This window comes from Pseudophryne corroboree, chromosome 1 (genome assembly GCF_028390025.1).
Source record: "Pseudophryne corroboree isolate aPseCor3 chromosome 1, aPseCor3.hap2, whole genome shotgun sequence".
Taxonomy (NCBI): Eukaryota; Metazoa; Chordata; class Amphibia; order Anura; family Myobatrachidae; genus Pseudophryne; species Pseudophryne corroboree.
In genome coordinates, this window is record NC_086444.1 from 801382922 (window position 1) to 801527100 (window position 144179).

General features: G+C 45.9%; 1 long non-coding RNA gene across 1 annotated transcript; it reads left to right on the forward strand.

Moving 5' to 3' along the window:
- The first annotated feature begins 27539 nt into the window (after window positions 1-27539).
- Window positions 27540-88992, forward strand: LOC134948276 (uncharacterized). Its single transcript, XR_010182940.1, has 3 exons — window positions 27540-27597; window positions 88006-88097; window positions 88918-88992. It is a non-coding gene; the product is annotated as an uncharacterized LOC134948276 (long non-coding RNA).
- The last annotated feature ends 55187 nt before the right edge of the window (window positions 88993-144179 follow it).

A 144179-nucleotide genomic window follows, 5' to 3' on the forward strand; every position in this document is an offset into this window, starting at 1 on the left:
ATCACACTGCATATCAACATCTTCAGAAGGACAACATATCCTAGCATGCCCACACTCCCTGAAAGCCTGCCTTACTACATAAGGTCAAACAGGTTTTTTTAACTAAAAAAAAAAAACATTTTTTGAGTGTAACTTTCACAACACAAATCACTGTGTCCTTAGCCTGGCTAACAAAGTGAAGCATGCGAGTTGAATGTGCAAATATTAGGAATACCCAGGCACAAGTGTAAAAGACCAACAACATACTAAACTCCACTCAGGTCTAACTGTTTCACTGACAACCTAGCACATATAAACCCTGTTGTCCTGGCAACCCTGTCGACCTAATGAGTGTCAACCTAGAGTGGACACCCTAAACATTGCAGACATAGACACTGTACATCTAATGATACTCACACAAATGTAAATGCAACATCCATATCATGATGAAGAAAACAAACATTTTTCCTTGGGCCAAGATTGGCCACAGTACAACACTGCATGTATTGGAATTTGAAGTTAAAGTAGGTAACAAATACATTTTAAATGTGTTAACACTTACTCTCATCAGCCACATGTGCAGCACCCTCAACAGCCTCAGGGGCTTCTGCTGCCCATTCACTGGGTGGGGAAGGAGGCTGGATGGGGGAAGGAGGGTGGATGGGGGAAGGAGGAGGGATTGGGGAAGTAGGATGGAATGGGGAGTTGTTTACAGAGGGTGGGTCTGATTGAGAGGGGGAGGGGGACGGAGAGGGTGTTTGGGCCACAGAGTGGGAGGGGGCCAGAGAGGGGGAATGGGAAAGAGAGGGGGAGGTGGGCGGAGTGGTGGTTTGGCCTACAGAGGGGGACAGAGAGGGGTATTGGTAAAGAGAGGGGGAGGGGGACAGAGAGGGGTATTGGTAAAGAGAGGGGGAGGGGGGCTGAGAAGGTGATTGGGAAGGAGAGGGGGATTGGGCGACAGAAGGGGAGGGGGGCTGAGAAGGGGATTGGGTGACAGAAGGGGAGGGGGGCTGAGAAGGGGATTGGGAAGGAGAGGGGGATTGGGGCGACAGAAGGGGAGGGGGGCTGAGAAGGGTATTGGGAAGGAGAGGGGGATTGGGCCACAGAAGGGGAGGGGGGCTGAGAAGGGGATTGGGAAGGAGAGGGGGATTGGGTGACAGAAGGGGAGGGGGGCTGAGAAGGGGATTGGGAAGGAGAGGGGGATTGGGTGACAGAAGGGGAGGGGGGCTGAGAAGGGGATTGGGAAGGAGAGGGGGATTGGGCCACAGAAGGGGAGGGGGGCTGAGAAGGGGATTGGGAAGGAGAGGGGGATTGGGCCACAGAAGGGGAGGGGGGCTGAGAAGGGGATTGGGAAGGGCTTTCTGCAGCAGCTTGCCGTTGTGTTCACCCTAGAATGACATAGGTAATATTTAGGTTGTTGGTTTACAAATTATAACAACAGTATTTTTAATTACACTGTTCTGTCCCATGTTAAAGACACAGGGGTAAAATTGTTTTTTTTTTTGTATTTTGTAAAAACTGGTGATGTTGCCCATAGCAACCAATCAGATTCTACGTAACATTTATTAGGCTACTTCTAGAAGATAATATATTTAATCTGATTGGTTGCTATAGGCAACATCACCAGTTCTAAAAAGCTCCCACCTTAGTAAATTTACCCCACAGAGCAAGTTATTAGGGTTCAGTTGACAGCCTGTGTAGCAACTCAGTACAACAACATTCACTTTTTCAGAAGCACTTTGCTACACAGTCAGTACTGCTTGCCCTAACCACACACACTGTGTCATGTCTGTTCTACAATAGTTCATTGTCAGTGTGCTAATTTTCACAATATATAATTTAGTGAAAATATGCAAGTTTTGCATTACAAATTTCTGCTAATAATCTCAATGTTATTTAATGTAATATGACACTTACTGCGCCTACGTCTAGTGTGGATTTGTTGGCGGAGCTCCGCCAACAGGTCCGGTGTGCGACGGCGGAGGTCGCTCCAGCGCCTTTCAAGATGGATTATGGAGCGCGTGGTCCGGGTGCGGCTGCGGAGTATGCGGCGGACCTCCGCGTAGGCCTCACGCTTTATCCTATTGGGGATAAAGGGGGCTGCATGGCCTACGCGGCGGTCCATCACCGCAACCACCATGCGCAGCTCACGGTGGCTAAATGCTGCTGCGCGCATGGTGCCAATGGCGTTTTCCATATATGGGCTTATATTTATAGTGTGTGGTGGCATGTGATTGGTTGTAAATTTATGGTGTCATCTAATAAACTTTATTGATGTGTGCATTGCTGTGAAGGACAGTGGGTACAGTTCGCAATAGCGGAAATTCGCAGCCACGGAAGAACAAAAAAACCAATACATACACACACAATTACACTCACACACACTCACATACACACACACACACTTATAGAAAAGTAATTGGTACAATCTGTGTACTCACCACATTTGACAATAACAATCAGCTGCACAAAGTCACCAAGTTTACGACATTTAGGACCATATGTTGCGTAATTTGTAATGTAAACAGATGCACAAGCCAAAAAAAACACACAAAAAAACAGTTTTTAAACCATAAATAAGCACTACGCAACACAACATTAAAACATTTGCTAACAAACAAACGCACATTTGTCTGTAATATACTGAAAAAAAACCCTCACTCTGCAAATTTTGACCAAACACGACCACCTTCTCTGAAAAACCACAAACCTCCATCTGCCATCATACACCCACTCACACAGGCTGCAATCCAGACTCTTAAATAGGCTGTACAATTACTGGAAGAATTAGCATAATTGACACCTGTGTGAATTACCGCACTGGACACGCAGCTATAAATAGCTACACACCTGTGCGAACACACATGCCACCAGCAACATGGCTACTCGTGAGCAGTTGGCAGCAGAGATGGACCGCGTGCACCAGCAGATGTCCGCTTTGACACATAGGCGCCAAGCGTTAAGGAGGCAGATGATGGAATCCGCAGGTGCGGATTCTGAAGTAGCGGGATCCAGTACTAGAGACATTCCATCTTCTGATACCCAGCAGTTAGGAGTGGATACCCTGCCAGACATACATACTGGGGGAACTGAGGGAGATTCTGCAATACCCTCACAAACACAAACTACACAGGCAGCTAGTGAAGAGGAAGATGGTGAGGAGGGACAGGACGAAAGCTCACAGGCTACTTCTAAGAAAAAAAAAAGCGCAGGCCGCCTTCACTAAGAGGGGGTTACGAGTTTTGGTCACACAGGCCATGGCAAAAATACATAGAGGACCAAAAAATATGGCTGCTGCAACCAAAGATAGAATCTGGAGGGACATCACTGATTCTGTTAATGAAGTCGGCTCAATAGTCAGAACATCACAGGAAGTTCGAAGACGGTAAGTGTATATTGCCTGTCAATTTTCTGTGCCAAGTATTCTTAAAAAGTTAGTTAGATGTGATGTTGCCTATAGCAACCAAATGCATAACATGTGTACTATATATTAAAGCAGGCATTCATAATTTTTCTCTACCTTGCCCCTATTTTCCCCCACATATGTAGTTGGGCCGACTTCAAATCCCGCCTGAAGGGCAAGAGGTCTGCGGAGTGGAATGCCTCGAGGGCAACAGGGGGAGGTCCAGCTGCCACTGTGGAGTACACAGAACTTGAGGAGATGGCGATGGACTGTGTCAGTTACGAGGAGGGGGTAGGGGTGTCTCATATGGACACGGACCTGCCTGAAATACTGATGGCACATGACTTGCCAGGTATGTTTACACACATATTCCTAAACAACTAATTAAGTGGATCCAAAAGTCTCATGTTTAATTGTAAAACTCTTTCTCCACTCATTCTTCTATTTCCTTTGAACATAACACAGCACAGGTGGATGATCAGCTAGAGTCAGAGGAGGGTTATGTGGCTGAGGCTGAGGTGGAGGGACCTAGTGTCTCTGGCACTGTGGGACCTCAAATCCCACCCATCCAGATTCCAACTGGACCCCCCACCCAACCCTCTGCTATCCCGGACATCCTGTCTCAAATAGCAAGGTATGGTGAGAGCCTGAATGCTTTTCAAGACAGGATGATCCGGGAGGTTAGCCAGATACCTGTCCGGCTCACTGAGCACAGAACCAGTGTGGAGCAAGGTGTAGCTCAACTCTGCCAAGGTCTGGCAGAGATCAGGCAGGGCCAAGAGCAACTCGCCTCCTCCTTCAAAGACGTAGCAAAATCCATCTTGCAAGGGCTCCAGGACATCGCTGTCTCCCTTGCCCACAGTGGCAGAGAGCCAGCCACATCTGCTCCCTCCCCTCCCTCTGCCCAGGAAGAACATCCCACTGGGCAGGGCCCTCGAAGGTCGCTTCGCAGACCGAGCCATGAAGAACTTCATCAGGCGGGAAAAAAGAAGAGAAAGTGATGTCTCTCCAGATGGGCAGCACACATGTTTTTCATGTTGCCTCAATGTATTTTTTGTGTTGGCTTGTGTTCCCAGAATGGAGAACTCCCTCAAAGTGAAAGGATCTATTTCTGTTTCTGTATATTGTAGCCTCTGAGTTTTTTTCCTGTACACCAGAGCCATCTTCCTCTTCCTAGCGTGCTGTGTATTGTTGTGTTTGTGTGTTGGTTCCAGAATCTAACTCAGTTCCCCTAAAAATTATGTCTGGCTGGGTGTTCACAACATATAATTTTTTTTCTTTAAAATTGAAATTTTGTCAGAAGATGGTGTTTCCCTAGTACTGGGTTCTGTTATGTGATTTGTGTCAGTGGCATCTGCTTGCTGCTATGTCCATCTTTGTCTGTGATGCTCACCTGTAGCCATGTTGTTTTGCCCAATGAATATATTTTTTGAGTAAAACAATATTGAAATTATTTTTGTTTGTGTACTTTATTAAAGTTAATGCATTATGTACAACTTAGCCCAGTAAAGTTTAGCATGGCATATAGACATTTGTGGAACAAGGGAACAATCCAAATATTCATACAAACATTGCATCTTTCAAAATGCAACAGGTATGACTTGCACAACACTTTACTGGCCATATAAAAATAGTATTTACAAATAGGTTCTTGGGTTACTAGGGGCAACATGACATAATATCAAACATTGACAGATATTCCCACCAAAGTTAAACATTTATAAAAAAAACAAAAAAAAATAAGGTGTAGGCTGCATTATGTTGCTCATGATATTTGTTATGTACAAAGGAATATTTTTATGTCGTTAAGATTTTGCTGATGTAGTTTTTAAGTTTGGTTATTTCCACTTGTTTGCATTTGGTCGTATTTATGTCAAAATTAAAACATGCATTTAACAACAATGATTAGTTAATAACTAAAACAAATCATGCCTTATTTGGCAGCGTGTCAGATTTATAGGTGCTAACAACAAAAATGTAATGTGTCCACACAATTGCTGTTTGCAGTATTTCAAAAGAGCAGTGTTTGGAAAGTAATTGGACAACAGATGAATGGAATTTCTAATTAACTGCTAATTATTGCAGACACACTTGTAACAGTACTTCGCAAATGCAGAGTAACTGCAGACCTACTCCTATGCTGCGTCAAGATAGCGAACATTTGTTGTGTTCATTTTACCATCGGGAACGCATTTCTGCTCAAAATACGCCTACTGCTGGTTGCATACTCCCACACTAGCCGCCCACTTTCACGCCCATTTCGTTAGATAGCGAAGCCGAGCTTCTGTCACGCCTTCGTCACTCCCTGTTTTCGGTGGTGTAGTACAAGAAAAAATTCTGTTAGTAATTTTGCACAAGCGTCGTATCGCTGCCTTTGCGCACGCGCAGTTCAGCAGTTGCGCATGCGCAGTTTGCGGATTTCCGCCGTTTGCGATGCGATGAACTGCTGCGAACAACTCGGAATGAGGGCCTAAGCCGGGAGAAGTGATAAAGCAGTGATAAGTGGAAGGTGATAACTAGTGATGAGCGGGTTTGGTTTCTCGGAAACCGAACCCCCCCGAACTTCACCTTTTTTACACGGGTCCGAGGCAGGTAAGAACCTTCCCGCCTTGCTCGGCTAACCCGAGCGCGCCCGAACGTCATCATCCCGCTGTCGGATTCTCGCGAGATTCGGATTCTATATAAGCAGCCGTGCATCGCCGCCATTTTCTCACTCGTGCATTGGAGAAGATAGGGAGAGGACATGGCTGGCGTCCTCTCCGTTTATTGTAGAAGTTGATTGGTTTATTGCTTAATTGTGGGGAGGATTGGGGAGCAGCTGTTAGGAGGAGTACAGTGCAGAGTTTTGCTGATAAGAAAGTGACCACCAGTTTTTATCCGTTCTCTGCCTGAAAAAAACACTCCATACCATATCTGTGCTCAGTGTGCTGCATAATATATCTGTGCTGAGTGCTCACACTGCTTAATTGTGGGGACTGGGGAGCAGCTATAGCAGGAGCACAGTGCAGAGTTTTGCTGACAGTGACCACCAGTATACGTTGTCTGCCTGAAGAAAAATACTCCATATCTGTGCTCAGTGTGCTGCTTTATTGTGGGGACTGGGGACCACCAGTATAATTAATATTATATAGGAGGAGTACAGTGCAGAGTGCACTGCTGTACCTACCTCTGTGTCGTCATCCATTAAGTATACTATCCATCTACATTCTATACCTGTGGTGCATTTTAGTTTTGCAGTTTGCTGACACAGTGTCCACCAGTATACTATATATAGCGGTACGGTAGGCCACTGCTGTACCTACCTCTGTGTCGTCACTCGTCATCCATTAAGTATACTATCCATCTACATTCTATACCTGTGGTGCATTTTAGTTTTGCAGTTTGCTGACAGTGTCCACCAGTATACTATATATAGCAGTACGGTAGGCCACTGCTGTACCTACCTCTGTGTCGTCACTCGTCATCCATTAAGTATACTATTATCCATCTACATTCTATACCTGTGGTGCATTTTAGTTTTGCAGTTTGCTGACACAGTGTCCACCAGTATACTATATATAGCAGTACGGTAGGCCACTGCTGTACCTACCTCTGTGTCGTCACTCGTCATCCATTAAGTATACTATTATCCATCTACATTCTATACCAGTGGTACATTTTAGTTTTGCAGTTTGCTGACAGTGTCCACCAGTATACTATTTATAGCAGTATGGTAGGCCACTGCTGTACCTACCTCTGTGTCGTCACTCGTCATCCATTAAGTATACTATTATCCATCTACATTCTATACCTGTGGTGCATTTTAGTTTTGCAGTTTGCTGACACAGTGTCCACCAGTATACTATATATAGCAGTACGGTAGGCCACTGCTGCACCTACCTCTGTGTCGTCACTCGTCATCCATTAAGTATACTATTATCCATCTACATTCTATACCTGTGGTGCATTTTAGTTTTGCAGTTTGCTGACACAGTGTCCACCAGTATACTATATATAGCAGTACGGTAGGCCACTGCTGTACCTACCTCTGTGTCGTCACTCGTCATCCATTAAGTATACTATTATCCATCTACATTCTATACCTGTGGTACATTTTAGTTTTGCAGTTTGCTGACAGTGTCCACCAGTATACTATATATAGCAATACGGTAGGCCACTGCTGTACCTACCTCTGTGTCGTCACTCGTCATCCATTAAGTATACTATTATCCATCTACTTTTATACCTGTGGTGCATTTTAGTTTTGCAGTTTGCTGACACAGTGTCCACCAGTATACTATATATAGCAGTACGGTAGGCCACTGCTGTACCTACCTCTGTGTCGTCACTCATCATCCATTAAGTATACTATCCATCTACATTCTATACCTGTGGTGCATTTTAGTTTTGCAGTTTGCTGACAGTGTCCACCAGTATACAATATATAGCAGTACGGTAGGCCACTGCTGTACCTACCTCTGTGTCGTCACTCGTCATCCATTAAGTATACTATCCATCTACATTCTATACCTGTGGTGCATTTTAGTTTTGCAGTTTGCTTACAGTGTCCACCAGTATACTATATATAGCAGTACGGTAGGCCACTGCTGTACCTACCTCTGTGTCGTCACTCGTCATCCATTAAGTATACTATCCATCTACATTCTATACCTGTGGTGCATTTTAGTTTTTGCAGTTTGCTGACAGTGTCCACCAGTATACTATATATAGCAGTACGGTAGGCCACTGCTGTACCTACCTCTGTGTCGTCACTCGTCATCCATTAAGTATACTATCCATCTACATTCTATACCTGTGGTGCATTTTAGTTTTGCAGTTTGCTGACAGTGTCCACCAGTATACTATATATAGCAGTACGGTAGGCCACTGCTGTACCTACCTCTGTGTCGTCACTCGTCATCCATTAAGTATACTATCCATCTACATTCTATACCTGTGGTGCATTTTAGTTTTATAGTTTGCTGACACAGTGTCCACCAGTATACTATATATAGCAGTACGGTAGGCCACTGCTGTACCTACCTCTGTGTCATCACTCGTCATCCATTAAGTATACTATTATCCATCTACATTCTATACCTGTGGTGCATTTTAGTTTTGCAGTTTGCTGACAGTGTCCACCAGTATACTATATATAGCAGTACGGTAGGCCACTGCTGTACCTACCTCTGTGTCGTCATTCGTCATCCATTAAGTATACTATTATCCATCTACATTCTATACCTGTGGTGCATTTTAGTTTTGCAGTTTGCTGACACAGTGTCCACCAGTATACTATATATAGCAGTACGGTAGGCCACTGCTGTATCTACCTCTGTGTCGTCACTCGTCATCCATTAAGTATACTATTATCCATCTACATTCTATACCAGTGGTACATTTTAGTTTTGCAGTTTGCTGACAGTGTCCACCAGTATACTATATATATAGCAGTACGGTAGGCCACTGCTGTACCTACCTCTGTGTCGTCACTCGTCATCCATTAAGTATACTATCCATCTACATTCTATACCTGTGGTGCATTTTAGTTTTGCAGTTTGCTGACAGTGTCCACCAGTATACTATATATAGCAGTACGGTAGGCCACTGCTGTACCTACCTCTGTGTCGTCACTCGTCATCCATTAAGTATACTATTATCCATCTACATTCTATACCTGTGGTGCAATTTAGTTTTGCAGTTTGCTGACACAGTGTCCACCAGTATACTATATATAGCAGTACGGTAGGCCACTGCTGTACCTACCTCTGTGTCGTCACTCGTCATCCATTAAGTATACTATTATCCATCTACATTTTATACCAGTGGTACATTTTAGTTTTGCAGTTTGCTGACAGTGTCCACCAGTATTCTATATATAGCAGTACGGTAGGCCACTGCTGTACCTACCTCTGTGTCGTCACTCGTCATCCATTAAGTATACTATTATCCATCTACATTCTATACCAGTGGTACATTTTAGTTTTGCAGTTTGCTGACAGTGTCCACCAGTATACTATTTAGAGCAGTACGGTAGGCCACTGCTGTACCTACCTCTGTGTCGTCACTCGTCATCCATTAAGTATACTATTATCCATCTACTTTTATACCTGTGGTGCATTTTAGTTTTGCAGTTTGCTGACAGTGTCCACCAGTATACTATATATAGCAGTACGGTAGGCCACTGCTGTACCTACCTCTGTGTCGTCACTCGTCATCCATTAAGTATACTATTATCCATCTACATTCTATACCTGTGGTGCATTTTAGTTTTGCAGTTTGCTGACACAGTGTCCACCAGTATACTATATATAGCAGTACGGTAGGCCACTGCTGTACCTACCTCTGTGTCGTCACTCGTCATCCATTAAGTATACTAATATCCATCTACTTTTATACCTGTGGTGCATTTTAGTTTTGCAGTTTGCTGACACAGTGTCCACCAGTATACTATATATAGCAGTACGGTAGGCCACTGCTGTACCTACCTCTGTGTCGTCACTCATCATCCATTATGTATACTATCCATCTACATTCTATACCTGTGGTGCATTTTAGTTTTGCAGTTTGCTGACAGTGTCCACCAGTATACTATATATAGCAGTATGGTAGGCCACTGCTGTACCTACCTCTGTGTCATCACTCGTCATCCATTAAGTATACTATCCATCTACATTCTATACCTGTGGTGCATTTTAGTTTTGCAGTTTTCTGACAGTGTCCACCAGTATACTATATATAGCAGTACGGTAGGCCACTGCTGTACCTACCTCTGTGTCGTCACTCGTCATCCATTAAGTATACTATCCATCTACATTCTATACCTGTGGTGCATTTTAGTTTTTGCAGTTTGCTGACAGTGTCCACCAGTATACTATATATAGCAGTACGGTAGGCCACTGCTGTACCTACCTCTGTGTCGTCACTCGTCATCCATTAAGTATACTATCCATCTACATTCTATACCTGTGGTGCATTTTAGTTTTGCAGTTTGCTGACACAGTGTCCACCAGTATACTATATATAGCAGTACGGTAGGCCACTGCTGTACCTACCTCTGTGTCATCACTCGTCATCCATTAAGTATACTATTATCCATCTACATTCTATACCTGTGGTGCATTTTAGTTTTGCAGTTTGCTGACAGTGTCCACCAGTATACTATATATAGCAGTACGGTAGGCCACTGCTGTACCTACCTCTGTGTCGTCACTCGTCATCCATTAAGTATACTATTATCCATCTACATTCTATACCTGTGGTGCATTTTAGTTTTGCAGTTTGCTGACACAGTGTCCACCAGTATACTATATATAGCAGTACGGTAGGCCACTGCTGTACCTACCTCTGTGTTGTCACTCGTCATCCATTAAGTATACTTTTATCCATCTACATTCTATACCTGTGGCGCATTTTAATTTTGCTGTTTGCTGACAGTGTCCACCAGTATACTATATATAGCAGTACGGAGGGCCACTGCTGTACCTACCTCTGTGTCGTCACTCGTCATCCATTAAGTATACTATTATCCATCTACATTCTATACCTGTGGTGCATTTTAGTTTTGCAGTTTGCTGACACAGTGTCCACCAGTATACTATATATAGCAGTACGGTAGGCCACTGCTGTACCTACCTCTGTGTCGTCACTCGTCATCCATTAAGTATACTATTATCCATCTACATTCTATACCTGTGGTGCATTTTAGTTTTGCAGTTTGCTGACAGTGTCCACCAGTATACTATATATAGCAGTACGGTAGGCCACAGCTGTACCTACCTCTGTGTCGTCACTCGTCATCCATTAAGTATACTATTATCCATCTACTTTTATACCTGTGGTGCATTTTAGTTTTGCAGTTTGCTGACACAGTGTCCACCAGTATACTATATATAGCAGTACGGTAGGCCACTGCTGTACCTACCTCTGTGTCGTCACTCATCATCCATTAAGTATACTATCCATCTACATTCTATACCTGTGGTGCATTTTAGTTTTGCAGTTTGCTGACAGTGTCCACCAGTATACTATATATAGCAGTACGGTAGGCCACTGCTGTACCTACCTCTGTGTCGTCACTCGTCATCCATTAAGTATACTATCCATCTACATTCTATACCTGTGGTGCATTTTAGTTTTGCAGTTTGCTGACAGTGTCCACCAGTATACTATATATAGCAGTACGGTAGGCCACTGCTGTACCTACCTCTGTGTCGTCACTCGTCATCCATTAAGTATACTATCCATCTACATTCTATACCTGTGGTGCATTTTAGTTTTGCAGTTTGCTGACAGTGTCCACCAGTATACTATATATAGCAGTACGGTAGGCCACTGCTGTACCTACCTCTGTGTCGTCACTCGTCATCCATTAAGTATACTATCCATCTACATTCTATACCTGTGGTGCATTTTAGTTTTTGCAGTTTGCTGACAGTGTCCACCAGTATACTATATATAGCAGTACGGTAGGCCACTGCTGTACCTACCTCTGTGTCGTCACTCGTCATCCATTAAGTATACTATCCATCTACATTCTATACCTATGATGCATTTTAGTTTTGCAGTTTGCTGACAGTGTCCACCAGTATACTATATATAGCAGTACGGTAGGCCACTGCTGTACCTACCTCTGTGTCGTCACTCGTCATCCATTAAGTATACTATCCATCTACATTCTATACCTGTGGTGCATTTTAGTTTTGCAGTTTGCTGACACAGTGTCCACCAGTATACTATATATAGCAGTACGGTAGGCCACTGCTGTACCTACCTCTGTGTCATCTATCGTCATCCATTAAGTATATTATTATCCATCTACATTCTATACCTGTGGTGCATTTTAGTTTTGCAGTTTGCTGACAGTGTCCACCAGTATACTATATATAGCAGTACGGTAGGCCACTGCTGTACCTACCTCTGTGTCGTCACTCGTCATCCATTAAGTATACTATTATCCATCTACATTCTATACCTGTGGTGCATTTTAGTTTTGCAGTTTGCTGACACAGTGTCCACCAGTATACTATATATAGCAGTACGGTAGGCCACTGCTGTACCTACCTCTGTGTCGTCACTCGTCATCCATTAAGTATACTTTTATCCATCTACATTCTATACCTGTGGCGCATTTTAGTTTTGCAGTTTGCTGACAGTGTACACCAGTATACTATATATAGCAGTACGGAGGGCCACTGCTGTACCTACCTCTGTGTCGTCACTCGTCATCCATTAAGTATACTATTATCCATCTACATTCTATACCTGTGGTGCATTTTAGTTTTGCAGTTTGCTGACACAGTGTCCACCAGTATACTATATATAGCAGTACGGTAGGCCACTGCTGTACCTACCTCTGTGTCGTCACTCGTCATCCATTAAGTATACTATTATCCATCTACATTCTATACCTGTGGTGCATTTTAGTTTTGCAGTTTGCTGACAGTGTCCACCAGTATACTATATATAGCAGTACGGTAGGCCACAGCTGTACCTACCTCTGTGTCGTCACTCGTCATCCATTATGTATACTATCCATCTACATTCTATACCTGTGGTGCATTTTAGTTTTGCGCAGTAAATATAGTAGTAGGCCATTGCTATTGATACTGGCATATAATTCCACACATTAAAAAATGAAGAACAAAAATGTGGAGGATAAAATAGGGAAAGGTCAAGATCCACTTCCACCTCGTGCTGAAGCTGCTGCCACTAGTCATGGCCGAGACGATGAAATGCCATCAACGTCGTCTGCCAAGGCCGATGCCCAATGTCATAGTAGAGAGCATGTAAAATCCAAAAAACAAAAGTTCAGTAAAATGACCCAAAAATCAAAATTAAAATCGTCTGAGGAGAAGCGTATACTTGCCAATATGCCATTTACGACACGGAGTGGCAAGGAACGGCTGAGGCCCTGGCCTATGTTCATGGCTAGTGGTTCAGCTTCACATGAGGATGGAAGCACTCATCCTCTCGCTAGAAAAAAGAAAAGACTTAAGCTGGCAAAAGCACAGCAAAGAACTGTGCGTTCTTCTAAATCACAAATCCCCAAGGAGAGTCCAATTGTGTCGGTTGCGATGCCTGACCTTCCCAACACTGGACGGGAAGAGCTTGCGCCTTCCACCATTTGCACGCCCCCTGCAAGTGCTGGAAGGAGCACGTGCAGTCCAGTTCCTGATAGTCAAATTGAAGATGTCAGTGTTGAAGTACACCAGGATGAGGATATGGGTGTTGCTGGCGCTGGGGAGGAAATTGACAAGGAGGATTCTGATGGTGAGGTGGTTTGTTTAAGTCAGGCACCCGGGGAGACACCTGTTGTCCGTGGGACGAATATGGCCATTGACATGCCTGGTCAAAATACAAAAAAAATCAGCTCTTCGATGTGGAATTATTTCAACACAAATGCGGACAACAGGTGTCAAGCCGTGTGTTGCCTTTGTCAAGCTGTAATAAGTAAGGGTAAGGACGTTAACCACCTCGGAACATCCTCCCTTATACGTCACCAGCAGCGCATTCATCATAAGTCAGTGACAAGTTCAAAAACTTTGGGTGACAGCGGAAGCAGTCCACTGACCACTAAATCCCTTCCTATTGTAACCAAGCTCCTGCAAACCACACCACCAACTCCCTCAGTGTCAATTTCCTCCTTACCCAGGAAAGCCAATAGTCCTGCAGGCCATGTCACTGTCAAGTCTGACGAGTCCTCTCCTGCCTGGGATTCCTCCGATGCATCCTTGAGTGTAACGCCTACTGCTATTGGCGCTGCTGTTGTTGCTGCTGGGAGTTGATCGTCATCCAAGAGGGGAAGTCGGAAGACCACTTGTACTACTTCCAGTAAGCAATTGACTGTCCAACAGTCCTTTGCGAGGAAGATGAAATATCACAGCAGTCATCCTGCTGCAAAGCAGATAACTCAGGCCTTGGCAGCCTGGGCGGTGAGAAACGTGGTTCCGGTATCCATCCTTAATTCAGAGGCAACTATAGACTTGATTGAGGTACTGTGTCCACAGTACCAAATACCATCTAGGTTCCATTTCTCTATGCAGGCGATACAGAAAATGTACACAGATGTCAGAAAAAGGACTATATGACTGTGACAGCCCACTGGGTAGATGTATTGCCTCCCGCAGCAAGAACAGCAGCGGCGGCAACAGTAGCAGCATCTCGCAAACGCCAACTCGTTCCTAGGCAGGCTACGCTTTGTATCACCGCTTTCCAGAATAGGCACACAGCTGACAACCTCTTACGGCAACTGAGGAAGATCATCGCAGAATGGCTTACCCCAATTGGACTCTCCTGGGGATTTGTGACATCGGACAACGCCAGCAATATTGTGCGTGCATTACATCTGGGCAAATTCCAGCACGTCCCATGTTTTGTACATACATTGAATTTGGTGGTGCAGAATTATTTAAAAAACGACAGAGGCGTGCAAGAGATGCTGTCGGTGGCCCGAAGAATTGCGGGCCACTTTCGGCATTCAGGCACCGCGTACAGAAGACTGGAGCACCACCAAACATTCCTAACCCTGCCATCATTTGAAGCAAGAGGTGGTAACGAGGTGGAATTCAACCCTCTATATGCTTCAGAGGATGGAGCAAAAGGCCATTCAAGCCTATACATCTGCCTACGATATAGGCAAAGGAGGGGGAATGCACCTGACTCAAGCGCAGTGGAGAATGATTTCAACGTTGTGCAAGGTTCTGCAACCTTTTGAACTTGCCACACGTGAAGTCAGTTCAGACACTGCCAGCCTGAGTCAGGTCATTCCCCTCATCAGGCTTTTGCAGAAAAAGTTGGAGACATTGAAGGAGGAGCTAAAACAGAGCAATTCCGCTAGGCATGTGGGACTTGTGGATGGAGCCCTTAATTCGCTTAACCAGGATTCACTGGTGGTCAATTTGTTGAAATCAGAGCACTACATTTTGGCCACCGTGCTCGATCCTAGATTTAAAACCTACATTGTATCTCTCTTTACAACAGACACAAGTCTGCAGAGGTTCAAAGACCTGCTGGTGAGAAAATTGTCAAGTCAAGCGGAACGTGACCCGTCAACAGCTCCTCCTTCACATTCTCCCGCAACTGGGGGTGCGAGGAAAAGGCTAAGAATTCCGAGCCCACCCGCTGGCGGTGATGCAGGGCAGTCTGGAGCGAGTGCTGACATCTGGTCCGGACTGAAGGACCTGCCAACGATTACTGACATGTCGTCTACTGTCACTGCATATGATTCTGTCACCACTGAAAGAATGGTGGAGGATTATATGAGTGACCGCATCCAAGTAGGCACGTCAGACAGTCCGTACGTATACTGGCAGGAAAAAGAGGCAATATGGAGGCCCTTGCACAAACTGGCTTTATTTTACCTAAGTTGCCCCCCCTCCAGTGTGTACTCCGAAAGAGTGTTTAGTGCAGCTGCTCACCTTGTCAGCAATCGGCGTACGAGGTTACTTCCAGAAAATGTGGAGAAGATGATGTTCATCAAAATTAATTATAATCAATTCCTCCGTGGAGACATTCACCAGCAATTGCCTCCAGAAAGTACACAGGGACCTGAGATGGTGGATTCCAGTGGGGACGAATTAATAATTTGTGAGGAGGGGGATGTACACAGTGAAAGGGGTGAGCAATCGGAGGATGATGATGAGGTGGACATCTTGCCTCTGTAGAGCCAGTTTGTGCAAGGAGAGATTGATTGCTTCTTTTTTGGTGGGGGCCCAAACCAACCAGTCATTTCAGTCACAGTTGTGTGGCAGACCCTGTCGCTGAAATGATGGGTTTGTTAAAGTGTGCATGTCCTGTTTATACAACATAAGGGTGGGTGGGAGGGCCCAAGGACAATTCCATCTTGCACCTCTTTTTTCTTTCATTTTTCTTTGCATCATGTGCTGTTTGGGGACTATTTTTTTGAAGTGCCATCCTGCCTGACACTGCAGTGCCACTCCTAGATGGGCCAGGTGTTTGTGTCGGCCACTTGGATCGCTTAGCTTAGTCACACAGCTACCTCATTGCGCCTCTTTTTTTCTTTGCATCATGTGCTGTTTGGGGACTATTTTTTGGAAGTGCCATCCTGTCTGACACTGCAGTGCCACTCCTAGATGGGCCAGGTGTTTGTGTCGGCCACTTGGGTCGCTTAGCTTAGTCACACAGCTACCTCATTGCGCCTCTTTTTTTCTTTGCATCATGTGCTGTTTGGGGACTATTTTTTTGAAGTGCCATCCTGTCTGACACTGCAGTGCCACTCCTAGATGGGCCAGGTGTTTGTGTCGGCCACTTGGGTCGCTTAGCTTAGTCATTCAGCGACCTCGGTGCAAATTTTAGGACTAAAAATAATATTGTGAGGTGTGAGGTGTTCAGAATAGACTGAAAATGAGTAGAAATTATGGTTATTGAGGTTAATAATACTATGGGATCAAAATGACCCCCAAATTCTATGATTTAAGCTGTTTTTGATGGTATTTTGTAAAAAAACACCTGAATCCAAAACACACCCGAATACGACAGCAAATTTTCATGGAGGTTTTGCCAAAACGCGTCCGAATCCAAAACACGGCCGCGGAACCGAATCCAAAACCAAAACCCAAAACCCGAAAAATTTCCGGTGCACATCACTAGTATTTACCCTGCACAGAAACAAAATAACCCATCCAAATCTAACTCTCTCTGCAAATGTTATATCTGCTCCCCCTGCAGTGCACATGGTTTTTCCCAACTGCTAAAAAATTTCCTGATGCGATCAACTTGGAATTACCCCCAATGAGTTTTGGCATTGAGGTACTGCTGCAAGAAAACAAAAAAATAAGCCAATGTGCAGCAAAAGAAAGCAACACACAGCTACTTCATGGTTTAAGAATATGACATGTTAAGATTGAACTTGTTGGATGTAAAAAAAACTTAATTGAACTTGTTGGATGTAAAAAAAAACCTTGTTTCATATTTGAAACCATCTTTTGTGTCATCACTACTTTGTCTGTGCTGTTCATGTATAGATGCTCCCACTACTCAAAGATCACACTTCAGACTTGCTTACACAATGATAAACATGTTGGCGGACTTGAAATATGCCACACTGCTATTAAAAGTCTAATGGTTACACATTGTTGTAGCTCAACCCACTTTCCTGTTCATCCCTCTGTACCCACTTTGGAAAACTGTATGCAGCAGGTGCTGTAGGTAAATGCACCTAAAACAATTAACTTTAGTAATAGAGAAATGACAACCGAGATCTTTGCACTGAGTAAAAACACAATACAAATACACTACTAAATGAATGTCCATATTAGAATATCATACCCGGTATTTCAAATAGTGTGAGCAAAACATCAAGTGCCACTTATTCAAAACATTACTCAAGTATCCTAACAGCACCAATTTTGTGACCCCCTCTCTTGTATCAATATTTATCCACAACGTTCTCTTTCTGTAACATATGAGAGAGATATTTCAGTATATGCTTATTTTTAATTTTTAATTGTTTTAAAAGCTGGTAAAAGATCCATTTTGGTCTATTCTTAGTGTGTTTAGAGTTAAAGTGACAAAAATCATCTATCATGCATTGGTTTTATACTTCAAAGTATTAAGCAACATATGCACTCTCTCTAATGGCTAAAAACTAAATCACATGTCAGTCAATACACACTGTTCTTTCATTCTGTAAAAATCATTGTTTTAAAGCCTGTTTCCAATTACAACATAACGTCCCGGTGGTACAGCAGTGCTGTGTGATGGATGATTCAGATATTCTATATTATTCTGAGGAATGCTTTATACCATAAGAGCTCTTCAGATTAAACATCTTGTTAAAATACACACAGACTTGTAGAAAAACAAATTAGGATCATATTTTTACAAAGCTCGAAATGCCATGAATTGTTCTTTATAATTGCTCGTATTGCTGTTTGAATGCTAGAAGATGCCTCTGTTCTCCAAATTAAATCTCAGCTGCTTTATTATCTGAGAATGAAAGATCACTGTGTAAGACTTCTACCTAGAATGCTTGTCAGGTACTGAGATGTATACATGTTCTGTTTGCACCAGTTTGCACAAGATTGGATGCAAATTTGTTAATCTATCCAAATGTCACAAATTCACTTCTTGCAGTGAATTGGTGATTTGCTTTTAATCGCCAGTCCATATAATTTCATTGCTTTATCCAGTACTTGAAACTTAGATGTTTCAGTGCTCTGTACGACCTGCCACAAAGAAAGCAATGCCCGTATACAGTATATGCTTTCTTCACCCTTTTACTTCATTATTTACTTAATTACTCCTATACCTACAATTATAATCTCACTCCACAAAAGGAAATCTAATTTTTGCATGAGCCCCAAAACTAAGCGCAGTTTCCATTACAAAAGGAATGTCACCGCTCTGCCCAACTCCTTTGGTGAACAGCTGAAAACACCTCTATTTTGCCCTGTAAATCCAAGCACATTGACTGAAAACTAAGAGCATATCTTACCCAAATGGAGAGTTGTGATCTCATCAAAGAAGACTGACTTTGGGGGAGATGTACTAAAGTGGAGAGAGATACATTACCAGCCAATCAGCTCCTAACTGCCATGTTACAGGTTGTGTTTGAAAAATGACCGTGAAGATCTGGTTGGTTGGTACTTTATCTACTGTATCTATACTTTATCACTCGCCAAGGCTTAGTACATAGTCCCCTTTGTGTTGTGACTCAGCAGTAATGCACATCATACATGAAATCCATTGTGTTCACATCAACTTTGTCAAGTTTAATATCCCATGGGACCTAGTCTATACCTGGCTGTCAAGGAATATGTGCTTGTTTAAAATCAATACACCGTAATACAGTCATTTGTGCGAAATTTGTTGTGGTAGCAGTAGTGGTGGTGGTGGTTGGTGGTGGTGGTGGTTGGTGGGAATCTAGTTGATCAATTTCCATATTTTAGAGCATAACTTAATGCTCTTTCCAGTTACCATTCCACTTCTATACTTCACTTGTAGTTTATATGCTCAGTAGTTGATGGATTACTATTTCTTATATTTATGGATTCCCTCAGAATAAGGGCAGAACCCCAAGATTGGTGGGAAACAAATGTGGTTCCATGGCATTGTAGACTTCTGAGTCTGGCTTTAGTCATGGGTGAATTATCTGTAGGAATTCAGAAGGCTGTGATCCTGAAATCTATTGTAGGGAATAATTTGATAACAGTGATATGTTTAGTTTTCTATCTGGATATTGGTAGGGCATTGTGATCTACATTATGTACATTTTACACAGTAATAGCTTTAGAAATTTTATAAGGCATTTTCTTCTGCTGGTCTCTCTCAGCATCCACTCGGATCCTAGAATATTACTGACAAGATACAGAATACATATATCTTTTATATACCAGTGCAGAAGAAAAATGGGTGGATGTGAATTGTTTTGCTTGCCTGCTGTTTTCCTTACTCCCACTGAGGGTGACAATGGGAAACAGTGGGTGAGAGAGAGTGGTGGCTGGGGAGGCAGAGGGTGGCATTAGGATGAAAAGAGTGAGAGGGAGAGTCACAGAGGACCATGCGGACCAGCAGTTGGTTAGCAGTTGGCAATTGCATGGGTAGGAATCTAGCCACGTGTCTGTAAGCTCTGCTTCCTCTCCATGGCAGGCAGCGGCACCAGGATACCAATGCAGAGCTGCAGCCAAAAGTTTGAGCACCCTGGATGAGAGAGAGCACTCCCTCATCCCTCCCCATAGCTGGTGGCATGGAACTATTTTTTTAGTAATTTTAGCTATGGGGAAAAAAACAATAATAAAATATTTATATACATATGTATATATAAATATATATGTGCATAAATATATATATATATAAATATAGATATATATTTATATATATAAGCATATATACAGTATATATATATATATATATATATATATATATACACACACTGTTCAAAAAAATAAAGGGAACACTTAAACAACACAATGTAACTCCAAGTCAATCACACTTCTGTGAAATCAAACTGTCCACTTAGGAAGCAACACTGATTGACAATCAAGTTCACATGCTGTTGCGCAAATGGAATAGACAACAGGTGGAAATTATAGGCAAATAGTAAGACACCCCCCAATAAAGCAGTTGTTCTGCAGGTGGTGACCACTGACCACTTCTCAGCTCCTATACTTTCTGGCTGATGTTTTGGTCACTTTTGAAAGCTTGCGGTGCTTTCACTCTAGTGGTAGCATGAGACGGAGTCTACAACCCACACAAGTGGCTCAGGTAGTGCAGCTCATCCAGGATGGCACTTCAATGCGAGCTGTGGCAAGAAGGTTTGCTGTGTCTGTCAGCGTAGTGACCAGAGCATGGAGGCGCTACCAGGAGACAGGCCAGTACATCAGGAGACGTGGAGGAGGCCATGGGAGGGCAACAACCCAGCAGCAGGACCGCTACCTCCGCCTTTGTGCAAGGAGGAACAGGAGGAGTACTGCCAGAGCCCTGCAAAATGACCTCCAGCAAGCCCAAATGTGCATGTGTCTACTCAAACGATCAGAAACAGACTCCATGTGGGTGGTATGAGTGCCCGGCACCCACAGGTGGGGGGTTTTCTTTCAGCCCAACACCATGCAGGACGTTTGGCATTTGCCAGAGAACACCAAGATTGGCAAATTCGCCACTGGCACCCTGTGCTCTTCACAGATGAAAGCAGGTTCTCACTGAGCACATGTGACAGACGTGACAGAGCCTGGAGATGCCAAGGAGAACGTTCTGCTGCCTGCAACATCCTCCAGCATGACCGGTTTGGCAGTGGGTCAGTAATGGTGTGGGATGGCATTTCTTTGGGGGGCCGCACAGCCCTCCATGTGCTCGCCAGAGGTAGCTTGACTGCCATTAGGTACCGAGATGAGATCCTCAGACCCCTTGTGAGACCATATGCTGGTGCGGTTGGCCCTGGGTTCCTCCTAATGCAAGACAATGCTAGACCTCATGTGGCTGGAGTGTGTCAGCAGTTCCTGCAAGACGAAGGCATTGATGCTATTGACTGGCCCGCCCGTTCCCCAGACCTGAATCCAATTGAGCACATCTGGGACATCATGTCTCGCTCCATCCACCAATGCCACGTTGCACCACAGACTGTCCAGGAGTTGGCGGATGCTTTAGTCCAGGTCTGGGAGGAGATCCCTCAATAGACCATCCGCCACCTCATCAGGAGCATGCCCAGGCATTGTAGGGAGGTCATATAGGCACATGCAGGCCACACACACTACTGAGCCTCATTTTGACTTGTTTTAAGGACATTACATCAAAGTTGGATCAGCCTGTAGTGTGTTTTTCCACTTTAATTTTGAGTGTGACTCCAAATCCAGACCTCCATGGGTTAATAAATTTGCTTTCCATTGATAATTTTTGTGTGATTTTGTTGTCAGCACATTCAACTATGTAAAGAACAAAGTATTTAATAAGAATATTTCATTCATTCAGATCTAGGATGTGTTATTTTAGTGTTCCCTTTATTTTTTTTGAGCAGTGTATATATATATATATATATATATATATATATATAGAATAGAAGGGACAGCACTCAGAGGCTTTTTCAAAGAAATCGCTTATAATCAATCAATCAATCACATATATCACATCAACGTTTTCGGTGCTCATCTCACCGTCTTCAATCAGGATGCATAAAAAAATACAACCATCAGGAATGACAAGCAAACAGAATACAGTGACTTACCCTGCTTATAACATGACTCCTAAACAACCCCCACCACGTCAGGCGGCAAGACCCAGCCAGCGGGTCTGGGACACGCTCCAGTGACGTCTCACTCACTTCCGGAATCCCCGTCTAGCAGCAACCACGTCCCACTCAGCGCCATCCCGCTGCCATAGGAACCACAGTAGAGCTTGTCAGTATGACTCAGGATGCGTTAGCATCACCATAGTTACCAGTCAAGCCAGTACCTGACCCTCGGCGGTATACCCGCACTTGCACACCTCACCACGTATATATTAAAAAGTATGGCAATGCACACCGAAGTGCTTGCCATGCCACTAAAAACAAAATGCAACTGGGAATGATTGTAACAACACAACCTCTATTATATCTTTGTATACATGCAACAATATAGGTACATCAGAGAATATAATATGGTGTATAGCATACTAGCTACAAAACATTATAAAGTATAAATTATGATCACTGTGACAGTTTAGAAATTGCTATGTCACCCGCTCCCCTCCCGCTTGGTGCATTGCTTGGCAACCCGGTCTCTGGGAGTAAAACCATACATGAATATGCATAGAACAAATAGTGCATAAAAAGTGTGTGAAAAACAATACAGTGCACAGCAGTGTAATATTCAAAATGAACCTAGAATATAACATAAGACAATCTTACATCTGCAGAACAAGTATGGAACTACATGTGACTAAACTGTCTGTGTAGAGTTTGTATAGGCTCCCATTCTAACTGTAACACAGTAATAGAGCAAAAGATCTCCATGGTTTGTTGGATGAAGCGTGTTTAACAAATAAGATGTGTTCACCAAGTTAAAAGATAGATAGCATATAAAAGATGGATGTCAAATAAAAGATATGTGGTTATATATACCGATGACATATTATAGAAATGACATATTATAGAAAGCAGCTAAGACTAAGCTGCTCGTTCAGGTCATAAGGAGACACTGTGTTAAGCCAATGTATCCAACGTGATTCACGTTGTAGTAGTGCTTTGTTTCTGTCACCACCTTGAATATTTTTAGGTTCCTGATATATTATTTTATATCTCAAAGTGGACATTTGGTGGTTGTGGGTTTTGAAAGGACGTGCCACAGGCTGTGGAGGATGACCTCCTTCAAGGGCCAAACGTATCGCGGATCTATGGAGAGCCATTCTCTCGCAAAAGGGCCTTACCGTCTTACCCACATATGATAGTCCACAAGGGCACCTTAAAATGTAGATAACGTGTGCTGGTGCAAGTGAGAATTTGTTTTATGGGAATTTGTTTCACCGTATGTGGGTGTGAAAACGTGTTCCCAATTTCCAAATAGCTTCACGTTGTGCAGCTAAGGCATCAGTAACATCCAGGTTTGCAAGATAAAAAAGTATCAGGAAAAGACTTTGTATTAGTAATGTCATTGTGGACTAACCAGTCCCGGAGGTTTCTGTTCTTAGAATAACTAGACTGCAGTTTAATAGAGCAGAGCTTTGTAAGATCTGGGTCTGAAGTTATAACGGGTAAAGTCTCAATTGCTTTCTTCATGGCTATTCGACTGATATGATTGTATTTCTGGATGAAGGTGATACAATCACCATCAGATGTCTGTCCAGCCTTTTGAGTATCCTCGCATGGAATATTCAGGACATGATCTTTAATCTTCATCAGATTGTCCCATTTGTATCCACGATTCAAAAATTGTTTTGCCATACAGTCAATTTGATTTTTTGTATCTTCAATATTATCTGTGATTCGATGAATACGTAAAAATTGAGAGAATGGTAATCCACGTTTAACCGAAGGCGGATGGAAACTGTAAGCATGTAGTGCTGTATTTTTATCTGTCAGTTTTCTATAGAGGCCAGTATGGATTTGGCCTTCACTGACCGATATCTGTACATCCAAAAAGGATATGGAATGTCTATCACATGTGGCTGTGAACTTGATATTGTCATCAACAGCATTGATTTTCAGGATCATATCATGAAATTCTTCAGGATTAGCTCGCCATATCATGAAGATATCGTCGATACAGCAAATGAAGAAAATTATACGTTCTGCAATTACAGGATTTTTAGGCCGGTGCCACTGCTGATCCCATCGCACAACCCCTTAATTGGATGTACCATTGGCCATTAAATAGGAAATAGTTCCTCGTCAACGTTAAAAGTAATAATTGCAAGAAGAATGTAATGTCAGGACCTGTGTAGAGAACTGGAGCAACTGGAAATTCATTAACAAGCATCTTACATGTACTGGTATTAATTATAGAATTTTGTTGTGCAGTATTGAGAATCTCCTGAAGTTCCTTGTTTAATGTAATAGTGGGATCGCTCTGAAGTAAGCGATATACATTAACATCGCTAAGCTGTCTATTGATCTTGTTGACATATTATGACCGGTCCTGAACCACAATGCCACCCCCTTTGTCGGCCGGACGGATGACTATACTGTTGTCACCACCTTTTAATGCTGCCAATTCATCCTTGGACATGTTTGAGGGTGGAGGCTTGATTTCTTTAGCCTGGATAGTAACTTGAGAGTCAAGTGTCCTAGAAAAGCATTATACCCCTTTTCCACTAGCTCAAAAAACACGGGTAAATGCACGGGGGCGCGCATTTACCCGTGTTTTTTGCAAGTGGAAAAGGGTAAACCCGGATCAAGTGACCCGTGAATCCTACCCGGCTATCTACCTGGGTAGGACACGGGAATGATCCGGGTAGGGTTGTAGTGTAAACGGGAGCCGTGTCGATGCGACACGGCTCCCGTTTACACTGTATGGAAGGGCGGTGCTGGGAGATCATGTGATCTCCCTGCGCCGCCCCTGCCGCGTCACTAGAAGCGTCACCAACCCGGCATATGCCGGGTTGTGACTGCTGATGGAAAAGGGTCCGAGCACGGGTCGCAGCAGGGGGCAGCTCCCGTGTCAGGCTCCCGGCTGCGACCCGTGCTCGTAGGTGGAAAAGGGGTTAGTGAACTATTAGTGGAGAATGGATCAAAGTGTGAGCGTGGTCTCATCTGCACAATATTCGTTTCTGATGTATTTTCCATCTGTGGTTTACTTGAGAAATATTCTTTCAAACGCAGTTTCCTGTTGAATCTATAATGATCTATTTTCCACTGGAAAGGATCAAAGGTACATGAAGGTATGAACGAAAGGCCTTTATTCAGTACATCCAACTCTGTTTGTGATAGCTCTTTCGACGATAAGTTGAATACTAGGTTGCTTTCTTTTTTGATGTGTATATATATATATATATATATATATAGATATGTTCTTGATAAAGGTGTCAACACCGAAACCTTGAACTCAGAACCATTATTTGTGTACAGAAATACCCGTGAGTAACGCCTGGCTTACATTTCTATACATGGGGCTCGACTGACCAAGGACAGCACCATGGCAAGTATTAACGTCTAGCACTGGAGTGCCGGTATTATATATATATATATATATATATATATATACATATAATGCAGCAATTCCCGGCGCTCAAACCAGCAGACAGCAACAGCCACGGTGCCCTCCTCAACAGGTATTGATATAGATAGCAATAGAGGCGGCACTCTCTGGACTTGTAACCACAAAAGGACACTGTACCACCATGTACAGTACAGTGGTTACAAGTCCAGAGAGTGCCGCCTCTATTGCTATCTATATATATATATATATATATATATATATATAAAATTGGTATGATGTCCCGGCGGTATGATGATCGACGCAGGTATCCCAGCAGCTGGAATACCGGCGGCGAGCTGCACTCACCACTCTTTGGGCCCAGGGACCTTTGGTTGCCACACTAATCTATTCACTCTTGTGAAGAAGCCTGATGGCACATAAGGGGCATATATTTAATAATATATGGTATTTCATTAATTCATTTCGTATAATGTTTAATGTGTGCTACCTGTCCCCTTTTATGTTTAATTGTATGTTTTCATTAATTTATACCACATTCCCCCCTCAATGTTTAATTAAGTTGTGTCATCTTTATATACATCTTACATTGTACGTTGCCCCTTACATATTTAAGCTGTGCCTCCTGCCCCCCTTATATTTTTAAGTTGTGCCTCCTGTCCCCCCTTATAATATATTTATTTAACATGTGTCCCCTGCCTACTCTAATATATTTATTGAAGTTGTGACACTCTCCACCCCCAACTCCACTTATCTTGCTCCTCTGCTGTTGTGTCCAAGACCGAGTGAAGGGGGTTGGTTCATTCATTCATGTGCTGCCAGCAGCAGCGCAGTCTTAAGTAAAGCAAGGAGCATATCTGGTTCCTGTGGTTAATTTAGGTCATCAGAGGCAGGGCTAGATAGGAAGACTGCAGCGATGCAGAGTGCAGATGCCAGCTGCTCGAGCATGTCAGAAGGTGTGAAGGGAAAACGCAGCTCTGCAGAATCTTACTGATCGCAAATGTAATTACTGATAAGGCCGTGAAGGCTTTGCATAAGCTGCCCGAACGGCCGCATAAGTTAAAAAGTGAACCGTGGTGTAAAAGTAATACAGCCCTGTGTCTGACTCCCCCATCAACACTGAGCCCAGGGCATATGCCCTGCTTGCCTCACCCTCATTAAGTTTGCCAGTGTGCATGGTAGCATCAGTACAATCTGCAGGTGGTAGCAGCAGGGCTCACTCATACTGCTCAGAGTCACAGTGGCAGAGATGAGGAGCTGACAGAAGGGAAGAGACCACCTCCTTTTTTGTTTTGGCCCGCTTGACTCATTATTACTGCTCCTGATGGATCCATTGGTTAAGGGCCCCTCTGTTGCAGCAGGCTTCAGTACATTGCACCAGCTGCATCGGTGGTAGTTCCACCTCTGTTCTTTGTATTAAATAGCAAAATTGCTAGAAATTAATACATGAGATCATAGCACAATGATAATAGCTACATATAAGTTGAAAATTGTAATATCTGTCACACAGTTATCTCGGTAAATTAACTGCATCCCGTTTATTAAGTCTTACAAAAAGATTTTTCTGAGTACTAATGAGACATCAGGCATAGGAGAGAGTTTCTGTATCTTTTACCAAAAGACCCCTAAAGAGGACTGTACTGTAGATAGGTGTCAGGTTGTAGCCCATGGAGTCAAGGCAGTTGAATTAATTATAGTATCACATGTACATAATTTAACATCACAGGTACAGTAGTTGGTACACACAAAAATCAATTCCATTCTTAATAACATTAAGGTACTGTCAAAAGGAGTGTCCTCCTCACACAACAGGAGGTTGGTTGGTTGGTTGGTTGGTTGGTTGGTTGGTTGGTTGGTTGGTTGGTATTTATCTCTCTCCAAGGCTTGATACATTGCCCCCTTATTTTCTCAGTTTAAATCACGTCACACTATGTCAGTGGTTCTTAACTCCAGTGCTCAAGTACCCCCATCAGAGCATATATTTAGGCTTTCTATCAGTGAAAGCAGGTGGAATAATTACTGACCCAGCAAAACAGATTAACTCACATGGCCATGATTAAAGAAATCCATAAACATGCCTTGTTGGGGGTACTTGGGGACTGGAGTTGAGAAATACGGCACTTTAAGTTTATAATTCCTCTGGTCCAGATGGTAAGGTTTCTATTATCTCTGTATGCAAGAGCTGTATGTAAACCACAGTATATTTCCATCACGTAATGATCACTTTAATTTCAGCTCACAAAATCATTGTATTATTTGTGTGATTGTATGTCCCCAAAACTTCACTGTAGCCATAGTTTCCTAGTAATGCATGAAAACACATGGAGGGAATGGTTTCAATGAGATGTGGGCATAGTGGCAGCTGCTCAGCTTATATTTGGACATAAACAAGAGCCAGATAAGTCTGACCCCGGGCAAGGTGGTTCTTGGTTTCTTCTGCATAAATAAAACTAATTTGTAAGCTTCAGTAAATGTTGGATTCAGTGCAGAGTACCTGCATCAGTGAAAATCATTATAATTCTATATTAATTCTACCAATACATATATGATTATGGTATTGTTGTGACATATCTAATGATGGTGGAATAATGAATAGTAATTACTGTTTTTATAAAGCGTGTATGGGAGAGTGGAGCTAGATCATCTGTTCATATCAATGAGTAACATACTAGTTTAATCAGGATTTTTTTCATCCTCCATTACTCTTATTACAGATCTTGTTAGGCAAGTTCTTATGGCTGATCTATATCTTGGCCAAAACAACTGTTGTTGATTAACTCTAATTACCAGTAATGAGGCCAGCATGCTTTCAGTAGGCTGATAACGCCAACTTGTTGTAGCGTCTGTGCTATAGTGAGCATTCACAATCTGCTAGCCATTTGCATTTAGTTGAAGTCAACAAATTGCCTCCTGTGTGGCCAGAATTGGATGAATTAATGATTCTTTATAAATGAATCATCCAAAAAGTAGTTCCTGAAAGTAAACAGTAGAGTTTAGGGAACCTGGTGCTTGGTATGTGTACAAGATATCCCAATTCTAAATATAATTGTTAAATGTTGAAAAAAAAACTTTTGACAATCAAAATAAAAGAATTTCTCCAGACTTAAAACCATATATAAATCTGGAATTTAGTGGCAGTTTTCCTCTGGTGCACTGGTGGAGAGTAGAGAACTGGCAAAGAATAATATAGACAAACAAAGTGTATATCTTAACTACATTACAAGTAAACCTGTCAAGATGTAGTAAGCTACAAATAAGTTTTAATATTAAAGGATATTAAAAGGAAAAACAATAAGCTATTACATAGTCCCTGGTGCCGAGAGAGGGGGACGGGTACTAATTACCTGGGCTTGCTGGAGGGACCTATCACATGCAGGGATAGAGCTTTGTTCCTGCAAATCTTTCCCCAATACATCTCTGGGTATTTTTTGCAAAAACAGTGTGTGTTGACCATTGTCATGGCGACTAGAGATGAGCGGGTTCGGTTCCTCGGAAATTTTTTACACGGGTCCGAGCGACTCGGATCTTCCCGCCTTGCTCGGTTAACCCGAGTGCGCCCGAACGTCATCATCCCGCTGTCGGATTCTCGCGAGGCTCGGATTCTATCGCGAGACTCGGATTCTATATAAGGAGCCGCGCGTCACCGCCATTTTCACACGTGCATTGAGATTGATAGGGAGAGGACGTGGCTGGCGTCCTCTCCGTTTATAGAGAAGAGAGTGAGATTAGAGTAGAGAGAGACACAGTATTTACTTTAGTAATTTTGGGGAGCATTAGGAGGAGTACTACTACTTGCTGAAGTGATAGTGTGACTGTATATCTGACTTGTGGGGGAGACAGTGGGGAGCAGTTAGAGTCTGAGAGCAGGAGTACATATTTTAACGTACAGTGCACACTTTTGCTGCCAGAGTGCCACACTGCCATTGTGACCACACTGACCACCAGTATATATTGTGATTGTCTGCTTAGGAGTACTACTTGCAAGTTGCTGATAGTGTGACCAGTGACCTGACCACCAGTTTAATTAATCACCACCAGTTTAATATATATATATATATATATATATATATACATATATATATATATATATATATATATATAATTGTATATAATATATATATAATTGTATACCACCTACCCGTGTTTTTTTTTTCTTTCTTCTTGATACATACTACTATAGTAGCTTACTGTAGCAGTCTGCGGTGCTGCTGAGCTGACAGTGTCCAGCAGGTCCGTCATCAGTCATTACATAATAAATATATATACCTGTCCGGCTGCAGTACTAGTGATATTATATATATATATATTAATTTCATCTCATTATCATCCAGTCTATATTAGCAGCAGACACAGTACGGTAGTCCACGGCTGTAGCTACCTCTGTGTCGGCAGTCGCTGGTCCATCCATAAGTATACTAGTATCCATCCATCTCCATTGTTTACCTGAGGTGCCTTTTAGTTGTGCCTATTAAAATATGGAGAACAAAAATGTTGAGGTTCCAAAATTAGGGAAAGATCAAGATCCACTTCCACCTCGTGCTGAAGCTGCTGCCACTAGTCATGGCCGAGACGATGAAATGCCAGCAACGTCGTCTGCCAAGGCCGATGCCCAATGTCATAGTACAGAGCATGTAAAATCCAAAACACCAAATATCAGTAAAAAAAGGACTCCAAAATCTAAACTAAAATTGTCGGAGGAGAAGCGTAAACTTGCCAATATGCCATTTACCACACGGAGTGGCAAGGAACGGCTGAGGCCCTGGCCTATGTTCATGGCTAGTGGTTCAGCTTCACATGAGGATGGAAGCACTCAGCCTCTCGCTAGAAAAATGAAAAGACTCAAGCTGGCAAAAGCACCGCAAAGAACTGTGCGTTCTTCGAAATCCCAAATCCACAAGGAGAGTCCAATTGTGTCGGTTGCGATGCCTGACCTTCCCAACACTGGACGTGAAGAGCATGCGCCTTCCACCATTTGCACGCCCCCTGCAAGTGCTGGAAGGAGCACCCGCAGTCCAGTTCCTGATAGTCAGATTGAAGATGTCAGTGTTGAAGTACACCAGGATGAGGAGGATATGGGTGTTGCTGGCGCTGGGGAGGAAATTGACAAGGAGGATTCTGATGGTGAGGTGGTTTGTTTAAGTCAGGCACCCGGGGAGACACCTGTTGTCCGTGGGAGGAATAGGGCCGTTGACATGCCTGGTGAAAATACCAAAAAAATCAGCTCTTCGGTGTGGAAGTATTTCAACAGAAATGCGGACAACATTTGTCAAGCCGTGTGTTGCCTTTGTCAAGCTGTAATAAGTAGGGGTAAGGACGTTAACCACCTCGGAACATCCTCCCTTATACGTCACCTGCAGCGCATTCATAATAAGTCAGTGACAAGTTCAAAAACTTTGGGCGACAGCGGAAGCAGTCCACTGACCAGTAAATCCCTTCCTCTTGTAACCAAGCTCACGCAAACCACCCCACCAACTCCCTCAGTGTCAATTTCCTCCTTCCCCAGGAATGCCCATAGTCCTGCAGGCCATGTCACTGGCAATTCTGACGAGTCCTCTCCTTCCTGGGATTCCTCCGATGCATCCTTGCGTGTAACGCCTACTGCTGCTGGCGCTGCTGTTGTTGCTGCTGGGAGTCGATGGTCATCCCAGAGGGGAAGTCGTAAGCCCACTTTTACTACTTCCACCAAGCAATTGACTGTCCAACAGTCCTTTGCGAGGAAGATGAAATATCACAGCAGTCATCCTGTTGCAAAGCGGATAACTGAGGCCTTGACAACTATGTTGGTGTTAGACGTGCGTCCGGTATCCGCCGTTAGTTCACAGGGAACTAGACAATTTCTTGAGGTAGTGTGCCCCCGTTACCAAATACCATCTAGGTTCCACTTCTCTAGGCAGGCGATACCGAGAATGTACACGGACGTCAGAAAGACTCACCAGTGTCCTAAAAAATGCAGTTGTACCCAATGTCCACTTAACCACGGACATGTGGACAAGTGGAGCAGGGCAGGGTCAGGACTATATGACTGTGACAGCCCACTGGGTAGATGTATGGACTCCCGCCGCAAGAACAGCAGCGGCGGCACCAGTAGCAGCATCTCGCAAACGCCAACTCTTTCCTAGGCAGGCTACGCTTTGTATCACCGGTTTCCAGAATACGCACACAGCTGAAAACCTCTTACGGCAACTGAGGAAGATCATCGCAGAATGGCTTACCCCAATTGGACTCTCCTGTGGATTTGTGGCATCGGACAACGCCAGCAATATTGTGTGTGCATTAAATCTGGGCAAATTCAAGCACGTCCCATGTTTTGCACATACCTTGAATTTGGTGGTGCAGAATTTTTTAAAAAACGACAGGGGCGTGCAGGAGATGCTGTCGGTGGCCAGAAGAATTGCGGGACACTTTCGGCGTACAGGCACCACGTACAGAAGACTGGAGCACCACCAAAAACGCCTGAACCTGCCCTGCCATCATCTGAAGCAAGAAGTGGTAACGAGGTGGAATTCAACCCTATATATGCTTCAGAGGTTGGAGGAGCATCAAAAGGCCATTCAAGCCTATACAATTGAGCACGATATAGGAGGTGGAATGTACCTGTCTCAAGCGCAGTGGAGAATGATTTCAACGTTGTGCAAGGTTCTGCAACCTTTTGAACTTGCCACACGTGAAGTCAGTTCAGACACTGCCAGCCTGAGTCAGGTCATTCCCCTCATCAGGCTTTTGCAGAAGAAGCTGGAGGCATTGAAGGAGGAGCTAAAAGGGAGCGATTCCGCTAGGCATGTGGGACTTGTGGATGGAGCCCTTAATTCACTTAACAAGGATTCACGGGTGGTCAATCTGTTGAAATCAGAGCACTACATTTTGGCCACCGTGCTCGATCCTAGATTTAAAACCTACCTTGGATCTCTCTTTCCGGCAGACACAAGTCTGCTGGGGTTCAAAGACCTGCTGGTGACAAAATTGTCAAGTCAAGCGGAACGCGACCTGTCAACATCTCCTCCTTCACATTCTCCCGCAACTGGGGGTGCGAGGAAAAGGCTCAGAATTCCGAGTCCACCCGCTGGCGGTGATGCAGGGCAGTCTGGAGCGACTGCTGATGCTGACATCTGGTCCGGACTGAAGGACCTGACAACGATTACGGACATGTCGTCTACTGTCACTGCATATGATTCTCTCACCATTGAAAGAATGGTGGAGGATTATATGAGTGACCGCATCCAAGTAGGCACGTCAGACAGTCCGTACTTATACTGGCAGGAAAAAGAGGCAATTTGGAGGCCCTTGCACAAACTGGCTTTATTCTACCTAAGTTGCCCTCCCACAAGTGTGTACTCCGAAAGAGTGTTTAGTGCCGCCGCTCACCTTGTCAGCAATCGGCGTACGAGGTTACTTCCAGAAAATGTGGAGAAGATGATGTTCATTAAAATGAATTATAATCAATTCCTCCGTGGAGACATTGACCAGCAGCAATTGCCTCCACAAAGTACACAGGGAGCTGAGATGGTGGATTCCAGTGGGGACGAATTGATAATCTGTGAGGAGCGGGATGTACACGGTGATATATCGGAGGATGATGATGAGGTGGACATCTTGCCTCTGTAGAGCCAGTTTGTGCAAGGAGAGATTAATTGCTTCTTTTTCGGTGGGGGTCCAAACCAACCCGTCATTTCAGTCACAGTCGTGTGGCAGACCCTGTCACTGAAATGATGGGTTGGTTAAAGTGTGCATGTCCTGTTTATACAACATAAGGGTGGGTGGGAGGGCCCAAGGACAATTCCATCTTGCACCTCTTTTTTTCTTTCATTTTTATTTGCGTCATGTGCTGTTTGGGGAGTGTTTTTTGGAAGGGCCATCCTGCGTGACAGTGCCACTCCTAGATGGGCCAGGTGTTTGTGTCGGCCACTAGGGTCGCTTATCTTACTCACACAGCTACCTCATTGCGCCTCTTTTTTTCTTTGCGTCATGTGCTGTTTGGGGAGTGTTTTTTGGAAGGGCCATCCTGCGTGACACTGCAGTGCCACTCCTAGATGGGCCAGGTGTTTGTGTCGGCCACTAGGGTCGCTTATCTTACTCACACAGCTACCTCATTGCGCCTCTTTTTTCTTTGCGTCATGTGCTGTTTGGGGAGTGTTTTTTGGAAGGGCCATCCTGCGTGACACTGCAGTGCCACTCCTAGATGGGCCAGGTGTTTGTGTCGGCCACTAGGGTCGCTTATCTTACTCACACAGCTACCTCATTGCGCCTCTTTTTTTCTTTGCGTCATGTGCTGTTTGGGGAGTGTTTTTTGGAAGGGCCATCCTGCGTGACACTGCAGTGCCACTCCTAGATGGGCCAGGTGTTTGTGTCGGCCACTAGGGTCGCTTATCTTACTCACACAGCTACCTCATTGCGCCTCTTTTTTTCTTTGCGTCATGTGCTGTTTGGGGAGTGTTTTTTGGAAGGGCCATCCTGCGTGACACTGCAGTGACACTCCTAGATGGGCCAGGTGTTTGTGTCGGCCACTAGGGTCGCTTATCTTACTCACACAGCTACCTCATTGCGCCTCTTTTTTTCTTTGCGTCATGTGCTGTTTGGGGAGTGTTTTTTGGAAGGGCCATCCTGCGTGACACTGCAGTGCCACTCCTAGATGGGCCAGGTGTTTGTGTCGGCCACTAGGGTCGCTTATCTTACTCACACAGCTACCTCATTGCGCCTCTTTTTTTCTTTGCGTCATGTGCTGTTTGGGGAGTGTTTTTTGGAAGGGCCATCCTGCGTGACACTGCAGTGACACTCCTAGATGGGCCAGGTGTTTGTGTCGGCCACTAGGGTCGCTTATCTTACTCACACAGCTACCTCATTGCGCCTCTTTTTTTCTTTGCGTCATGTGCTGTTTGGGGAGTGTTTTTTGGAAGGGCCATCCTGCGTGACACTGCAGTGCCACTCCTAGATGGGCCAGGTGTTTGTGTCGGCCACTAGGGTCGCTTAGCTTAGTCATCCAGCGACCTCGGTGCAAATTTTAGGACTAAAAATAATATTGTGAGGTGTGAGGTATTCAGAATAGACTGAAAATGAGTGGAAATTATGGTTTTTGAGGTTAATAATACTTTGGGATCAAAATGACCCCCAAATTCTATGATTTAAGCTGTTTTTTAGTGTTTTTTGAAAAAAACACCCGAATCCAAAACACACCCGAATCCGACAAAAAAAATTCGGTGAGGTTTTGCCAAAACGCGGTCGAACCTAAAACACGGCCGCGGAACCGAACCCAAAACCAAAACCCGAAAAATTTCAAGTGCACATCTCTAATGGCGACCTTTTAACCTATACCTGTTGACAATAAGCACTGTTTACCTTTTACCTGTTGACCTTTTGATCATATCGACCTAATGCTTGTCGACCATATGGGGTCAACCTATTGAATTTCGATCTAGACACCTCGCTATATGCAGCACTCTTCCAGTAAGTGTGTCTACAGATGGGAGCCGGGGAGGCCGCGACAGAGGTCAGTGAATTAGACTGTTGAGGCAGGACTTCACTATGGTATATGGGGAGGGGCATGTGCAACAGCTGTACTGTATATTAGTAAAGAAGGGGCCGGGTGCGCCGCTACTATTATACATTTCAGCGGCCAACAGGCAGTAGACAGTTGCAGTGGTGGGGCATACACAGATTAGCAATTGTGGGTGGATGCAGCAGGTTCCACAGGGCATGTGTGCTCTGTGCTAGCGATTGGTCACACCACCCTAGTTAAGGATATAATCAGAGTGGTCTTTATAACCAAAGTGGACTCCGGCCTATAATTCCTGCCTATGTGAAAAGGTAAGTTGGGTAGTCTTTAAGACTACTCTGATCTTACAAGGTGATCAGAGACTCTTTCATTGGCGTTTCTATCATCGGTGCAATGTGTGCAGTGCACACAAGCCCCTGGGTCCAGGGTGTCCCACACCGCACACACTGCACCCATGTTGTTTCGGGTACTGCTGCTCCTGCAGCCACAGAAGCCATGGTAAAAATCCCACATAAAATGGCCACCCACGCATGCGCCGGTACAAAATTTGTCTCCGGACCATGGTGGGCACCACGTTTCTGGAGACTGGTGCATGCGCAGTAGATTCCAGCTCAATGCCAGAGCCTACAGCGCCGTGGAGAGGAGGGGGCCGCCCAGAGTCTGCAGAAGTGCCCCCTCCTCTCATAAAATGCCCCTCGACTCTTTATTGGATTCTGCTCATATTTAAAAGTATTAATGTATTGAAAAGGCTTAGCTACCATTGGTGCAGGGGTGCGGCTTCTACCTGGCCCAAGTTGCGCCCCTGGGCTGGCCCCCCTTGCTCTCAGTGCTCACCTCACGCTGCAGAGCTGTGTTCCCTGACAGTCGATGATTGCATTTGATCATTGGTAGCACACACTGAAAAAAATGCCCATATGTGTTATATCACTGAAACTGAATACAATTACATTGCAGTGCTCACAAATAAAGAAAGCTTCATACTCAGGGCCTAATTCAAATCTGATCGCAGCAGAATATTTGTTAGCTAATGGGCAAAACCATGTGCACTGCAGGCAGGGCTGGCAACAGAAATCTTGGGGGCCCCATACACATACAGTACTTGCCTACCTGACTGTCACGGGGACTGGGTTTTGTGAATCCGGAATTGTGGCTTGCGGTTTGGTTTTATGTTTTTTTTCTTTTTTGGAACCTTTTCATACTTAACGATCCACGTGGACTACGATTGGAACGGTAATCTGTGCCGAGCGAAGCGGAGCGGAGCAAAGGCACCATGCCCGAAGCATGGCGAGTGAAGCGAGCCATGCGAGGGGACGCGGTGCACTAATTGGGGTTCCCGGTCACTCTACGAAGAAAACGACACCAAAAAAACATAAAAAACTCATGTCGACCTTTTTCCATGTTGACCTTGTTCCTGTCGACCTTTTGTCCATGTCGACCTTTTGTCCATGTCGACATAAGGTGTGTCAACCAATTGGTGTTGACCTAAGGTGTGTCGACCTAAGGTGTGTCGACCTTTTTGTTGTCGACCCTGAGTCCCAGACCCGAAATATAAACGATGGAGGAGTTTATAAAATAATTCTATATGTGAAATACATTTAGATACTTTACAGCAGGTTTGAAAAACCGTCTCCCATTCCTCCTCCGAGATGGAGCATCTAAGGTCCGTCTCCCATTTCAGTTGAAAGGGAGCTTTCTGTAGTGGTTGGGGGTTGATAATATAGTTATACCATTTAGTGATGCCTCCCCTGCACTCCCCCGTATTAAGGAAACTCCGGATAAGCTTAGGCAATGGGGATAGGGTGTGGGGGGAAACGGAAGCCTCGTGAAGCCAATGTCGAAGTTGTAAATATTTATAAAATTCCCCGTGCGGCAATGAGAATCTTTCCTGTATCTGGACAAAAGAAAGCAGAGTATTGTCTACCATTATATCCTGTAGTGACAGAATTCCCCTTGATATCCAGGAGTCGAATCTCAGGTCAGGTATTAGGGAGGCTATGCCTGTCAGTGAGAGGGCAGGGGTGGGGAGGGTTATATCGCTTCCTCTATGCACCACCTCCAACCATGCCTTCCGAGTAGATTGGACAGTGAGAGATCTTGTGACTAATAATTTACCCTCAGTCTTCGGAAGTAACAGAACGTCTGTCAGGGGGAGCGGGGCAATGAGTCCTTGTTCGAGGTGCACCCATGATTTATGTGCGGGGTGTGAATACTAGGCTCCTATTTGTGCGAGTCGGCATGCTAATTGATGGGAATGTATATCTGGGTACGCTAGACCTCCTTCTCGTTTGGGCCGGATCATCATTTTCCTGGCTAGCCTCGGTTTCCTACCTTTCCATACATAAGAGTTGAATATAGCATTAAATTTAGTCAGAAGATAGGTAGGAGAAAAGGGATGGCCCGAAATAAATACATGAGCCTGGGGAGGACCGTCATCTTCAGTGCAGCTATTCGCCCTAACCATGAAACATGTTGCATCATCCAGTCGGAGACCAGAATGGTAAATTTATGTAATAGCAGGGGATAGTTAGCGGATATCAAATCGTCCAACTTCTGGGTAATATGAATCCCCAAATATTTGAGGCTTCTATCCTGCCAGGAATCCGAGTATGTAGTTTTCAACGCGGATAAGAGGGGGGGGGGGGTGGAAAGTTAATAGGGAGTGCCTCCGTCTTAGTATTATTAAGTTTGTAATAGGATACTGGAGAATATTCAGTCAAGAGTGTGTGTAAAGCTCGCAGGGAAATAGTAGGGTTAGTGAGTGTCAAGAGGACACCATCTGCGAATAGACATATCTTATGTGATTGTCCTAAATAATCTACGTCTTTAAGTAGGGTCGAATATCTTATTTTCTCAGCTAGAGGCTCTATTGCCAGAGCAAACACTAGCGGGGACAGGGGGCACCCTTGACATGTGCCGTTCGTGATCCAAAAGGAAGGAGAGAGGAGTCCATTCACACACACCCTTGCCGAGGGATTAGAGTATAAAGCTAAAATGGAGGTCCAAACTTACATAGAACTGCCTGCAGATACCCCCAATGGAGGCGATCGAACGCCTTCTCCGCGTCCAGCGAAAGCAACAATAAAGGAGTGTCTGAAGTAGAGAAGGCGTCCATCACATTTATTACTCATCTAGTGTTATCGGAGGACTGTCTGCCAGGGACAAATCCCACCTGATCACAATGGACGAGAGAGGGGAGGAGAGGGTTGAGTCTGTTGGCTAATAGTTTTGCATAGATTTTTAAATCTGTATTTAGCAGAGCTATGGGGCGATAATTGGGCATCATAGCGGGATTCTTCCCTGGTTTGGGAAAGGCAACTACACGAGCCTCCAACATTTCTACCGGGAAATTCCCGACAGATGAGGCATGATTATAGACTTCGTCCAGAATAGGGGTAAGGGAGTCTTTGAAGCATTTATAAAATTTATTTATGAACCCGTCAGGGCCTGGTGCTTTATCTAACGGGAGTGATTCAATAACATGATTAATTTCTGTACGGGAACAGGGTTGGTTCAAAGCCTGCAGAGTGGTTGGGTCAAGGGAGGGGAGATGTATATCCTTCAAAAAGGCCGCAATATTAGCTGGTGTGGGTTGAGGGATAGATGCTTCGTCTTTTAAGTTGTAGAGGGTGGAGTAGTATGTGGCAAAGGCATCAGCAATTGCAGACGGGTCAGTTATTTTGATGTTATTTAGATTGATAATGGACTTCACCCTCTCCTTAGCGGTCTTCCCCCTCAACTTGCGGGCAAGCATTCTACCAGCCCTGTCCCCCTGCGTATAGAACTTTTGTCGCAATCGGAAAAGGTTTTTGTGAACCTCATTCAGAGATAATTTATTTACCTCATCTCTGGCCCGCATCAGGTACCGATATATTTTCTTATTAGACGGGTTCGTCTTAAGTTGGTTTTCTAAATCTTTAAGGTGGGTTTCGAGTTCTATCTGTTGTTCACGGGAGGTTCTACGGATATAGGCAGCCGCCTGAATTGCTGCTCCCCTAACCACCGCTTTAAGGGCACACCAGTGTGTAAATACGGACGTGTCAGCCGGGATATTGGTTTCGATATACATGGAAAGGGCCTGCGTAATAGATCGTTTAGCGTCAGCATTTGTGAGGAGATAGTCTCCAAGACGCCATAGGGTAGGTGAGGTTTTAGTGCGACGGAGGTACCAATGAATAGAGAGGGCAGAATGATCGGACCATGATACTGGCAGGATAGAAGCCTTCGAAATCTGTTGGAGGGTCCACTTATCCGATATTGCTAGGTCGATCCTAGAGAAAGAGCCATGTACTGGGGAGAAAAACGAGTAATCCCTACAGGCCGGATTTTTGGCCCTCCAGACATCGTAGAGGTCATACTCGTGTACAATATTCCGGAAGGAATGGGAGTTATCTCGGAGCGAGCTTGCACTGGAGGTAGAACGGGTCGAGGATCTATGTTAAAGTCCCCCAGCAATAACAAAGCACCCGACAGGTGCGTCTGAAGGGTTTTAAAGAATTTCCTGAAGAAGGGTATTTGTCTGGTGTTAGGCGCATACAGCGTGGCTATAGTGATTGGTTTGTCCCCCAGTTTACCTGTCAGGATGAGGTATCTACCTTCCCGGTCTGAAATTTGATGGTCTAGAGAGAAATTGCATGCACTAGAAAATAAAATAGCAACCCCAGCTTTTTTCTTAGGACCGTTGGACATATAACAGATGGGGAATTTGTTGTCCTTAAGGGAGGGTGGAGAAATAGACATGAAGTGGTTCTCTTGTAAGGCCACTATTTGTGCTTTACATTTTACGAAGTGGCGTAGGGCTAGCCGCCATTTGTTGGGTGAATTCAGCCCTTTCACGTTCAAGGAGAGAACAATAACCATTAAGCATCTCAGCTGACAATGCAAAAATCAATCTATATACATAAACTTTATAACGAGACATACGAGAGTACTTGTGTACCAAAACTTGGAAAGACAGAAAGAGGGGGAGAAATAGTTAAGGAGGAAAACATAGTAGGCATCACAAGGATGCCAAGCAAGGTTGCCTAAATAGGCAACACATGGGGTCATGGTGTGGTGTGGGGAGATACCCTCCCTCACTCCTATAACAATCAGCATATAGCAGCAATATCAAGGAGACATAGAATAAGTGCAAGTTCCCGGGCAATGCCATGGGTCATCGTAGAAAGTGGTAGAAGAAACAGGAATAATAGTAGAAGATTATAGGTATACACGGGGCAGTAAGGGCACGGAGAAGATAATACAGCGTGAACATTCATAACTGAACTTATACCTCACGTATACATGTATAAATACTAGAGATGAGCGGATTCGGTTTTACTCGGATTTACTTGGTTCTCAAAACGGCATCTGATTGGTTATCCAAAACACGTGACATCCGTGAGCCAATAAGATGTCGTTTTGAGAACCGAGTAAATCCGAGTAAAACCGAATCCGCTCATCTCTAATAAATACCATGCTCAGTAACTATCCAAAGCATTGACCGAGAGAGAAGAATAACGGCCTACACTAATGCAGAGAAGGAAAAGAAAATCAAGTCCAGCAGTGACATACAACCTGGTTGTAGCAGTGGTTCTTCATAGTGAGTTGCCAGCAATTGACCACTCTTGAGCCAATTTAAGGGTTTTAGGTGCCTTTTCGGATGTATCCTCCAATTTCCAGGAATCCAAAAGTTTCAGTTCAGCCTCTGGTGTGGTTATCGTAAGTAGTTTGATCGGAAATCCCCAGCGATAGAGAATATCAGCTCTTCTTATTGCTGTGGTCACCGGGTAGAATGAGCGTCGCATAGCCAGAGTGGCTGCTGAGAGGTTTCCGTATACTTGTAGATCTCCCAGGGTTGAGGCCGGCAGATCCGGTCACATAGCTGCCCACAGGATTTGTTCCTTGATATGGAAATAGTGCATCCTCATCAAAGTGTCTCTCGGAGCATCTTTCAGAGCATTTTTAGCCTTCGGGAGGTGATGGATGCGATCAATGAGGAAATCATCGATGGAGTTGGTAGGAAGGAGATTCATGAAGAGGTCTGTCGCAAATTGTTTGAGGTCCGAGTTGGAAACCGTTTCTGGGATGCCGCGGAGTTTTATGTTGTTTCGGTGTGACCTGTCCTCAAGGTCACAGGTCTTCCGTCGCAGGTCTGCGACCTCAGCCTGAAGCTCCTCGAGTTGAGTAATCACCTCATTGTGGGACTTCACCACCTCCTCACACTTATTCTCGAGGTGATCTGTACGCTGGCCTATGACAATGACCGTTTGCTGACAGCATTGTAGCGCCGTCTTAACTTCCATCGTTATATCGTCCTTGAAAGAAGCCAGAAGTTGCCGCATAGAGCCGAGTGTGAGGGGCGCATCATCATCCAGTTGTGAGAGTTTTGTTTGATTTACACGGGGAGTCGTGGACACGTCGTCACGTTCTGGGGAGTGCTTGGAGTGGGAATCCGATATGATAGGACCTTTCGGACCCTGGGATGCTGGAGACTGTTTGAAGAAGGCGACTGGGCGAGCCGGGGGGTCTGATCTTTCTGGCATTTAGGCGGCATCATACCGGAAGGTATACCCCACCGCAGTAGCCGTTGACGAGATAAATCGGAAACAGGAGGATAAACAAACTTATGCCAGCTTGATATTTGCTAGGAGCGGTATCACAGCATCAGTAGTGAGGGAGAGATCAGAACATCACGCGGATGGTTACATCATCTCGGCCCAGAAAGAGGAGGGTCTCCCTGCGGCCCCCAACTATCGGGTGCAGTGATGGGGAGATAATCAGATAAAGATGGAGGGTGAAGATGAAGACGAGCACCTTGGGCTTCCAAATAACGATGCCTGACATTCCCCCTTTAAAACAGCATAACAGTCACCAAGGGGCGGAGAGATAGAGGGGATGCTTCATATGAAGAGGTTAATCAACTGAAGAGCCAAGCAGGGTTGAATATGGTTGAATAAACTGACCTGTAGTTCAGGGCAATATTGCCCCAGAAAGCAGCAGCACCGTATAGTGGCCGTTTGCCAGGATGTAAAATGGCGCTGCCAGGCCCCAGCCCCAGGCCTCAGCAGTGAGGGTGCTGTGTTCCGTGTTCCCTGTTCCCTCCAGCAACGTTGGTGGTAGCGGTGATCGTCCCGGCAGCCACGGGACTCCTCCGTAGTGTGCGGCAGCGGAGAGCGGAAGATGAGTGCCGGAGGCAGGAAGCAGTGCCCGTCGCAGTCTGGTCAAAGGGCGCAGCCGCGCACTCTCTCTCCCGCTTCACCGATCCTCTCAGCGGGCGTCGCGGCTAGCAGCAGGGATGCCGCACAGGTCAGGCGGGCATGTAGCAGGTGAAGGGGCTGCAGGGGAGGCAAAGGAAGGGCTGTCGCCATCTGCTGTCCCTGTTGACGCCCCGCAGCGTCACCTCCGGTCCGGGCAGAGTCCAGCGCGAGTCCCCGGCTCCCTCCAGGCAGGTAGGCCGTAACCCGCACGGCACAGGGGGCACCCGCCGGCTCCGCAGACCCACCTAACCCAGTACAGGGGGGCCTTAGTGATCAGGTGGTGGTTCCCAAGGAGCAGGAAAAAGGGCCAGTAAGGGCTAAAATACTGATCTTATGCAGGAGCCCGGGCCCAGCACATCTGTCTCCTCTCACAGCTAAGCCACGCCCCCCAAAAATTGTTTTTTTTAAGACACATTTGCCTTCTTATATAAAACTATTTCATAGTCACCGCTTCTTACCAATCGGCATAAGGCATTAGTATACATGCATTATAAATGTCTACAAAACCCAGTACAATGGCATCCCTCTGAAAATATAGGCATAGGCACAATCTCTGCTACTGGGATGCAGTCAAAATCCCAGCATCGGGATCCTGACAGTCATAATTCCGATGGATCCTGGAGGCAAGTACTGGGGTTAGGGTTAGGCACTAGGGGGAGGGTTAGGCTGCGGGGGGATGGGGGGTTAGGGTTAGGCTGCAGGAGGGGATGGGGGGTTAGGCTGCGGGAGGGGTGGGTTAGGGTGAAAATACCACAATCAGTTGTGACTCTGCTGTTGATCTCCTAACTGTCGTGATCCCCACTGCCAGGATTTCAATTGCAATTAAATACAAATGGCTGAGGCGCAGGCATGCACTCCCAGCGTATCTAGGCGAACTGTCCGCCTAGTAACGCTGGGAGTTCACAGAGACACTTTCCATTGTAAGCGTCTCTGTCTGGGCGCATGCGCTCACCCTGATGGGGACGCTCTCCATTCAAGTGAATGGGGAGTGTCTCTGGCCGCGCACACCCATCCCAGCAGAGATGCTCACAGTGACTAAGTGCGCCCAGGCGGGCGCACCTAGTCACAGTGGGAGCAATAACAACGGAGGCTCCATCTGTATCTTGTACCTCAAAATGACTGCGTAGTTTTCCATGTTTGTGCTGTACAAGGAGCATGGGAACATGTAGCACATTAAACATGAAAAGCCGCAGACCACAGAGATCATCATTTCAGAAGAAGCATTTGCACCATGACATGAAAAAACATCATCTGTGCTATGGGTAGTACTTCTGGAGCAGTATTATCCTTCATCATGGAAAAAACTCAATATGTTGTCACAATCAGCTATTCTGCTAATTATCCAAGTCTGTTGCATCATCAGATATACAGTTTATTATCATCAACATCATCAGGAACCAGGACAGTGATGGGGCTGACCACTAATAGCCAGAACTGATCTTGAATACACCCCAACTACAACACATAAATACTAGAGATGTGCACTTGAAATTTTTCGGGTTTTGTGTTTTGGTTTTGGGTTCGGTTCCGCTGCCGTGTTTTGGGTTCGACCGCGTTTTGGCAAAACCTCACCGAATTTTTTTTGTTGGATTCGGGTGTGTTTTGGATTCGGGTGTTTTTTTCAAAAAACCCTAAAAAACAGCTTAAATCATAGAATTTGGGGGTCATTTTGATCCCAAAGTATTATTAACCTCAATAACCATTATTTGCACTTATTTTCAGTCTATTCTGAATACCTCACACCTCACAATATTATTTTTAGTCCTAAAATTTGCACCGAGGTCGCTGGATGACTAAGCTAAGCGACCCTAGTGGCCGACACAAACACCGGGCCCATCTAGGAGTGGCACTGCAGTGTCACACAGGATGGCCCTTCCAAAAAACACTCCCCAAACAGCACATGACACAAAGAAAAAAAGAGGCGCAATGAGGTAACTGTGTGAGTAAGATAAGCGACCCTAGTGGCCGACACAAACACCGGGCCCATCTAGGAGTGGCACTGCAGTGTCACGCAGGATGGCCCTTCCAAAAAACACTCCCCAAACAGCACATGACGCAAAGAAAAATTAAAGAAAAAAGAGGTGCAAGATGGAATTGTCCTTGGGCCCTCCCACCCACCCTTATGTTGTATAAACAGGACATGCACACTTTAACCAACCCATCATTTCAGTGACAGGGTCTACCACACGACTGTGACTGAAATGACGGGTTGGTTTGGACCCCCACCAAAAAAGAAGCAATTAATCTCTCCTTGCACAAACTGGCTCTACAGAGGCAAGATGTCCACCTCATCATCATCCTCCGATATATCACCGTGTACATCCCCCTCCTCACAGATTATCAATTCGTCCCCACTGGAATCCACCATCTCAGCTCCCTGTGTACTTTGTGGAGGCAATTGCTGCTGGTCAATGTCTCCACGGAGGAATTGATTATAATTCATTTTAATGAACATCATCTTCTCCACATTTTCTGGAAGTAACCTCGTACGCCGATTGCTGACAAGGTGAGCGGCGGCACTAAACACTCTTTCGGAGTACACACTTGTGGGAGGGCAACTTAGGTAGAATAAAGCCAGTTTGTGCAAGGGCCTCCAAATTGCCTCTTTTTCCTGCCAGTATAAGTACGGACTGTGTGACGTGCCTACTTGGATGCGGTCACTCATATAATCCTCCACCATTCTTTCAATGGGGAGAGAATCATATGCAGTGACAGTAGACGACATGTCCGTAATCGTTGACAGGTCCTTCAGTCCGGACCAGATGTCAGCATCAGCAGTCGCTCCAGACTGCCCTGCATCACCGCCAGCGGGTGGGCTCGGAATTCTGAGCCTTTTCCTCGCACCCCCAGTTGCGGGAGAATGTGAAGGAGGAGATGTTGACAGGTCGCGTTCCGCTTGACTTGACAATTTTCTCACCAGCAGGTCTTTGAACCCCAGCAGACTTGTGTCTACCGGAAAGAGAGATCCAAGGTAGGTTTTAAATCTAGGATCGAGCACGGTGGCCAAAATGTAGTGCTCTGATTTCAACAGATTGACCACCCGTGAATCCTTGTTAAGCGAATTAAGGGCTCCATCCACAAGTCCCACATGCCTAGCGGAATCGCTCCGTGTTAGCTCCTCCTTCAATGTCTCCAGCTTCTTCTGCAAAAGCCTGATGAGGGGAATGACCTGACTCAGGCTGGCAGTGTCTGAACTGACTTCACGTGTGGCAAGTTCAAAGGGCAGCAGAACCTTGCACAACGTTGAAATCATTCTCCACTGCGCTTGAGACAGGTGCATTCCACCTCCTATATCGTGCTCAATTGTATAGGCTTGAATAGCCTTTTGCTGCTCCTCCAACCTCTGAAGCATATATAGGGTTGAATTCCACCTCGTTACCACTTCTTGCTTCAGATGATGGCAGGGCAGGTTCAGGCGTTTTTGGTGTTGCTCCAGTCTTCTGTACGTGGTGCCTGTACGCCGAAAGTGTCCAGCAATTCTTCTGGCCACCGACAGCATCTCTTGCACGCCCCTGTCGTTTTTAAAAAAATTCTGCACCACCAAATTCAAGGTATGTGCAAAACATGGGACGTGCTGGAATTTGCCCAGATTTAATGCGCACACAATATTGCTGGCGTTGTCCGATGCCACAAATCCACAGGAGAGTCCAATTGGGGTAAGCCATTCCGCGATGATCTTCCTCAGTTGCCGTAAGAGGTTTTCAGCTGTGTGCGTATTCTGGAAACCGGTGATACAAAGCGTAGCCTGCCTAGGAAAGAGTTGGCGTTTGCGAGATGCTGCTACTGGTGCCGCCGCTGCTGTTCTTGCGGCGGGAGTCCATACATCTACCCAGTGGGCTGTCACAGTCATATAGTCCTGACCCTGCCCTGCTCCACTTGTCCACATGTCCGTGGTTAAGTGGACATTGGGTACAGCTGCATTTTTTAGGACACTGGTGACTCTTTTTCTGAGGTCTGTGTACATTTTCGGTATCGCCTGCCTAGAGAAATGGAACCTAGATGGTATTTGGTACCGGGGACACAGTACCTCCAACAAGTCTCTAGTTGGCTCTGCAGTAATGATGGATACCGGAACCACGTTTCTCACCACCCAGGATGCCAAGGCCTTAGTTATACGCTTTGCAGCAGGATGACTGCTGTGATATTTCATCTTCCTCGCAAAGGACTGTTGGACAGTCAATTGCTTGGTGGAAGTAGTAAAAGTGGGCTTACGAGTACGACTTCCCCTCTGGGATGACCATCGACTCCCAGCAGCAACAACAGCAGCGCCAGCAGCAGTAGGCGTTACACGCAAGGATGCATCGGAGGAATCCCAGGCAGGAGAGGACTCGTCAGAATTGCCAGTGACATGGCCTGCAGGACTATTGGCATTCCTGGGGAAGGAGGAAATTGACACTGAGGGAGTTGGTGGGGTGGTTTGCGTGAGCTTGGTTACAAGAGGAAGGGATTTACTGGTCAGTGGACTGCTTCCGCTGTTGCCCAAAGTTTTTGAACTTGTCACTGACTTATTATGAATGCGCTGCAGGTGACGTATAAGGGAGGATGTTCCGAGGTGGTTAACGTACTTACCCCTACTTATTACAGCTTGACAAAGGCAACACACGGCTTGACAAATGTTGTCCGCATTTCTGGTGAAATACTTCCACACCGAAGAGCTGATTTTTTTGGTATTTTCACCAGGCATGTCAACGGCCATATTCCTCCCACGGACAACAGGTGTCTCCCCGGGTGCCTGACTTAAACAAACCACCTCACCATCAGAATCCTCCTTGTCAATTTCCTCCCCAGCACCAGCAACACCCATATCCTCCTCATCCTGGTGTACTTCAACACTGACATTTTCAATCTGACTATCAGGAACTGGACTGCGGGTGCTCCTTCCAGCACTTGCAGGGGGCGTGCAAATGGTGGAAGGCGCATGCTCTTCACGTCCAGTGTTGGGAAGGTCAGGCATCGCAACCGACACAATTGGACTCTCCTTGTGGATTTGGGATTTCGAAGAACGCACAGTTCTTTGCGGTGCTTTTGCCAGCTTGAGTCTTTTCATTTTTCTAGCAAGAGGCTGAGTGCTTCCATCCTCATGTGAAGCTGAACCACTAGCCATGAACATAGGCCAGGGCCTCAGCCGTTCCTTGCCACTCCGTGTGGTAAATGGCATATTGGCAAGTTTACGCTTCTCCTCCGACAATTTTATTTTAGATTTTGGAGTCCTTTTTTTACTGATATTTGGTGTTTTGGATTTTACATGCTCTGTACTATGACATTGGGCATCGGCCTTGGCAGACGACGTTGCTGGCATTTCATCATCTCGGCCATGACTAGTGGCAGCAGCTTCAGCACGAGGTGGAAGTGGATCTTGATCTTTCCCTAATTTTGGAACCTCAACATTTTTGTTCTCCATATTTTAATAGGCACAACTAAAAGGCACCTCAGGTAAACAATGGAGATGGATGGATACTAGTATACTTATGGATGGACGAGCGACTGCCGACACAGAGGTAGCTACAGCCGTGGACTACCGTACTGTGTCTGCTGCTAATATAGACTGGATGATAATGAGATGAAATCAATATATATATATATATAATATCACTAGTACTGCAGCCGGACAGGTATATAATATATATTTATTATGTAATGACTGATGACGGACCTGCTGGACACTGTCAGCTCAGCAGCACCGCAGACTGCTACAGTAAGCTACTATAGTAGTATGTATAAAGAAGAAAGAAAAAAAAAAAACACGGGTAGGTGGTATACAATTATGGATGGACCAGCGACTGCCGACACAGAGGTAGCTACAGCCGTGGACTACCGTACTGTGTCTGCTGCTAATATAGACTGGATGATAATGAGATGAAATCAATATATATATATATATATATAATATCACTAGTACTGCAGCCGGACAGGTATATAATATATATTTATTATGTAATGACTGATGACGGACCTGCTGGACACTGTCAGCTCAGCAGCACCGCAGACTGCTACAGTAAGCTACTATAGTAGTATGTATAAAGAAGAAAGAAAAAAAAAAAACACGGGTAGGTGGTATACAATTATGGATGGACCAGCGACTGCCGACACAGAGGTAGCTACAGCCGTGGACTACCGTACTGTGTCTGCTGCTAATATAGACTGGATGATAATGAGATGAAATCAATATATATATATATATAATATCACACTAGTACTGCAGCCGGACAGGTAGATATATTTATTATGTAATGACTGATGACGGACTTGCTGGACACTGTCAGCTCAGCAGCACCGCAGACTGCTACAGTAAGCTACTATAGTAGTATGTATAAAGAAGAAAGAAAGAAAAAAAAAACACGGGTAGGTGGTATACAATTATGGATGGACCAGCGACTGCCGACACAGAGGTAGCTACAGCCGTGGACTACCGTACTGTGTCTGCTGCTAATATAGACTGGATGATAATGAGATGAAATCAATATATATATATATATATATATATAATATCACTAGTACTGCAGCCGGACAGGTATATAATATATATTTATTATGTAATGACTGATGACGGACCTGCTGGACACTGTCAGCTCAGCAGCACCGCAGACTGCTACAGTAAGCTACTATAGTAGTATGTATAAAGAAGAAAGAAAAAAAAAAAACACGGGTAGGTGGTATACAATTATGGATGGACCAGCGACTGCCGACACAGAGGTAGCTACAGCCGTGGACTACCGTACTGTGTCTGCTGCTAATATAGACTGGATGATAATGAGATGAAATCAATATATATATATATATAATATCACTAGTACTGCAGCCGGACAGGTATATAATATATATTTATTATGTAATGACTGATGACGGACCTGCTGGACACTGTCAGCTCAGCAGCACCGCAGACTGCTACAGTAAGCTACTATAGTAGTATGTATAAAGAAGAAGAAAGAAAGAAAAAAAAAACGGGTAGGTGGTATACAATATTATATATATATTATATACAATTATATATATATATTATATATATTAAACTGGTGGTGATTATTAAACTGGTGGTCAGGTCACTGGTCACACTATCAGCAACTTGCAAGTAGTACTCCCAAGTAGACAATCACAATATATATTATACTGGTGGTCAGTGTGGTCACAATGGCAGTGTGGCGCTCTGGCAGCAAGTCCTGCTCTCAGACTCTAACTGCTCCCCACTGTCAGTGTCTCCCCCACAAGTCAGATATACATTATACAGTCACACTATCTATCTATCACTTCAGCAAGTAGTAGTACTCCTCCTAAAGTACTCCTCCTAATGCTCCCCAAAATTACTACTGTGTCTCTCTCTACTCTAGTCTCACTCTCTTCTCTATAAACGGAGAGGACGCCAGCCACGTCCTCTCCCTATGAATCTCAATGCACGTGTGAAAATGGCGGCGACGCGCGGCTCCTTATATAGAATCCGAGTCTCGCGATAGAATCCGAGCCTCGCGAGAATCCGACAGCGGGATGATGACGTTCGGGCGCGCTCGGGTTAACCGAGCAAGGCGGGAAGATCCGAGTCGCTCGGCCCCGTGTAAAAAAAACTGAAGTTCGGGCGGGTTCGGATTCCGAGGAACCGAACCCGCTCATCTCTAATAAATACCCTAGATTTAAAAAAAATAATGGGTAAAAAACCAGCAGATGAGGCCACCGACTGACCAGGAAATGTCCTTCCACCATTGACAGTAACTATCAACTGTAAAAGACTAGAAAGACCTGTAAAATCACAATGTACAGCATATTGGTAGTGATAGTATTAGTATTAATATTATAGAATGGAAAGTTTGGTAATGATACACTGTATATCATTTTATCTTATTTATTACATTTTCTGAATGACTTATAATCTGATGACTTCAGCAATTCTCTATGCAACAAGATTCATGAGGGATGATATGCCAGAGAATTGGGTGTGTTTATATTTTATTTATTGAGTTTTATATTCCTGCAGTTTCACATCACCAAAATCCAACGAGAAATCTAGAACCACTTATCAACATCTGCTTGTCAGTGCAACAATGTTATTCAGATTAACATTTATACACAGTATTTGTAACTGAAAATACCCGTTCCACTTTAATCCTTTTCACAACAAAAAAGTTAACACATCATTTTTTCCCCCCTCAGTTCTTGAATTGAAGCCACTTTGTCACATGACCGATGCAATGATTGTACAGTACATAAGCAGTGCCCCATAGAATATCCTATTCAGTCACCAACAATTTTCTTCAATACCTTGCTTACGTTAAAGGAAGTTTACATAGTCTTTGACATGTATTACCATACGTCCTCGCCCATGAATATGTAAATAAATATATGTCAAGAACTATTGGATAATACACTTTGCATTACACTTCCATATCGAGTAATCTGATGCATGCTGCTGCATTCTTACTCCACACTATTGTAAGATGATTAAATAATTATTTTGCAAGTTCCAACTTTCACTTCTTCTTTTTTTTCATTATGCTTAAATTGCTCATTTTAAATTGAAATGAATGTGAAATCTGAGGATAAGGGGGACATTTACAATCAGTAAAAAGTGTGGTTAGACAGCTCAGTTTTATGTGCAAATGCAACAATTTGTTCACTTGTCACATAGGTGGTCATTCCGAGTTGTTCGCTTGCTAGCTCCTTTTAGCAGAAATGCAAACACAAAGCCGCCGCCCTCTGGGAGTGTATCTTAGCATAGCAGAATTGCTAACGAAAGATTAACAATTCTGCTATTAAGTATTTCCTTGCAGTTTCTGAGTAGCTCCAGACCTACTCCTAGATTGCGATCACCTCAGTCCGTTTAGTTCCTGGTTTGACGTCACAAACACGCCCACCGTCCGGCCAGCCACTCCCCCGTTTCTCTAGCCACTCCTGCATTTTCTGCTGGCACACCTGCATTTTTTAGCACACTCCCGGAAAACGCTCAGTTACCACCCAGAAACACCCACTTCCTGTCAATCATTCTCCGATCAACAGAGCGACTGAAAAGCTTCGTTCGCCGTGAGTAAAATAGCATAGTTTTGTGTAAAATTGCTTAGCGCGTGTGCCCTGCTGTGCATACGCATGCGCAGAACTGCTGGATTTTAGCCTATAAGCAATTCTGCTAAAAATAGCAGCGAGCGAACAACTCGGAATGACCACCATAGAGCACTTTAGAGTACACCCAAAGTTTTACTGCTTTCACAACTGACCATACAAAACTGGACTGCCCTAAAGAATGTGCATGTGCAACAAAACAAGAAAAAAGGTATTTAATGTGTCAGTGGAGAGAAACCAATTACAGACTGAATAAGTTTATTGTAAACCTTTGCTATTTACATGTATGGCAAACTGACTTTTTTAGGTCTCTCTGTGAGTGCCAAGAGGTGGGGAGTCTCAGTCTGGGCACTAATGGGATACTGCCATATCCCACTCTTGGTCATGCCTAAGCAGGAGCTGTTCTTGGTGCAGGCAAGCAGTGCCTGCACCCGGGGCACTGCAGTCTGGGATTGCGGCTGCAGTCACCCTGCAGGCTCCCACCGCCTACCCACACCCCGCTCCCCAGCTACAGCAGATGCTGTGGGCTGTGTGGGCGTCCGTTGCAGCCAGCGCACCTGTCAGACGCTAGAGGTCATTATTAACCTCTAGTGTCTGTGCGGTGCTGCTATGGGAGAGATATCATGACGTCTCTCCCATAGAGAGGAGCCGTGGGTGGCCAGACAGAGCAGCATCTGCAGCGGTCGGGATGCAGGAGCGGGGCTGGTAAGTATTGGGTTTTTTTGTGTGTATGTTTGTAAGCGGCTACTAAGGGGCACAGCGACGGGGGGCACAACTACTGGGGGCACAGCGACAGGGGGCAGAACTAAAGGGGCAAATCTACTGGGGGCATAGCTATAGGAGGCACAACTACTGCAGCAAATCTACTGGGGTATAGCTACAGGGGTCAAATCTACTGGGAGCAAATCTACTGGGGGCATAGCTACATGGGCAAATCAACTGGGGGCACAACTACTTAGGCCAAATCTAATGGGGGCACAGCTACTGGGGACATAACTGTGGCCACGCCCCTCCCCTATGAAGCCACGCCCCTATTTTTGCCACTGGGTGGGGTGGCACCAGTGGAAACTTTCGCACGGGGCGCCACAAGGTGTAGAACCGCCCCTGTGCCTACACTAGTGCTGTAGCCCATTGATCTCTTGGCCAACCTGGTTTTCTCATGTTATTTTATATGGCTGACAGCAGGGCTGCCATCAGAAATTGTGGGGCCCGGGACTGACAAATAGGCACACACATGTGCGCACACACACACTGCCCCCATAGACACACACACATATACTGTATGTATGCATTAAAAATATAAATGAAGCTCATCATACATAGACAGACTGAATAAACTGCATGATTGTGACTGTCTATTACACAGTTATTTAGACATTCAAGAAGTATACAGTACATATAAAATGTCAGCATAAATTATACTACAAAAACAACACAGCAGTGCCGTTTCTTGCGGTGGGCGAGCCGTGCAACCGCACGGGGTGCCCGCCGCGGCACTTTGCGGGTCCTTGTCTCCCCCTCCTTCCTCTTCCAGGATACTCCTGCTCGGGGGGTGGAGTTTTGCGGAATAACGCGGTTGCATCGTGGCGTCACGATGCAATAGCGTCATTCCATGAAACTCCGCCCCCCGTGCAGGAGTACTGAATTGATGACAAGAGGAGGGGGCCGGTGCGAAGAAGGAGAGGCGGCCCGAAGAGCGTGAAGAACCTCTTCAAATGTAAGTAGTCTCTCTCTCCCCCCCCTCCCACTCCCTTCCTTTCCCCCCACTTGACACTTCCTGCTGCAATGTGTAAAATGGGGACACTTGCTTGCCGTACTGTATACAATGGGGACTCTGGCCTGCTGTACTTTGTAAAATGGGGACTCTTGCCTGCCGTACTTTGTAAAATGGGAACTCTTGCCTGCCATACTGTGTAAAATGGGAACTCTTGCCTGCCGTACTGTATAAAATGGGGACACTTGCCTGCCGTACTGTGTAAAATGGAGACTCTTGCCTGCGTAATGTGTAAAATGGAGACACTCCTCTGCGTAATGTGTACAATGGGGACTCTTGCCTGCCGTACTGTATAAAATGGGGACTCTTGCCTGCCGCACCGTGTAAAATGGGGACTCTTGTCTGCAGTACTGTATAAAATGGGGACTCTTGCCTCCCGCACTGTTTAAAATGGGGACTCTTGCCTGCCATAATGTATAAAATGGGGACTCTTGCCTGCCGCACTGTGTAAAATGGGGACTTTTGCCTGCCGTACTGTATAAAATGGGGACTCTTGCCTGCCGCACTGTGTAAAATGGGGACTCTTGCCTGACGTAATGTGTAAAATGGGGACTCTTGCCTGCGTAATGTGTAAAATGGGAACTCTTGCCTGCCTTACTGTGTAAAATGGGGACACTTGCCTGCCGCACTGTGTAAAATGGGGACACGTGCCTGCTGTAATGTGTAAAATGTGGACTCTTGCCTGCCGCACTGTGTAAAATGGGGACTTTTGCCTGCCGTACTGTATAAAATGGGAACTCTTGCCTGCCGCACTGTGTAAAATGGGGACTCTTGCCTGACGTAATGTGTAAAATGGGGACTCTTGCCTGCCTTACTGTGTAAAATGGGGACACTTGCCTGCCGCACTGTGTAAAATGGGGACACGTGCCTGCTGTAATGTGTAAAATGGGGACTCTTGCCTGCCTTACTGTGTAAAATGGGGACACTTGCCTGCCGCACTGTGTAAAATGGGGACACGTGCCTGCTGTAATGTGTAAAATGTGGACTCTTGCCGGCCGTACTGTTTAAAATGGGAACTTTTGATTTATTTTTTTCCCCTGTGGTGGCCGTGATGATATCAGATGAGGCCATGCCCATTTTAATGAGACCATGCCCATTTTATGAGGCTACGCCCCCTTGCCGGGAGCGTGCATGCGTTTTCTTTTTATAGCTATGGGAGGGGGGCGCATTTTTGTTTAATGTCAATGGGGGGGGGGGGCGCATTTTGAAATCTCGTACTGGGAGCCAAATTGGCTAGAAAAAGCCATGCAACACAGTCAGTGTTCAAGCAGACAGTTTTCAAATGATCGCAATTGATAGTTTGTAGCCAGTAGTACAGCCACAGTAGTGGCAACAATGTAATATTAAGTTAAATACAATTGCAACACTGCAGCCTACAGCCCAATAGAAAGTATTTTGTAGCATATGAACCTATGGTGGTCATTCCGAGTTGTTCGCTCGCTAGCTGCTTTTAGCAGCAATGCACACGCTAGGCCGCGGCCCTCTGGGAGTGTATCTTAGCTTAGCAGAATAGCGAACGAAAGATTAGCAGAATTTCTACTAAATAATTCCTTGCAGTTTCTGAGTAGCTCCAGACCTACTCCTAGATTGCGATCACCTCAGACCGTTTAGTCCCTGCTTTGATGTCACAAACACGCCCTGCGTTCAGCCAACCACTCCCCCGTTTCTCCAGACACTCCTGAGTTTTTACCTGGCACGCCTGCATTTTTTAGCACACTCCCGGAAAACGCTCAGTTACCACCCAGAAACACCCACTTCCTGTCAATCACTCACCGATCAGCAGTGCGACTGAAAAGCGCCGCACGAACAACAGCAAAACTGCTAAGTTTTTAGTTAAATAACTAAGCGCATGCACTCTGCGTACCATGTGCATTTAGCAGCAAATCGCAGCAGAGCGAAAATCGGCAACGAGCGAACAACTCGGAATGACCACCTATGTAAGCACAAAGAAACTCCCTGGGAATACCCAATAGTGTTTCTACAAATATAAAATAGAAGTGTAGCTAAACAGAAATGTTTTACCTCACACTCGCTGACATATGTCAGTCTTACCTACACCCCTTCCAGTGCCAGACACACATACCAGTGACGTGCGTTGAGGTAAATGTCTGGGGAGGCACTGGCTAAACAGAGCAGCAGCCCATGTATATACACAGTGATGGGGAAGTTATTTCCCGAACAGCCAGAGGTGACATGTTTCCTAGAAGCTATGACAGGAGGTGTTGTACTAGGGGCCTTATTCAGCATTGTTGCAGTTTTGCTAAAATATCAAAACTGCAACTGCTATTACTCCCATGCTGGGGGGCCGCCCAGCACAGGTCAAGGCCACCGAGCATGCTAATGGCGGGCAGCGATGCAATCGCAATTCAATTGTGAATGCATCTCTGAATAAGTGAAGCCACTCTGCCTCCACATGGCTGCGGTCATGTGTGAAGTCACGCGTCCGTCCCTGCAATGCAGCATCGCCACCCCCGTGAACGCATTGCCCGACCTGCGCAGAATGCGTGCGCACTAGGACAAAAGAGTGGGCAGATGCGATCACATAGCAACAGCATGTGATGCTGAATGAGGCCCGGTAATGACACCTTCAGTACACGCCTATAATGGAGACATAAACATGATCTGTGCCTGCAGTCAACCGCACTCAGGATATTTAATAATAAAGGAACCATTCTGTCAGGATCGGTATGAAATACCTACAATCAAAATGCCGACGATCAAAATCCCGACATGGACAAAATACTGACATTTAAAATACAGACAAGGTCAAAATACAGACATTTAAAATGTCAACTGGTCAAAAAGCCGACACAAGTTTTTCAGTGTTTTTGTGTGTATGTCGACATAGGTCGACATGGACACAATACAAGTGTACCTCGTCCCCTCGCATGTCTCGCTGCGCTCGCCATGCTTCGGGTACAGTGCCTCGCTGCGCTTGGCAATCTATTATATTCCCTTTCCAGGTCCACTGGGATGGTAAAGTATGAACAAATCGATTTCAATGAAAAAATCATGAAAAACCCATGTCGACTTTTTGACCTGTCGACATTATAAATGTCGGTATTTTGACCTTGTCGGTATTTTGACAATGTCGGGATTTTGACCTTGTCGGGATTTTGATCTTGTCGGGATTTTGACTGTCGGTCATTTGCTGTCGGTATTTTGACCGTCGGGATTTTGATTGTCGGTAAATTGACTGCATTCCATTCTGTCGAATGTATCCCAAGGGGTAGCTGCATAATACTGGATTGCTGGCCCCTAAATGTCACTGCGGGATGTAGTCAGGATCCCGGCGGTCCGGATCTCAACTGCCAGAATGCCAGCAGCGCTGCCACAGCTATTCCCACTCGTGGGTATCCTTGACACCCATGGAGTGGAAATAGAGCCACCAAGCCCGCAGCGCATTGCGGTCATCCCCCCTGCCGGCATTCTGGTGGTCAGGATCCCAGCGTCAATATTCTGACTGCCGGGATCCTGTACCTAATCTGTCGCTGCCAGGCAAAATGTCCTCACTGACTGCACAGTGGGAATTCACCAGCTACTAGTCACTCTCCATAATCAGCACAGCTAGTGCTACATAACATGAGGCCCTGTACTCACCTGGCAGCGGCACACTATGGGGGTGATTCAGACCTGATCATTGGGCAGCAAAGTTTGCTGTCCTGTGTTCAGATAGTCGCCGCCTCCAGCGGGAGTGTATACTCGCCGTGCAAGTGTGCAATGCTATGTGTATGCTGAGCTGCTAAAACTCAGTGTGTGCAGCCTCTGCGCAGCCCAGGACTTACATCTCCAGTGCGATCCCATGTGTACACAGAGCAGCAAAAATCCACTTTGTGCAGTGTGTGCGCAGCCCAGGACTTACTCCTACAGTGCGATGAGAACGGGCTGATCGGGGCTGGAGCTGACGTCAGACACTCTCCCTGAAAACGCTTGGGAACGCCTGAGTTTTTCCGAACACTCCCTGTAAACGGTCAGTTACCACCCACAAACAGCTTTTTCCTGTCAATCACTATGCGAACGCCCGTGCAATCAGATTTTTTGCACCATCTCATCACTGACCGGCGATGCCCGTGTGCGCAATATGGTGCATACGCATGTGCAGTTAGGACCTGATTGTCCGCTGTGCAAAAACATACAGAAGCGATCAGGTCTGAATTACCCCCTATGTCCGCATCCTGAGCCAGCAGGTCCACCACTTTGCCCTTCTATTCATCGTTCCACTGTCCACAAGCACAAGAGTGCAAGCAGAGGGACACCCGCAGCTGCAGGGAGCTGTAAGCGGTCGGAGAGGGGGTCACCGTTGCAGGTTCAGAAGCTAGGGCAGTCAAGCATTTGCAAGTCTGGCTGTACTGGAGATAAGGAGCTGCGGAAGCTCCGTGGTTGAGCTGCGCCCATAGGCAGAAGCGGCAGGTGACAGAATGTCATGCTCCCACCTGAAGGGAATGCTGGTCCTGTCGGCACTTTGATCATTTGTGTCATCGATTGCAGGGACTGGGGTAGTAAGCAGGGGTGGATTGGGAACTAAAATTGTCCCTGGAAATTTTTTGGGAAGCGGCCTTAAGTGTGTGGCACCTGGCGAGGGTGATGGGGAGATGAGCCTGGAGCTGAAAATATTCAAGTGCCTATTGTGAGAAATGGGGAGGTGTGATCAGTGCTGTGTGGGTGTGGCCAGAGCCATTTGGGCGTGTACACCCCTACTCTGTTAGCTCCAGTGTCTCCCTAAATATGTGCAAATATAAAAAAATTGCATCATTTTGTGATAAAAATAGAAATAGAATCTTAATAGTTATGATTTATGGCTGACCATGTAGCCAGCTGCCATGATGATGGGCCTATATTTATGAGGAGGCCTGGAGCTGGAGCTCCATCTGGCCCATTGTTAATCTGGCCCTGATGTCAGGGATAAACAGAGGGTGACAGGGAGAAGAGACGGAGAGAGGCAACGGGAGATGTGGAGAGTGTGACAAGCAGTGGGTGACAGTGTAAAACAGTAGGGAGAGGTTAAAAGGGCGAGGCAGTGGGTGACAGGGAGAGAGAGTTAGTGTTTGGTAGAGGCAGAGATTAAATATGGTTGAAGGCTGCGCTCACATTGGGGGATGGTGGCTGAGTGTGCAGCTGACCTGGAGGTGTCCCACCTCCTGTTGCAATTGCGTATTTCGTGGTGGTCAGCGCGCTCTAAAGGGTGTGCCAGGGATTGGATTGATTGGAGAGGTGGATGGTGGTGTGTGAAGTGATGTGTTCTCTGTGTATCTATTTGTAGGGGATGTGGTAATGATCACTCGATGTAAATGAAATATAGGATTTTATTTGGATGTAATAGGATTAATATTCCATAGTCAATAATGAATGTCCCAGGTTGGTTCACCACTTATCAGGTGTGTCTTGCAGACTACCCTTTCTCTGAGTATACCCTCCTATTGGTATACTGATGGAGCTACAGCTCAGGTAAATGTTAGGTATGCCCTAGGGGCCACCTTTACCATAGGTGTGGATGGTCCTATGTATCCTCTGATGCTGTGTCTATTGTTAGGTTTGTGGTTAAGTTTATGGTGTGACTAGTGCGGCGTCCCGCCTGTCAGACCCTTCCGTGTGTGGCAACGAGTGGCGTGGTCATATACTGTGTAATGAAACTTACCGCCGGGGGCAGGTGCTACCTGCCGCCGGTGACCAGTTCTTAGCCGTCCTCAAGCCTGTGTTCCTCGATGTATCCTCTCTGGGTGTCCTCCGTGTCTCAGAAGCCGCGCACCTTGTCTGTAAATGCCGGTCTCCTAAACTCCCGTCCCGTCCTCTGACTTCCTGGTTCGCGCGTCACGTGCCGGGTCACGTGAGCGCGATGTGTGCGGAAGCGTCTCCTTCTCCAGCCGGAGAGAGGAGAATGTACAATACACGCACCAGAACAATTTACTAGAATCAGCAACAGCCATTTAGTACAAGCTGATCCCACATCCCCCCATTTGAGACCTTCTGCACCACTTCCCTCCCCAATATGGGCCAGTCATCGACACATACCACCATATCACCCTGTTTAGGAGACCGGCATTTACAGACAAGGTGCGCGGCTTCTGAGACACGGAGGACACCCAGAGAGGATACATCGAGGAACACAGGCTTGAGGACGGCTAAGAACTGGTCACCGGCGGCAGGTAGCACCTGCCCCCGGCGGTAAGTTTCATTACACAGTATATGACCACGCCACTCGTTGCCACACACGGAAGGGTCTGACAGGCGGGACGCCGCACTAGTCACACCATAAACTTAACCACAAACCTAACAATAGACACAGCATCAGAGGATACATAGGACCATCCACACCTATGGTAAAGGTGGCCCCTAGGGCATACCTAACATTTACCTGAGCTGTAGCTCCATCAGTATACCAATAGGAGGGTATACTCAGAGAAAGGGTAGTCTGCAAGACACACCTGATAAGTGGTGAACCAACCTGGGACATTCATTATTGACTATGGAATATTAATCCTATTACATCCAAATAAAATCCTATATTTCATTTACATCGAGTGATCATTACCACATCCCCTACAAATAGATACACAGAGAACACATCACTTCACACACCACCATCCACCTCTCCAATCAATCCAATCCCTGGCACACCCTTTAGAGCGCGCTGACCACCACGAAATACGTGGTAGAGGCAGAGGGTGACGTCTGGGAGACCGAGAGAATTTTGGGGAGAGATAGTGGGAGACAAAGAGGAAATGGGTGACAGGAGAGTGTGACGGGGAGATGCAATGGGTGATACGAGGGAGAGGTGACATGGACAATGATAGATATACATACACATGACACAGCAATACATATAGTGATATACATGACAGTCAGACTACATGGAGAATATAAGTGATATACAGGGGGGGCAATGGACTGAATGGGGGGGTGCATTGTGATGGGAGGACACTGGGCTGGATCGGAGAGGGGGCAGTGAGATGGTCATTGAGGGGGGGACACAATAGTCTGGAGAAGGGGGACTCTGAGCTGAATGAGGGAGGGGGACACTGTGACTGGACTGGCTGGGGGTTTCTAGGAGCGGGGGTAGTGAGATGGCTGCAGTGGGCTGGTAGAGGATGGAAGGGAGCGAGACACAGGGATGGGGTGTCAGTAATGGTGGGGAACAGGGACACTGGACTGAGCACTGACCTGGTGTTGTTGCTGGTGTCCTATTCCTGGCATGCCTGGTCCCGAATGCGCTCTCACACAGCAGCCCCTCAAATGCCTGGTGGTGCTATTCAGTGCGGCCCTTTTCATTGGTAGCCAGAGTAAGAGAGACTGTGTTGTGCCCAGCCCCGGCGTCTGTCTCATGCAGCCTCCATCAGCGAGAGGCTTACCTGTGAGGACAGTAGGCGGGGCCTCTCTCTGGCTCTGACTTCGTGGCCGGCTCCTGATCAGCGCTGGCCGAGGCATGACAGATGACTTCAGCGGCTCCCACATGGACTGACCTCCCGGGTTAACTCCTGGTAAATCCACCCCTGGTAGTAAGAGTATTCTATGCGATAAAAATGCATCTGGGACGTGGGTGGGGTTTGGGGGGGGGGGCGTATATGACTCTCTGCCCATCCATTCCAGCCCAACCCCTGCGGCTGTCCAATGATTGACAGGGGTGTGCCTTGATGTGAGCTAAAGGCACAGCCCCCTGTCAATGAGGCAGTTGTGCTGGTTGGTGCCGCTTTTCATTAGTTTTTCAAAGGGCTTTTCCAGCCCACGACTTGGCCCTGCCCCGCCGCCCACTTCAGACACTTTATTATTGTCAGGGGGAGGCAGCGAGAGAGATTTGGCTACATTCTGAGGTTAAAAATGATTAAAATAATACAAAGTAGAATCTGTGTTATTAGTATTTTCTTTGTATTATTTTAATCATTATGACAGGGGAGGCACTGCCTCCCCTGCCTTTCCTGACTGCACGTCCCTGAAACACACGTACACTCATGCTTACCCCTCCAGCGCCGGACACATACGCACACTCCTGCTTACCCCTCCAGCGCCAGACACATACGCACACTCCTGCTTACCCCTCCAGGCTGGACACACACGCACACAGAAACACACACATACTCCTGCTTACCCCTCCAGGCCAGACACACACGCACACAGAAACACACGCACACTCCGGCTTACCCTTCCAGGCCGGACACACACACACACACACACACACACATACATAACCAGATTAAGGGGGGGGGGGGGGTGCAGAGCATACTGTACCCCGGGCCCCCCAGCCAGAGCATACTGACATCACTAGCTTTCCCTCTTAAGCAGCAGCAGAACTAGCAGCCAGAATGCGAGCAGGACAGTATGCAGTGCAGGCAGAGACACAGGAATATCATGTTTCATGAGCTACTGACAGAGCTTTCTGACCAGAGGAGAGATAGGAGGGTGGAGAGAGCTGTAAGTGACACAGGGATCCCAGCTTCTCCTCCTCCCTGCATGGGTATCTGAGTCCTATGTAAACTGTTATGCAACTATACCATTTGGGTCTAGACAGCGGTAGAGACACACACATCCTCATGAGTCCTGTCCCAGTGTGTAAGTAGTACAGAGGCTGCTGCTATTCTTGCATTTGACAAGATAAATTATTTTATTTTTCTATGTGTATTTTAAGGTTAAGGTGTCTTTGTTCGACTACAAGAAAAGTTTATAAAATAGTTGTCTTTCAATTAGGTGGAGCTATAAACAGTACCCAGTCATTATTAAACTATTACTTAAAACTAATACACACCATTGGTTTAAATTTAATATACACAATCTACTGTATACCTCCCAGGAGGGACAAAATGCTCTCTACCTGGACTTCATTCTTAATTTATGATTGCAATCACCTGTGTTGGAGTACCTTTCTCATCAATTAAATAGTTAAACACAGGTGACGCCAATCATTTTGTCCATCCTGGAATGGGACATGTTGGGAGGTATGTACAATTTAATATACACCCCCACCACCACCACCTTCCACCGGGGCCCCCCTGTCTTAAGTGACTCGGGCACCCTCAAGGCTTAATCCGACCCTGCACGCATACTTCTGCTTACCCCTCCAGCACCGGACACACACGCACACAGAAACACACGTACACTCTTGCTTACCTCTCCAGCACCGGACACACACGCACATAGAAAAACATGCATACTCCTGCTTCCTACTTACCCCTCCAGGCCGGACACAGACACACATGCTCACTCCTACTTACCCCTCCAGACCGGACACACACACACACACACACACACACACACACACACAGAAAGACACGCATACTCCAGCTTACCCCTCCAGGCCGGACACACATACACACATAGAAACAGATGGACACTCCTACTTACACTGCTGAAAGGAGTGCCTTTTCTGTGCAGCGCTGGCACTCACAGTGGCGGGCAGGTGGCAGGTCTGAGGCCCTCCTTCTATTCATTGCACTCGCAGAGGCGGGCGGGAGGCAAATGGCACATTCTGGGCCCTGGCTCCTTCCCTTTCCTGCACTGGCACTCGCAGCAGTGGCCAGGAGTCCGGCTTAGACCAAGGGGAGTAGCAGCGCTGGTGGGTGGTAGTGGACTGGGCGCTAGTAGCAGCGGCAGGTGGCCATAGGACAAGTGCCTCATTCAACTGGTGGCAGTAGCCGCTGGCCGGGCAAGAGGAGCTGACTGGGCCCCTCCTCTCTGTCAGTGTGCCCGGGCCTGAAGTAGCCACAGACCCTGCTTGATGGCAGCCCTGGCTGAGACTAACATGGGTGTACTGTATTCAGTCTCTTCTTAATTTGTAATCATTTTGTCATCTGTTTGCTATACTAGCATATTTAATGTTTACTATAGGATAAAAAGGTAAGAAACAAAAATACATTTATATGTTTTATGTCAAATGTACTAACAGCAAGAATATATCATTTAATAACAAGTATTAAATAGCATTATTTTCAAATAAGTTTATGAGGTCAGGAAAATATCAGTAGGTGAAATATGGTATTTACTATTTAAGTGTTTTCCTTTCTTTTCCTCCAAATTATATATTCCATCACAGTGTAAAATATAGTCTATTCACCAGTCTATTAGTTACCTAGTATTGAAATCTAAGGCAATTCCAGAAGTGCAATGTGTTATCTGTTTAAGTGAGAATAGGAATTATAATAAGATTTGAAAACAGCAGAACTACTATAATTTATAAAAGGGTTTAATTTTTTTTGAGGAAAAATTTAAATAATACTAATTGCTAACTTGATACTACTTTTGCAAGTATCCCATTGTGTACAATTATCTGTCCCATTGGATATCTTAATCCACATTTTTATGTTTTATTATATTTTAAGTAATAATTCTGTTCTACCTCGAGGTTTTCAGAATTGATCATCTAAGGCAAGACTGTCACAAAATGTAGAAATTACACATGTTGCTTAAATGTCTGTTACTTATTAATACACTTATTTTTTAATATTACGTAAGGCTTTAAAATAATGGTATAATATTGTGAACTATAAATATCTTTAATAATTTTTTTTTTTTTAAAGATCTTAAATGTTTCTTTTAAAAATCTGTACTGTACCACCATGCCAGAAAAAGCTGATATTTGTTGGAGGTCAGCCAACCATCTTTGATTTTCCCATCATTTCAAGTACAGTTATTTTTTCTTGTGGCCAATATTATGCTCATTCTTGGGTCACTTTGGGTTTATGTTACCAGATCCTCTGTGTGGTTAAAGTAGTTGTGTTTCATAGCTTGAGTGGTATCATTTTCTACTCAAAATAGACTGACAGAATAATAAAAGCTACAAGACCTGACCACATTTCTTGACACTGCTCAGTCTGTGTATATTATCAGTGAGTCAGGAGACTGACAATTGTATAACGCTAATAAAAAGTCATGAATTTTACACTAACACTTTCTTGGCTATTTCGGTTGGCAACTTTTTCTTTATTTTTCAGAGTTTTTCTTGATTCAGATAATGAATCATTGTGGGGTTATTCTGGAATACTGTTAAATACTTAATATGGATCACTTCACACAAGCAACCAAAATTAATTTGATTGTATAAAGTATGTTCAGAGTTGTGTTTAATTTACTAAATTATTATTATTCTTTTTTTAATATATTGATGTTGAGTTGCAAAATCATGACACCATAATACTAGACCAGGGATTTTCAACCTTATTCAACTCAGTGGCCCCCACATCGGCCACCACTGAGAAAAAACTAGTGATGAGCGGGTTCGGTTCCTCGGAAACCGAACCCCCCGAACTTCACCCATTTTACACGGGTCCGAGGCATACTCGGATTCTCCCGTATGGCTCGGTTAACCCGAGCGCGCCCGAACGTCATCATCCCGCTGTCGGATTTTCGTGAGATTCGGATTCTATATAAGCAGCCGCGCGTCGCCGCCATTTTCACTCGTGCATTGGAAATGTTAGGGAGAGGACGTGGCTGGCATCCTCTCCGTTTTTATTCATTGTTGATGCAAATATTTGTGCTTGCTTTGTATTATTAATATAGGAGGAGTACAGTGCAGAGTTTTGCTGATCAGTGACCACCAGTTTTATCCGTTCTCTGCCTGAAAAAAAAAACGCTCCTTATCCGTTATCTGTGCTCAGTGTGCTGCATATATCTGTGCTCACACTGCTTAATTGTGGGGACTGGGGAGCAGCAGTATTATATAGGAGGAGTACAGTGCAGAGTTTTGCTGACAGTGACCACCAATATACGTTGTCTGCCTGAAAAACACTCCATATCTGTGCTCAGTGTGCTGCATATATCTGTGCTCACACTGCTTAATTGTGGGGACTGGGGAGCAGCAGTATTATATAGGAGGAGTACAGTGCAGAGTTTTGCTGACAGTGACCACCAGTATACATTGTCTGCCTGAAAAACACTCCATATCTGTGCTGCATTGTAGTATATAGTAGGAGTACAGTGCATAATTTTGCTGACCACCAGTATATAATATATAGGAGTACGGTACAGAAGGCCACTGCTGTACCTACCTCTGTGTCGTCAAGTATACTATCCATCCATACCTGTGGTGCATTTCAGTTTTGCACAGTTTGCTGACCACCAGTATATAATATATAGCATTACGGTACAGTAGGCCACTGCTGTACCTACCTCTGTATTGTCAAGTATACTATCCATCCATTCCTGTGGTGCATTTCAGTTTTGCACAGTTTGCTGACCACCAGTATATAATATATAGCATTACGGTACAGTAGGCCACTGCTGTACCTACCTCTGTGTCGTCAAGTATACTATCCATCCATACCTGTGGTACATTTCAGTTTTACACAGTTTGCTGACCACCAGTATATAATATATAGCATTACGGTACAGTAAGCCACTGCTGTACCTACCTCTGTGTCGTCAAGTATACTATCCATCCATACCTGTGGTGCATTTCAGTTGTGCGCAGTATATATAGTAGTAGGCCATTGCTATTGATATATTACTGGCATATAATTCCACACATTAAAAAATGGAGAACAAAAATGTGGAGGTTAAAATAGGGAAAGATCAAGATCCACTTCCACCTCGTGCTAAAGCTGCTGCCACTGGTCATGGCCGAGACGATGAAATGCCATCAACGTCGTCTGCCAAGGCCAATGCCCAATGTCATAGTAGAGAGCATGTAAAATCCAAAAAACAAAAGCTCAGTAAAATGACCCAAAAATCTAAATTGAAAGCGTCTGAGGAGAAGCGTAAACTTGCCTTGTCATCGTGGGGTGATAGAGATTGGCCACAGTCACAGGCAGACAGTCACGCAGTGATTGGCGTATCTCCTGAGACCGTCTTGTTTTAAAAAGCAAATTCTCAATCCTAATTTCAGGGTAAAATACATGCTTATAATAAGATTTTAAACCTACTGGTAAATCTTTTTCTCGTAGTCCGTAGAGGATGCTGGGGACTCCGTAAGGACCATGGGGGTATAGACGGGCTCCGCAGGAGACATGGGCACTCTAAAGAACTTTTATTATGGGTGTGCACTGGCTCCTCCCTCTATGCCCCTCCTCCAGACCTCAGTTAGAGAACTGTGCCCAGAGGAGATGGACAATACGAGGAAAGGATTTTGTTAATCTAAGGGCAAGATTCATACCAGCCCACACCAATCATACCATATAACCTGGAATACACATAACCAGTTAACAGTATGAATAAATACCAGTATCAGTCAAAGACCGATTCCAACTGTAACATAACCCTTATGTAAGCAATAACTATATACAAGTCTTGCAGAGTAAGTCCGCACTGGGACGGGCGCCCAGCATCCTCTACGGACTACGAGAAAAAGATTTACCGGTAGGTTTAAAATCTTATTTTCGCTTAAGTCCTAGAGGATGCTGGGGACTCCGTAAGGACCATGGGGTTTATACCAAAGCTCCAGATCGGGCGGGAGAGTGCGGATGACTCTGTAGCACCGACTGAGCAATTGCGAGGTCCTCGTCAGCCAGGGTATCAAACTTGTAGAATTTTACAAAAGTGTTTGAACCCGACCAAGTAGCTGCTCGGCAAAGTTGTAATGCCGAGACCCCTCGGGCAGCCGCTCAAGAAGAGCCCACCTTCCTAGTGGAATGGGCCTTCACCGAATTTGGTAATGGCAATCCAGCCATAGAATAAGCCTGCTGAATCGTGTTACAGATCCAGCGAGCAATAGTCTGCTTCGAAGCAGGTGCGCCAATCTTGTTGGCTGCATACAGGACAAACAGACCCTCTGTTTTCCTAACCCTAGCCGTTCTGGCTACATAAATCTTCAAGGCCCTGACTACATCCAAGGACTTGGAGTCCTCCAAGTCACTCGTAGCCACCGGCACTACGATAGGTTGGTTCATATGAAATGAAGACATCACCTTAGGTAGAAATTGAGGACGAGTCCTCAATTCCGCTCTATCCACATGAAAAATCAAATAGGGGCTCTTGTGAGACAAGGCCGCCAATTCTGATACACGCCTTGCAGATGCCAAGGCCAATAACATGACCACCTTCCAGGTGAGAAATTTTAATTCCTCCGTTTGAAGGGGCTCAAACCAGTGATATTTAAGGAACCGTAACACCACGTTAAGGTCCCAGGGTGCCACTGGGGGCACAAAAGGAGGCTGGATGTGCAGCACTCCTTTCACAAAAGTCTGGATATCTGGTAAAGAAGCCAATTCCTTCTGAAAGAATATAGATAGGGCCGAAATCTGTACCTTAACAGAGCCTAACTTTAGGCCCATATCCACTCCTGTCTGTAGGAAGTGGAGAAAACGGCCCAGATTGAAATATTCCGTAGGAGCATTCTTGGTTTCACACCAAGAGACATATTTCCGCCAGATACGGTGATAATGTTTCGCCGTCACCTCCTTCCTAGCCTTTATCAGAGTAGGTATGACCTCCTCCGGAATACCTTTTTCAGCTAGGATTCGGCGTTCAACCGCCATGCCGTCAACCGCAACTGCGGTAAGTCTTGGAATACGCAGGGCCCCTGCTGCAACAGGTCCTCCCTGAGAGGAAGGCGCCAAGGATCTTCTGTGAGCTTTTCCTGAAGATCTGAGTACCAGGCCCTTCGAGGCCAGCCTGGAACAATGAGTATCGACTGTACTCTTTTCTGTCTTATAATCCTCAAAATCTTTGCGATGAGAGGAAGAGGAGGAAACACATAGACCGACTGAAACACCCATGGTGTCACCAGGGCGTCTACTGCTACTGCCTGAGGGTCCCGAGACCTGGCACAGTACCTCGGAAGCTTTTTGTTGAGGCGTGACGCCATCATGTCTATTTGAGGAATTCCCCAGAGACTCGTTATCTCTGCAAAGACTTCTTGATGAAGTCCCCACTCTCCTGGATGGAGATCATGTCTGCTGAGGAAGTCCGCTTCCCAGTTGTCTACTCCAGAAATGAAGACAGCTGACAGAGCGCTTACGTGATTTTCCGCCCAGCGAAGAATCCTGGTGGCTTCCGCCATTGCGACTCTGCTCCTTGTCCCACCTTGGCAGTTCACATGTGCCACTGCTGTGACATTGTCTGATTGAATCAGAACCGGTAGGTTGCGAAGAAGACCCTCCGCTTGTCGAAGGCCGTTGTATATGGCCCTTAATTCCAGCACATTGATGTGCAGACAGGACTCCTGGTTTGACCATAGTCCCTGAAAATGTCTTCCTTGGGTGACTGCTCCCCATCCTCGGAGGCTCACGTCCGTGGTCACCAGAACCAAGTCTTGAATGCCGAATCTGCGACCCTCTAGAAGGTGAGCACTTTGCAGCCACCATAGGAGAGACACCCTGGCCCTGGGGGACAGTGTTATTTTCTGAAGTATTTGTAGATGGGACCAGGACCACTGGTCCAGAAGATCCCACTGAAATGGCCTTGCATGAAACCTGCCAAAAAGGAATGGCCTCGTATGAGGCCACCATTTTTCCGAGAACTCGAGTGCATTGATGTACTGACACTGTTTTTGGCTTTAGCAGGTCTCTGACCATGTTCTGGAGGTCCTGGGCTTTTTCCGACGGTAGAAAAACCTTCTTTCGTTCCGTGTCCAGTATCATTCCTAGGAACGATGGTCGAGTCATTGGAACCAATTGCGACTTTGGCAGATTGAGAATCCAACCGTGTTGTTGGAGCACCCTCAGGGAGAGCGACACGTTCTTCAGCAATTGATCTCTTGAACTCGCTTTTATCAGGAGATCGTCCTATTATGGGATAATTGTGACACCCTGCCTACGCAGGATCACCATCATTTCCGCCATTACCTTGGTGAAAATCCTCGGGGCCGTAGAAAGCCCAAACGGCAACGTCTGAAACTGGTAATGACAATCCTGTACAGCGAATCTCAGGTACTGCTGATGAGTGGAATATATGGGGACATGAAGGTAAGCATCCTATATGTCTAGCGACACCATAAAATCCCCTCCTTCCAGGCTGGAAATTACAGCTCTGAGCGATTCCATCTTGAATTTGAACCGTTTCAAGTACAGGTTTAGGGATTTTAAATTTAAAATGGGTCTGACCGAACCATCCGGCTACGGGACCACAAACTGGGTCGAATAATATCCTTTTCCCTGGTGGTGCAGGGGAACCCTGACAATCACTTGCTGTTGACACATCATTTGAATTGCAGCTAATACTACCTCCCTCTCTGGGGAGGAAGCTGGTATGGCCGACTTGAAAAACCGGCGCGGGGGCACTTCCTCAAATTCCAGCTTGTAGCCCTGGGAAACAATTTCCCTCGCCCAAGGGTCCACGTCCGACTGAACCCAGACTTGGCTGAAGAGTCGAAGGCATGCCTCCACCGGTGCGGACTCCCATAGGGGAGCCCCAGCGTCATGCGGTGGACTTAGCGGAGGCCGGGGAGGACTTCTGCTCTTGGGAACTAGCCGAAGCAGGTGTTCTCTTACCTCTACCCTTACCTCTGGCGAGGAAAGAGGAGCCCCGACCTCTTCTGGACTTATGCGACCGAAAGGACTGCATCTGATACTGTGGAGGTTTCTTTTGCTTGCTGTTGGGGAACAAAAGGTAAAAAGGTAGATTTACCCGCGGTAGCTGTGGAAACCAGGTCCGCGAGACCGACCCCAAACAATACATCACCCTTGTAAGGTAAGACCTCCATATGCTTTTTTGAGTCCGCATCACCCGTCCATTGGCGGATCCATAAGGATCTTCTCGCCGAAATAGCCATGGCATTGGCTCTTGAACCCAGTAATCCAATGTCTCTTTGAGCGTCCCTCATATATAAGACTGAATCCTTAATATGAGCTTATGTTAACAAACTGGTATCCCTATCAAGGGTATCAAGGTCAGCTGACAGGGTATCTGTCCAAGCTGCTACTGCACTGCATACCCATGCCGACGCAATTGCCGGTCTAAGTAAAGTACCAGTATGTGTATAAATAGACTTTAATGTAGTCTCTTGCCTGCGGTCCGCAGGAACCTTGAGGGCCGCCGTGTCAGGAGACGGCAGCACCACCTTCTTGGACAGGCGAGTTAAAGCCTTGTCCACTGTGGGAGAGGATTCCCAACGTACCCTGTCCTGTGTAGGGAAAGGGTATGCCATAAGAATCCTTTTGGGAATCTGCAGTTTCTTATCTGGAGTTTCCCAAGCTTTTTCACATAACTCGTTAAGTTCATGAGATGGAGGAAAGTTTACTACCTGTTTCTTCTCCTTAAACATGTGCACCCTCGTGTCGGGCACTGAGGGTTCATCAGTGATATGCAAAACATCTTTTATTGCAATAATCACGCACTGAATACTTTTTGTCACCCTAGGGTGCAATCTCGCTTCCTCATAGTCGACACTGGAATCAGAGTCCGTGTCGGTATCTGTGTCCACTATTTGTGACAAGGGACATTTCTGAGACCCCGACGGGCCCTGTGAGTCGGTGTAATCCGTAGATTGACCCCCTGTCGACACCCTGGACTCTGCTTTGTCCAGTCTCTTATGTAATGATGCTACACCTGCATTTAACATATGCCACATATCCATCCAATCCTGAGTCGGCACCACCGACGGGGACACACCACTCATCTGCTCCACCTCCTCTTTGGATAAGCCTTCCGCTTCAGACATGCCGACACACACGTACCGACACCCCACACACACCGGGATATAGCTATAAGGGGACAATTCCCCAAAGCAGGCCCTTTAGAGAGACAGAGAGAGAGTATGCCAGCACACACCCAGCGCCAAACTGACACTGGAATAAACCCAGATAGCAGTTTTATATGAAATTACACTGATTTCCACTCACTGCGCCTGTAATGTGCCCCCCTCCTCGTTCAGCAGGGGAGAGTCCGGGGAGCCAGCGGCGGGCTTCGGTCCCGCTTCAATAATCAAAAAATGGCAGGGGATCATTTATTTGCTGCCTCCGCAGCCTAATAAACATATTTATTGCCAGTAATGAGGTTTATTGCTGCCCAGGGCGCCCCCCCTGCGCCCTGCACCCATCTGTGCCATGTGTGTGTGTTGTGTGGGAGCAATGGCGCGCAGCGTTACTGCTGCGTGCTTACCTCAGGAATATCTGAAGTCTTCTGCCGCCTTGAAGTCTTCTTTTCTTCTCATACTCACCCGGCTTCTTTTTTCCGGCTCTGCGAGGAGGACGGCCGCGCGGCTTCGGGACGAACCCCATGTTGAGACCTGTGTTCCGACTCCCTCTGGAGCTAATGGTGTCCAGTAGCCTAAGAAGCAGAGCCTATCATTTAAGTAGGTCTGCTTCTCTCTCCTCAGTCCCACGATGCAGGGAGTCTGTTGCCAGCAGAGCTCCCTGAAAATAAAAAACCTAACAAAATTCTTTTACACAGAAAACTCAGGAGAGCTCCCTGTAATGCACCCTATCTCCTCTGGGCACAAGATCTCACTGAGGTCTGGAGGAGGGGCATAGAGGGAGGAGCTAGTGCACACCCATACTAAAAGTTCTTTAGAGTGCCCATGTATCCTGCGGAGCCTGTCTATACCCCCATGGTCCTTACGGAGTCCCCAGCATCCTCTAGGACGTAAGAGAAATAAAGTTAATTAAAGCAATATGCACTCCTCCCATCTGTAATGTCACCAACAGTGACCACATGCAGTCCGTTTTAAAAAAAACAGGGCACTCACCAATACACAAATGGTATAACCACTGTTTAATTTTACATCTCCATTGGGAATCTCCGGTTATGAGAAAACAGCGGACTTTCATATTCATACCACTGAGCTGGTCATCATTCTCAAGACACATTGGAACCCGACAGGAAAATACAAACACACTGGCCCTGTATCACAGTCACACACTCCCTCCCCCCAAGGCCTGCCCTGTATCACACTCGCACACTCCCTCCCCCCGCAGTCTGCCATGTATCACACTCACACACTCCCTCCCCCCGAAGCCTGCTCTGTATCACACTCACACACTCCCTCCGAGGCCTGATCTGTATCACACTCACACACTCCCTCCCCCCGAGGCCTGCCCTGTATCACACTCACACAATCCCTCCCCCCGAGGCCTGCTCTGTATCTCACTCACACACTCCCTCCCCCCAAGGCCTGATCTGTATCACACTCACACACTCCCTCCCCCCGAGGCCTGCCCTGTATCACACTCACACACTCCCTCCTCCCGCAGCCTGCCCTGTATCACACACACACACTCCCTCCCCCCGCAGCCTGCCCTGTATCACACTCACACACTCCCTCCCCCCGCGGCCTGCCCTGTATCACACTCACACACTCCCTCCCCCCGCAGCCTTCCCTGTATCACACTCACACACTCCCTCCCCCGGCAGCCTGCCCTGTATCACACTCACACACTCCCTCACCCCGCAGCCTGCCCTGTATCACACTTACACACTCCCTCCCCCTGCGGCCTGCCCTGTATCACACTCACACACTCCTCCCCCCCCCCCCCCCCCCCGCAGCCTTCCCTGTATCACACTCACACACTACCTCACCCGGCAGCCTGCCCTGTATCACACTCACACACTCCCTCCCCCCGCAGCCTGCCCTGTATCACACTCACACACTACCTCACCCGGCAGCCTGCCCTGTATCACACTCACACACTACCTCACCCGGCAGCCTGCCCTGTATCACACTCACACACTCCCTCCCTCCGAGGCTTGCTCTGTATCACACTCACACACTCCCTCCCCCCCGCAGCCTGCCCTGTATCACACTCACACACTCCCTCCCCCCGCACTGTATCACTCTCACACACTTCCTCACTCATGCTCTATATTAAACTCTATCCCCTGCAGAAGCTCATATGCAAGACACACACACTATAGAAGTTAACATGGAAGTAACACACACACACACACACACACACACACACACACACACACACACACACAAAGAGGCTCACACAGATACACAAGTCACATACAATTCCTTCCACTCACTCTTTACCTTACACTACAGCAGAGACCAATGCAGTGTCAATGGCTGGGTCAGACCTGGATGTTGTGCACCGTGTGCAGCAGGCAGATCTCCTCTTCTCCAGCCATGTGCAGCAGCAAGCCCTGGCAGCCTGAGTCCCGCATAGCTCCGCCCCCTGGGTCCAGTGTAGCCCCGCCCCCTGCCGAGTTCCTTTATTCCCTGTGAGTACCCGCTGGCCGCTGGCATTTGGAGCCACTCGGTCGGCAGTATGAGTCAATGTACTACTAGTACCAGCTACAGGGGCGGTGCTTCACACTGTCACTGGCAAGCTGCTGTAGCAGGGACATTTATTTCCTTGCTGCAGCAGCAGCAGCAATGCAGATGCAGTGGGCCTATTGTGATGGGGGGCCTGGAGCTGCAGCTCCACCCGCCCCATTGTTAATCCAGCCCTGATTGTACCCCACAGTAATTGCAGCTCACATTGTCTTTCACAGTAATTACAGCACACATTGGCGTCCCCATACTAGTTACAGCACACATTGGCCCACACACTAGTTACAGCACACATTGGCCCCCACAGTAAATTCAGCACACATTGTCCTCCACAGTAATTACAGCTCACATTGTTTTCCACAGTAATTACAGATCACATTTGCCCCCACACTAGTTACAGCACACAATGGCCCCCGCAGTAACTAAATAAAAATATACTGTATCCTACAATACTTCAGTCAGTTAGTAAGTTCTGTAACTGTTAAGGAGCTGTTTTCCATCTCCCACCTTTAGCGGTGCAGCCAGCAGTGAGGAGCGACAGGAAGCACTGGACGGACTGACTCATAGGTCATGGGTCGGGCTGCATTTAGGCCATCCAGAAGATCTCGACGCTGCCCAAGCCCAAATTGATAAATTAAAGTGAGGCAGCATGCATCTTTTGTGGCACATTTCAAAACCTCTCACAGCACACCAGTTGAAAAATGCTGACCTAGACAGTGAAAATACTTTGCTTTGTTCATAGTTATTTCAAAAAGACTTGTGAATTAAATAGGGGAGTTTTCTTTAAAGTTGGGTAGCATGGGTGGTGTAGTGGTTAGCATTACTGCTTCACAGCACTGAGGTAATAAGTTCAATTCCCAGTTATGGACAGTTGGTGTGGAGTGTGTATGTTCTCTCATGTTTATGTAGGGGGTACTCCTACATCCCAAAAACATATTGGTGGGTTAATTGGCTTCTGACAAAAATGAATCCTAATGTGTATGTTGGTCTATGTGATAGGGCAGTGGTTCTCAAACACAGTCCTCAAAACCTCAAACACATCATATTTTCAAGGCGCACAGGTGTACTCATTACTGACAGTCAGATTTTACAGGTGGAGCTAATTATTTCACTTGTGATTATGTGAAGACATCTGGAAAACATGAGCTGTATGGGGTCCTGGGGAACGAGTTTGAGAACCTACTGTATGTGATAGGGCATTGGTCCCAAAACTTTTTTGAATCACGGCAAACTAGAGCATCAGAATTTTTTCCACAGCACACCTAGGCCAAAAGTTTCTTTTTGACAAATTTAGAAATAAATAAAGTAAATTGTGTTTTTATGTCATCCTTATGTTGTCACTCAACCACACAATTGTGTGGTTAGGGACAAGATTTGCTGCTTCTGTTTATCCACATATTTTATAACTGGCAGCCACTAGTACTGGTTTTCTCTATTGTATTGACCATAAATGATTGAAATTGGTCCTGGACCACCAATCCAAGGCATCCCTGCAAGTGTCTCAAGGCACCCGAGGGTGCCACAGCACCCAGTGAGTGTGACTCACTGTGATAGGGAATATAAATTGCAAACTACACTGGAGTAAGGACTGATGTGGCTAATTATTTTCTGTAAAATGCTGCATAATATGTGTGCGCTATATTATTAAATGTTAATTAAATATAAATGTTAGGTACTCCACTTGACATTAAGATGCAATTATTCTTCTCTTTCACAATCGAAAACAAGATTTACATTTTAAGTTTTTCATATTAAAAAGAGTTAATTATTTTACACAGAGCTGTAACAATGTTGTCACAATGTAAAAGAACTAAAGCACAAACTGATATCTTTGCAAACTTATGGGCAGATTTATTAAGCTCGGTGAAGTGATAAAGTGGAAGGTGATAAAGTACCAGCCAATCAGATCCTAACTGCTATGTCACAGGCTGGGTTTGCAAAATGTCAGTTAGGAGCTGACTGGCTGGTCCTTTACCACCTTCCACTTTATCACTTCACCGAGCTTAATAAATCTGCCCCACAATTAACAAAGTTTTATTTCATTCTCTAGATGGAACCAAAGACAAAGAATTCAGTGAGGTGAAGCAGTTTTACTTTGATGTCCATTTTTACACAGCGCAAAGCAGTGTCGGACTGGGGCATGAAGGGCCTACCAGGGAAATGCAATTACATGGGCCCACTAAAGGGCGTTGCCATATGCTGGAAGGGGTGTGTCCTCATGACCAGAGAGGAGAGGCCAGCCATTATGGGCACCACCTAGCTTAGCTGGGTTACACTGGGAGAGAGCAGCAGTATATGCGCCTGGGTTCCACCTGGAGAGAGCAGTAGAATCTGTGCCTGGGTTACACCTGGAGAGAGCCGTACTATACGCGCCTGGGTTACACCAATAGAGAACAGTAGTATATACGCCTGGGTTACACCTGGAGAGAGCAGTAGTATATGTGCCTGGGTTACACCTGGAGAGAGCAGTAGTATATGTGCCTGGGCATATTTTTATTTATGCACAGCTTCCATTTTATAACAAAATATAAACATTATAATCATATTTACAATTATATAAATAATAAATAGAGATCATTACATCATTATATTTACCGTTTACATAACTCAAATATGTTTTCCATCACTTTATCACACTTTCATTTTAAACATTTTCCTTGATCCACATAATTTCTGTGAATCCATTTCAGGGAACCCCCCCCCCAACATTCCCCACTTAGCTGACTCAACATTTAACACACATTTATCCATCTATCATAAACCCTCCACCTCCATACACTCCCACATTAATCCACAATCCTACCTTCATTCATACCTTTCACCCTCCATACATACCGGACTACCAACAAATAATTATAACTAGAGTAACATATCTGCATATTTTAAGGTGTGTGCAAACCCCTTCTTTAATAAAATGAAACAACAAAACCTAATCAGCTGAGAAAAAGAGACCAGGACAGAAAAGAACCTGAGACTGAAAAGAGGAAATCTTCCACTACCCACTAAGTGGGTTTCAACTGGCGCCACAATCTGGACCAGCTGACAGTGTCCAATCTCTTCTTCTCCAGATCCATCATCCGACTCACCTCATGAAGAATACGACCCACCACCTCTTCACAGGGAAGGACTTTTCCTCTCAAACTTACCAGACACCGTGCCTGCCACGTGTGGAACCTAACCGCTAAGCTGACTAAAAAAATTGTGCCTAAATCAAAGCCCCCATACCCTTTGAATGCCCCGTAAACCCATTCCAGGTAACTGAGCCCCGAAAGGCAAGGGATGCCTATGGCACCCGACACTGTTTTGTAAACCTTTACGTTAAAGGGACATCTACAGAAGAAGTGGTCCATGACATTCCTCCTGTGGGCAAACACGTTCATCGGCACTTCTAAATTTGATATTTCCCCTAACATAAAGCCTCCCTTGAAAAGAGAACCAGGCAATATCCCTAAGCTTCAGTGGTACCCTCTGGGAATTTACCAGATTCAATCCTTCTGTGAGAACATTACCTGGGCAGTCTTTCAGGGCCAATGGGACATAAAAGTGGGAACACAAGACCCTCTTCCCCAACTCCTTTTTCGAGAGATCTCTTATATCACCCACCTGCAGGCCCCATCGCCTGATCACTTTCAGACACTGGATCACATAGATCGGGAGGTAGCCTCTCTGTGACCGAAAAATTCTCAGTCTGCAATCCTGTAACCATACTCTAATAAAGGGAGACACCCATTCCCTAAAGCCATTTACCCACCGAGGGGGCGTCTCTAGGCAGAGACCACCAACATTTAGCTTCAAATAAGCTGTTACAAAGAAGACTACGGGGTTTACCATATCCAAGCCCCCTTCAGCCCTCGGTCTGTAAGTGATACCTCTTTTCACAATGTTCATCTTGTTCCCCCACAAAAGCAGAAAAAACAAGGAATTCAGTCTAGTCCACAAAGACTGCGGCAAAAAACATACATAGCTGACATACAAAAACATTGGGATCAGGTAAGTTTTACACTGGTCCACCCTTTCCCTCAGAGAGAACTTCCATCCTATACAGCTCTTTACGGGTTGCACCATCCAGTTTCCCAACCCAATTTGTACTGGCATAGTCACCAAATTTGATGCCTAAGATTTTTATACATTGACTGGCACTGGGGAGGCTGTCTGGAAGATCAAACTTGTTGCCTTCCTCCCCCATCCAGAAAGCTTCACACTTGTCCTGATTGATTATGGAACCCGAAGCGCTTGAATATTCCATGATCAGTTGGTCTACATCACGTGCCTCTGCCACCGATGACAGGACTACCGTGACGTCATCAGCATAGGCTACTACACTCAAAGGAAACTCTGGATTCAGCTGCACCCCTTCCAACATGCCTCCCTCAACCCTTCTTATAAAAGGATCGATTGCAAACATGTACAACAGAGGGCTCATGGGACACCCCTGATGAACACCAGAGTCTACTGAAAATGCAGGCCCTAACCAACCATTCACAAGTTGGAAGCTCTCTGCCTTTTTATACAAAACTTTCAACCAATTTACTGCCCTTATAGGGAAACCATACCTTTCAAGTAAGGCCCACAGGTACTCATAATTGACCCGATCAAAAGCCTTAGACTGATCCAATGCCAGCAGAAACTTATTCAACTTTCCAGCCCTGCACCTTTCAAGAGCATCCCGGACACCAAGGACAGCAGTAAAGGTACTGCTGCCCTTTACAGTACAGTGCTGGGAAGGCGAAGGTACAAGCTCTGAAAATTCCCTTAGCCTGTTGAAAAAGATTTTTGCCAGAATCTTTCTGTCCATATTGAGAAAAGCGATGCGGCGCCAGTTCTCAATATGGACTGGGTCCTTACCTTTGGACAGCAAAATAAGAGCTGACTGTCTCATGGAGGGAGGGAGTTCACCCTCACCCAGGCTAGTATTATATACTTCCGTAAGACAAGGAGCCAGGATATCTGAGAATTATTTATAGAATTCAGCTGTTAAACCATCTGGTCCTGGAGATTTTTTGGGAGTTAACCAGCCAATTGCCTCTCTGACCTCCTCCACACCTATTTCGCTGTTCAAACAGTCAAAAGAAGCATCTGGCTCCACATGACCAGGTGTCTCCCTCAGAAATGCCTCCATCGTTTCTCTGTCAAGTGCCCTCCCAGACAAGAGTTCAGCATAATAGGACCTGATAACTTTTAGGATGCCTTCCTCACCCTTCTGAAGCACACCCTCTCCATCAACAAGCTCTCTTATCTCTTTAACATCAATCCCCCTTACACAACTCTAGTAGGGATCCGGGGAGTGGTACTTTCCGTAATCCCTCTCCAAAATCAAAGAAGACAGACGGCTATACTGATGTTCTCTCATCTGTGATTTCACTCGGGAGATTTCTCCACTATCCCCCTGTTCAGAGATCAGGAAATCTAATCTCCTTTTTAGAGTATAGTAGGTATTTTTTTAACCAAGTTTCTTTTGACTACTAGCCTCCTGAAAAGACTTCGGAATCTCTTTTTTACTTCCTCCCACCACTCCGATCTACTCCAACCAGCCTCCAACAGTGACTATTGAGCCTGAAAATACTCCCTGAAAGACTGTCTCACTTCCTCTTTCTTGAGAAGCTCAGCATTCAGACGCCACAGACCCCTTCCTTTCTGGAAGGATTCCGAGGCATTCAAAACAAAACTTAAGTACCCGTGATCGGAGAACTCTACAAACTTTACATCTGAAGGTAAAGTGCTTGAGGACTCCTTAACAAAAAAACCTGTCTATCCTACATCTGCACTGACCACAAAAGTAAGTGTAATCCATGAGGTCTGGTTGATGTTTAATGTGTACACTGACTAGCCATACTAACTAAAAAATTCTCATCATAGCCCAGCCTCAGTCCTCTGGAGCCTCCCCTGTCTTTTGGCCTAATGATGGCATTGAAATTGCCCCCAAAGGTGACTTGCTGGGCCGTGAAAAGAAAGGGTTTAATCATTTCAAAAGACATTTCCTATCCCAGCGGGACTGGGGGCCATAGATGTTGATATGCCTAAGGTTATGTCCTCTTAAAGTGACATCCAAAATCATACACCTTCCCACTTGTAACTCAACAACCTTGCGCACAGTTACCATGTCGGTAAAAAGTACCGCCAGCCAGTGCTTAAAGTGGTCCAAGAGAGGTGGTGGAACTCACCCCCCCTCCCCCGGCGCCCATGCATTTAAGGTATTGCGCGCGCCGTAGGCATGCGGCCCAAAAAGGGTGCGTGTTCTAAAAAAGAAAGGGGCGTGGTCGCACAATAGTAATAATGCCCACAGTAGTAGCACCCCTAATACACATAATGCACACAGTAGTAGCACCCCGTAATACACAATGCCCACAGCAGTAGCGCCCCTTATACAATGCCCATAGTAGTGGTGCCCCTTATGCAATGCCCCCAGTAGTAGTACCCCTTATGTCCCCAGGAGTGATGCCCCTTATGAAGTGCCCCCTTTACATTGCCCTCATTAGTAGTGCCCCCATTAGTAATGCCCTTAATGGTAATGTCCCTGTGTAGTATTTCCCCCAGTAGTAATGTCGCCTGTAGTAATGCCCCCAGTCACTTAGCCCCCTGTAGTTTAGCCCCAGTAGTTATGCCCCCAGTGGTAATGCCCTTGCAGTTATGATCCCAGTAGTTTACCCCCCCTTTAGTTTAGCCTCTCAGTGGTAATGCCCCCTGTAGTTTAGTCCCTGCAGTTATGCCCCCCAGTAGTAATGTCCCTAGCAGTTTAGCCCCAAGTAGTAATGCCCCCAGTAGTTTAGCCCCTGTAGTTATGCCCCCAGTAGTTTAGCCCCCTTGTAGTTTGCCCCCAGTAGTAATGCCCCCACTAGTTTAGCCCCTGTAGTTATGCCCCCCTGTAGTGATGCTACCTGTAGTTTAACCCCTGTAGTTATGCCCCTGTAGTAATGCCCCCAGTAATAATGCTCCTCTGTAGTAATACCCCCAACAGCTTAACCCCTGTAGTTATGCCCCCAGTAATAATGCCCCCTGTAGTTATTCCCCCAGCAGTTTTGTCCCCTGCAGTTATGCCTCCCGCAGTAATGTGCTCCAGTAATAATGCCCCCTGTAGGAATGCCTCCAGTAGTAATGTCCCCCTGTAGTAATGCCCTCAGTAGTTTAACCCCTGTAGTTATGCCCCCAGTAATAATGTCCCCTGTAGTAATTCCCCCAGCAGTTTTGTCCCCTGCAGTTATGCCCCCAGTAATAATGCCCCCCTGTAGTAATGCCCCCAGCAGTTTAACCCCTGTAGTTACGCCCCCAGCAGTAATGTGCCCCAGTAGTAATGCCCCCTGTAGTAATGCCCCCAGTAATAATGCCCCCCTGTAGTAATGCCCCCAGTAATAATGCACCCCTGTAGTAATTCGCCATGTAGTAACGTGCCCCAGGAGTTTGCCCTCAGCAGCTTGCCCCCTTGTAGTTAGCCCCCAGTAGCTTGCCCCCAGTAGATACACACACACATAAAAAAACAAAACACCATACTCACCGAACCCCGCTCCCGCGTCCGACTGCTGCTGTACTCTCAGCGTCCGCTCCTGAACACTATGAGAGAGACGTCATGACGTCTCTCCCATAGCGTGCACTCACTGAGCCGGAGCCGGAGCTCAGTACTGAGCTCCTGCCTTCAATTGCCGCTGCGAGAGAGAGAGAGACGGGCGCCCGCTGGTAACACAATCTCAGCGGGCGCCCGGCTTCTCCCTGCGGCAGTGGCAGCACACAGCAGGTTAGGTGAGCCGGTGGAGGCGGAACTGCTTTCTGTCTCCAAGTGGAACTGACGGAACGCAGTTCCGCCCCGTTCCGGCTCACTTTAACCCCTGCCGCCACCCCACCGTACAGCTCAGCAGCAAGAGACCAAATAGAGTGCCCGCGCCCCCACTCACTTTTAGCTTTGTGAAGGGCTGTCAATCTGTTGATCCGGGTCTCCTGTAAGAGCAAGATGTCCACGTCCTGGTTGTAAAAAAACTCAAAAGCCAGATACCTATGGCACATCGAATAGGATGGGGATCCATGGTTCCAGATTGTTGAAATGGACTATGCACATACATTACTCTAGCTATCACCACAACCCCCACCACCAACACCACAGTCCATACATGCCACCCCATTCACTTCCTCAATCACACCAGCACCTGCCACTTTAGGACCAGGGTCAGGGGGTTCCCTTGCATCCAATGACCCAGAGCCAGACTCATTATTTAGATTGATCTGACTCTCAGATTCACTCTCTGCTTCTTTCCCTATCACCATCACTTCCTCCTCAGCAGCAACCACCTCCACACCTACCTCCTCATCCTCAAACAGTGGCTTCCCAAACTCCTCCTCCTCTTTTCCTTGCTCGAGTTCAATCCCTATTGGATCCCACTCTAAACTTTCTGCTGCAATATCCTCTATTTCACTGTCTGCATTCCCTTCTCCCTCCTCCCTCCTTCTCTTCCCTACCATCTTGATTACTTCTTTCCTTTCTTTGTTCTTTCTTCTCTGTCTTCTAGGTTTAAGTCTTGGTTCCCCTTTTTCTAGAACCACTTCTCCCTCATCTTCCTCATCTGTGAATACCCCAAACCTATTTGAAAGAATCCCCTCCTCCTCCACTTTCCTCTTTGTTGTTTTCACACCTTTTTTACCCCACCTGAAATCAGGATTGGGGCTGGGATTGAGGTTGGTATTGGGCCTGAGGCTGAGCTTTGCTTCCTTCTGACACTTTCTTTCCAATTTCCCATAACATTTCTTTCTCTTTGTTCACTTTAACTACTCCCCCCCCCTAGTAATTCTCTTTTCTGAACTACTACCTTCCTCAAAATTCATGCAACCCCTGTTGTTATGAATTGCCATGGGGCAACAACTATAGGGATGCCCCATCTCCCCACAAAGGTTACATTTAACCTTATTACATGTTCTAGATGTATGTCCACTCTCCCCACACATCGAACATTTCACACCACCACAGTCACCACTGAGGTGCCCAGCCTCACCACACTTAAAGCATGTCCTTGGTTGACCAGTATAAAATATCTACACCCGGTCTCAAACTATGTACGCAGCAGATGGAATATGGCGCACACCGGTCTCCACAGGATGCAGACGTACACTTGTCAACCAAACACCTCCCCACACTCCCATTGTGTGGTCCGTTTTCCTGATGTTTGATTGCAATTCACATTGCCTGCTTAACCAAAACTGCAGGTATGGATTAATTGTGGACCAGGGTGGTCACTTTTATGTCATTTTGCTTCTCCATCAAATCTGCCTCTTAATTACAGTAACCATTCTTGTCCTTATTTACTGACCCCTTTCTCCAAAAATTAAACAATGTTTCCTTATTATAAAAGCTGAAATCATACTCAACAGATTTTATAGGGTGAATACAAGCATATAAATCTCTAAGTAACCCCAAGAGAAAAAAATGAACCTAAGAAAATCAGTCTTAGGTGGGGGATCACCATCACCCACCCACCTAAACTGTACTAGGTTCTGTCTCACTCTCTGGCCACCACTACCACCACCAAATCTTGAATCCTTATTTCCAGAATTTTTCTCCATATCTGCCGCCTTCTTTGCATAAGACATTACTTCAGGGTTAGGCTTGCCCGCACTCCCTCCACCCTCTGTCACTGAAAAAGAAACAAGTGGAGCTTAATAGACATTTTCCCTTTGCATCCCCCCCCCCCCCCCACATTTTTATCCTTTCCTTCTGGGATGTCTTTAGAATTATTTTTCTTTACTTCTGCACTGATTATCGACAATGCTTCCTTCACCCTGGCTGGAGCTGGAATGTTCCCATACATTGACTCTGCAACTGCTTTCTCACCAGCATCCAAAGTCTCTGGATTTAGGACTTAGAGCTGGCAGACCTTGAGCCAAACCATCAGTTATTACAGTTTTCCTCACTGCCTTTCCCACACCTCCCTGCACTTCTTTGGGCACATCCTGCACAGTTACACTAGGACCTGCATAAGATTCAAGCAAAATGTTAACAGGCTCATCCTCCATGCCACCCTGCGCCCTGCATAGACCCGACGCCGAGCCCTGCCCTCCAGTCCTCACCGACCTGTAACCTATTACAGCATTTTCATTACTGCTACCATCGCCCCCCGGCACCTTGGAAGCCACGAGTAACCCCCGGGAACCCCCTCCTGACAACACCTGCACAGATCTTATTTTGCTTGGTGCGCCACCAGGGATTCCCGGGCCGCCGTCTGCTCCCCTTGCCTCTGCTCCTGTCTCCATATCAGCTGATGATGCTGCGTCCAGAACTACCACGGCCACTTCCTGAATCACAGGCACGTTACTTTGGAGTAGCTAGGGATTCCTCCATCTCCACACTCTCTTCTTTCTCCAGGTCACTCAACGCCTTTGATGAGGGTGTAACCTGAATTCTATGTACTGCAGTTAACTTCTTCCCAGCTGGTAAGGAAACTTTTGCCTTTTTTTCTTTTCTCCACATTCTTTTAAGGATGTTATTCTAGCCTTTATATTGCTCATGGTTGCTTGTATTTCATTCATTTCACCCTGGATCCTGACCCGCTCCAAATTGGAAATTGTATTACATTTTCTCTTGCAAGCATAATACCGGGATTTAAGTTTAGCAGCTTCTGCCATTAATTCCTTTAGGCCTAAATGGACCCAGTAATCTTCATCTGAAACATCATTATCACAGTCTGAGTCCTCTGCATCTGAGATCCCCTCTGTTACACTGACATTAACCCCTTCCTTGCCTGGAGGCACAGCCGCTGCAGCGACTGTACCATCCCCACCAGTATTCTTACTGGCAGAGGTGCCTTCCACAGTCTTAGGGGTACACAATCTTCCTGCCGATCCCTGCTACTTCACAGGGGCTCCGGCAACACTGCTGGTACTCCTTGTAATCCGTGACTGGCTGGCTGAATCCACCATCCCTTCCTGTCCCCCAACCCCTACAGCTGGGGAAGGGGGTGGTGTGGGGGATGCCTGCCCCTTCTTCATAAATCTGGGACCTGATGGCAGCAGCCCCAGGCCCGGGCTCAGGCCTGGGCCTTCCACCTGCTTAAACTTCCACTCTTCCCCTGCTAAGAGCAACAACTCCTGCCCAGGAATCATGCAGGGGGGCAGGCACTCTCACTCTGCTGCACTGCTAGGCTCTGGAGCTCAGGAGCTCCTGCACATATGTCTGCACACCAGGAGAGAGCAGTAGTATATGTGCCTGGGTTACACCTGGAGAGAACAGTAGTATACACGCCTGGGTTACACCGGAAGAGAGCAGTAGTATATGTGCCTGGGTTAAACCTGTAGAGAACAGTAGTATATGCGCCTGCGTTGCACCTGGAGAGAACAGTAGTATATGTGCTTGGGTTACACCTGGTGAGAACAGTAGTATGAGTGCCTGGATTACACAAGGAGAGAGCAGTAGTATATGTGCCTGGGTTACACTTGGAGAGAACAGTAGCATGCGCGCCTGGGTTACACAAGGAGAGAACAGCAATATATGCACCTGGGTTACACCAGGAGAGAACAGTAGTATATGCGCCTGGGTTACACCTGAGAGAACAGTAGTATGCGCGCCTGGGTTACACCATGAGAGAGCAGTAGTATATGCAAATGGGTTAAACCTGGAGAGAACAGTAGTATGCGTGCCTGGGTTACACCTGGAGAGAACAGCAGTATATGCGCCTGGGTTACACCAGAAGAAAACAGTCGTATACGTGCCTTGGTTACACCTGGAGAGAACAGTAGTATATGTGCCAGGGTTGCACCTGGAGAGAACAGTAGTATACGTGCCTGGGTTACACCGGGAGAGAACAGTAGATACAAATAATGACCCCAGTAGTCCCAGATACAAATAATGACTCCAGTTGTGCCAGATACAAATAATTACACCAATAGTGCCAGATACACATACGCCCCCAGTAGTGCAGTGCCAAATAAACATACGCCCCCCGTAGTGCAGTGCCAGATACACATACGGGGGCCAGTAGTACAGTGTCAGATGTACATACGGCTCCAGCAGTGCCAGAAATACATACACCCCCCAGGAATGCAGTGCCAGATACACATACACCCCTAGCAGTGCCAGATACACATCTCTGGTCTCATGGTGGGTGCCATTTGAAGATGCTGCACACTGCAGGGGCATAGCCCTCTTGAGTGCCATGGTGATGCCTTTCTACCCATCATGGGTCCCTGGAGAGAATCAGGCATGGAACTCAATACCAATCCCAGAGAGCCCCTCTCGGAGAGCCTTACAGTTGAAAAGACGTATTTGTAGAATGGGGTTTTAAGAAATAACATGATGAAAAGGCCAGTGGGCCTTGAAACGTCGTTTGAATAAAGCACTGGCTTTCTTTTGTACAAAGTCCGGAGGAGTGCCACCTGCTCCTTGCTCTTAGGGACACCTGCATTGGTCTACTATCTTCTAGAAAGTCACCCCGGCCTATATATTGGATATCCCAGAGTGCACTTTCTGTGACTGTGTGTGTGTGTGTGTGTGTGTGTGTGTGTGTGTGTGTATATATATATATATATATATATTAAACTGCATCTGCATATGGGGTCTGGTGGGGATATTTGTAAGCTCCTTATAGTGTTCCATCCCCCCATCTGTATGTTCACTACTGACCCCCCCCCCCCTCCTCCATATGTGCTGCATGCCTCCCAACTGTTCCAATTTTTGCGAGACAGTCAAGTTTTTTGGGCACTGTCCCACCCGTGAGCCGCAGTGTCCTGCAGTGGGGGCAGCGCAGAGGTCACTCACAGCTCTGCAGAGTAGCGGTGAATAGATGCTGTGGGCATCCACACAGCATTTATTCACGGGATTCAGAGCAACTGGGGCATGTCAGCAGCTCACAGAGTGCTGGGAATGCCCCCTCAGTGATAAAATCACTTTGCCGCGCAGATGTCCCGACTCCCACTTCATCAGTGTTAGGAGGTATGTGTACTGTATTGTGTATTGTGCCCCAGTGCCTGTGTTTTCCCTTTATGCTGTTTCCAAGTGCAAACCACCCATCAGGCTGTAAGATCTGTATTGTCTGTGGTCCCGCAGAAACCCCCATATGTTACTTACCTTAAGTTGTTTCCTTGTTTTTCCCTCGGCATTGGCAGGGTTCCTCTTACAGGTGGCAGCCGCATTACAGTGACGCTGCTGGGTGCAGGCATGTAGTCAGATGCTGGAGAGCCGGTGCATCAGGCCTATGAGAAACAGGCCTATGAGAAACGGCTGTGGTGGCACCCCTTGGCAACCATAGTTACAATCGCCTCCTATGTACCTTCACATGACTTGATGTTACATGTGTCAGCATGGAGGAAGCGCTGAGAAACTATGTGGTACAGCCTTATAGAGGCGGATGCACCTGATTAGACCCACAGTAGCGACATACGTAGTGTAAAAGGAAGAGGCTGCATACAGAGACATCCTTCAGTACTTTGCTAGATTCAGTGGCGGCCTCCAGGGTCCGGCACCCCTAGGCAGCTGCCTAAAGCTGCCTAATAGTAGAACCGTCCCTGTATACAATATGTGACTTGGCAGGACCCTTTTTAACAAGTAACAGTAATAGAAAGGTATATCAATTTCTTGAAGAGATTAATAACTGTTCTACCTTGCTTACTGCAACCCCATCAAGTCATTAATATGTATTTAAAGATACAAATAGCACTTAACACTTTTAGAGCCTATTTACTAAGCCTTGGATGGAGATAAAGTGCACGGAGATAAAGTACCAGCCAATCAGCAACTACCTGGCATGTCACGGGCTGGGTTTGAAAAATGACAGGAGCTGGTTGGCTGGGACTTTATCTCCGCCCACTTTATCTCCATCCAAGGCTTAGTAAATAGTCCCCTTAGTCCTGGATACTCTGCATTACTTGTGGACAATGAAACAAAGTGTATTGTCCCAGTAAACATGAGTCCATCATGGAAAGTAGTCCAGGAATGCAAAAAGTCCCTGTCATTCAATATAGTCTGCCTGACACGAACCTAGAAAATCTGTTTATGCAACTAATGCTTTCCTCATCTTACTGATCACATTCCCATCTGGCTCACAAAAGTAAATCTTCTGCCAAAATAATGTAGCAGTCTTTAGAAAACTGACTTACATAGTTTCTGTCTTCCTGACAATCCGATCCTAGTTTATCACTCTTGAGCAGAATACTCTAAAATGGTTTTCTCACATAAAAGTAAGTTGCAAAATTGAACTTTTCATATCACTTTAATGCTGTATATACTGTATTACCAAGTTTAGTTGATCCTTCTCCTTGATTCACACTGAACTTTTGAATAAAAATAATGGTATGATTTCCCTGCTGTACATTATAAACTGTTACATGGCTATATAGGGATCCGGTCAGGAATCACGACAGCCAGGATGCCAAATGACAAGCCAACAGGACTCCAGGCAGATAAGCTGCGGAAGGGGGAGTAGGTTCAGGCTGCGGGGAGAGGGTTAGGGTTAGGCTGCAGGGAGGGGGGTTAGGTACCCCGCAGGAAGTTAGAGTTAAGCTGTGGGGCAGGGGAAGGAGAGGGGTAGGTTTACGCATGCAACGCTTTCGATACTGATCAAGCCTAGTAATATAAAAACGTTGCACGCACCATTGTTCATTCATGGGTGTAAGAATGCCCTGCTACCTCCTAGAAGAGGTTCCACCCAAGCAATGCCCTTTTCTTGGCGGTAGGGGTGGCTAACAGATAGATAGATAGATAGATAGATAGATAGATAGATAGATAGATAGATAGATAGATAGATAGATAGATAGATAGATTAATATTTCGTACCATGTGCCACAACATTCAACAGACGCTTTATCTGTTGAAACTGTTGGGCCATGCAAAACGATAAGCGATAAGACAATGCTGATGTAAAAGTATATTATTGCATAACACTTGTCATGTGCTAGCGATAGATGAATTGTATGAGTAGAAATTAACTTTTAATTACCTTAGTTGAGTGTCCATATAACGACTCCGCATTTCTTTATTCCGCAGGCCGCTGAGCTTTGGTGAATGGTCCCGGAACGCAATTCGGAGGACTCTCTAGGGAAGAGACGTACATGAGAAACAAGGCACTCGCACAAAAGGTAGGGCTTAATGCCCAATTAAAAAGGGGTACAACACCCTGGTGGGCTGGGGGATAATTTAAGAGACACTTGTGCACCCCTGGAGCCTTACCAGATCCGGCCGACCTTGGCAGGCAAGGGCGGGGAGGACCAGCGTCGGCTATTTCACACAGGCGTCAGAGTGGCTGCACTGCTTGACCTAGTCAGCTTGCATCTCGCCATCCGCTTGCCTCACAACGGCTTCGTCTGGACATCAAAGGGGGCCGGTAAACCACGAGTAAACACCTTTCTTTTTTCCAAATACGCCTTCTCCACAGTAGCACCTCCTTTCCGCTGTGAGTCTCATCCTCGGGAGGTCTTCTCCATTCCCTCTCCATCAGCAGACGCCACACGCAATGCTTTCAACACTGATCAAGCCAAGTAATATAAAAATTAAGCTCGCACCATTCTTCATTCATGGGTGTAAGAATACACTGCTACCCTCAAGGAGATGTTCCACCCACTCAATGCCCTCTGAATCTGTTCTTGGTGGTAGGGGTGGCTTACATACAGATATATATATATATATATATATAATAGTTTGATCGATAGATAGATAGATAGATAGATAGATAGATAGATAGATAGATAGATAGATAGATAGATATTTCGTACCATGTGCCGCAACATTCTACAGAACAGATGCTTTATCTATTTAATTTGTTGGGCCATGCAAAATGGTAAGCTAAAAACAATGCCGACGTTAAAGTTTATTATTGCGTAATACTTGTCCTGTGCTAGCGATGGATATATTGTATGAGTAGAAATGATATTTCCGTAACAGAATTTCTTACTTCCGCAGGCTGCTAAGCATTGGTGAATGGTCCTGGTACACGGTTCAGAGAGCTCTCCAGGGAACAGAAAATCGTAAGGACCAGGCATCCGCACACAGGTGAGGCACGGACTACGCTGCTGAATTGAGTAATTGGTTATTGCTAGTCCAATGTCCTTTGATGGCGGTATTCACCTGTAAGTGCTTCAGGGACAGTGGAAATTTAGAAGTTCTGAAAGACGTATTGCCTAAAAGCGGCACACTTTGAGCTCTGAGTTATATAATATTTGTGTAAATCATATAAAATGCTATTAATATGATGTTTAATAAACAAATACAGACAGCAGTAATTCTAAGCACACAATATCCATTATAAATATTAAACGACCTCACTAACACGGTCGCCACACATGCGGAAATGCTAGTATCTGCATGTTTTATGTAACGGGAGCTCATTCATTTTTTTGGGCCCGATGAGGCCGCCTACAATTCAGCATGCTCTGACTGTTGGGAGCCACCCAGCCCCTTATGATGAATAGCAACTAAACATTAAATCTCAGTTGACACTGACAACAAATACTTTATTGTATATAGAAAAATACACATAAGTAACATTTTATATCAATTAAAAATACATTCCCAGTTTGTTCATGTCTCTAATTAGAAATCCCAAATAATTCATAGAAGCTAATGTACAAATATTGGATTCCTCAAGTTGGTATGTGGGATATTGCCCCAATTTATTGTCTTCTCAATATGTATACACTTATAGTATACAGGCCCTTATTCAGCTTGGGTCACAACAGTCCAAAAATTGTGGACTGTCACAGTGTGATCGCATCCCGGAAGGATTTGATTGCACTGTGACTGACAGCGGCAGGCGTTGGCGGGATGACAATGCGGCATTAGTTGGTGTGGTTCAGACAATGCATGCGTGTCCAGACTGTTTTATTGGCATCACACACAGCCCCTGCAAACAGAATAATGGTGGCGGTCCGACTGAATACACATCCTAGCTACGTATGCAGGGGATCAACCCTAATTTTAGACTCAACTATGCGGTCACAAATGATTTGTAATCGCATCGCTGCCCGCCAATCAGCATGCTGGGTGGCATTGCCCTGTGCTGGCATGCGGTTCTAGGCAGTTGCAGTTTTGCGTCTTTAGCAAAACTGCAACTGATGTTGAATAAGGTCCTTAGTTTCATTTGAATTAGTAGAAGAGAGTTGCTCCCTGTCCTGCCCATTCCAATAGGAATGAGCGGGTTGCGGATGAACCCCTTCTATCTTTCCCTGAAAATTGGGGACTCTCCAGGACATTTCAGGAGAGTAGACCCCAAGGCCCCACAGGAGCGCGCCATGCGCAATATTATGCATACACATGGAACGATTGGTCCTCCGATCGGTCAGGAACGCCCCGGGAATGCCCTGATTGTTTGACAAATCAATCCCGCACCAGTATCCAAACAACTTAGGTATGAACCTCAATATCTCAATTAGGTCCCATCCCAATTATAAAAGGTTTACTATTTAGTTAATATGAGTTGACGAAAAAATAGGGATTATCCAAATATGCTATTTCTTTATCCTTAATGGGAATAATAGAGGTCTTTCACTGGATTAAATATAATTTTTAATATGATTTATATATATCACATCAACACTAGAGGAGCCACAGCACTCAAAGCATAACCAAATTATTTATACTCCAGAAGACCTAATCTTCTAAAATATGCTAAAAGGGTACTGGGGGAAACAAATGCCTTTTTTTCTTCTAAAATATGCCATCATATTATTATTTATGTTTCACCACAAGGGCAATTAAGTTGATATTATATATTTATAAATAAAGGTCACATATACTTACAAAGGAACGTTTTGAAAATCTTCTGTTAAAAGATACAAATGGACCAGATAAATAACCATATTTAGTTAACAGAGATTATTACGGTATATTATATTATATAATCCTTTAATTTAAAAACCAATACATTATAATTAAATGTACTAAGAGCCATAAACACTTTTAAAGATAAAGAATATAGATTAATATGAAGGATGGACTTGGATTGTGCATATTGTTTCTACTGAGACAATACACTGAAGCATTATAGGCATACATATACATCATTTATACAAACAAATATATCATATTCTCATTATTATAATACTCACAATAATTCAATATGTAAAACATCACAATGAAAACTTTAAGACAAATCTATAAAAAAATAAACCTTTTGCGATTAGTCATTTCAGTTTCAGCCAATAGAAGACAAACACAATGGATTTAAAGTAGCGGAAGTTATGGCTCAGATTAGAGCCTTGACAAAGACATCAGTGAAAAGATTGTAGGCTATTTCCTGTCTGTTCTTCCTCTGTTTACCATGGTTGCCTACAAGGAAGCACGTGTAGTCATTATTGCTTTACACAAAAAGGGCTTCACAGGCAAGGATATTGCTGCTAGTAAGATTGCACCTAAATCAACCATTTATAGGATCATCAAGAACGTCAAGGAGAGAGGTTCAATAGTTGTAAAGAAGGCTTCAGGGCACCCAAGAACATATAGCAAGTGCCAGGACATCTTCTAAAGTTGATTCAGCTGCAGGATCGTGGCACCACCAGTGCACGCACAGTGAGGCAAAGATTTTTCTAGGATGGCCTGGTGTCAAGAAGGGCAGCAAATAAGCCACTTCTCTCCAGGAAAAACATCAGGGACAGACTGATATTCTGCAAAAGGTACATGGATTGGACTGCTGAGGACTAGGTTAAAGTCATTTTCTCTGATGACTCCCCTTTCAGATTGTTTGGGGCATCTTGAATAATGCTTGTTTGGAGAAGAAAAGGTGAGCGCTACCATCATTCCTATGTCATGCCAACAGTAAAGCATCCTGAGACCATTCATGTGTGGTGTTGCTTCTCAGCCAAGGGAGTGGGCTCACTCGTAATTTTGCCTAAGAACACAGCCATGAATAAAGAATGACACCAAAACATCCTCCAAGAGTAGCTTCTCCCAACCATCCAAGAACAGTTTGGTGATGAACAATTCCTTTTCCAGCATGATGGAGCACCTTGTCATAAGGCAAAAGTGAGAACTAAGTGGCTTGGGGAACAAAACATCAACATTTTGAGTCCATGGACAGGAAACTACCCAGACTTTATTACCATTGAAATTAAGTGGTCAATCCTCAAGAGGCAGGTGGACAAACAAAACCCACAAAGTCTGACAAACTCCAAGAATTGATAAGGCAAGAATGGGCAGTCATCAGTCAGTATGTGGCCCAGAAGTTCATTGACAGCATGCCAGGAAGAATTGCAGAGGTCTTGAAAAAGAAGGGTCAACACTACAAATATTGACTATTGCATAAACTTAGTGGAATTGACAATAAAAGCCTTTGACACTGCTTGTCATTTTACTTCAGTATACCACAGTAACATATGACAATGATGTCTAAGAACACTGAACCAGCAAACTTTTATAAAGTCAACACCTGTGTCATTGTGTCACTCTCAAAACTTTTGGCCATGGGTGTGTGCGTGTATATATATATATATATATATATATATGCCGGGATACCAAATATATGTGTATTGTTCAAGAAATATAAGTATAAAAGTGTACCTAATGTGACTGTGATCAGATACGGTAACCAAAAAAATAATTATTTATATATATATATATATATATAAAAACAGGAAATTCAGGACTCATCATAGCAAGCTCACTTGGCCTCAAAACATCAATAAATAAATAAATAAATGATGGGGGTTTAGTTAGTGAATTGGCCAATGCACGGAAGCCTGCACACCGCTCGCCAAGGTACCCCACCTTCATGCAGGTGCTACACTATCACAAAGTCTTAAAAATTAAAAAACCTGGCAACAGTATCACACATAATATAACTGCAAATATGCCCACTAGGTTTAATGTGTACCTGCCACATATCTTATGGCTTTTAAAGGTACACTAGTCACCTGATACTGGCTGATAAATTACTAAGGAACAGCTGACACAGGTTTAGAACAAACGAGTTTACACAGGGGTGCATGAAAAAGGCCTGTGGCCACAGTTAATAAGAGTTAACCAAAGATTAACCCCGCAATATACAAACAAATATAGAAAACCACAGCCCTCGCCACCCCAGCGTCCGCACTCGCCACTTAATTCACTGCAGCGTCCGCACTCGCCACTCAATTCACTAACTAAACCCCCATCATTTATTTATTGATGTTGTGAGGACAAGTGAGCTTGCTATGGTGAGTGCTGAATTTCCTGTTTGTATGTATTTGGGTAGGTGGCCATGGGCTGCATGCACCCCACCCTATGAGTGGCGAGTGCGGACGCTGCACCCGGCTTCTGGAGTGGCGAGTGCTATGGTTTTCTATATTTGTTTGTATATATTGATAAAGCCAAATATTTATCTTACGTAAAACCCTTTAAAAGGTAAAAGAACACAGTACGCTATTGGCGTAAGGAATACCGTAAGTGTACGCACGTTGCGTAACAATCTCTTAGCCGTGGTCGAGACGCACGAGCGTCACGTTCGCTCACGGCTAAGAGAGCACAGGCAAGCACGCTATAGGCTGCCGACTAACGTAATGATATGCTATCAGCGTAGCGTATGCTTGGGACCACGAGGAGATCACAAGCGGCGCTGACGCTCACAGTGTTAAACCTTTATAACTATGCCATAAAACAATGTACTTATACTGTAAACCCTTGTGCAGTGATAAGATGTAAATGCAACACAGTGTAACCTTGTTAACTTGAAAGCTGTACGAGCGTCTCCGACGCTCTGAGAATACTTAGAAATATAATAAATACACAGATACCGGTATTAGGTTCTAACACCCTATATGAACGTTCTATTTGCAAAAGAATAATACAATACAAGTCATACACTACCAAAATAACATTGACTACCTAACCAGATAACTACACATGAAATACAATAGCAGTACAATAACACTTAAGAGAAAGAGAGAGAAAGAGGAGAAGAGAGAGAGAGAGAGAATGGCTTATAACAATAAAGGCAATATGGTTGCAGAGAAACTTACGCACAAAGGGAAACAATCGCATGCGCCTTCTGGATATCCAGCTCCCGATTATCAGCAATGAGAACCGTTGAAGAGAATAGAGAGCTGGATCAGATCGGCTTGTCCTTTTATACCCTACACACAATACAGTACAATGGTCCCTATATTCTTATTGTTCATTGGACACAGGAATTCGTCTTTGCATTATAACAAAAGGTCATAGGTTGATTCATACAGGTGGGCTGTGACTATTTCCAACTGCTCAGGTGGGTGGGAAACTAGGTTTCCCGCCGCATGGATAATAAAGTGCAAATAATAGTAAATGTCCATAAACTTCTTATGTCCATAACTATTCGCACGAGCGATTAATCCGCTTCAAACCAACACCGGAATATTGCTAATTAAATACTCTTCCGATGGATACTAAACATTACTGTATAACCCCTGTCTGACCCTTCGTATCAAACAAAGAGGGATCTCTTTGTCTATGAACATGCTACATTAACTAAACTTTCAGATTCTATCAAAGGGACCATAATCTTCAAAATACATTATATGGTTAAAATATGTAACGATTGAGTCGCCCGCTAGACGCACATAAACTTTACCGTAAATGCGCATACCGTGCGCCTGCGGGTGCACGCAACAGCGAGTATGCGCACGCACGGGAGAGCCCATGCACTCTCAGCGGGGACACGCATGAGGTGCAAATATGGCAATGTGTAGCGTGATATTTTTCTGACTTTGACAGTCCACCCTTTGGCAGTCACCAATAACTGCCACTTTCTAAAACATTTCAAAAAGAGAAAAATATATGTCATGTGTAAATACATTTCTATGATTGGGTAGGGGAGGAGAGGAGAGGAGAAGGTAGGAAACGGGTATGACCTAGTGAGATAGCAGGAGCATGTGTGTATGAATCCATGTTTGGGGGGTCATGTATCATCGTGCCGTACGTGTCTTAAATCAAGCTTCGAGGTATTGCGAAGTATACATTTGAATTCCTTCTTATCCCGTGGTACGGGTCTGTGGATGGGCTGTCAAACTTTACCGAGCTCTCTTCGGCTTTTGGTTGCAACAAAATGGGGGAGCACATTTTAGTTGATGATACATGAATGGGGGAATATGTGAATGCTGATATCTGTGCCTGTATTCCCTATCGACTATGTGTGTTATTACCTGAAGGTTGTAGAGATGAAGATAAAGAACAATTATGGTAAATGCAGTGATAAACTATGAGTTTAATATACATTTGCCGATTGAGGTCTTGTCTTGTGTCTTGTCTTGTCTTGTCTCGATGCACATGTTGACTGTAGTCTCTTTGTGCTTTTGCCAATAAATGCAAGCAAAGCTTTATCAATGTCCATAGACTTACAAAAAGTGTTGGGCTAGCGTAAAATTAAAAGTACTAGGGACATGGGGGGTCTATGGCATAGTCCATCAGTTGTCTGTGTAAAAGGTTGTCAAACTTCTTCTTTAATCCATCTGTTGTCTGCATACAAGGTCGTCAAATTCCTCTTCCAAGCGGGTCTTTTTACCTTGGAGAAAAACAAAGGAGAAACGGGTGAAAGAAACGGACCGTGGAATCACATTTTCATCACAACATAGTCTCTATCGTTGGGTCATAAATCACATCAGTCGTTGTTATTACAGTATCTTCACTCCTTAAACTCATCACTCGGGCGCTACGTTTACACTTTGTTAAAACCCGAACGCATCTAAATATCAGACCGACCAATATGATGACACCCAGAACACACAAAAGGAATTTCCCTACATCCATGATAATACCTTGGGTCCATTCTCCTAAATCAGAGAACCAATTTCGCGGGTTCAACCATGACACCCAACTGGTCAGTGTTAGGTTCCTGGTGCTCAGAACAAGGGAGATGTTATGAAGCGAGTCCAGAGCACCAGGACGGAATGCTGGGAAAGGGAATAGCCCCTGGCGCCCTATCTCCGTTGTCTCGCCCGTGCTGTCAGTACACTCTTGCGAGACTATGGTTGCTTGAGCCCATGGCAGCCGCGTTTGAAGGGCGGATTACGTCTGCCCAACTTCGATGCCCCCTCAGATCTTAATGAGAGACAAAGAGTGAACCGAGACAGGGTGATAACAAGGGGCCCTCTGACTAAACAACAAGGCCAGGGGCTACTAACAAACCTAAAACCAAAGTATGTGCGGCTTGCCGCCAAAGGAAAATAACAACAAAGGAAATGCTGATCACACGCCTACACAATACTTTTGTGTACCGGCGGTGACAGCATAAGCAGAACCCTCTGCAAAACACCAGTGACAGAAATAATAAGGGAATACAGCGGCCTAGGCCGACGGACGCGGTAGTGCCGCTACTCACGGAACCGGTACGAATACTGGCAAACGGACAGGAACTCCCAATGCTGCTGACACAGACTCTCAGAACTGGAGGACAGGCAGAATCCCAAACGGCAGACCGGTGGACACCAAGAAGCCAGAAACTTGCACAGGCAAAGGTACTGGACCTCAGGACAGGAACGCCTCACGGCAGGACACGGGATCAGACATAGGAATCGACACAGGGACTGACACAGGGATCGACACAGGAAGCTCAGGAACTAGCAGGAACCAAGCAGACTGAAAACCCAGAAATATCACCAGCATCTGTGAATTGCAAACAGCCAGCATATAACAGAGAGGCCTAATTAATAATCCCATGCAGCTGCCTTGTTGCATGATTCCAAACTGACCAGATGCAATTAGCAGCCAGGTGATGCTGAACACAAGGGAACAAGCTGCAATTACACAGACTCACCAGCGGCAGCAGACAAGAGTATTCTAAAACAGAGCAACAGGAAATCCTGGCATGCAAGACAACTTTATAAACATAAAATAGGAATGAACCACTACCTGTGGTTCATAACAGTATCCCCTCCTTAAGGGTGAGCTCCGAGCACCCCATGACACCCACGGGGAACATAAACAGAAGTATAACATGAAATACAGAACAAAACTGCAAAACAGGAATGAGCCACAGCCGTGGCTCATAACATTACCCCCCCCCCCCCTTGAGGAGGGGTCAAAAGACCCCAAAATTCAGACTATCCAGAACAAGGGATACAAAAAAAAAAAAAAAAAAAAACCTGACACACTGGTCTAACAGACAAGAAAACAAAAAACAAGTTGTAGCAACAACTTGTAACAGTGCCCTCCCCTTGATGGTGGCCACTGGACACAAGACAAGGAAAAAAAAAAATTCTTTTTTTTTTTATCAAGGCAAGAGTCAAAAATTATTTATTTTTCTTCTTCTTCTTTTTACAAAGCTCTTTAGGTCTGACCAAGGTAATTCCCCAAACATTGTCTGAACTGATGGTACCACCCAGCAAGGCTGCGTTCAAATCAGAGACAGGTCTCTTACCCTTGGGAGCTGAACTTTCTGGTAAAGTACTATTATTAGAAGAAGAAGAAGAAGTCAAAAAAGCACATCCTGCAGTCAAAACATCGGGCTGGGACTCTTGTGCAGAGTTTACAGTATTTGGTGGACTCTCAGCAGACAAGACGGGTGACTTAGAGGAACCTGAACCAATTTCTTTGGAACCGTATCTTTTAACAATTGCATCACAGAATGCTAGGGGATCCTGAAGAATGGGATCTTCAGCTTTCTTTAGGCTGGTTGCCCACTCAGAAGGCTCTCCTCTAAAAGAATAAATCAGATAGAGCCCAAGGTTTTCTGAAGTGATGCCCAGAAATGGTCTAGACAACATAATAGTGTAATAGTGTTTGAAAAGCGCCAGAAATTGGGCGAAGTCCCCATCAAAGGTTATGGATGTTGAGATATCAGAGTCAGGATCTGTTTCCTTCTCATCTGACTGACTGGAGTGCTTTGCTAGGACCTGGTCACTATTGACCTTACTCGAGGCTGAGACTCTCTGAACCCCACCCGGGGCTGAGACTTTCTGAACCCCACCCGGGGCAGTGACTTTCTGAACCCCACCCGGGGCAGTGACTTTCTGAACCCCACCCGGGGCAGTGACTTTCTGAACCCCACCCGGGGCAGTGACTTTCTGAACCCCACCCGGGGCAGTGGCCTCCGGGGACCCCGCTGGGGCAGTGGCCTCCGGGGACCCCGCTGGGGCAGTGGCCTCCGGGAACCCCGCTGGGGCAGTGGCCTCCGGGAACCCCGCTGGGGCAGTGGCCTCCGGGAACCCCGCTGGGGCAGTGGCCTCCGGGAACCCCGCTGGGGCAGTGGCCTCCGAGAACCCCGCTGGGGCAGTGGCCTCCGAGAACCCCGCTGGGGCCAGCACCTCGGATTCTTTTACTGGGACCGGGCCGTTGGCCTCCCTGACTGGGATCGGGCCATCGGCCTCCCTCTCTGAGTCGATAATTATCGAAAGTTCTCCCGGGACTATGACTTCCGGGACTTTTGCTGAAGCAATAACGTTCAGATCCTCCACTAATGCTATGCTTCTTAAGTTCTTTCCTGGGGAAGCGACTTCTAGACCCTTCTTTGGGGCTGCGTCTCTCGAGACCCCACTTGGGGATATTACTTCAAAGATCCCTTCTGGGGTTTTGCTTCTCGAGTTCCCCTCAAGAACTATGGTTTTAGAGACCCTTTCTAGGGTTGCGCTTTTCAAGTCCCTACCTGGGGTAACAGCTTCTGAGACCCCTTCCGGTATGGACACCTGAACTATAATATTTGATGTCCCTCTATAAGCTAGGGCATCGGGTACCGCTCCAGCACTCTGGGCATCGGGTACCGCTCCAGCACTCTGGGCATCGGGTACCGCTCCAGCACTCTGGGCATCGGGTACCGCTCCAGCACTCTGGGCATCGGGTACCGCTCCAGCACTCTGGGCATCGGGTACCGCTCCAGCACTCTGGGCATCGGGCACCGCTCCAGCACTCTGGGCATCGGGCACCACTCCAGGACCCTGGGCTACGGACACCACTCCAGGACCCTGGGCATCGGGCACCACTCCAGGAACCTGGGCATCGGGCACCACTCCAGGAACCTGGGCATCGGGCACCACTCCAGGAACCTGGGCATCGGGCACCACTCCAGGAACCTGGGCATCGGGCACCACTCCAGGAACCTGGGCATCAGGCACCACTCCAGGGACTTGCAACTCCGCTTCCACAGGAACCTCAAGAGAGGAGAGAAACATTCTCTTTTGATTCCTGAATCTATAATGGGGCTCCCTTGCCCAAGGACCCCAATTATAGGACAGAGAGCTTTTTTGTGTGGGTTGTGTGACAAGTACCTCTGCCACAGTAGAGACAGGAGTAGGTCTTGTATCATGACTCAACTTGGCCAGAGGGCAAGACTCGTCACCACACTTTGGCTTGCGCAACTCACAGGTCTGCAGATAATGGCCTAAACCCCCACAATATAGGCATAAGTTTAAGTTTCTGCGACGCAGACGCTCCTCTTCTGAGAGCCTGGGCCGCAGAAAACTTTTAAACCTTTTCTCTTCAATTAAACCAGAGGATTCTCTTGTCACCATACTGTGAGAAAGAGTCTCTTTAGAGATAGATGTACTCTCAACGACTTCTGGCAAAATGAGCAAGATTTTAGTCAGAAGGTTTTGCAGTTGCTTTAGGGATTGCTGCAAAACTTCTAGTCGCTCTGGTCTCAAAGCACTGAATACAGAGTTCAGGGCTGCGAGAGATGCCTGCAGGGCTTGCATAGTAGACATAGGAGGATTAAAAACTAGACAAGACAAGGCAAGGCAAGACAAGGCAAGGCAAGGCAAGACAAGGCAAGGCAAGACAAGGCAAGACAAGGCAAGACTAAATTTTGCTAAACAAAACAAGACTTTTTTTTTTTTTTTAAACACCGGACTGGATTCTAAACACCGGACTGGATTCTGGATTCTAAACACCGGACTGGATTCTAAACACCGGACTGGATTCTAAACACCGGACTGGATTCTAAACACTGAATTCTAGACAGGACTGGATTCTAGACTAGACACTGGACTGGGCCAAAAAAGAAAAAAAAGTTTTATTTCTTTTTTGTGGTATGGCTGGTGATAATGTTAGGTTCCTGGTGCTCAGAACAAGGGAGATGTTATGAAGCGAGTCCAGAGCACCAGGACGGAATGCTGGGAAAGGGAATAGCCCCTGGCGCCCTATCTCCGTTGTCTCGCCCGTGCTGTCAGTACACTCTTGCGAGACTATGGTTGCTTGAGCCCATGGCAGCCGCGTTTGAAGGGCGGATTACGTCTGCCCAACTTCGATGCCCCCTCAGGTCTTAATGAGAGACAAAGAGTGAACCGAGACAGGGTGATAACAAGGGGCCCTCTGACTAAACAACAAGGCCAGGGGCTACTAACAAACCTAAAACCAAAGTATGTGCGGCTTGCCGCCAAAGGAAAAGAACAACAAAGGAAATGCTGATCACACGCCTACACAATACTTTTGTGTACCGGCGGTGACAGCATAAGCAGAACCCTCTGCAAAACACCAGTGACAGAAATAATAAGGGAATACAGCGGCCTAGGCCGACGGACGCGGTAGTGCCGCTACTCACGGAACCGGTACGAATACTGGCAAACGGACAGGAACTCCCAATGCTGCTGACACAGACTCTCAGAACTGGAGGACAGGCAGAATCCCAAACGGCAGACCGGTGGACACCAAGAAGCCAGAAACTTGCACAGGCAAAGGTACTGGACCTCAGGACAGGAACGCCTCACGGCAGGACACGGGATCAGACATAGGAATCGACACAGGGACTGACACAGGGATCGACACAGGAAGCTCAGGAACTAGCAGGAACCAAGCAGACTGAAAACCCAGAAATATCACCAGCATCTGTGAATTGCAAACAGCCAGCATATAACAGAGAGGCCTAATTAATAATCCCATGCAGCTGCCTTGTTGCATGATTCCAAACTGACCAGATGCAATTAGCAGCCAGGTGAGGCTGAACACAAGGGAACAAGCTGCAATTACACAGACTCACCAGCGGCAGCAGACAAGAGTATTCTAAAACAGAGCAACAGGAAATCCTGGCATGCAAGACAACTTTATAAACATAAAATAGGAATGAACCACTACCTGTGGTTCATAACAGTCAGCTCATTACCCACAGCGGCAAGGGTGAGATTGTGTTTCCTTCGGAACTCCCATTTTAATTGGAGAATGTCGTCCATCTTTTGGTCTATGACCTCGACCGGGTCCTCGGTGCTGTTTGTGATATACGTGCAGCACTTTATTCCATACTGAGTTGCTAGGGTGACACAATACCCACCCGTCACAGCTGTGAGATAATTGAGAATCAACCTATGCTGAACCAGTTCTGTTTTATAAGCTTGGAGCTCCCTTCCAGTATACCTGAATGTGTCATCATACATTTCAGTGATATTATCTAATAAATTTGCAAGCGCAGATATATATTTATAATTTATCACTCCTCTGGCGGTACGAGTGATATCTAACGCGATTAGGAATTGAATCCCGGTGGATTCACTGATCAGGTCAGAGGCCGGATGCTCTGTTCTCTCTATCAGGTGCCGTTTAACGATGTGCTCGTAATGAGTGTGAGTATAAGGAAATTTAAATAAAATTGGCCACACGTGGCGCTCCTGTTCAAAAATTCATAAATGGCTTACACAATGGTAACTGGCAGTGAATCTCACTCTTACATCAGATCAGAAATCCATCACAATATGGATCATTAGTCCTAAAATTAAAAAAATCCAATAGTGCAAATAAAAGATGGCACCATAGAGAGAAAGACTTGCTTTATTGGTCCCACTCACATGGATATAGACGAATCAATGCATATCACCCTCATAGGGTTATCACGAACATCAATAAGGTCTTTATCATCCTCATACGATCAGCACGACAATGTTTCCTTATGCAACTAAAACTTAAAAAGAGCAATATAGTGCAATTCTGTTGGTTTTAAAGAATAAATATTTAATATGACATTGCACTCACATAAAAAGATAACATAAAAGCATGTATCACCAGTTCCCTGGTATTGGATTCCCCAACAGTCACGCTAGTCCTGATGTACTTGGAGCTCCTCACCAGATCAGATGTAACACCCAGTGTTGGGAAAATCAGTGGAGAGACTCCAGGATCCGCTGTGGCTGCAAGGTCCAGTGGTTACAAAGTCCCCTTTATCCTGCTACTGTTTTCTTTGCAAGCGCTTTGGAGAATATTTTGTATTTATTGTGAGTATAAGGAGCTTGGGCACTGCGGTGAATATCTTTCATTTTAGTGTGAGATACAGTCATTACTTCAGGCAGTACCTTTCCAATATAACATAACCCTTCTGAATTTGGGGCAAGCCACTTATACGCCTTCCTCCCGCATATGAAATATGCATCATCGGGGAGAACATATGGGACGGAGTAGGACATAACTATATTACACATTTTCCATATGAAATTTCCTAACCCTAATTCTCCCATCTGTTTAGTACACGTATCGGTTTGTACGATGTGTGCACAGTATCCTGGTGATACCTCTCCAACTCTCATGGTCCTACTTCCTAGGGTATACCTATATCGGAAATATTTTTCACTACCGGCTATGTGGCGTATAAGTTCTGTATCTGTTGGCATTCTATCGGCTCTGTATGAAAAGGTCATGGTTTGGTTATTCCATGACACTTCCCAATTTCCCGGCTTTCGGGGATTGGAAATGTTAAAACATACTAGGGATCTATCCACATGATATTGGTGGAGCTTCAAGCTAGGAGGACTGGAGATATTAAACCTCCTGTCCACCGGCCTCCCACCACTTAGCTCAAGTACCTCCCCTATAGTTAAAGGGAAGGGCACTAATCCTGATTTGCTATGGCCTTGAGGTACTTGAGAGCATACCCAACAATCTGTCTGATTTAACACTTTACCCACTAAGGAGTGATAGTCACTCAATGGATGCCGGTCCATGTGGATATTAAAACTAGATTGGCATTTCTTGATACACCCATCCTCAACTACACTGTCACAGAGCCTACAGATACAGTTCTCTTCAGCTAACAATCCTTCACAATTTCTTCTATTGTCAATGCTATCGGATCGTTTTCTGATACTCGCCTTTGCTTGTTGATTATGTTGTTCTTGGAAAACTACGCCTCCATCTCTGTCATCAGAACCCATTCCAGAACCTCTCTCGACCTCCATGGTACTCTCGCCGGAACAGACTGCTCTGGTCAACATCATGGTCAACAGAAAAATCCGGATCACAGTCTCTTGGGGCAAGTCCATCTTATAGGAGGAAATGGAGAAGAATGAGAATGGGGAAAGAAACAATTGATGGAGATGGGATGGGAAGTGGAGAAAAACAATAAAAGGGAACAGGGAATCGACAACTGCCTCCGATCTTATTATTCTCAATGCTCAGGTGCCGTCTCAGTCCTCCTGAAACAGACACTCCAGTGATACAACTTCCTCCACCGTCTGTTCTTTATCACGGGACCTCTCTGGATCAGCAACCTTCTTACAATGGGACGAATGAACCCAAGTCTCTCTCTCGGCAACCTTCAATGCTGTCGTGCTAATCAATAAGACTTGGTATGGTCCCTCCCATCTGTCAATAAGGCAACCTGAGCGTAGAAAATTCCGTATCATTACATAATCCCCAGGTTCAATGTCATGACAATTACTATCTGGCAAATCAGGAATCACTAACTTCAGATTGTCATTCTGATTCCTTAGCTGTTTACTCATGTTAACCAGGTATTTTACAGTCACTTCATTGTTACACTTCAAATCATCCTGAGGGTTAATCATAACATGCGGTTGTCGACCAAACAGAATTTCAAAGGGGGACAGATTAAGAGGGGACCTGGGAGTGGTTCTGATGCTGTATAGTACAATGGGTAAAGCTTCTGGCCATGTTAATCCTGTTTCTGCCATAACTTTGCTCAATTTATTTTTAATAGTGCTGTTCACTCTTTCTACCTTCGCACTCGCCTGGGGGCGGTACGGAGTGTGCAGCTTGCTATCAATTCCCATCAACTTACACATTCCTTGAAAGACATCACCTGTAAAATGGGTACCCCTATCACTTTCAATTATTCTAGGGATACCGTATCTACACACAAATTCCTGCACAATTTTCTTAGCAGTAAACATAGCGGTATTTGTGGCCGCAGGAAATGCTTCGACCCAATTTGAAAACACATCTATACAAACAAGTACATATTTCAAATTTCGACAAGGGGGTAATTGTATAAAATCAATCTGTATTACCTGAAAAGGGCCGCCTGTAGGTGGGATATGGGATGGTTCTGTTGGTATTGCCTTTCCGATGTTCTTCCTCAAGCAGGTAAGGCATGACATTGCTCTCTTACCTGCATGGGATGAGAATCCTGGGGCGCACCAATATGCTCTTACCAACTTGCACATTCCCTCCTTGCCCAGATGAGTCAGCCCATGTGCTGCTTCAGCTAAACATGGAAGGTATGCTCTGGGTGCCACTGGTTTACCCTGTCCATCTGTCCAGAGTCCTGAGGACTCCTGGCCATATCCTTTTGACCTCCAAACTGCCTTTTCCTGTGTGGAACACAAATTTTGCATTTCACACAACTTCTGTGTGTTGATGGTATTGAATACCATCAATTGTGTGGTGTCTGTCTGTATGGGGGTACCAGCTGCTAACTTAGCAGCTTTGTCTGCTCGGCTGTTACCAAGTGATACTGGGTCTTGGCTATATGTATGTGCTTTACACTTGATAACAGCCACTCTGTCAGGTTCCTGTATCGCTGTTAGAAGTCTTTTGATGTGATCTGCATGCGCTATCGGTGTACCAGCTGCCGTCATGAAATTTCTGAGGCGCCATAGGGCTCCGAAATCATGGACTACCCCGAAGGCGTATCTAGAATCGGTGTAGATATTGGCTGACTTTCCCTTAGCCAATTCACATGCTCTGGTTAGGGCAACCAGTTCAGCAACCTGGGCTGAGTGAGGTGGGCCTAGCGGTTCTGCTTCTATGGTGCCTTGGTCATCTACGACTGCGTATCCAGTACACAAGTCTCCCGAGTCCGTCTGTCTGTGACAACTACCGTCAGTGTAGAAAGTAAAATCTACATCTTCCAGTGGGTTGTCACTGATGTCAGGCCTTGCCGTGAAATTTTGGTTCAAATATTCCATACAATCATGTGTGTCATCCCTTGTATTAAATCCTCCTTCCCCATCACTCTCATCCTCCACCCTTTGTGCCTGTCTAGGCACACCTTGGAGATATGTTGCAGGATTTAATGCACTGCATCTCCTTATGGTGATGTTTACGGGGGCCATTAATGCCAATTCCCATCTTGTAAACCGCGCTGATGAGACGTGCCTGGTTTGGGCAGAATTCAGCAAGGCTGATACTGCATGTGGTGTATGAATTGTGAGGTTGTGTCCTAGCACTACATCTTCGCTTTTTGTGACTAGCAATGCTATCGCAGCGACACTTCGCAAGCATGTGGGGAGGGATCGCGCTACCGTGTCTAGCTGAGCGCTGTAGTATGCTACCGGTCTGCTGGCATCACCGTGCTTTTGGGTTAGGACGCCTGCCGCGCAACCAGCACTTTCTGTTCCGTACAGCTCAAAGGGTTTCCCATAGTCTGGCATACCTAATGCTGGTGCCTGCGTTAGGCACTGTTTGAGTCTCTCAAATGCCATCTCGGATTCGTCTGTATGCGAAATCCGATCAGGTTTGTTTGATGAAACCATCTCCTGCAAAGGTAATGCTAGAATGGAAAACCCTGGGTTCCAGTTACGGCAATACCCACACATTCCTAAAAACGTTCTGATCTGTTGCTGGGTTTGTGGCAGAGTCATGTCTCTAATGGCTTGAATTCTATCAGCGGTCAGGTGTCTCAGTCCTTGTGTTAGACAGTGTCCCTGATATTTTACTTTAGGCTGGCATAATTGCAACTTGTCTTTGGAAACCTTGTGTCCTGTGTCTGAAAGATGAAACAGGAGCTGTTTCGTATCCTTCAGGGACGCTTCCAGTGAATCTGAACACAGTAGTAAATCGTCCACATACTGTATCAATATTGATCCACTCTCTGGTTGGAAAGATTGTAAACAATCATGCAAAGCTTGTGAAAATATACTTGGACTGTCTATGAAACCTTGTGGTAATCGAGTCCATGTGTATTGGACTCCTCTGTATGTAAATGCAAACAAATATTGGCTGTCAGGATGCAGGGGTACCGAAAAGAAGGCGGAGCAGAGGTCAATAACAGTGAAAAATTTCGCAGTGGGAGGGATCTGCATAAGGATGACAGCTGGATTTGGCACTACGGGGAACTGACTCTCAACTTTTTTGTTAATCCCCCTTAGATCCTGTACTAGCCTGTAACCCCTCCCCCCACTCTTTTTCACAGGGAAGATGGGACTATTGGCAGTGCTGGATGTTCTTACTAGAATGCCCTGTTGTAGCAAGCGCTCTATTACGGGGTATACTCCTAATTCCACCTCTGGCTTCAGAGGGTATTGTGGGATTTTTGGAGCTATCCTACCATCTTTTACTTGCACAACTACTGGAGCTACGTTTGCCATTAATCCAGTGTCTTGTCCATCTTTAGTCCACAGTGACTCTGGTATTTGGGATGTCATTTCTTCTACCTGGGATGGATTCCTATTTATCATAACAGTATGTGACATTCATTTTGATGGGGAGTCTAGCATGTCTCGCACTTCCTGAGCGTGATTCTCAGGTATGTCTAAGAATACACCTTCAGGAGTACAATAAATGACGCACCCCATTTTACACAATAAATCTCTTCCCAGGAGATTAGTCGGTGCCGATGCCGCCAGCAAAAAGGAATGCTTGGTATGCAAAGGCCCTATTGTAATCTCTGCTGGTTTGCTAACAGGGTAGTGCTGGACTACTCCCGTTACTCCCATGGCTGGAATTGTCTTACCAGTGGTTCTCATGCCCACTGTCAAATTTATCACTGATTTGGCCGCCCCCGTATCTACAAGGAAGTTTAATGATTTACCAGCTACATCGATTGTGACCTCGGGTTCACGTCCAAGGCTTGAAATCAATTTCACTGGCTGCAGATTACAGGTATGGCCACACCCCTATTGGGTATGGTGACCTCCCTGAATCGCGCTGGCAGCAACTACTTGAGAAGGGGGTAAATGGGAACAACCAGAGACTTGCCAGTCTCTTTTTGGGGGATACCTTTTTGTTTCCCCTGCATGTGGCTCATGACTCCGTCTCTGCGGTCCCTGGTCCCAATTTCGTGTGTCATGTCGTTGTCTAGGGGGTTGATATGATTTTTGTGTGTTTTTGGATCTACAGTCTCGTGCAAAATGTCCCTCTTTATGACAGTAATAACAGGTTACCACATTTGACTTACCCACAGGGTTTGGAGATTTATACAAAGGTGGCCTTGTGGTCAGGGCCTGTATACTTACGGCCATTAACTTATCACTTTGTGACTCCCTGTGTCTGGTGATATTTCGATCGTGATCAATAGCAGCCTCTCTCAAAGTAGCCACCGACAGACCTCGCCAACATGGTTGCGTGGTCTGTACCCTTGTCTTCAATACCTCCTTTAAACCATCCATTAACACAGATACTGCTACCTCTCTATGATTGGCATTTGTTTTAATGTCTTCTATGCCTGTGTATTTAGCCATTTCCAGTAGTGCCCTATGAAAATACTCAGCAGCTGTTTCTGACTCTTTTTGCTTAATGGAGAAAATTTTGTTCCATTTAACTACAGCTGGAAAATACTCTTTTAACTGTAAATTTATCCTCTTTACATTGTCTTGGTTGTACACATCCGTAAGGGGTACATCCTCATCTAATTTACAGTCAGCTAAGAATTGTGCTGAGTCGACATTGGAGGGTAAACATGCCCTCAGCAATATCTGCCAGTCTTTGTTATTGGGCTCTACAGTATTCCCTAGATCTCTAATGTATTTCTGGCTAGCAACTAGATCCTTCCTAGGATCAGGGAATTCAGACACTATTGCTCTTAATTCCATTCGGGAAAATGGACAGTGCATGGCAATGTTTCTGACAGGAGTGACTCCTGAAGTGTCCGTTTTCCCATTTGGCACTGCTATTACCCTAACGGGATTAAGTCTACTAACATCATTCTGAATAGATTCTACAGCTTGTGGTGAAATGGTTTCAGCATAGTGTATGGTGCCGTACTTACCCGTTGATACGACCTCACCTGTCCCTCCGCTAGGGGCCTTGGATACTAATCTTACGGGTTGGGTCGTGCCCACTGCTGTTTCTGATATGGTGGCTGCTAGAGAGAGTGCTGATAGTGTTGTTGACTCGTCCTCTTGATCACACTCCTGAGGAAAGTTTAAAACAGGGTACAACTTGCACGGGTTAATATTTGCATTACTCATCTTATTCATATTATCCTTAACATTTATACAGTTACTAAGTGCCTGTTTATTACACATTAGTGCGTCATTCTCTGTAACCAACTTCTCTCCCGTTATGTAAGGTGGCGGTGGTGCCGTAGCTATCAGTTTCCTGATAGGGTTAGATCCAGCCGCCTGAGCCAATCCTCTCTGAATTTCACCCTCCTGTTGCCATAACTGTAAGTAGTCATAATGTTTGATCCGTCTCTTTGTTGATTTAATGAGACATATCCTTCTCCTAAGATTTGGTAACACATCTGGGCTAAAGCTACCTACCCGAGGAAACTTCTCCCCATCATGCACAGTCATTCTTTCCCATTCATCACATAAAACCTCTGTGTGTGAACCGTATTTTTCACACATTACATACCTTGCCGACCCGATTGGCCGGTTTACTGAGTCAACCCGAACCGAGGTTGATCGCCCCCTACCTGAACAACTGGCCCCCATAACTTGCAGGTGTTGCTTTCACTACCTCTGACCTTCAAATCAGGGTCTTCAGCGAACCCTTACAAAAACCAAGATGTCCGGGGCAGGCCGGCGGCGAAGTTTACCGAGTACTCCACTCACTCCTCGCCCACGTTGGCCAGTACTGCAATCACTGTATCCAGAGCTGTTGTACCCAACCTAGGGCCCCTATGAACCTTTACTTACTGGGGCGTGTTGGACCTACCAGTCCCCAGCAAGTATCGGTTGTTGGATAGTTCCCGAGTGACCAGCAAACCTCCCTTAAAATAAAAAAAAATTACACAAATCACGTTAGAGTGTACAAATAGCGTTTATGACCCCTTTCGTACGCAAATGGTACCGGTCAGGTTACTAACTAATGCACACAATTACGTGCGGTACAATCGTTTGGCACATAAGCAACTAATCTTATGTGCGGAGCGACCAGTGGAATCGAAAATTGCGGCTGCGAATTCCTTCAGCCTGAGCTTCAATGGCCTATATGGGTTCTGCACCAACCCTTCTTGGTGTTGTACTACTTTTCTCTATAGCGGACTTCTTAGTCTGCTGTACCTAGACCTCCTGGTCTGTTCCGGACCTCCTGGTCTGTGCTACAGTAGACCTCCCGGTCTGCTATACTCTAGTGCTCAAATTTATGTTTAACAAGGGATGCCTCCCCAGCCACCATGCACGTCACTTTCATGTATGTACCTCACGAGAACTCGACTTCTTGTGGTTCAACCCAAAAATTGTAAAAACATCTATATACAAACACTCACTCACCACATGTACACTTTACTTTTGTTTCTATTTCTGCGCAGAAATTTCTTTCCTTTAGACCAGATGAGTCGTAAATTTAGAGAAGGATCTATTAGTTTAAATTTCGGACACTAAAATTGACTTGCGCTATTTATCGCGTTGCCACCTTTTCGCCTGTTAAAAATAATACTATCGTGTGTTTTGAATTATGTGGGCGTACACGGACGCTCCGTTGCGTAATATACGCTGTGTGCGTCGGCCTTTGTGTTGCGTACGCTTGTCTCACCCTTTTGTTAGAGACACGTGTATGCCAGCCAGATATGTCCACAGAAATACAGTTAACACGTTTATCAATGTAGATGATCTTTAATTGTATTCATCTACCGAGCACCACACAAGTCTCTCCTTGTATCTTAGGCAAAGCTGTGTGCGTGCTTTACAAATTACCCCTTAATGTATTACCTTTACTCTTTAACTACTAATAGCAACAAATATTTCTTAGCACGTTATCAATTGTGAAATGGCAACCAAGAGAGTGATATGTGAAAATACACGAATGAAAAGAAATGCAGATGTATGCGTGCGTGCGTACGCAAGACAGAACAGAGAGAGAAAAAAAAAAAACAGTTTTAAAAGACACTAACGTATTGTTCTTACCTCCGGTTCCGGATTCCTTCAGCACCCTTTACTAAGCGAAGCAGACGCTTATCGGGTCAGCACTACGAGGAATATTACCTCCCGCCCTTTGCTGATCGATAATGTCTGCTGAAATTACCTAGTGCAGATATGTGAAGGACGGACGAGCCGCCAATTGATAAAGCCAAATATTTATCTTACGTAAAACCCTTTATAAGGTAAAAGAACACAGTACGCTATTGGCGTAAGGAATACCGTAAGTGTACGCACGTTGCGTAACAATCTCTTAGCCGTGGTCGAGACGCACGAGCGTCACGTTCGCTCACGGCTAAGAGCACAGGCAAGCACGCTATAGGCTGCCGACTAACGTAATGATATGCTATCAGCATAGCGTATGCTTGGGACCACGAGGAGATCACAAGCGGCGCTGACGCTCAGTGTTAAACCTTTATAACTATACCATAAAACAATGTACTTATACTGTAAACCCTTGTGCAGTGATAAGATGTAAATGCAACACAGTGTAACCTTGTTAACTTGAAAGCTGTACGAGCGTCTCCGACGCTCTGAGAATACTTAGAAATATAATAAATACACAGATACCGGTATTAGGTTCTAACACCCTATATGAACGTTCTATTTGCAAAAGAATAATACAATACAAGTCATACACTACCAAAATAACATTGACTACCTAACCAGATAACTACACATGAAATACAATAGCAGTACAATAACACTTAAGAGAAAGAGAGAGAAAGAGGAGAAGAGAGAGAGAGAGAGAATGGCTTATAACAATAAAGGCAATATGGTTGCAGAGAAACTTACGCACAAAGGGAAACAATCGCATGCGCCTTCTGGATATCCAGCTCCCGATTATCAGCAATGAGAACCGTTGAAGAGAATAGAGAGCTGGATCAGATCGGCTTGTCCTTTTATACCCTACACACAATACAGTACAATGGTCCCTATATTTTTATTGTTCATTGGACACAGGAATTCGTCTTTGCATTATAACAAAAGGTCATAGGTTGATTCATACAGGTGGGCTGTGACTATTTCCAACTGCTCAGGTGGGTGGGAAGCTAGGTTTCCCGCCGCATGGATAATAAAGTGCAAATAATAGTAAATGTCCATAAACTTCTTATGTCCATAACTATTCGCACGAGCGATTAATCCGCTTCAAACCAACACCGGAATATTGCTAATTAAATACTCTTCCGATGGATACTAAACACCACTGTATAACCCCTGTCTGACCCTTCGTATCAAACAAAGAGGGATCTCTTTGTCTATGAACATGCTACATTAACTAAACTTTCAGATTCTATCAAAGGGACCATAATCTTCAAAATACATTATATTGTTAAAATATGTAACGATTGAGTCGCCCGCTAGACGCACATAAACTTTACCGTAAATGCGCATACCGTGCGCCTGCGGGTGTACGCAACAGCGAGTATGCGCACGCACGGGAGAGCCCATGCACTCGCAGCGGGGACACGCATGAGGTGCAAATATGGCAATGTGTAGCGTGATATTTTTCTGACTTTGACAATATATATATATATATATATATAATAGATATATATATATATAGTAATAGTAGTATGGGCGGCACTCATGCAGACTCCACAGCGTGTGAAAGATTACTTTATTAAGGCCAACATGTTTCGGGGACCTAACCCCGTCCTCAGGGCCAGACAAGCCACATATAGCAAAGACAATACTTATATAGGGAGAACAAGACTAAACATTAATGCAGATCATACTCACCTGCTTCGCGGCGCAGCCGCCCGCCAAACCGTCCGGCCACACTTCCGCGTCGCCCTCCAGTGACGTCACGGCGCGCCGCGTCGCAGGCGAGTATCCATGGTAACGAAACAAAGCCTCCGCTCGGTCACCTACGGAAAGGCAGTTGGGGCAAAAAACAATCATAAGACACACATACACTAATACAAAGAATGATAAAAACACTGGTATACATACAACTGATCTGAAACTGCAGCAACAACAACATGAGCCTGTGTGGGCATAAAATCTAATCATGCAGTATAAAAACAGGGGGGATACATAATGATATTCTCAACGGGATAAATAATAGGGCCAATGTGGTGATTTAGAGGAAACACTGCAGTCCCAGGTTCTCATTGAGCCCCCCGGGTGACAGTGTTCCCAGTTTATAAATCCATCTGGGCTCCTTTTGTAATAATGCCCTATCCCTATTCCCACCCCTTAGTGTGCAGGGAACATGATCTATAAGGATGGTCCTGATGCTAGCTACCCTATGGCCCGTTAACATACAGTGCAGTGCAAAGGGTTGATCACTTTCATTCTTTTCAAAGGCCTTTTTTATGGCACTCCTATGGAGAGCCATTCTCTCACGGAACTGCCTAATGGTCTTGCCAACATATGCAAGACCACAAGGGCACGTGAGGAGATACACCACATGAGTCGTGGTGCATGTCAACCGATGTTTGATGGGTATTTTACAACCCGTGGATGGATGATTAAAGGAAGTTCCTACTATCAAAGTGTTGCATGTCGCACATCCCAAACAACGGTAACATCCATTTTTGGCTCGTAAGAAATGGGATTCCCTATCCTTAGCCATGTCAGTGATGTCTAATTTTACAATACGGTCACCAATATTCCTTCCTCTAGTATGGCTCGGCAACAAAGCTGTATTCGCCATAGAGGACGGGGCCCCATCTGTCTGTATTATGGGCCACATCTGTTTGGCTTTTTTTACTACTTGTTTACTCATGGTGGTATGTTTGTTAACCCAAGGAAATACTTCCCTAATAGGTTGTTTACGTACATGACTGGATTCCAAAACCTGTTGGCGGGTCATATCCAAGACACGTCTTTTGGACACCTCAAGGTCCCCTATCGGGTAACCCCGTTCCACAAATTTGTGCTGCATCCTATCTAATGCCCTTCATATCTCTTCTGGGTCAGATGTAATCCTCCGTACTCGCAAAAATTGTGAGTATGGTAGTCCCTAGCGTAGAGGGGCTGGATGAAAACTTTGATACTTTAATACAGTGTTTCTATCGGTTGTTTTAACATACAAAGAGGTAATCAGCCGATCCTCCTTGTTAGTTATAGTCACATCAAGGTAATTAATGGCATCTTCATGGATAGCATACGTAAACTGTACTGGATGACAAGTTTTGTTATGGTTATCCAGAAGAGAAATGAGTTCGTCCCTAGGGCCCTGCCATAGGATGAGCAAGTCATCAATATAGCGCCTGTAGTAGAAGACGTGCATAGATACCTCAGGGTCCATGGAAAACATCTGGACTTCTAGCTGGTATATGAATGCATTCGCATACGATGGGGCCACTGCCGACCCCATCGCACACCCAGCGAGTTGCAACCAAAATTTGCCATTAAAGACAAAATAATTTCTAGTGAGTATTTTATCCAACAGGGACAAAAAAAGCGCTATCTCTGGCGCTTTGTATTCAGGGTTGTTCTCTATTAATGACCTCACTGCCTCCATACCTGCATTATGTGGGATGCAAGTATAGAGGCTAGTGACATCAGCGCTACACAGGATCAGCCCCTCAGGTAAGGAACCCAAATCCTGTAGCTGAAGGAGCAAAGCCGTTGTGTCTTTAAGGTAGGACGGTATTGATTGTACACAGGGGTTAAGGTACGCATCCAAAAAGATGGAAATGGGGTGATATAAAGAGCCTCTGGCCGACACAATGGGGCGGCCAGGAGGATTAGTCAAAGTTTTATGAACCTTGGGGACCGTGTAAAACAATGGGTTAGGTCCCCGAAACATGTTGGCTTTAATAAAGTAATCTTTCACACGCTGTGGAGTCTGCATGAGTGCCGCCCATACTACTATTACTATCTACTTGGGACTTTTGTATCTCCCACTGGGAAGGCACCTCAGCTGTTGCTATTATTCAGAGTGGAGTGCCGGGCTGTTCCTGTTTGCTCTATATATATATATATATATATATATACCTTCACAACAAGCACGGCACTCCAGGGACTCGTATGCAATCACATTTAATGGCGGTGTTTTAAATCAACATGTTTCAGGGCCTCAGCCCCTTCGTCAGGATACACCGATACATAACAAACAGACACACATAAAACATTTAAATACCTGTTACCGAGTCTTGTCTCCCGCCAGCGTCCGCGTCCATAGCTGCAGCCGCTGATCCACCGCCGGAGCCTCACTTCCGGATTCACGCAGGAAGCGGTTGCCAAGCAACCGCCGGCTTGCGCTCCAGCACAGCAAGCCCGGTGCCAGTGTTCTCAGTCAGCGCCATCCGTGGGGGAACTGCTGGGGGTAAACAAAACACACAAATTACATCAATAAAAAACCTAAAAACATATATATGCAGCAACCGATGAACATTAGTGTATAATAGCTTGATGTTCCCTACATATATCTATACAACAGGGAGACACTATACTAACCATAACTACCTAACCACAGATACATTAGACTATCTAGGCCCTTTGCGCACAGCAATTAATCCATACCCCACATCTATAATCCAATACACCCTGGAGCGTCTGGAGCTAAGTCATCTTAAACTATTCCAATTAATTTTGTCATTCAAACCGCCGGGTACCATCGTACCCAGATGGATAATCCATCTTGATTCCAACACGCACAAAGCTTTGATCCGATCACCCCCGCGTGGAGATTCCCGCACATGATCGATCATAAAGTATTTAAAATCAGATAATGTGTGACCCATCATCCTAAAGTGATGGGCCACCGGCTGATCCACAGCCTTACCCTCGGTAGACAAATGGATAGCCGACCTATGCAAGGCCATACGCTCCCGAAACTTACGGGAGGTCTGGCCAACATAATACAGCCCACATGGGCATGTGATCACGTATACCACAAATGATGAGGTACACGTGAGCACATGTCGGATATCATACTTCTTTTGGAGATGAGGATGTTGAAAGGATTTACAGGCTATCATGAATCTACACGTAGTACAACCATGACAGCTGTAATACCCTGCCGGTTTAACATATACATGGGGCAATTTAGGGACTCCTCTGCCTGTGATGTCCGTAATCATAAGTCTATCCTTAAGGTTACGGCCTCTCCTGAATGCTGCTAATGGACGCATATCCTTAAAGCATGGTAAGTCCTTATCAGAAGTTACGATAGGCCATAATGCCTTAGTTGCCCGATTGATCACCGGGCTGGCAGTGGTAAAACTGCTAACCCATGGGAAAACCTTCTCTGACGTTCTAGTATGTGGTTGCAGTAATTGAGCTCTAGGCATATTCAGCACTTGCGATTTGTTCTCCTCCAGCATCTTGGGATCATACCCCCGTGCTGTAAATTTAGCTATTAGTGTGTCAATAGACTCGGCAGCTTTTGATGGATCACTAGAAATTCTAGCCACCCTCATCATCTGTGAGCGGGGCAACCCCCATTTCAGAGACGTCGGGTGATGGCTTGAAGCAAGCAAAAAAGTGTTTCTATCCACATCTTTCTGAAACACCTCTGTCATAAACCTACCCTCACAGACATTCACTTGTACAACCAAAAAATGCGCTTGGACTTCACTGCATGAAAAAGTGAACTTAATAGCAGACCTGCTACCATTAATCTCTTCTATCACGGTCGTTAATAATTTTATACTTCCTGTCCACAACAGGAAGATATCGTCTATGTATCTGGTGTATAATTTAATACACCCAGATACCGATGGATGATTCAACAATAGCCTCTCTTCCTGCTCAAACATATACACGTTGGCGTACGATGGGGCCACAGGGGACCCCATTGCACCCCCCCCCCGTTGCTGCAGGTAATATTGGCCATCATACAGGAAATAATTCCTATAGAGGGTCAACTCCAGTAATTTCAAGAAAAGATCATGGTTAAACAACATTGGATCTAAATATTGTTGTAAAAAGTTCCTCATTGCAGCTAGTCCACCCTCATGAGGAATTGATGTATACAGACTACAAACGTCCAAACAGCATAGCCAGGTTCCCTTGGGCACTTCAGCCACTCCATTCAGCAGCTTCAGAAATTCCGTCGTATCCTTTAGGAAAGTATCCTTCTTACTCAATAGAGGTTGTAGGAGATGATCCAGCAGCTGTGCCACAGGATAATATAAAGAGTCACGGGCCGATATAATCGGACGGCCAGGAGGGTTCTTACTGTCCTTATGAAGCTTGGGGAGAGTGTACAGTACCGGGACCTTCGGATGTTCCACCGCCAATGCCTTGTATATTTTAGAGGTAATATGTTGTTGTTGTATCGCTGCACTCAACACATCACCCAGTTCCTTCTTGAACTTGCAGGTTGGATTCCCCGGTAACCGATTGTACACTCCCTCCGCCAATAATTGACGTTTAATCTCCTGGCGATAATCCGTAATGTCTTGTACCTCGATGGCCCCGCCCTTATCGGCGGGCCCAATAATGATGTCATCATATGAGCCAAGTTGTTTAAGAGCCAAAGACTCCTCCCTAGATAAGTTCTTTTGAATTTTACCAGTTGCCAACCTGAATTTTGTCACAGAATCATGCAGTAGATGATCAAATGTTTTTAATGATGGATTAACAGAAACTGGGTCAAATTTAGATTTCGTTTTCCCCATTGCAAATGTTTCCAGAGATGAGCTCTCAGTTGCCGTCTTTTGAGATTGAAAGTGTTCCTTTAGACGCAAACTTCTAGAGAATTTATGATGGTCCCAGTGGCGTAACTACTGCCCCCGCAGCCCTCGTGGTGGCTTGGGGGCGAGGGGCTGCGGGGGCGCCACTGATTTACAGCAGACTGACATGCGGACGAGCGTCCGCATGTCAGTCTGTGGGTCTCCTTCCCTCCGCCGCGTGTTGGAGGGACACGGAGGGCACAGCGCGCCTCCCTGTGTCCCTCCTGCATCATCTCCGGCGGCCGCGGGTCTAATAGGGGGAAGTGCCGTCCGTGAGCTCTAATTGGCTCACGAACCGGCACTTCCCCCTATTAGACCCGCGGCCGCCGGAGATGATGCAGCAGGAGGGACACAGGAGAGGCGAGCTGTGCCCTCCGTGTCCCTCCAAAAAGCGGCGGCGGCGGCGGGAGGTGGGGGAAGAAATATCTGGCACTGGGGGCATGTATGGCACTGGGGGAGGGGGGGGATATCTGGCACTGGGGCATATATGGCACTGGGGGGAATATCTGGCACTGGGGGGGGGGTCTCTGGCACTGAGGCATATATGGCACTGGGGGGGAATATCTGGCACTGGGGGCATATATGGCACTGGGGGGGAAATCTGGCACTGGGGGCATATATGGCACTGGGGGGGAATATATGGCACTGGGGGCATATGTGGCACTGGGGGGGGAATATCTGGCACTGGGGGCATATGTGGCACTGGGGGGGTATATGTGTACCTGGCACATGGGGGGGGGGCTATATTTGGCACTGGGACATGTGAGTACCTGGCACCGTGGGGGAATATCTGGCACTGGGGACATATGTGGCACTGGGAGCACAGCCCTAGCAACAAGGACTACCTCCTAGCAACGAGCATGACACCCAGTGCATGAAACACCTGGCAACGAGCATGACACCCAGTGCATGAAACACCTGGCAACGAGCATGACACCCAGTGCATGAAACCCCTGGCAACGAGCATGACACCCTGAGCATGAAAACCCCTGGCACCGTGCATGGAACCAAGAGCATGAAACCCCTGGCAACGAGCATGACACCCAGTGCATGAAACCAACGAGCAGGTAATTGAAAAGTAATTAGAAGCCTTACTGTAGGACTTAATGTGTAATGGGCATTACGGTGTGTGGCATAATGTATCACGGACATTGTGGTGTGTGTCATAATGTGTCACAGGCATTACGGTGTATGGTATACTATATCGCGGGCATTGTGATATGTGGTATAATGTCTCAGGGTCATTGCAGTGTGTGGCATAATGTATCACGGACATTGCGGTGTGTGTCATAATGTGTCAGGCATTACGGTGTGTGGTATACTATATCACGGGCATTGTGGTATGTGGTATAATGTCTCAGGGTCATTGCAGTGTGGCATAATACATAACGGGCATTGCGGTGTGTGGCATAGGGTATAACGGGCAGGGCATTGCGGTATGTGTCACAGGCATTACGGTGTATGGTATACTATATCACGGGCATTGTGGTATAATGTCTCAAGGTCATTGCAGTGTGTGGCATAATGTGTCACAGGCATTGTATGTGCTATAATGTATCGGGCATTGCAGTTTGTGTGGCATAATGTATCACGGACATTGCGTTGTGTGTCATAATGTGTCACAGACATTGTATGTGCTATAATGTATCTGGGGCATTGCAGTGTGTAGCATAATGTATAACGGGCATTGCGATTCCTGTCATAATGTGTCACAGGCATTACGGTGTGTGGCATAATGTGTCACAGGCATTACGGTGTGTGGCATAATGTGTCGGGGGCATTACAGTGTGTGCATATTGTGTCATGTGCATTATTGTGTGCGGCATAATGTCTAAGGGCCATTGCAGTATGTGGCATAATGTATACTGGGCATTACTATAAGGAGGAAAAATGACAAATAATGTAAGGGGCATGAATCAGGATTATTTTTCTTTCCTGTGGTGGCCAACGTATGGGCGTGCAGGTTGCAAAACTGGGGTATAAGGTAGTCTTTTCCTGCAATACCACGCCCCTTTATGCGAAACCACACCCATTCCAACGAAACCACACCCCTTTTTGTCGCGCACGCCTTCGGCGCGCGCATATTTATCCCTTTCTTGCTCCCAATTATGGAGCATGAAGGGGGGGCGCCGAAGAATTTTTTGGCTTGGGGGAGAAAAGTTTCTAGTTACGCCACTGGATGGTCCAATCTCCATGTGAACTCATCATGCATATTCGTGGGTACAAACGAAAGACCCTTCTGCAATACTTGAATCTCCACCGGCTTTAGGTCCCTTTTAGATAAATTGAAAATCAAACTATCTTTTTGCGGGAGGGATTCCTTCTGACTTCTTGTGATTCTTTGATTCTGCCCGCCCCTGTGGGTGGTTTTTCTCCACCTCTCTGGGTGGCCCCTCCTTGACCTAAAGGGACTCTCTCAGATGTGGAGGCATCGTCTGATTCGGTCACTGCAAACTCGCTGTCACTATTATTCTGGGGCACCGGATTACACTTGTGGTTCTGTGGACATTGTAGTTGCCAAGGTCTATGGCGTCTTTCTATGGCACTATTGCGTGTTGCGGGTGCACCCCCTGACAGCCATCTATAGACCCTATTTTCTTCGTAGTCTGCGTCTACAGTGTGTTTTTTATTCTTTTTAAATTTTATTAAACTGCTTTTATATTGATCACATTGCTGCTGGAGTTTGCTGAGCCAGCTGGTATTGGCCTCATCCTTCAACACATCTTGATGGTCATTCTCGAATGATTGGATCTTGGTGCGTGTAGCCTGTAGTTCACGTCCAGACTCCTCAATGACTAGAACCATCAGGTCCAGAGCGCACTTGTTAAGGATCCCAATCCATTTACGCACAAATTCCGGGTTTTGTCTTCCAATCGTTGGCACATTAGTCACCCTAAAACCACGCGGAATTTTGCGTTCTCGTACATAATCTGATAAGGATGAACCATGCATTAAATAATCTATTTCACGTCTTTTTAATTTGAATAATTGAAAATGCATGTCCTCCAGATTGTGGACAGGGTCCCCTGTGGTTACTGGTTCTTTAAATAGAATTTGCTGTACTTGATCTGCCGTAAAGCTGAATGTTTCGCAGGGGGGTATTTTAAAGTCCCTGCATCCAGCTAAGTCATATGTCTCTGATGGTTCTGATGTTGATTCCATAGTTGTTACACTCAAACACAATAGTGTATTTGCTATATCCACATCACTTCCACCAGCTGCCGCAAATAAAAATTCTTTAGTATAGTTCCGGTCATATACAGGTCATGTTAGTGTCCACCAAATATAAATATATATATATATATATATATATATATATATATAGATAGATAGACGCCTCTTTCAAACAGCAGTGGCACTCGTGGGATTCGTAATCAAGAAAAACGTGTATTTCACATCAAAATCATAGCCGACGTTTTGGTGCTCGCATGCCCCTTTGTCAAGGTGAGTAACACACAAACAGTACACAAGTGATTACCTTTATGATGTGAAGAAGCCCGCCAGTGTGTCCCGCTCGGATCAGCGCCACGGACTTCCGTTCCGTTGCTGGTCCTTCTCCTATGATGTCACCTGCCATGCGCCGTCCGGTCGTCTTGGCAACCGCGACGCTGGCTGGCCCCGTCAACCAAATGGTGCTAATTCCGTTCTCCCCATACTCCAGACACACCCACAGTGTTAGAGAACAAGTGTGTCTCTATAGCAACAGAGACCCTCCACTTTATGGAAAAACAGATACTAAATGACAATAAATTGTAAAAATTAACTCTTAAAACTAGTTAGACAACTGCGATGTTTGAAGTAGAGGCAGGACCCGGATATTGCTGCCCTCCAGATCACATTATATAGATCAACATAGAAGCTCCCACATCCCTGCACTCTGATGCCATAGACTGCAATATAGCAGTTGAACATTGGGCACTATATATGTGTAATGTCCCTAATCAAAAAATGCAAGACAACCTAGACACTGTGTCCACAGAATAAAGTGATGGGATAAATACTATAAAAAAGTGTTATATTCCATAAGGACGTAATATTAAGTGTAAAAACAATATAATGTGAAAACAAAGTGAACTCCACACCTAAACCCAATTAAGTGTATACTATATAAATAATATATAAACAACATATAAAAAGGCTGCCCAAACATTATTGCTGGCATCAGGTGCGGGTGCGTAAATTCACACTTCTACCTCCCTCCTGAAATTAGATTATATGGAAAAGATCAAGGGCAGAAATAGCATATAGTCCACGTTTGACCCCCCTTCAACAAATCCATCAATTCAGTCCTTCACTAGACCTTTGGACACGTCAGTAGTGAAATATATGTCTGCTACACCGTTAGTGCAGCAGAATTTGTCCAGGTCTGAAAAAGCGGCATTGAGACAGTTGCTGTAGATCACAGATGCTGAACACAGTAATTTGCTTAGTTAGTGTTAGGGTCTCCTGCCCTGTGCTGCCACGTCGTCATGGCAACCGGGAGACAAGTGCTAGCGGAGTAACCTGAGCACAGCTGATACTCCGGTTCGGGTCTTTTGCTGTGCAGTGGTTACAGGCTCTGTGCACGGCAGGGGATCCGGTGCTGGTTTTTGTGCTCACAGTCTGTGAGGTCTGAGTGGGGCGTGGACAGCACCTGCTTTATAAGGCCTCTTCTCAGGTTAAGCAGATGCTGCTGAATCTTTGTTGGTTAGTCAGTTCCTGAAAGTTAGCCAGTACTGTGTAGCTTTGTATTTGTTGTTGCTTACTGCAAATAGGCCTGGGGATTTGGTACTACACTCTGCCAATCCAGACCTAGCAGTAAGACTGGAGTCAGTCGTTTAACTTGCTGGGGTTCTTTTACTACTCTGTGAACTTAGCAAGTTTGCGGCTGTATTCTAAGACTTGCCTGCCTAAATCCTGTCTCACTGTGCAAGGTGTCAGGTGTCAGTTTAGTGGCAGTAAGCTGAACCAGTGCACTGCAAGTGAGAATTAGGATTGTGGAGACTCTCCTTGTGTCTATCATTCCATCTCTGACCAAGGAGTTTACTGCCACACCCGTTGGTAACCCTTTAGGGTTTTGCTGTTGCCCTTAGCAACAGCATTTCGGGTTCTCTACGTATTAAAACACAACATCTTGCTTTTCCCATCTGAGCATTACTAATACTAGGGAGACACCCAGTTCCTTAGCCTCTGGGCTTCTCTGTTCACTTTGTGTGTATTTTGTTACCCTATCACCTTCTGTGTACGTAATGTCATATTCCCCAGTCTGTCTGTGAGTTCATTTGTTTTGCATACCTATCAGTTCAGACACCAGTACATTCCTGCAGGCACTGGTGTGCATAACAGTTCAAACACCAGTACATTCCTGCAGGCACTGGAGTGCATAACAGTTCTGACACCAGTACATTCCTGCAGGCACTGGTGTGCATAACATATTCAGCAGCCTAATACTCCTGTTGAAATTTTGTGGGAATATGGAGCATACCCCTCAAAATACGTTGCAACAGGTGGTCGATCAGGTGCAGGTCCTGACTCGACAATTTAATGATTTGTCCATTAAAATGCACACCTCCCAGGCCGCTGGCGGAGCTCCCGCAGCAGCAGCACCTTCAGGGGTTAAGGAGCCGAAAGTAAATCTCCCGGATCGTTTTTCTGGAGATCGCTCGCAGTTCTTTTGTTTCAAGGAGAGCTGCAAGCTATACTTCTGGCTTAGGCCTCAGTCTTCTGGGTCGGAGATTCAGCGGGTGGGCATAGTGATTTCCTTGCTACAAGGAGACCCACAGGTCTGGGCATATGGGTTGCAGCCTGACTGTCAGTCGCTTAAAAGTGTTGATGCTTTTTTTACGGCACTGGGCATGTTGTATGATGACCCTGACAAGACGGCCTCAGCCGAGGCTCAGATTTCGATCCTTAAGCAAGGGCGAAGGCCAGTTGAGGTTTACTGTACGGAGTTTCGGAGGTTGGCCCATGATACCCAGTGGAATGACCCAGCCCTGAGACACCAGTACCGAAGAGGTCTTTCTAACCAGATAAAGGACCAACTGGTACAATATCCCTTGCCTGATAGCTTGGATCAGCTCATGCAGTTATCCATCCGGGTGGATAGACGGCTGAGAGAGCGTAGGCTTGAAAGGGAGACTGAGGTTTCCTTCTTTCCCAAGGGAACCTCAGACTCTGAGGAATTTTCCGAGGAGCCTATGCAGATTGGGGTTACCCACCTCTCCTCGCGTGAGAAGACGCGGAGGAGACAGCAGGGGTTGTGTTTGTACTGTGGGAATAAAGGTCATGTGGTAGTATCATGCCCAGAAAAGCCAGAAAACTTCAGGGCCTGAGGGTGATGGGAAATATCCTGTCAGGCCAGAAGTCAGAATTTCCCAAGAAGACTTTTATCATTCCGGTGACCTTGAAGATCCTCGGTCAAACTGTCAAGACTGAGGCCTTTGTGGACAGTGGGGCCAACGGGGTTTTTATGGACCGCCAATTCGCCCTGAAACACTCTGTTCCCTTAGTACCCTTGGCATCGGAAATTGAGATTTGTGGGTTAAACGGGGAACCATTATCCCAAGGTAAAATTACCTCTTGCACTAGCCAGATTTCTTTGTTTATTGGAGCCACACACTCTGAAAAATTGTCCTTTTATGTGACTGTCTGTACTTTTGCCCCATTGGTGTTGGGGTTACCCTGGTTAAGGGCCCACAATCCTCAATTTGACTGGGTCTCTGGGGAGATTCTTAGTTGGGGTACTGATTGTTTCAGGAGTTGCTTGAGCCTTCCAGTCAGGCTCTCGCAGCTAAGTTTGCCAGGATTGCCAGGGTGTTATGCAGATTTTGCGGACGTGTTCTCCAAAAAAGTTGTAGAGGTACTACCTCCCCATCGCCCCTATGACTGTGCCATTGATTTGTTGCCAAATGCTAAGCTTCCCAAGAGCAGGTTGTACTCCCTGTCACGTCCTGAGACTCAGGCTATGGCAGAGTACATTCAGGAGAACTTGGCTAAGGGATTTATCAGACCTTCACAGTCTCCAGTTGGGTCGGGGTTCTTCTTCGTGGGTAAAAAGGACGGTTCGTTGCGACCCTGCATCGACTTCAGGGAATTGAACCGTATCACGATTAAAAACTCATACCCACTGCCCCTCATTTCGGTCTTGTTTGACCAGCTTCGTACTGCCACCATTTTTTCTAAGATTGACCTACGCGGTGCGTACAATCTAATCCGAATAAGAGAGGGGGATGAATGGAAGACTGCCTTTAATACCCACTCAGGGCATTATGAATATTTGGTGATGCCTTTTTGGCTCTGTAATGCCCCGGCAGTCTTCCAGGATTTCATGAATGATGTGCTCAGGTAATATTTGGATAGATTCTTAGTTGTATACTCAGATGACATCCTAATCTTCTCCCATTCCCTGGAGGAACATCGGAAGCATGTACGCTTAGTCCTCCAGAAACTCAGAGACCACCGGCTTGGGGCGAAGCTGGAGAAGTGCGAATTTGAAGTTCAGCAAATCGCATTTCTAGGATATATTATCTCCCCAGAAGGTTTCCAAATGGAGGGTTCCAAGGTACAGGCAGTCCTGGATTGGGTGCAGCCCACTAGTTTGAAGGCGCTTCAGCGTTTCCTGGGCTTTGCAAATTTTTATAGACGATTTATCGCTGGATTTTCGTCTATAGTGGCGCCCTTGGTGGCACTCACTAAGAAAGGGGCGGATGTTGCTCACTGGTCTTGTGAGGCTAAAGCGGCTTTTGCCCGTCTCAAAAGGGCATTTGTATAGGCCAAGGTGCTGCGACACCCAGATCCAGAGCGTCCTTTTGTGGTGGAGGTGGATGCCTCTGAGATGGGTATTGGGGCAGTGCTTTCTCAGATGGGAGTGTCTGATAATCGCCTTCATCCCTGTGCTTACTTTTCCCGTAAATTTTTGCCTGCCGAGATGAATTATGACGTGGGTAACCGGGAATTGTTGGCTATTAAGGATGCACTCGAGGAGTGGAGACACTGGCTTGAGGGGGCTAAGTTTGTGGTCTCAATTCTCACGACCATAAGAATCTGGCATATTTAGAGTCAGCGAAGCGTCTCAATGCCAGGCAGGCACGATGGGCTTTGTTTTTTGCTCGCTTTAATTTTTTGATAACATATCGCCCTGGGTCAAAAAACATCAAGGCTGATGCGCTCTCGCGGAGTTTTGCTCCAATCCAGGAGACCACCGAGGAGCCGTTGCCCATTGTGTCCCCATCATGTATTAAAGTGGGCATTACCCAGGACCTCTTATCATTAGTCCTTAGAGCACAGGAGCAGGCTCCTCCAGACCTTCCGGTAGGTCTTTTGTTTGTGCCTCCTAGGTTAAGACAGCGAGTGTTCCTGGAATTCCATGCCAAGAAGTCGGCAGGTCACTCGGGTATTGCCAGAACTCGGGAGTTGCTATCTAGGGCGGTGTGGTGGCCCTCGGTGGCTAAGGATGTGGATCAGTGGGTTCGGGCATGTGACATCTGTGCCCGAAATAAGACTCCTAGAGGGGTTCCTGTTGGCCCATTACATCCACTCTCTATCCCATCTAAGCCATGGACCCACATTTCAATGGATTTTGTGGTGGACTTGCCCAAATCCTCGGGGATGACAGCCATCTGTGTTGTCGTAGACAGGTTTTCGAAGATGGCGCACTTCGTTCCACTGGTTGGGCTGCCATCGGCCAGACGCCTGTCTGAATTATTTATGCTGCATGTTGTGCGTCTCCACGGGTTGCCACTTGATGTGGTCTCTGACCGCGGATCCCAGTTTGTGGCCAAATTCTGGAGGGCATTTTGTTCCGATCTCCAGATTTCTGTCAGCTTGTCGTCAGGCTACCATCCGCAGTCTAATGGGCAGACTGAAAGGGTGAACCAGTCCTTGGAGCAGTTCCTCAGGTGTTATGTCTCCAAGTGTCAGACTGACTGGGTTGCTCATCTGTCCATGGCGGAGTTTGCCTATAACAACGCGGCTCACTCTGCTACAGGGATCTCTCCCTTCCTTTGTGTGTATGGGCATCATCCTAAGGCCAATTCTTTTGACCCCCTGGACTCCACGCCTGGTGGTTCCTCTGTGGTTTCGGTCCTTAGAGGTATTTGGCAGAAAGTGAAGAAAGCCCTTGTGTCTGTGTCATTAGTGACCAAAAGGGTTTTTGATAAGCGGAAAAGACCCTGCAGCTTCAAATTAGGAGACTTCGTCTGGTTGTCTACCAAGAATTTGAAGTTGAGACAGCCATCTCATAAGTTAGGCCCCCGGTTCATCGGCCCTTATAAGATCACCAGGGTTATCAATCCGGTGGCATTTCAGTTAGATCTGCCCCGTTCTTTGGGTATCAATAAAACATTTCATTGTTCCCTTTTAAAACGGGCGATTCGTAATCCTTCTTCCAGTGGAAGACCTTCCCCTCTTCTGATATGTGGCCAGAGGGAGTTTGTTGTTGAAAGGATTCTTGACTCCAAGATGGTTCGGGGTCGGCTGTCATTTTTGGTGCACTGGAAGGGGTATGGCCCGGAGGAGCGGTCGTGGGTGCGCAGTTGTGATCTTCATGCCCCCAGACTGATACGCTCTTTCTTCTCGCAGTTCCCCGATAAACCCGGTGGTAGGGGTTCTTTGACCCCTCGTCAGAGGGGGGGTACTGTTAGGGTCTCCTGCCCTGTGCTGCCACGTCGTCATGGCAACCGGGAGACAAGTGCTAGCGGAGTAACCTGAGCGCAGCTGATACTCCGGTTCGGGTCTTTTGCTGTGCAGTGGTTACAGGCTCTGTGCACGGCAGGGGATCCGGTGCTGGTTTTTGTGCTCACAGTCTGTGAGGTCTGAGTGGGGCGTGGACAGCACCTGCTTTATAAGGCCTCTTCTCAGGTTAAGCAGATGCTGCTGAATCTTTGTTGGTTAGTCAGTTCCTGAAAGTTAGCCAGTACTGTGTAGCTTTGTATTTGTTGTTGCTTACTGCAAATAGGCCTGGGGATTTGGTACTACACTCTGCCAATCCAGACCTAGCAGTAAGACTGGAGTCAGTCGTTTAACTTGCTGGGGTTCTTTTACTACTCTGTGAACTTAGCAAGTTTGCGGCTGTATTCTAAGACTTGCCTGCCTAAATCCTGTCTCACTGTGCAAGGTGTCAGGTGTCAGTTTAGTGGCAGTAAGCTGAACCAGTGCACTGCAAGTGAGAATTAGGATTGTGGAGACTCTCCTTGTGTCTATCATTCCATCTCTGACCAAGGAGTTTACTGCCACACCCGTTGGTAACCCTTTAGGGTTTTGCTGTTGCCCTTAGCAACAGCATTTCGGGTTCTCTACGTATTAAAACACAACATCTTGCTTTTCCCATCTGAGCATTACTAATACTAGGGAGACACCCAGTTCCTTAGCCTCTGGGCTTCTCTGTTCACTTTGTGTGTATTTTGTTACCCTATCACCTTCTGTGTACGTAATGTCATATTCCCCAGTCTGTCTGTGAGTTCATTTGTTTTGCATACCTATCAGTTCAGACACCAGTACATTCCTGCAGGCACTGGTGTGCATAACAGTTCAAACACCAGTACATTCCTGCAGGCACTGGAGTGCATAACAGTTCTGACACCAGTACATTCCTGCAGGCACTGGTGTGCATAACATATTCAGCAGCCTAATACTCCTGTTGAAATTTTGTGGGAATATGGAGCATACCCCTCAAAATACGTTGCAACAGGTGGTCGATCAGGTGCAGGTCCTGACTCGACAATTTAATGATTTGTCCATTAAAATGCACACCTCCCAGGCCGCTGGCGGAGCTCCCGCAGCAGCAGCACCTTCAGGGGTTAAGGAGCCGAAAGTAAATCTCCCGGATCGTTTTTCTGGAGATCGCTCGCAGTTCTTTTGTTTCAAGGAGAGCTGCAAGCTATACTTCTGGCTTAGGCCTCAGTCTTCTGGGTCGGAGATTCAGCGGGTGGGCATAGTGATTTCCTTGCTACAAGGAGACCCACAGATCTGGGCATATGGGTTGCAGCCTGACTGTCCGTCGCTTAAAAGTGTTGATGCTTTTTTTACGGCACTGGGCATGTTGTATGATGACCCTGACAAGACGGCCTCAGCCGAGGCTCAGATTTCGATCCTTAAGCAAGGGCGAAGGCCAGTTGAGGTTTACTGTACGGAGTTTCGGAGGTTGGCCCATGATACCCAGTGGAATGACCCAGCCCTGAGACACCAGTACCGAAGAGGTCTTTCTAACCAGATAAAGGACCAACTGGTACAATATCCCTTGCCTGATAGCTTGGATCAGCTCATGCAGTTATCCATCCGGGTGGATAGACGGCTGAGAGAGCGTAGGCTTGAAAGGGAGACTGAGGTTTCCTTCTTTCCCAAGGGAACCTCAGACTCTGAGGAGTTTTCCGAGGAAACTATGCAGATTGGGGTTACCCACCTCTCCTCGCGTGAGAAGACGCGGAGGAGACAGCAGGGGTTGTGTTTGTACTGTGGGAATAAAGGTCATGTGGTAGTATCATGCCCAGAAAAGCCGGAAAACTTCAGGGCCTGAGGGTGATGGGAAATATCCTGTCAGGCCAGAAGTCAGAATTTCCCAAGAAGACTTTTATCATTCCGGTGACCTTGAAGATCCTCGGTCAAACTGTCAAGACTGAGGCCTTTGTGGACAGTGGGGCCAACGGGGTTTTTATGGACCGCCAATTCGCCCTGAAACACTCTGTTCCCTTAGTACCCTTGGCATTGGAAATTGAGATTTGTGGGTTAAACGGGGAACCATTATCCCAAGGTAAAATTACCTCTTGCACTAGCCAGATTTCTTTGTTTATTGGAGCCACACACTCTGAAAAATTGTCCTTTTATGTGACTGTCTGTACTTTTGCCCCATTGGTGTTGGGGTTACCCTGGTTAAGGGCCCACAATCCTCAATTTGACTGGGTCTCTGGGGAGATTCTTAGTTGGGGTACTGATTGTTTCAGGAGTTGCTTGAGCCTTCCAGTCAGGCTCTCGCAGCTAAGTTTGCCAGGATTGCCAGGGTGTTATGCAGATTTTGCGGACGTGTTCTCCAAAAAAGTTGTAGAGGTACTACCTCCCCATCGCCCCTATGACTGTGCCATTGATTTGTTGCCAAATGCTAAGCTTCCCAAGAGCAGGTTGTACTCCCTGTCACGTCCTGAGACTCAGGCTATGGCAGAGTACATTCAGGAGAACTTGGCTAAGGGATTTATCAGACCTTCACAGTCTCCAGTTGGGTCGGGGTTCTTCTTCGTGGGTAAAAAGGACGGTTCGTTGCGACCCTGCATCGACTTCAGGGAATTGAACCGTATCACGATTAAAAACTCATACCTACTGCCCCTCATTTCGGTCTTGTTTGACCAGCTTCGTACTGCCACCATTTTTTCTAAGATTGACCTACGCGGTGCGTACAATCTAATCCGAATAAGAGAGGGGGATGAATGGAAGACTGCCTTTAATACCCACTCAGGGCATTATGAATATTTGGTGATGCCTTTTGGGCTCTGTAATGCCCCGGCAGTCTTCCAGGATTTCATGAATGATGTGCTCAGGGAATATTTGGATAGATTCTTAGTTGTATACTCAGATGACATCCTGATCTTCTCCCATTCCCTGGAGGAACATCGGAAGCATGTACGCTTAGTCCTCCAGAAACTCAGAGACCACCGGCTTGGGGCGAAGCTGGAGAAGTGCGAATTTGAAGTTCAGCAAATCGCATTTCTAGGATATATTATCTCCCCAGAAGGTTTCCAAATGGAGGGTTCCAAGGTACAGGCAGTCCTGGATTGGGTGCAGCCCACTAGTTTGAAGGCGCTTCAGCGTTTCCTGGGCTTTGCAAATTTTTATAGACGATTTATCGCTGGATTTTCGTCTATAGTGGCGCCCTTGGTGGCACTCACTAAGAAAGGGTTCGGATGTTGCTCACTGGTCTTGTGAGGCTAAAGCGGCTTTTGCCCGTCTCAAAAGGGCATTTGTATAGGCCAAGGTGCTGCGACACCCAGATCCAGAGCGTCCTTTTGTGGTGGAGGTGGATGCCTCTGAGATGGGTATTGGGGCAGTGCTTTCTCAGATGGGAGTGTCTGATAATCGCCTTCATCCCTGTGCTTACTTTTCCCGTAAATTTTTGCCTGCCGAGATGAATTATGACGTGGGTAACCGGGAATTGTTGGCTATTAAGGATGCACTCGAGGAGTGGAGACACTGGCTTGAGGGGGCTAAGTTTGTGGTCTCAATTCTCACCGACCATAAGAATCTGGCATATTTAGAGTCAGCGAAGCGTCTCAATGCCAGGCAGGCACGATGGGCTTTGTTTTTTGCTCGCTTTAATTTTTTGATAACATATCGCCCTGGGTCAAAAAACATCAAGGCTGATGCGCTCTCGCGGAGTTTTGCTCCAATCCAGGAGACCACCGAGGAGCCGTTGCCCATTGTGTCCCCATCATGTATTAAAGTGGGCATTACCCAGGACCTCTTATCATTAGTCCTTAGAGCACAGGAGCAGGCTCCTCCAGACCTTCCGGTAGGTCTTTTGTTTGTGCCTCCTAGGTTAAGACAGCGAGTGTTCCTGGAATTCCATGCCAAGAAGTCGGCAAGTCACTCGGGTATTGCCAGAACTCGGGAGTTGCTATCTAGGGCGGTGTGGTGGCCCTCGGTGGCTAAGGATGTGGATCAGTGGGTTCGGGCATGTGACATCTGTGCCCGAAATAAGACTCCTAGAGGGGTTCCTGTTGGCCCATTACATCCACTCTCTATCCCATCTAAGCCATGGACCCACATTTCAATGGATTTTGTGGTGGACTTGCCCAAATCCTCGGGGATGACAGCCATCTGTGTTGTCGTAGACAGGTTTTCGAAGATGGCGCACTTCGTTCCACTGGTTGGGCTGCCATCGGCCAGACGCCTGTCTGAATTATTTATGCTGCATGTTGTGCGTCTCCACGGGTTGCCACTTGATGTGGTCTCTGACCGCGGATCCCAGTTTGTGGCCAAATTCTGGAGGGCATTTTGTTCCGATCTCCAGATTTCTGTCAGCTTGTCGTCAGGCTACCATCCGCAGTCTAATGGGCAGACTGAAAGGGTGAACCAGTCCTTGGAGCAGTTCCTCAGGTGTTATGTCTCCAAGTGTCAGACTGACTGGGTTGCTCATCTGTCCATGGCGGAGTTTGCCTATAACAACGCGGCTCACTCTGCTACAGGGATCTCTCCCTTCCTTTGTGTGTATGGGCATCATCCTAAGGCCAATTCTTTTGACCCCCTGGACTCCACGCCTGGTGGTTCCTCTGTGGTTTCGGTCCTTAGAGGTATTTGGCGGAAAGTGAAGAAAGCCCTTGTGTCTGTGTCATTAGTGACCAAAAGGGTTTTTGATAAGCGGAAAAGACCCTGCAGCTTCAAATTAGGAGACTTCGTCTGGTTGTCTACCAAGAATTTGAAGTTGAGACAGCCATCTCATAAGTTAGGCCCCCGGTTCATCGGCCCTTATAAGATCACCAGGGTTATCAATCCGGTGGCATTTCAGTTAGATCTGCCCCGTTCTTTGGGTATCAATAAAACATTTAATTGTTCCCTTTTAAAACGGGCGATTCGTAATCCTTCTTCCAGTGGAAGACCTTCCCCTCTTCTGATATGTGGCCAGAGGGAGTTTGTTGTTGAAAGGATTCTTGACTCCAAGATGGTTCGGGGTCGGCTGTCATTTTTGGTGCACTGGAAGGGGTATGGCCCGGAGGAGCGGTCGTGGGTGCGCAGTTGTGATCTTCATGCCCCCAGACTGATACGCTCTTTCTTCTCGCAGTTCCCCGATAAACCCGGTGGTAGGGGTTCTTTGACCCCTCGTCAGAGGGGGGGTACTGTTAGGGTCTCCTGCCCTGTGCTGCCACGTCGTCATGGCAACCGGGAGACAAGTGCTAGCGGAGTAACCTGAGCGCAGCTGATACTCCGGTTCGGGTCTTTTGCTGTGCAGTGGTTACAGGCTCTGTGCACGGCAGGGGATCCGGTGCTGGTTTTTGTGCTCACAGTCTGTGAGGTCTGAGTGGGGCGTGGACAGCACCTGCTTTATAAGGCCTCTTCTCAGGTTAAGCAGATGCTGCTGAATCTTTGTTGGTTAGTCAGTTCCTGAAAGTTAGCCAGTACTGTGTAGCTTTGTATTTGTTGTTGCTTACTGCAAATAGGCCTGGGGATTTGGTACTACACTCTGCCAATCCAGACCTAGCAGTAAGACTGGAGTCAGTCGTTTAACTTGCTGGGGTTCTTTTACTACTCTGTGAACTTAGCAAGTTTGCGGCTGTATTCTAAGACTTGCCTGCCTAAATCCTGTCTCACTGTGCAAGGTGTCAGGTGTCAGTTTAGTGGCAGTAAGCTGAACCAGTGCACTGCAAGTGAGAATTAGGATTGTGGAGACTCTCCTTGTGTCTATCATTCCATCTCTGACCAAGGAGTTTACTGCCACACCCGTTGGTAACCCTTTAGGGTTTTGCTGTTGCCCTTAGCAACAGCATTTCGGGTTCTCTACGTATTAAAACACAACATCTTGCTTTTCCCATCTGAGCATTACTAATACTAGGGAGACACCCAGTTCCTTAGCCTCTGGGCTTCTCTGTTCACTTTGTGTGTATTTTGTTACCCTATCACCTTCTGTGTACGTAATGTCATATTCCCCAGTCTGTCTGTGAGTTCATTTGTTTTGCATACCTATCAGTTCAGACACCAGTACATTCCTGCAGGCACTGGTGTGCATAACAGTTCAAACACCAGTACATTCCTGCTGGCACTGGAGTGCATAACAGTTCTGACACCAGTACATTCCGACAAACAATTTGGAAGCTGCTCAATCATACCTGGAGATAATTATATATCAGGTGCTGGAAGGGGGAGGGGTCATAGACAGACAAACAAAGAGGAAGGGGGGTGCAAATCCCCACCCCCAAATTCCCTTCCGCACACTGAAAATTACCTGTAACCATCCCTGAATCTATCTGGTAATAAAATTCAGAGAATTTGTCACAAATGTTTGCAAACACATGTTTAAGCTGCTGGCCACTTCACGGCTTCTCTGATACAGCAGTCCTAACTACTTAATAGCAGTGCCCACATTGGGCCATGTAATTTGTCACAGTACGCCTCATGATAAAGGTCAGTACTAAAACATTTCCAGACAGAGAGCTAACTTACCAGGGAGCCACCCCCAGGATCTCCCATTGGCACTACAAGGAACAGCATGCCTTCCAAATGCTGCTCCCATTCAATGCCTCATGCTCACAAGCAGACAAACAATTTGGAAGCTGCTCAATCATACCTGGAGATAATTATATATCAGGTGCTGGAAGGGGGAGGGGTCATAGACAGACAAACAAAGAGGAAGGGGGGTGCAAATCCCCACCCCCAAATTCCCTTCCGCACACTGAAAATTACCTGTAACCATCCCTGAATCTATCTGGTAATAAAATTCAGAGAATTTGTCACAAATGTTTGCAAACACCAGTACATTCCTGCAGGCACTGGTGTGCATAACAGTTAGTATGTATGCTGTTCCTGCTCTGAAGCACAGTGTCGGACTGGGGCATGAAAGGCCCACCGGGGGGATGCAGTGATAGGGGCCCATACTTAGGGGTGTGGCCAGCCTACAAAGGGGGTGTGGTCAGCCTCCACAGAGGATTGAAATACACAGTTGTCTTGTGCAGTGTAATGCAACATATCTACCATGTATAATACAAGTGCACAGTCTGGAACCTGATCCCTAGAGGAAAGAGTGGGCCCTAAACCAGTGGGGCCTACCGGTGGTTTCCCCTGTACCCCTGTGGGCCAGTCCGACCCTGCTGAAGCATACCCATGTTTGAGAAAGACTGTGATTTAATGATTCTTTTAATAGTTGGAAAAACTCTTTCCTATGCCTCTTACCTAGATGCCTGGTATTAAAATACTAAGCAGGTTTCCCACTCCTGCTACCACAATATTTAGCAAAACAAAAAACCAATCCCTTTGCATTTGCTAAGAGATCTCTCTCCTAAGTGATATATAAATTATAGAACTTTTCAATAACTGTTTAATCTGCTGATCAATAAAATGTATAGGCCGTATAAATTCACCTTTTGGAAATAATGAAACTATATGGGAATAATGGCTTATTCTACAGCGATGTATCGGGATTCTGGCACTTGGGATGCTGGCATAATACCAACAGTGGTATCCCTACTCTCAGGATCCCTACACATACTAGGTGATTATATATCTCTAATCCAAAAACCACCTAACCCTCTCTTTCTGCAGCTTGACCCTAACCCTTCCCGATAGTACCTAACCCTGACCACCTGTTTCAGCAGCCTAAATCTAACACTCGGAGTGCTTAACACTAAGTCCACCTTCCCACAGCCTAACCCTAACCCCTGCAGTCTAATCCTAACCCTCCCTCCACAGCCTAAATCTAACCTCCCCCTCAGGCGGCATGCCTCTCCGCTAGGCCGGAAAATCTTGTTCGGCATCCCTGCTGTCAGTATTATGGTTCCCGGGATAGTGATCAATGTCGGGATCCCGGCGCCAACATTCTGAGTAGTGTTTGGATTCCGGCATCAGTATTTCAGCTGCTGGGATCCAGTTTCGGATACCTATTCTACATGCCACAAAGGTTTGTGGACAGTTTTTCTGAAGTAGCTTGATTAGTTAGTTAAAAGTTGTCATCTGTAAAAACTCATTACTCTGTGGGAATTGATTACTTTACCTACTCACCACCCAGTGTTTCTATATACACTCATCTTTGATGTGATCAAATCCTGTCGTTCTAAGGACCCATGAAATGGAAGAAGATGCCACAAAATAAGAAGTTGCTGACTGTAACCATGCTGAAGTATAAATTCAGTGGAGTCACAAGGGGCCGCACCCGGGTGTCACCGGCTGAGGGGTGACACCAAATTGTCGGCTCCTGCTCAGTGACAGGGGGTTGGGTATGTGTGATTAGCGGTCAGGAGACCACCGGTCACAATACCGATGGCGGTATCCTGGCTGGGATATGGCAGGCCGGGAAGGGGGGGGGGGGGGCGGCGCAACGAAGCCCCTTGCGAGACTATTCCCAGCAAGTGGGAATAGTCCCTGTTAGTTGGCATGATGACTTTCTGGATTGTGATGGGGGCGAGATGTAGGTGTCGGTATTGTGACGCCACCGGTACTTAACTACATCCTGTGATAGGAGCCGGGTGCTGCATTGTAACACTACATGTAGCAACCCAGCTCCTGTCACCATGTAGAAGCCAGCACTGCAGGAATGCCAGTCCCAGGGGGCAGCCCGCACCTCTTGACCCCAGTAGTTTAGAAAACCCGGGTCAGGGTACTTAGCCACGTGCCTCAGATATGCCATGCACCTATCCCACGAAGCCACACCCCTTTTGCAGCCACGGTGTCCTTTAGGTTTGTGACACCTCTGATAAATTGATTACAAAAATATTGTTAAAAAATTCTGAGTAAAGTCCACAGAAGTCAGTAGCCCAAGAAGAATGAAGCTTGTCTGGGATGTTAGTAATCTGCATTTATATTTTAATATATACAGGTAACAAAACAAATGTCACTAAACATATAACTAAATGTGCTTTGTTTTGTTTATCCAATTGGGATATTGGATCATTGACATCACAGGATGAAAGTCAACTGAAAATGAATAATAGGACATCTATAATATACAAGCAAACTGCAAAGCAATGTGGTGACCATACATACAAGCGCCCATGTAAATAGACCAACTGCGCTTTAAGGTCCTTCCACCAATGGTTTTCAATGGCATAGAATTCAACAAAGAAAAAAGTGCATATAGTGACGTACAGTTTAGAATTATATTGTAAAATCACATAACACATATTAAAACACACACAGCAGAAAAACTAATATACACAGGGAGTCCAAAGTGCGTAATTACCAGAGGTAAGTAAGAACTGTCTCGCGGCAGTTCTAAAAGCATAGGGTTTTTTTTCCCACGGCAACTGCAGCTATTTCTTTACCGTCCATCTGGTCTGTGATCTGTGGCACCGGGTCTCCCTTTGTTTTCCCCGGATAAAATCCAACGCGTTTCTACCCTTTGCGGGTCTTTGTCAAGGCATCCGGCAGAATGAGTCCTCCTTCCATCCGGCCTCCTATTTAAATAAGCTGCTACCAATGATCGTGAGGCGGGCGCAGGTGGCTCCTATACAGTTGATTGCCTACAAGTCCCATGAGCCTTTTCCGCGCCACGCCATCACTTCCCCCCTCTCGCTTCCGATTCTCACTAGCTCCCCTTCTCTTCTATGACCGTCGTTCTGAATCTGAATAGGCACGGATATTGTCTCCGATATCCGTATCCGTGACATCCCGACTTAGCGTGTCCTACTTAGTGACGCAAATTTCATGCTGTTGTTGATTGTCTATACAGTTCATGAATGTCCGCTGTATCCCAGCATAGTTGTCACAGAGTCCCAATGTCATATTTGGTTCAGATGAACACATCATAAAAAAAATAATAATAGAACGGGATATTAATACAATGTAAATAATGCATAATATCGGAAAGGATAATAAAGTGTCAGGGTGCATGCATTATTTAGCAGTAAAGTGCAATGAAAGTGCAACATCCCTCCCCAAGTGCAACATATATAGGAATAATGCAAAGTTCATACAGGATAAAAAGGACAGGATAAATAGGATAGCCCCCAGCGAGACAATATTCTGAGGTAATTAACTGCGGCTAATTGAATGCAACCATAGTGGGGGTTATTCAGGTGTGGATGCAAAGCAAAAAACAAGCAACTGGGCAAAACCATGTTGCACTGCAGGTTGTGCAGATTTAACATGTGCAGAGAGAGTTGGATTTGGGTGGGTGCATTCAAACCAAAATCTAAATTGCAATTTGAAAATAAAGTCTAACATTTGTGGGATACATGCAATAGCTGACAGTATTTACCCTTCACAGAAAAAATATAAATGTATTTTTTCCTCTTGCTTTGCAAAAAGGTTTGATCCAGTTACAAAATTACATGCTTTTTCTTCCTTTTTTACAATTACCAATCAGGCTCAGTTTTAACAGAGGTCAATCCATTTGCAAATTTACAGTCTATAGCAGTGATTTTCAACCTTTTTCAACTCGCGACACACCGACAAGACTTTAAAATTGCCAAGGCACACGATCAGTGCCTCACGGGGGTAATTCCACACACCTGCCCCCCATAGTAATTCCACACACCTGCCCCCCCATAGTAATTCCACACACCTGCCCCCATAGTAATTCCACACACCTGTCCCCCATAGTAATTCCACACACCTGCCCCCCATAGTCATTTCACACACCTGCCCCCCATAGTAATTCCATACACCTGCCCCCATAGTAATTCCACACACCTGCCCCGCATAGTGATTCCACACAGCTGCACCCCATAGTAATTCCACACACCTGCCCCCCATAGTAATTCCACACACCTGCCCCATAGTAATTTCACACATCTGCCCCATAGTCATTTCACACACCTGCCCCCCCATAGTAATTCCACACACCTGCCCCCCCATAGTAATTCCACACACCTGCCCCCCCACATAGTAATTCCACACACCTGCCCCCCCCCACATAGTAATTCCACACACCTGCCCCGATAGTAATTTCACACATCTGCCCCCATAGTCATTTCACACACCTGCCCCCCATAGTAATTCCACACACCTGCCCCCATAGTAATTCCACACACCTGCCCCCCCATAGTAATTCCACACACCTGCCCCCCCCCCCCACATAGTAATTCCACACACCAGCCCCGATAGTAATTTCACACATCTGCCCCCATAGTAATTTCACACATCTGCCCCCATAGTCATTTCACACACCTGCCCCCCCATAGTAATTCCACACAACTGCCCCCAACCCACTGTAATTACACTTATTAATAATGGGTGGGTTATTCTTTATACCTGAAAATAATCTTTTCTTCTCAGTGGGGAGAAGTGAGGAGTGCTGAGACGTGACCAGGCAGCGCGGAGCAGCAGTGGGTGGGTACTCCAGGCGGGAATGGGACATGCGGTGCGTGACCTATGAGTCATCATAGGTCACGGGACGGCTCTCACAGAAGTGCAGCACTGCCCGAGCTGGTTACCGCCGGGCACCAATCTCTGGATGACGGCGGCGGGCCTCTCTGGTGGGCGGTGGCGGGCATCTCTGGCTGGCGGCAGCAGCAGGCATCTCTGGCGGGCAGCACACCTGACAACTGCTTGCGGCCTACTAGTGTGCCCCGGCACACAGGTTGAAAAACACTGGTCTATAGGATGTATTTAATGTAAATAGAATCATATAAGAAATCCACTGTGACATAGGGGCTAATTCAGACCTGATCGCTGCTGTGCGTTATCGTCTGAACTGCGCATGCGCCAGCGCCGCAGTGCTCCGGTGCATGCCAGACAGCCAACGGCTGTATCAGCCCTGCAATATATATACAGGTTGAGTATCCCTTATCCAAAATTCTAAATCACACATTTTTGGTTCCCCTACTGAGATAATAACACATGTATATGTATGTTATATTATACGTCATATATATCGTTATATACACATAGGGGTAAATTTACTAAGGTGGGAGATTTTTAGAACTGGTGATGTTGCCCATAGCAACCAATCAGATTATATCTATTATCTACTAGAATCAGCTAGAAAAATGGTAAGAAGAATCTGATTGGTTGCCATGGGCAACATCACCAGTTCTAAAAATCTCCCACCTTAGTAAATTTACCCCATAGTATATAATATATATGTCATTATCTCGGTAGGGAAACGAAAAATGTGTGATTTTGAGTTTTAGATAAGGGATATTCAACGTGTGTGTGTGTGTGTGTGTGTGTGTGTGTGTGTGTGTGTGTGTGTGTGTGTGTGTGTGTGTGTGTGTGTGTGTGTGTGTGTGTGTGTGTATATACATATAGTACTGTGCTTAACTTTTAGGCAGGTGTGGAAAAAATGCAGCAGGTAAGGATACTTTAAAAAATAGAAGTGTTAATAGTTTATTTTTATCTATTAACAAAATGCAAACTGAATGAACAAAAGAGAAAGCTAGATCAAATCAAGATTTGGTGTGACCACCCTTTGCCTTCAAAAGGGGACCCGGTCTGAAGATCGACAGTGTCTAGGTCGACAATGTTTAGGTCGACCACTATAGGTCGACAGTCACTAGGTCGACATGGATGGAAGGTCGACAGGGTTTCTAGGTCGACATGTGCTAGGTCTAAAGGTCGACATGAGTTTTTCACATTTTTTTCTTTTTTTGAATTTTTTCATACTTAACGATCCACGTGGACTACGATTGGAACGGTAAAGTGTGCCGAGCGAAGCGGTAGCGGAGCGAAGGCACCATGCGAGGCAACGCGGTGCACTAATTTGGGATCCCGGTCACTCTACGAAGAAAACGACACCAAAAAAAAAAAATCCTCATGTCGACCTTTAGACCTAGCACACGTCGACCTAGAAACCCTGTCGACCTTCCATCCACCTAGTGACTGTCGACCTATAGTGGTCGACCTAAACATTGTCGACCTAGACACTGTCGATTTGATGAACCACACCTCTTCAAAAGAGCATCAATTTTTTTAGGCAGGGCCAGACTGGCCTAACATATAAGGGACACTATTACTGTGTATGGCCTAATGTATAAGGGGCGCTACTACTGTGTGTGGCCTAATGTATAAGGGGCACTATTACTGTATGTGGCCTACCATATAAGGGGGTGTAGTACGGCTGACCGGCGGTCTCCTGACCGCCGGTCAGCTTACCGACGCCGGGATCCCGGCGGGGAGGGGTGAGTGCAGCAAGCCCCTTGCGGGCTCGGTGGCGACCTGCGGTCGCCACGGTTTCTATTCCCACTCTATGGGTGTCGTGGACACCCACGAGTGGAAATAGTCCCTGTTGGTCGGCATGCCGACCATCGGGACAGTGACCCGTCGGGCTGGTGGAGGAGGTCATGTGACTGACGGTCAGCTGACCGGCGGTCACATGAATACCACCCATATAAGGGGTCCCACTACTGTGTTGCAAAATGTGAATGGACCCTATGTGGCATAAAGTGACTAAGGGGCACTACTCTGCGGTGTAATTTGAATTGGGAGTACTGTATAGGACTGAGCGAGCTGTGCAATTGCATGGGCGCCGTGGCCGTTGTTGGGATCTGCCGGGGAGATGCTGGGGAGCCGCCGGGGAGATGCTGCAGTGACGGCGGTAGCCAAATGAGAGGTGGCTCACGGCATGAAACGCTATGACAACTAGCAAGAAGTTTAAAAAGTACCCATACTGTGGGGCATATTAAGATGTCAGGGTACAACTGTGGGGCATAATAAAGTGTCCTGGACAGTACTGTGTGGTGCATAATTAAGTTTCAGGGACATTACTGTGTATGGCTTATTATGGTGCAAGGGGCATTACTGTTTGATGCATAATATGGTGCAAATGGCATTATAGTGTGGGGCATAATATAGTGCAGGGTCCATAATATGGTGCAAGGGGCATTACGGTGTGGGGCATAATATGGTGCAGGCTTTTCCTGTGGTGACCAATGCCTGGGGGGCAGGGTACAAAACTGGGATGTAAGGTAGTTTTTTCCTGCAAGACCACCCCACTTGTAGTTAGGCCACACCCTTTCATATTTTTGTGTGCTCGCCAAAGGCGCTCGCAAATGTTTACATTTATTTATGTACCTGCAGGATGGGCTCTGTTCTGTATATTTTAATACAGAGAACAATGTACACTTGCATGTTCTAATATTAATTATATTTGCAAGAGTATAGACTAAGGAAGTGGGATGAGTCAGGAAAAATAAGGGAAAGAGTCTCTGCCAGCAGCCAGATGCTCACACAAGGTGGGCTTGGAGGCAAGATAGATTTTGGTGCGACCCCCCCCCCCCCTTTACACACACACATGTACACATACGGGGGGACCTGGACTGGAGGGGACATGGTGACATACACTGCAGCCTGGTGGGATGGGTGACATGGTGGTATTCATACTGATTTTTGAGGGGACACGGAGACATACACCTTGGGGTCTGTGAAGACGTGGAGACATACACAATGGGGTCTGGGAGTGTGTGGATGATATGTTGACATTGATACTAGGGCCTGGGAGAACATAGTGATGCACACACTGGGGCCTAGGGGGACATGGAGACACACACTCTGGCCTGAGGAGGGAGGGGTGACATGGTGTCATTCATACTGGTGCCTGGGAGTCCATAGTCACACATATACTTGGTTGTGTGACACTAACACGCACACACACTGAGGGGGGGGGACACAAAGATACACTGTATACACTGCAGTTCGGGTGGGCAGGCATCTATATACCTGTATAAACAACGAGCAAGAAGAGCAGAGCAGGTGGTAGAAGGGGTGCAGCATATGTATAGAAAGAGCAGTACCTGGTATGGAAAAAGAGATCAGGGCCCAGGGTCCTCTCTCCGATGCCTGCAGAATTTGGCCACCTGTTATTACTGAATGGGGATGCGCCTGCTGGTGCTCCCTCTCTGTTCTGAGTGACTCAGAGCTGTCCCGTTGTCTGGATTGGGGAGAATGGTGATGGGCGGGGTGGGCAATCAATCACTGCCAGTTCCCGCTACCACTCCCTGTTAGTAATCCCGGCTGCTGCTCCACCCATAGCACACCCCCTCATGCATGCATTGCCACCGATCACTATGGTATAAATTCCGGGTGATCAGCAATGCAGTGCAGCACACCTCCACTCTGCGCATGCCTACCAGGCTGCCGTACGGCTTCTGAGCCTTCGCCGCTGTCATAAAGTTTGCTGTGGCATTGGGGGATGGAGGAAGCAGGACAATGGAGGAGGGGTCCTTTTCAGGACTGGAGCCCGGCGGCAACTGACTCCATTGTCTCCAGTACTTCCGCCCCTGGACCTGTGGGCTTTAAATGCCAGGGCCTATTTTTAGTACCAGTCCAAATGGTACACTTGCACCCACTTTTTGAAGGAGCATGGCAGGGAAGTTGTTCTAAACATCTTGGAGAACTAACCACAGACCTTTGGTGGATGTAGGCTTGCTCAAATCCTTCTGTCTCTTCATGTAATCCCAGACTGACTATATGATGTTGAGATCAGGGCTCTGTGGGGGCTATATTATGACTTCCAGGTCTCCTTGTTATTCTTTACGCTGGAGATAGTTCTTAATGATATTGGCTGTGTGTTTGGGATTGTTGTCCGGCTGCAGTTGAATTTGGAGCCAATCAGACGCATCCCTCATGGTATTACATAATGGATAAGTACCTACCTGTTTTTCTCAGCATTGACTAAATCCCCAACTCCATTTTCCGAAATGCAACCCCAAACTTGCAAGGAACCTTCACCATGCTTCACTGTTTTCTGCAAACACGCATTATTGTACTGCTCTACAGCCATTTGGCAAATAAACTGCCTTCTGTTACAGTCAAATACTGTAATTCACATTTTGACTGCACCCCAATTCCTATGTTTTTGTGCATAGTTCAGTTGCTTGGCTTTGTTTCCATGTCAAATATATGGCTTTTGGCTGCAATTCCTCCATGAAGACCACTTCTGGCTAGGCTTCTCTCAACAGTAGATGGGTGTACCTGGGTCCCACTGATGTCTTCCAGTTCTGAGCTGATGGCACTGCTGGACATCTTTAGATTTTGAAGGGAAGTATGATGTGTCTTTCATCTGGTGCACTAAGTTTCTTTGCCCGACCACTGTGTCAATGTTGCCCGTTTCTTTGTGCTTCTTCAAAAGAGCTTGAATAGCACGTCTTGAAATCCCAGTATTTTTTGGAATCTTTGCATGGGAGAGACCTTGCTGATGCAGTATAACTACCATTTGTCTTGTTACTGTGCTCAGTCTTGCCTTGGTGTATGACCTGTGACATGAAACTGTCTTCCACGATCTCAACTTTGTAGCAGAGTTTGGCTGTTCCTCACCCAGTTTTAAGCTTCCTACACAACTGTTTCAGTTAAGGCCTGTGTTTCCACATACATATGAAAATAATGATCATTATCATCTATTTGGTATGATTGGTTAATCATACACCTGACTATAATCCTACAAAACCCGTATGTTTTTCAATGCCTCTTTTATTGCGGCATTTTCATCAGGACATCAAAATGCCACAATAAAGGAGGCATTGAAACGTTGACACTATACTGGCGATTGTGAGACCCTCATTTATGTGCTTGGAGTGCCGCTTCTGTGGAGGACTGGATTGAAAGACATATAAGCGGGCAACCAGCTAAGTAATTGGTATATAGGGAGTGCCGGACCAGAGACTGTATTGTGTGTGTGTGTGTGTGTGTGTGTGTGTGTGTGTGTGTGTGTGTGTGTGTGTGTGTATGTATATATATATATATATATATACTGTATATATATTTATATTTTAAACTTTTCAGAAATGTCTATCGCCATTCAATGAAATGTAACACCATGAAACTATTTTTTTAAACATGACCAGAACAGATTTATTTCTTTGAGGTGACTCACCAGCAGTAATTAATTTGTGCCCAAATTTAAGCCATCTCGTTCTATTTATAGAAAATTTTATTTTGTACTATTTATTTTTAAGCATTGATGTACTTAATTACAAATAGATTAACAATGATGATATTCACCTTCTCTGAAAGTATATTTAAACAAATTTAAAGTCATTATTTGACAAAAAATTTGACATCTCTCAATAATGTCAAATATTTTGGGAACCCTTTCTAGTAAAAAAAAATAAAAAAAATGAAAGTGGTATAATTGGCAAAAACAAAACCCATGGTATGTAAACAGTAATTGCATATCACATGAATATTCATGAGTAGACCCTGTAACCTCTTTACACTATTGATTCACATATATCACAAGGGGCTCAAGTGCAGACCAATTTGCAATTTGTTATCTACGAGGGCTCCAGTGAAATAGACAGTTAGGTATTAACCGATATTCTCAAAAGACATGATGTTTTTAACAGAGTAACAATGCTCTATACCGTATTTCTCCTGAAATGTGACACACGTAGACATGTTTGGACCAAAATGATTGCTACTATTGCCACTGAGATCTTTGAGCCATATCTACCATCTACTCTGTGCTTCAATGCTAGCAATGACCAACTTATTGAATATATGAAAAATACAAGCAATGCATTGCATACTTTAGGTTGCTCCATACAGTAAATAAGTGTGGACAGTAAGTAAGTGTGGAATTATGAAAATAAAACATTTCATTTGCAAGTGCCAAAGACATGCAGGTGTATTTAAACAGCATTGCTGAACTGCACAGCAGCTCACATAGGACTCTGCATTCTTATTGAGAAAACGATCTTTTCCATAGAAAATATCCTGGGGACAAGGCAGCACAGACATTATCACAGTGATAGCCAGCAAGATAGACTACAGGGGAAGTCGTCTAAGATTCAAGAGGGCACACATTACCCTTAATCTCAGTAATAAATTAAACCAATACATTTAATCGTTGAAAGAGATACCTACCTCTAATAAC